The 144,179-nt window shown below is 40.5% G+C and overlaps 2 protein-coding genes across 5 annotated transcripts in view; one reads left to right on the forward strand and one right to left on the reverse strand.

Annotated features, from left to right (window-relative positions):
- The first annotated feature begins 9,174 nt into the window (after nucleotides 1-9,174).
- RGSL1 (regulator of G protein signaling like 1) lies at nucleotides 9,175-118,548 on the forward strand. Its single transcript, XM_033197828.1, has 23 exons — nucleotides 9,175-9,226; nucleotides 12,985-13,067; nucleotides 18,507-18,581; nucleotides 23,581-23,710; nucleotides 31,868-31,972; nucleotides 32,981-33,142; nucleotides 34,170-35,137; nucleotides 44,503-44,565; nucleotides 44,984-45,206; nucleotides 49,605-49,712; nucleotides 77,038-77,143; nucleotides 82,962-83,155; nucleotides 85,911-86,028; nucleotides 86,453-86,573; nucleotides 88,345-88,474; nucleotides 97,436-97,610; nucleotides 105,872-106,010; nucleotides 106,568-106,692; nucleotides 108,956-109,065; nucleotides 110,991-111,077; nucleotides 112,165-112,231; nucleotides 113,558-113,759; nucleotides 118,229-118,548. The coding sequence occupies exons 1-22, from the start codon at nucleotides 9,214-9,216 to the stop codon at nucleotides 113,592-113,594; spliced, it is 3,339 nt and encodes a 1,112-aa protein (XP_033053719.1). The 5' UTR covers nucleotides 9,175-9,213; the 3' UTR covers nucleotides 113,595-113,759; nucleotides 118,229-118,548.
- A 17,781-nt stretch (nucleotides 118,549-136,329) lies between these two features.
- Nucleotides 136,330-144,179, reverse strand: part of RNASEL (ribonuclease L) — a 16,325-nt gene continuing 8,475 nt past the window's right edge. For 3 of the 4 annotated variants that reach the window (XM_033196567.1, XM_033196568.1, XM_033196569.1), the window contains 3 exons: nucleotides 143,985-144,117; nucleotides 138,950-139,083; nucleotides 136,330-138,272 (listed from right to left, as the gene is read on the reverse strand). In XM_033196567.1, the coding sequence (XP_033052458.1) occupies nucleotides 138,086-138,272; nucleotides 138,950-139,083; nucleotides 143,985-144,117 (454 nt within the window). In that variant the 3' untranslated portion in view covers nucleotides 136,330-138,085. The remainder of the gene's footprint in view (nucleotides 138,273-138,949; nucleotides 139,084-143,984; nucleotides 144,118-144,179) is intronic. The other variant, XM_033196570.1, reaches the window with a different exon arrangement.

Genomic DNA, 144,179 nt, shown 5'->3' on the forward strand with positions numbered 1-144,179 from the left:
GACCTCCCAAAGTGCTGGGATTACAGGCATGAGCCACTGTGCCCAGCCACTCCTCTGCTTTCTCCAGGACATGAAGAATCTGTCAAGCTTCCCTCACTCCTGACAAAACTAAAGCATCCAGTTAGGACAGAGGAGGGTTAGAGCAGGGACTCTTGAGGGTGAGAGCAGGGACATCCTTCTTGTTTCCTTTTTTTTTTCTAGTTCCTAGAGCAAAATGCATCCTTTGGTTCTGGCCCTACTCTTCCTTTTTAATTTTCTCAGTCAAAAGCGAAGGTGCAGCAGGAATGAGTTGTTTGGTTGTCAGGGACCTTCACCACCTGGTTTTGGGGGTTGGTGGGCATTCTCAGTTATTGTGGGGGTGGAGGGTGCTTCCCAATGTCATAGAGAGGTGGGGACTCAGCTGTTATGCCCAGACTGTTTATTCCCCAAAGAAGACCACCAGAGTCCGGAGTCAAAGCTAAGCGGCAAGGATCTTTACTGCAAGTTCGAACTTGGTCCCTCCATTCCACAGCGTACAAGAGGGCCTCGAACAATGCATGCGCTTGCTTTTTATAGCTCGAGGTAAACAGGACTTGTCAGGTTACAGAGGAACAAGGCATTTCTCTAGGTTACAGCATTACAATTGGTTTACATTTTAAGTTATGCTTTTAGCAGCCTTCTTATTGGTTCCTGCGCTTTTACAACCGGTTGTAACCTTATCGGAGCTTCTCCAGGTGTTGTTTTTCTTCTAAAGTTGAGATATATGGAGGAATGTGTTTGTGTCGGGCCCAGGAAGTGGAGGCATATGGGGGGATGTGATGTGTCGGGCTCAAGGCTGTGATGTGTTTGTGTCGGGCCCAGGAAGTGGAGGCATATGGGGGGATGTGATGTGTCGGGCTCAAGGCTGTGATGTATGGAGGAATGTGTTCTTTCACAGCCACGTCTCAGAATGTGGGATGGCATGCGTGTGCTGGATGTTCCGCATGTGACCAGCAGGCAGCTTCCACAGAAAGCTGACACTTGCCTCGTTGGAACGATCAGGCAACAACGTTGCTCCCCGCTGGAGATGAACAGCGGTCCCTGGTGTGGAAATAAAATATGCCTCAGGTGCAGTTCAGCTTCCATGCTTCTCTCTGGTCCTGGGGACCAGTGGAGCTCTGCAGCATCCCCTGTAGGTTCTGCCCTTTTCCTGGTTGTCACCTCTGGCTCCCAGCCCCTTGCTTCTCCCCTACAACCTTGGATATATTTGCCTTGGCCAAGCCTTGCAGCTCCTTCTTCCTCTAGCTTTGTTGAACCTCCTCTAGTACCCTTGAGGCTGAGGGGGCAGGGAATCTGCTCCTCTGTACATGCTTTCCCATTGATATGGTAAAGTGGGTTTCTACTTCACTCAGTCCTCCCCCTGACTTTTTTCTTTCTTTTTTTTTTTAGACAGGGTTTTGCTGTATCACCCAGGCTGAAATGCAGTGGCACCATCTCAGCTCACTGTAGCCTCGACCTCCTGGCTCAAGCAGTTCTCCTGCCTCAGCTCCTACACAACCCACAAGTCACCCCCAGTAGCTGGGATTACAGATGGCACCACTACACCCAGCGAATTTTTTTTTCTTTTTGATTTTTGTAAAGACTGGGTCTTGTCATGTTGCCTAGGCTGGTCCCAAACTCCTGGGCTCAAGTGATCTTCCAGCCTTGGCCTCCCAAAGTGCTATGAGCCACCACGCCTGGCGACACCTCCCCTTTTTGATATTAAGAGCATATTTTAGATTTTTTAACCTAAAATTGACTTCTTGTTTTTTGCTATTATAATCTGACCTCATCTTGATGCAGTATCTTTGACTAAATAGAGGAAAAGTCATCTGTAAGGGTTGGGAAGCAAAACCCAAATATTAGTATTTCAAGATATTATTTCTCCACAAAGATGAAAGTTGAAGAAATACCAAAACCACGTGTTAACCCTTAGACCCGTTCTATTTTGAGTACTTTTGAAGCCTTGTTAAATATCAACAAATTCATCTCTTGTAGTAAATGATTGCCTCTAAATGTTATATCTTACAACATGTGTCTTCCAGGTAAAATAGTATTAGCAGGGGCCTGCAAAGCCACAAAGAATTATAGTTAAGGCCAGATACGATGGTGGAATAAGCAGATCTACTATTTGGATGATAAGGGCCTTTCTGTACTGCTTATGTAACAGCAGGTGTGAGCACTCTGACAGTGATCCTAATTACTTTGGAAAGTAAAACGAACTGAAGATTATGTTGGGGGAAAAACAAAAACAAAACCTTCAAATTACAGAGTGCAGTTTTGAAAAGAAAAGTGTAATGTTCAACACCATGCACCAGAGGGCACCATATTTACATGAGCCTGGAAAGGGCACTTGCTCTCCATTTGGTATTGAATGACCCATTTAAACGAAGTGATAGAGGGATAAAGAGAAGAGCAGTAAAAGTAGATAAGTATTGTCCAAGCACCCAGTAAATATCATGTGGTTCTTCTTCCCGTTAAACTTAGATGCATATGACTCAGCACAGAATTCAGTTAACATAGAGATATGTATGTATATCTCAAAAACCTTTTGGTCACTCACTCTCTGACTATCTGTTTTATTTGGAGTGAAAATTTATTGTGTGAGTCTTGGAGGGACTGTCTCCCACTACGGATGCCAGAGGGGACCAGACAGTCTCTCTCTTGGCCCTGGCAGTAAGGACATGGATACCCTGTCCTAGACTCAGCAATCAGACCCTCCACCCAGAACTTTTCTTTATGTATATACATTTATATTTATAAATTTATATTTAATTATATATAATGTATATTTAATTTTTAAAATTAAATATATGATATATGCATTTAATTTTTATTTTATTTATCTATTTATTTATTTATTTTCTTTTTGAGGCGGAGTCTCGCTCTGTCGCCCGGACTGGAGTGCAGTGGCCAGATCTCAGCTCACTGCAAGCTCCGCCTCCCGGGTTTACGCCATTCTCCTGCCTCAGCCTCCCGAGTAGCTGGGACTACAGGCGCCCGCCACCTCGCCCGGCTAGTTTTTTTTTGTATTTTTAGTAGAGACGGGGTTTCACCGTGTTAGTCAGGATGGTCTCGATCTCCTGACCTTGTGATCCGCCCGTCTTGGCCTCCCAAAGTGCTGGGATTACAGGCTTGAGCCACCGCACCCGGCCTATCTATTTATTTTTTGAGATGGAGTCTTGCTCTGTCGCCCAGGCTGGAGTGCAGTGGCACAATCTCAGCTCACTGCAAGCTCCGCCTCCAGGGTTCATGCCATTCTCCTGCCTCAGCCTCCCAAGTAGCTGGGACTACAGGTGTCCGCCGCCACGCCTGCTAATTTTTTGCATTTTTAGTAGAGATGGGGTTTCACCGTGTTAGCCAGGATGGTGTCGATCTCCTGACCTTGTGATCCACCCCCCTCGGGCTCCCAAAGTGCTGGGATTACAGGTGTGAGCCACCGCGCCTGGCCTGCATTTAATTTTTAAAATTAAATATATAATATATAATTAAATATAGAACATATACACATTTAATTTTAAAAATCATTTTTTAATAGAGGTGGGGGTCTTACTATGTTGCCCAGGCTGGTCTCAAACTCCTGGACTCAAGTGATCCACCAGCCTCAGCCTCCCAAAATGCTGAGATTACAGGCATGAGTTACCATGACCAGCCCAAAACTTTTCATCTTGAAGGAAGACTCAGAAGCTCAGGAGCAATGCGAGGTTATGCACGGCAGTGCCTATGACAACAAACACTCAATAGTGGTGGTGCTAGCAGTAGTGGCACAGTGGGGATAACCACAGATGCTGAAAAAGATGTGTTGTAGTTGAAATTGGCTCTGATTTCTACTGGAGGTCGTGTTAACCATCAAAAACAAAATAAGAGTAGTTATCATAATAGGCAGTTGAGCCTGTGAGGATATCTGAATGATCTAACCCATAGATTCTTTGTGGTGGTTATTGGTCATGGGGTTCCTTTAAAAAATGTGTGGTTGGCCGGGCGCGGTGGCTCAAGCCTGTAATCCCAGCACTTTGGGAGGCCGAGACGGGCGGATCACGAGGTCAGGAGATCGAGACCATCCTGCTAATATGGTGAAACCCCGTCTCTACTAAAAATACAAAAACTAGCCGGGCGAGGTGGTGGGCGCCTGTAGTCCCAGCTGCTTGGGAGGCTGAGGCAGGAGAATGGCGGAAACCCAGGAGGCGGAGCTTGCAGTGAGCTGAGATCTGGCCACTGTACTCCAGTCCGGGCGACAGAGCGAGACTCCGCCCCAAAAAAAAAAAAAAAAAAAAAAAAAATGTGTGGTCATTCAATAAGATTCTACTGGAGAGTATAAGCTCTGTGATGGCAAGGATTTTAGACTGTTTATTCAGTGATTCATCCCAAACACCTAGAACAGTTTGTGTCACATAGACATGCCCAATAAATATTTGTTGAATGAATGAATGAATGAACAGGAGCTTAAAATGAGCCACCGTGGCAGAGAATCAGGCCCCTCATCCAATTTTCAGCCCTGAGTCAGACCTAGAAGCTCTGAAATGAAAAAAGCATTTTACCCGTTAGGAAGAATCTTGCAATATTTTACAAGTGTTTACTGTGAATATTCTTCCTAATCTTTGCCAAAGAGACCTGCTGTCATTTCCAGGGTAACTGTGCACCTGGGAAAAGGAGATGCCCAGAGTTTTGCATACCAGATCAGATCTAGTAAATGTCAGATCTGAGATGTGAATGCAGCTTTATTTCATTTAGAAACCACTTTTTTTGTTGTTGTTGTTGAGACACAGTCTCGTTCTGTTGCCTGGGCTGGAGTGCAGTGGCACCATCTCAGCTCAGTGCAACCTCTGCCTTCCAGATTCAAGCAATTCTTGTACCTCAGCCTTCTGTGTAGCTGGGATTACAGGTGTGCACCACCATACCTGGCTAATTTTGTTGTATTTTTAGGAAAGAAGGGGCTTCCCCATATTGGCCAGTCTGGTCTCGAAATCCTGTCCTCAACTGATCCACCCACCTTGGCCTCCCAAAGTGCTGGGATTATAGATGTGAGCCACTGCATCTGGCCCCAATATTTTCTATATTTGCCTGATGATAATAATTATCTGGGGCACTTGGAAAATATACAGACTCCTGAGCTCCAGCCCTTCTCAATCAGAATTGCCAGGGGAAGGTCCTGGCAGTTTAGGTTTTTAACAACAACCCTATCTGTGGGGAAAAGAAAGAGAGATCAGACTGTTACTGTGTCTATATAGAAAGAAGTAGACATAGGAGACTCCATTTTGTTCTGTATTTGAGATGCTGTTAATCTGTGACCCTACCCCTGTTATGCCCAGACCGTTTATTCCCCAAAGAAGACCACCAGAGTCCAGAGTCAAAGCCAAGCGGCAAGGATCTTTACTGCAAGTTCGAACTTGGTCCCTCTGCTCCACAGCATACAAGAGGGCCCCGAAAGATGCATGTGAAGGAGATCAAATGAAAAGACTAAAAGGCAGAAATGAAGTCCACAGGCAAACAGCCCGGGCGGCGCCCTGAGCCTAGTTAAAGATCGACCCCAGAGCTAACCGATTAGGTTATCTACAGATTCCAGACGTTGTAAGGACAAGCGTTGTGAAAGTCCCTGTCCTGCTCTGTTCTGTTCTAATTACCAGTGTCTGCCATATATCTCAGTCCTGGGCCCAGTACAAACACATTCCTCTATTTGTCCCAACTTCCTGAGCCCAACACAAACACATCCCCCCATATATCTCAGAAACACCACCTAGAGAGCCCCCGATAAGGTCACAACCGTTTGTAGTTTTACTAATGCGTGGGAACAAATAAAAAACTGTTAAATGTATAACTTAAAATATTAACCAATTGTGATGCTGCGACCAAAAGAATTCCTTTGTTCCTCTGTAACCTTACATATCCTGTATACATCGGGCTATAAAAAGCGGGCACATGCATCGTTCGGAGCCCCCTTGTATGTTGTGGAACAGAGGGACCAAGTTCGAACTTGCAGTAAAGATCCTTGCCGCTTGGCTTTGACTCTGGACTCTGGTGGTCTTCTTTGGGGAATAAACGGTCTGGGCATAACACATGTGCTCGCTTTTTATAGCCCAATGTAAACAGGATATGTAAGGTTACAGAGAAACAAGGGAATTCTTTGGGTTACAGCATTACAATTGGTTAACATTTTAAGTTATACATTTAGCAGTTTTTTTATTGGTTCCCGCGCTTTCAGTAAAACCACTCCACAAAGGGTTGTGACCTTATCGGGGACCCTCCAGGTGGTGTTTTTCTAAAGTTGAGACAAATGGAGGAATGTTTGCACTGGGCCCAGGAAGTTGAGACAAATGGAAGAATGTTTGCACTGGGCCCAGGAAGTTGAGACAAATGGAGGAATGTTTGCACTGGGCCCAGGAAGTTGAGACAAATGGAGGAATGTTTGCACTGGGCCCAGGACTGAGATATATGGAGGAATGTGTTTGTACTGGGCCCAGGACTGAGATATATGTTTGATTTCTTACACCCCCAACCTTGTCCTTGCAAGAGACGTGCTGTGTTGACTCAAGGCTTAATGGATTTTGGGCTGTGCAGGGTGTGCTTTGTTAAACAAGTGCCTGAAGGCAGCTTGCTGGCTAAAAGTCATCACCATTCTCTTAATCTCAAGTACCCAGGGACACGCACACTGCCAAAGGTCGCAGGGACCTCTGCCTAGGAAAGCTAGGTATTGCTCAAGGTTTCTCCCCATGTGATAGTCTGAAATATGGCCTCGTGGGAAGGGAAAGACCTGATCGTCCCCCAGCCCGACACCCGTGAAGGGTCTGTGCTGAGGAGGACCAGTACAAGACGAAAGAAGGCCTTTTGGCGGATGTTGGCCCAGCACTTTGGGAGGCCGAGACGGGCGGATCACAAGGTCAGGAGATCGAGACCATCCTGGCTAACATGGTGAAACCCCGTCTCTACTAAAAAATACAAAAAACTAGCCGGGCGACATGGCGGGCGCCTGTAGTCCCAGCTGCTTGGGAGGCTGAGGCAGGAGAATGGCGTGAACCCAGGAGGCGGAGCTTGCAGTGAGCTGAGACCGGCCACTGCACTCCAGCCTGGCGGCAGAGCGAGACTCCGTCTCAAAAAAAAAAAAAAAAAAAAAAAAAAAGAAAAGCATCTGTCTCCTGCCCGTCCCTGGGCAATGGAACATCTCGGTGTAAAACCCGATTGTATGCTTTGTTTACTGAAAAAGGAGAAAACCGCCTTAGGGCAAAAGGTGGGACTTGCTGAAACAATGCTTCTAAAAGGTTTATGGAGATATTTGCATATGCATATCAAGGCACAGCATTTTCCTTTGAACTTATTCATGTCACAGAGATCTTTATCCGTATGTCTTACTGCTAATTTTCTCCCTACAATGATCCTATTGTCCTGCCACTCCCTTATCTTTAAGATGGTAAAGATAATTATCAATAAATACTAAGGGAACTCAGAGACTGGTGCTGGCGTGGGTCCTCTGTATGCGGAGTGCCGGTCCCCTGGGCCCACTTTTTCTTTCTCTATACTTTGTCTCTGTGTCTCATTTCTTTTCTCAAGTTTCTTTTCTCCACCTAACGAGAAACGCCCACAGGTGTGGAGGGGTAAGCCACCCCTTCAGATAACTCTTATTACCACACATTTGGGAGACATCTGGTGCCCTTTTCTTTTGGGAACTAGAAGGTTATGAAAGGGTCAGGGATCTAACCATTATACATTTCAAGTTTTAGCCAGTGATACTGGCTTTTCCTCTTTACTGATTTTAGAGTAACCCCATTTGGTTGTTAATGGCTCCAATAGCCCTTTTAAGCAGTGGGAAAGATGGTGGGGCAGCAGTTAGGACTCAAGAGTAGGTGCACACAGCTTGATTGAAAACATGCTGAAAGCATTCTGTCTTAAGGAATGTGAGCATATGTTACTACTGTATATGCCATTATTTTAGGAGGAGACCATGACTCTATTTATTTTGCAAAAGAGGTGATAATTCATGGAATTATCCTAAACCTAAACTGCCAGGACTTTCCACTGGCAATTCTGATTGAGAAGGGGTGGAGTTCAGGAATCTGTATATTTTCCAAGTGCCCCAGATAATTATTATCATCAGGCAATACGATGATATGTAGAATCCATACGCATTGTATGGAATCCGACATTGTAGAACCATGCAGTGCTTCACACTGAACTCTTAAGATGTGTGCATGTTAAACTGACTAATGAATAAGGTAACTGATAACAGACTGAAGAAGTATGGTAAGCTACAAACTCATCTTGCAATACATAAAACATCAAGATGTAAAGCAAGAATCTCTTCTCACTAAAATCACTGTAGAATACAGTATTTGGTCTTTATATATTCTAAAGAAAGTATAGCACTTTTTCAAATGTAAGTGATATTTTATTGATGATTCATTATTAACAATAATCCTTCCAGTTTTCAGTTTTCCCCCCACCCCACATGGGAAGGCCTTTTGGACATTATATAAGCTTCCCTATAATCCCAAGACTTTCAAATTCTTTAAACCCTCTCTGGTTGAAGAATTCTATTCTCAGTAATTCTTGGCTAAATTTTGAAGGGTTATAGGGCTTTTAGTCTTTCATCTTAATATTTACTTCCTATTAGGGAAGAACAGGAGAAATGAAGAGTTGTTTAATGAGAAAACCAAGTGCCTGAAGAGCCTTCAGAGAAAGGGAATTTAAGCCTCTTGGAAGCTGATGTTTTAATTTTAATTTTTTAAAGATGAGGTTTCACTCTGTTGCCCAAGCTGAAGTTCAGTGGTGTGATCATAAACTCCTGGGCTCAAGCAATGGAGGTTGATGTTTTAAATGGGCAGAATATCCAGGAGATACTGCTTATTAAAATTACATCAAATGTAATCATTTACAAGACCCTTAGGAGCTGAGTTTAGCAAATGCAAACGTCACCTTAGCATGGGAGAGGTTGGAACAGACAAGAGATCTTGGGCACAATTATAAAGAACTTGTCCAATAAAATAGTATGAACTAAAGGCTTAAATATAGGAGGAGTCTTGTATGTCCAAGGGGATTCAGCAGATTAGGTAAGATAAAGACTTATCTTCAGATTAAAGCCTACACCAGAAGTAAGTAGGTCACGCCAGATAGAATCTGGAACCCCTTAGAGAAGGCATCATTACCTGTTCACAATGGATAAAGTTCTGTTGACTGGGGGATAATTCTGCCCCTAACAAATTACTGTGTCAGGAAAAGCATGACAACATGAGCAGTGCTGGTGAGTCTCTGCGAGGGATGTCTCCAAGGCCTTGAGTCTCTCAAATAAGGCAAACCATTCATTTTCCCAGTGGTTAATAGATCTGAGCCATTCAGGGGCACCATGGGTGACTTTTGTGTTATTCATGCCTTTGTTTTCCTTCTCTTTCTCCTTCTTCCCCTTCCTCCTACCTTCTGCCACCAGATCTTTGAGGGTAGGTCAGGGCCTTATTCATAAGACAACTAAGAGGGAGGAAGTAAAATGTGGATTGGGCCACCTTTCCTCCAGAAAGAAGACTGGTATGGGGTTTGAGATTATGCAGTGATTTAATTTGTTGCCAAGTCAGTATTATCATGGTGTGGAATGGGTGCTAAAAGCCTTCTCAAATTATTAGGAAGTTTGAAGGCAGAACAGGTAAGAAGGAAAAACAAGAATGGAGAAATGAGAGGATGAGGAAGAGAAGGATATACAGAGCCTTGTTTCTGTATCTCCTTAAGACTGTCTTGTCAGTGGCAAGCCCTAGCATAGTCAAGCCCCTTGCCATCAGCAGTGTGTGTAGCTATGAAAAAAATCACTGGGGAATTTCTGCCAAACCCCACTTTTCTGCATTCAGATGGGCTCAGTAATGTACTCGTTTAACAAATCCATGTTAGACTCTATGAATGATAAACAAACAAAAGTCCAAAAGATTGAAAATCATCGACTGGGAGCGTTGGCTCATCCTTGTAATCCCAGCACTTTGGGAGGCTGAGGCAGGTGGATTGTCTGAGGTCAGGAGTTCAAGACCAGCCTGGTCAATTTGGTGAAAGCCATCTCTACTGAAAATAGAGAAATTAGCCAGGTATGGTGGCGTGCACCTGTAATCCCAGTTACTCGAGAGGTTGAGACACAAGAATCACTTGAATCTGGGAGGCAGAGGTTGCAGTGAGCCAAGATCATGCCACTGCGTTCCAGCCTGGGTGACAGAGTGAGACTTTGGCAAAAAAAAAAAAAAAAAAAAAAATTGAAGACTATCTTTTGAAAGAACAATTTATTCTACATTTACAGAACTTAGACATTGTGGAAACACTTTTAGAGCCTAGAAAAAGGAAGGTGAAAAAACAAAGTCCCTCCTCTCATATGCTCAGTTTGATGAGGAAGACAGATATATCAATGAATAAAAACAGTAAGACTTGTTAATTGTAATAATGGAGGATATACGTGATGGTGTAGGGACCATTGTGGTAGATTCTACCATTCTTGGTTCACCAAGAAGATTATATGTAAACCAGTTCTTAATGGAAGGCTATTAATTTGTGAGCTGACTGTGCTTGAGAAAACATTTTAAGCAATGGGAATATGGGAACAAAGATGTGGAGGTTTCAAGTGAGAGTACCTAGCACATGCAGAAAATAGCAATGTCTTGGCTTAGCTTGCAAACAGGAGGCAGAGAGTGTGGAGAGGCAGGAAATGAGGCTGGGAGGAAACTCAAAGGCCAGATGGGGTGAAGCCTCAGATACTATACTAGAAAGTTTGGATTTTACCTTCTAGGACATCGAGGAGATTTTGAAAGACTTTAACAATAATATCAACAGATTATGGCGGCAGTGTGTGGAGGGTGGTTGGAAGGACAAGAGATGGGAGCTAGGGAGACCATTTAAGAAGCTGATGCGATAGTCTAGGTGAGAGAGCATAGAGACCTATAATGGAAGAGTAACTTTATGGACGGAAATAAGAAGATAGATTCCAGAGATAGGTACAAAGAGAAACCATATAGCATAGTCCCCCATTGCATGTGGGGGGCGTGAAGGGGAGAGAGGGAGAAGAAGAGAGCAAGAGTGAGAGAGATTGAGAGTGAGAGTGAGAGACAGGGGCAGAGACAGAGAGAAGAGTCTCAGTTTTCTGGATTAGATCATTTATAGAATGATGATTCCAGTAACTGGGACTGGGCATGTAGGAAAAGAAGCAGGTGGGAGGTCTGGACACATTGAACAAGTTGAGACGAAAGTGCCTACTGGATGTGCACACAGATCTGGCCCGTAGCTCATGTACATTTAAAACCAGAGTCAAGAAGAAAAGTCTGGACTGAAAACATAGATTTTGGAATCATTCATATGGAATAGATTAAATAAATCAAAGACTGCTTATAAAAAGAAGAGCAGAGGGCTTGGGAAGGGTACAGATAAAACACACATAACACTTAACAGCAAGAAAAAAGATATATGTGAACAGAGGGCAAGTGCTGATACCAGCTCTGTCACTCACAATAGTGTTTGTCTGGGTTTCTTTTTTTTTTTTTTTTTTTTTTTTTTGAGACAGAATCTCACTCTGTCACTCAGGCTGGAGTGCAGTGGTGTGATCTCAGCTCACTGCAACCTCCACTTCCTGGCTTTAAGCAATTCTCCTGCCTCAGCCTCCCAAGTAGCTGGGATTACAGGCTCCCGCCACTACACCTGGCTAATTTTTGTATTTTTAGTAGAGACAGGGTTTCATGTTGGTCAGGCTGGTCTTGAATTCCTGGCCTCAAGCAATCCACCAGCCTCAGCCTCCCAAAGATTACAGGGATAAGCTACCATGCCTGACCAGGAGTTTCTAATTCTATTTCTATTATATGAAGTCAACAACCACCCAGTGTCATCAGGAAAAATGATCATTTAGTTTTCTTATGTTATCATAACTACATGTTTGTGACTGTGCATGGCACTTACTGTCCTCATCAGATGCTATCCTCATCAGATGCTTAGATTGAGAGATGAGCTTAGGGCATAATATTCGGACCCATTCTTCAGTCTTTTATTATGAACTTTGGGTATGACTGAGTAATGTTGGGCCATTGATCAAACAATTAGTTTATTATTCACTAGTTGACCATTGTCCTCTAAGGAGCATAGGCAGTAAATTAAAGGAAGGAGTTAGTTGCTTTGTTCACCTGGGGTCTCCGTATTTGGCTTTATGACATTCAACATTCATCTCCTTGACTTAACTTGGGCAGCACGATGATCACACCTGAGAGAAGTAATAAGTATGTTGCATGATGAAATTAACATTCAAGAAAGCTCTTGTCAGGCTGTAATGCTGGACCAAACCTACCAAACTGAAATTTGACTGGAATAAATATACATTCCTGCCCTGGTTTCTGAAATGTGACTGCATAAGTAAAAGCATAATGGAGTTAATAGTGTAATATGAGAGTCCCCAAAGCTAACCCCATTTTAGGCCCCATTACATTAGCATCAGATGCAACCTAGGCAAGAGTTCTCTTATGTTCTGCTCTGGGAAGCATTTGAAGTGTTTCAGTTGTGAGTACCACTCCAGCCAATGAGAGAACCAGATGGAGAGATGGCCGTGTGAGGAATGGGTTGAAGAACTGCTTGGTGACTAGCCAGTGGGGTTGTTGGAAAGCAGACGTCTGTGATGTCTTTATAAATACTGGAAGCACTGTCTCTTTTAAGGGGACTTAAGTGAATTCTGTCAAGCTTCAGAGGGCATAATCTTTACATATAGAAGGTAAAGGAATATAGTCACAGTGGGAAACAAGAAATCTACCACTTCGCCTTCTTCATAAACAGAATGGGCATACCTGTGAGTGAGTGAGCTCCCCACAGCTGGGAGTGTTTAAGCAGAACGATATTGAAAAAGAGAGTCCAGGAGAAGGGGAGAGATTGAATTGGATGACCCTAAAAGCTGTCATCATGCTGAGATTTGGCAATGTGAAATGATCCATTCGATTGCTTCATTTTCTGAACCTGAATGCGATTCTGATTCATGTTTTGTTTTTTTATTTCTCTCTCTCCATGTAGAGATAATCGGTTCTACAAATCTTATAATTCTGCTAGAGGATGAAATCTTTGCCGATTTTTTCAACACATTTCTTTCCCTCCCGGTAAGCATTCTCAGTTTTAAATACAAATATTTCATTAGCAGCTGAATAGGGAATCTCACAAAGCTGAGTGACTTTTTTGTTTGCTTATTGTTATTTGGGGTTTTACTAAATTTCTTCTTAAATAAAAAAACTCTTTTAATTTGAGCAAATCAACATGAACCAGAACCACCTTTAAAATCTCCAAAAGCTTCCCATGGTTGATGTCGTCAGATCCTAAATCCCCAGCCTCCTTACTTGCTTTTACCTGTCCAAAGTTACTTCCCATCACACCCTCTGCTGATTCCCAGTGCTCTGGTGACATAGGCTCTACCCTCACTGGGTATCCCTGGCATTCCTCCACCTCTGAACCTCTGCTTGGGCTATGTTTGTTTTCTGCCAGGAATACCTTTCCCATAGTTCCACCTATGAAAATCTTAAATATTCTTCAAATATCTGCTTAAATTCCATTCTCCTTAAGGAATTCCTAGGTCCTCAGCATTGGAACCTCCTGATGGGAACTTCTCTGCTTCTGAGCCCCTTGGCACTTTGCAACTCTCTTGAGTTGCCTGTGTGTGTGTGTGTGTGTGTGTGTGTGTGTGTGGACCCCAGTAGATTATGAGACAGTGAATTCCTGCAGGACAAGGACTGAGGATTATTTTTTCTGCTCTACTCCCTTTACTAGGTGTTTACAAAGCGATGGTTGTTGACTGGAACGAGCCTATCTATTTCCTTAATCTATGCAACTAAAACAAACCTCAAACATCCAAGTATTCTTAAACCCAAACCTAGACTTATCCTGAATCTGTTTTGGTTTAAATGCTCGGTGACATTTTAACACTGGTGCCTTTTGAATTGTGGCTCATCTTGATGCACCATTTCCCTTGAGAGGGTATATAGTAAAAGGCGAAATTTCAGTTAAGTGGGAAAAACACCCTCTATATCCCACAAGTGGTTATCGGGTGGTTATTTTGTGCCCGCCCCTGGGCTGGGCTTAGTATTGGGGAGGCACATATTAATGACACCATCCCTGCATTCCTGTCTTCATGGAATTCCCAGTCCAGTGGGAGAGATATTTAGAAGGTCTGGGTGACATGACAGAAGTTTTCAGGAGTCAGTGAGAGTACAGTACTCACAAGACAGAGAGACCATCCCTACCTGGAAGAGTCAGGAAAAGCTGACACAAGCTAAATATTAAAAGACAAGGAGGTACTTGACAGTTAACTGGAAGCGGAAGGTAAGGAGGAAAGGATGCATAAAGAAATAGGAGGAGGCCGGGCACAGTGGCGCATGCCTGTAGTCCCAGCAATTTGGGAGGCCAAGGTTAGGGAATCACCTGAGTTCAGGAGTTTGAGACCAGCCTAGCTAACATGGTGAAACCCGTCTCTACTAAAAATACAAAAATTAGCTGGGCGTGGTGGCAGGAGCCTGTAATCCCAGCTACTTGGGAGGCTGAGGCACGAGAATCACCTGAGCCCAGGAGGGGGAGGTTGTAGTGAGCCGAGATCGTACCACTGCATTCCAGCCTAAGTGAGAGCAAGACTCCACCTCAAAAAAATAAAAAATAAATAAAATAAATAAAAATAGGAGGAAAAGACTACGGAGTGAGTAGCAAGAAAAGCAAAAGCCTTATAGACAGAACAGAAAGTAAAGGCACCAAAGAATACAATCCTTTGATACTTTGGGGCAAATCGTAAGTAAATCAGAAAGGCTGAAGAATGGTTGTGCGGGTGAGACACACACCACAAGAGATAAGCTGCACAGGCAGGCTGTGCCAAGCCCTGGAGATCTGGCAAACTATGCCTAGGAGTTTGGACACTACCCTAAGGCGTTAGAGAGCCATCGAAGGATTTGAAGTAAAGGAGTAACATGTTCAGGCTTTCATTTGAGAAAACTACTCTGCAGAGGTCTGGCCAATGGGTGGGCAGGAGACCTTAAAGAAGGAAGGGAAAGTGGTTAGGAGGTTGTTTCAGTCATCTAGGTGGCAAGTAATGAGGGTCTAAAGGGAAAGGGGAGAGGAGGATGGGATAAGTAGAGGAGACTGTTAACAAAACAAAATATAGGACCATGTCACTGTTTAAATATTGGGCGAGGTGGTAACAGGAAGAAAGGAAGCAAGGGTAATAGGTTTGGGTGCTTGGACGGATGGTGGTGTCAGGCAATAGGATTAAAATCAGGATAAAGAAGAGGCCTCTCTGAGAGTGGGTCTTTCATGTGTTTCTCATTCTTACTATTGTCTCTGCCACTGTCTTAATAAAGGTTTCAGAAGTAATCTTTTTTTTTTTTTTTTTGAGACAGATTTTGCTCTTGTTGCCCAAGCTGAAGTGCAGTGGCACAATCCTGGCTCACTGCCAACTCCACCTTCCAGGTTCAAGTGATTCTCCCACCTCAGCCTCCCAAGTAGCTGGGACTACAGGCATGCACCACCACGCCCAGCTAATTTTTTATGTTTTTAGTAGAGATGGGGTTTCTCCATGTTGGTCAGGCTGATTTTAAACTCCTGGCCTCAGATGATCTGCCTGCCTCGGCCTCCCAAAGTGCTGGGATTACAGGTGAGAGCCACCACGCCCAGTCAAGAAGTAATCTTAAGACCTGTTAATCAGTCAATTCACCAACACAATTAAATCAGCTCACAATAATGTTCTAGAAATAGAGAGTGATGTGGGGAGGGAGTTCCAGCCAAGAGTATAAGAAAGTCCTGACCACTTAGGCAGCTATGGCCTATAAAGAGAGACAGCAGTAGTAGTTCATGTTGAATACTCCTTAAGTTTACAAATTTCTACCACTTAACTCCCATAGTCACCATGTGAAGTAGGAAGTATTTTCCCTTTTTACCAATGGATCTCAGAAGTTAAATGATTTGCTGTAATCCCAGCACTTTGGGAGGGCAAGGCAGGTGGATCACTTGAGGTCAAGAGTTTGAGAGCAGCCTGGCCAACATGGTGAAACCCCATCTCTAATAAAAATACAAAAATTAGCCAGGCATGGTGGCACATGCCTGTAATTCCAGCGACTAGGGAGGCTGAGGTAGGAGAATCACTTGAACCCGGGAGGCGGAGGTTGCAGTGAGCTGAGATTGTGCCACTGCACTCCAGCCCAGGTGACAGAGCGAGACTCCATCAAAAAAAAAAAAGTTAAATGATATGCCTAAGATCACACACTGAATCTGGGGCAGTTCTAGGAGCTGACCAGGTCTGCTGGCTCCAGGATTGATGTGTTTTCCACTGTAGCCTGTGCCCTCTATGGTATAAATGTTGGGTAGTGAAACTGCTTCCAAACCCCATTCCTACATAATCTCACAACTTCACAATGAAAGAGATCAAATGAAATTCACAGGCAGACAGCCCGGGCGGCGCCTTGAGCCTAGTTAAAAGTTGACCCCAGACCTAACCCATCATGTTATCTATAGATTCCTGACGTTGTATAGACAAGAATTGTAAAAGTCCCTGTCTTGTTCTTTTTCTGCTCTAATTACCAGTGCTTGCCATATATCTCTCAATTTCCTGAGCCCCGTATAAACACATCCCACCATATGTCTCCCCTCCATATATCTCTCAACTTCCTGGGCACATCCCACCATATGTCTCCCCACCAATATATCTTTCAGTTCAAAGACTACCATATATCTCAACTTTAGAAAGACACCACCTGGGAAGTCCCCGATAAGAACACAGCCGCTTGTGAAAGCGCAGGAACCAATAAAAAAACTGCTAAATATATAAACTTAAAATGTTAACCAATTGTAATGTTGTAACCTAGAGAATTCCCTCGTTCCCCTGCAACTTTACAAGTCCTGTTTTCCTCAAGCTATAAAAAGCAAGCGCATGCATTGTTCCGGGCCCTCTTGTATGTTGTAGAACGGAGGGACCAAGTTCGAACTTGCATTAAAGATCCTTGCCGCTTGGCTTTGACTCTGGACTCTGGTGGTCTTCTTCGGGGAACAAACGGTCTGGGCATAACAACAGTCCTACAGCCACTCCTTAAAGGTAGCTTAACATACCAGTCAGGGTGTATTGTGTTACACACTGAGTGCAGAGCAGAGAGAGATCCCTAAGGACTGAGTCTCCTTGACAGATTTTTAACTGTAAAATACAGACAGCAACATCACCTTCCTTCAGCACCTCACAGCCAGGGACAAGGGACAAATGCGATTGAGGGAAGAGGGCCATACACTAACAAAAGTGTGGGGCTGTTTACTTGGGGAGATGGTCAGACTGACATGATGTGCTGAGAGTTCAGTTAGGAATTGGAGCTTCAGCCCCTCTAGTTTTCTGCAAATACTTCTGGGACACTTTGAAGACATTTTTTTGTCCGTGGTGAGACTGCTTAAGTTTACAAAGCTGTAAACATTGAAGTCCTTTCCCATCTATTTCAAAGGTGGTTGCCTAGGTGACAGTCTCTTTTCCATGACAAAGGGGGATAGTATACTAGAATTAACATTATCAATTTTGGACACTCTCAATGCCTCCCTGCCAAGACCAGCTCGGTCAGGGAGACCCTAACCCAGTGGCGCTAGAGGAATTAAAGACACACACATAGAAATATAGAGATGTGAAGTGGGATATCAGGGGTCTCACAGCCTTCACAGCTGAGAGCCCCGAACAGAGATTTACCCAAATATTTATTAACAGCAAACCAGTCATTAGCATTGTTTCTATAGATATTAAATTAACTAAAATATCCCTCAGGGGAAATGAAGGGATGGGCCGAATTAAAGGAATAGGTTGGGCTAGTTAACTGCAGCAGGAGCATGTCCTTAAGGCACAGATCGCTCATGCTATTGTTTGTGGCTTAAGAATGCCTTTAAGCGATTTCCACCCTGGGCAGGCCAGGTGTTCCTTGCCCTCATTCCTGTAAACCCACAACCTTCCAGCATGGGCGTTAGGGCCATTATGAACATGTGACAGTGCTGCAGAGATTTTGTTTATGGCCAGTTTTAGGGCCAGTTTATGGTCGGATTTTGGGGGGCTTGCTCCCAACACCTCCCTATGTAATCTGTATCCCCAGTCTCCACATCTTTAGTCCTCTCTGTCTTCTCCAGTTTAGGTAAATCCAAAGCTATTTTTCACTGGGAAAACATTTTAGACATTTGCTTTAACTCTCTAAGTCCAGGGAGAAAAGTGAATACTGAATACACAAAGTAAATACATTCTAATACCATGGGCCTTGGCCTTTGCACACAAGCAAATAGCTCTCAGGTCGGCTCAGGCTCCACAGGAAAGACAGGTCCCAGGTTGGGGCATGGTGGAGCCAAAAGATAAATGAATCTTGCAATTCAGTCTGTTTAGAGCTTTTTTGCATGTGTGCAGGGCAAGATGATGCAGTAGAATAAATTTAAGAATTAATGTCCCTTGAAAGAAAAGAGCCATGGAACCTCCCTTCCTCTGTGGCTGCAGATGGACTGTGTCATATACATGAAGAGAAGCTCTACTCCCTTGACTGTTTCCTAGCTTTCTTTTGTAGGTTTTTGGTCAGACACCATTTTATACTGTTGAAAATTCACAGTGGAGCTTGTGGCCAGAAATACCTTGTAACTTGGTGAGTAAGATTCTTCAGAGGTACAGGGTTTAGGGTGGAGGATACAGGAACTATATCTGTTTTCTGTTGTTAATTTGTTTTTGTTTTTGTTTTTGAGATGGGGGTCTATTCGGTCACCCAGACTGCAGTGCAGTGGTGCGATCTTGATTCACTGCAACCTTTGCCTCTCTGGCTCAAGCAATCCTCCCACCTAAGCCTCCCAAGTAGCTGGGACCACACAGGCACATGCCACCATGCCTGGCTAATTTTTTGTATTTTTGGTAGAGATGGAGGGCTGGTCTCAAGCTACTGAGCTCGAGCAATCCACCCGCTTCAGCCTCCCAAATTGCTGGGATTACAGGCGCAAGCCACCGTGCCTGGCCTAAGGGAACTATTTGATATGTGAATTGGGAGAGGGAGAAAAAGAGGAAGTCCAGAGGGTAACTATAGGAGAAACTGTAAAGCAAGTGAATAGAACTAACAACATCAATCCAGGTCGACATTTCTCCTTTTTACATTTTTTACTTCTCATCCAAGGAATTGCTGGTGAATTCTTTCCATTATATTCTAGTCTATAGTTAGCAAATGCGATTCTCACATCTACCGTGATAGGTTAGACGCTTGGGAAACTATGCTGAGAAGAACTTTAAGGGCACATCTAAGCAAGAAAGAGTCTGGGAATTGACTGGCAATGTCTGCGATGGATGTGGGATGGAAAGTGGCAGCCCATGGGCCACATAATTATTATCAGTATGCATTATCAGATGTAGATTCAGATGCTTCTCCGCAGTTTCACTTTTTTTTTTTTTTGTCTAAATAGTTTAGCATCTTTTTTTTATTATGCTTTATGTTCTAGGGTACATGTGCACAACGTGCAGGTTTGTTACATATCTATACATGTGCCATGTTGGTGTGCTGCACCCATTAACTCATCATTTACATTAGGTATATCTCCTAATGCTATCCCTCTCCTCTCCTCCCACCCCACAACAGGCCCTGGTGTGTGATGTTCCCCTTCCTGTGTCCAAGTGATCTCATTGTTCAATTCCCACCTATGAGTGAGAACATGCGGTATTTGGTTTTCTGTTCTTGCGATAGTTTGCTGAGAATGATAGTTTCCAGCTGCATCCATGTCCCTACAAAGGACATGAACTCATCCTTTTTTATGGCTGCATAGTATTCCATGGTGTATATGTGCCACATTTTCTTAATCCAGTCTGTCAGTGATGGACATTTGGGTTGGTTCCAAGTCTTTGCTATTGTGAATAGTGCCGCAGTAATCATATGTATGCATGTGTCTTTATAGCAGCGTGATTTATAATCCTTTGGGTATATCCCCAGTAATGGGATGGCTGGGTCCAATGGTATTTCTAGTTCTAGATCCCGGAGGAATCACCACACTGTCTTCCACAATGGTTGAACTAGTTTACAGTCTCCCCAACAGTGTAAAACTGTTCCTATTTCTCCACATCCTCTCCAGCACCTGTTGTTTACTGACTTTTTAATGACTGCCATTCTGACTGGTGTGAGATGGTATCTCATTGTGGTTTTGATTTGCATTTCTTTGATGGCTAGTGATGATGAGCATTTGTTCCTGTATCTGTTGGCTGCATAAATGTCTTCTTTTGAGAAGTGTCTGTTCATATCCTTCACCCACTTTTTGATGGGGTTGTTTGTTTTTTTCTTGTAAATTTGTTTGAGTTCTTTGTAGGTTCTGGATATTAGCCCTTTGTCAGACGAGTAGATTGCAAAAATTTTCTCCCATTCTGTAGGTTGCCTGTTCACTCTGATGGTAGTTTCTTTTGCTCTGCAGAAGTTCTATAGTTTAATTAGATGCCATTTGTCCATTTTGGCTTTTGTTGCCATTGCTTCTGGTGTTTTAGACATGAAGTCCTTGCCCATGCCTATGTCCTGAATGGTATTGCCTAGGTTCTCTTCTAGGGTTTTATGGCTTTAGGTCTAACATTTAAGTCTCTAATCCATCTTGAATTAATTTTTGTATAAGGTGTAAAGAAGAGATCTAGTTTCAGGTTTCTACTTATGGCTAACCAGTTTTCCCAGCACCATTTTTTAAATAGGGAATCCTTTCCCCATTTCTTGTTTTTGTCAGGTTTGTCAAAGATCAGATGGTTGTAGATATGTGGTATTATTTCTGAGGGCTCTGTTCTGTTCCATTGGTCTATATGTCTGTTTTGGTACCAGTACCATGCTGTTTTGGTTACTGTAGCCTTGCAGTATAGTTTGAAATCAGGTAGCGTGATGCCTCCAGCTTTGTTCTTTTGGCTTAAGATTGTCTTGGCAATGTGGGCTCTTTTTTGGTTCCATATGAACTTTAAAGTAGTTTTTTCCAATTCTGTGAAGAAAGTCATTGGTAGCTTAATGGGGATGGCATTGAATCTATAAATTACCTTGGGCAGTATGGCCATTTTCACGATATTGATTCTTCCTATCCATGAGCATGGAATGTTCTTCCATTTGTTTGTGTCCTCTTTTATTTCATTGAGCAGTGGTTTCTAGTTCTCCTTGAAGAGGTCCTTCACATTCCTTGTAACTTGGATTCCTAGGTATTTTATTCTCTTTGAAGCAATTGTGAATGGGAGATCATTCATGATTTGGCTCTCTGTTTGTCTGTTATTGGTGTATAATTATGCTTGTGATTTTTGCACATTGATTTTGTATCCTGAGACTGCTGAAGTTGCTTATCAGCTTAAGGAGATTTTGTGCTGAGATGATGGGAGTTTCCAAATATACAATCATGTCATCTGCAAACAGGGACAATTTGACTTCCTCTTTTCTGAATTGAATATACTTTATATCTTTCTCTTGCCTGATTGCCCTGGCCAGAACTTCCAACACTATGTTGAATAGGAGTGGTGAGAGAGGGCATCCCTGTCTTGTACCAGTTTTCAAGGGGAATGCTTCTAGTTTTTGCCCATTCAGTATGATATTGGCTGTGGGTTTGTCATAAATAGCTCTTATTATTTTGAGATACGTTCCATCAATACCGAATTTATTGAGAGTTTTTAGCGTTAAGGGCTGTTGAATTTTGTCAAAGGCCTTTTCTGCATCTATTGAGATAATCATGTGGTTTTTGTCTTTGGTTCTGCTTGTATGCTGGATTACATTTGTTGATTTGCATATGTTGAACCAGCCTTGCATCCCAGGGATGAAGCCCACTTGATCATGGTGGATAAGCTTTTTGATGTGCTGCTGGATTCGGTTTGCCAGTATTTTATTAAGGATTTTTGCATTGATATTCATCAGAGATATTGGTCTACATTTCTCTTTTTTGGTTGTGTCTCTGTCAGGCTTTGGCATCAGGATGATGTTGGCCTCATAAAATGAGTTAGGGAGGATTCCCTGTTTTTCTGTTGATTGGAATAGTTTCAGAAGGAATGGTACCAGCTCCTCCTTGTACCTCTGGTAGAATTTGGCTGTGAATCATTCTGGTCCTGGACTTTTTTTGGTTGTTAGGCTGTTAATTATCACCTCAATTTCAGAGCCTGCTATTGGTCTATTCAGGGATTCAACGTCTTCCTGGTTTAGTCTTGGGAGAGTGTATGTGTCCAGGAATTTATCCATTTCTTCTAGGTTTTCTAGTTTATTTGTGTAGAAGTGTTTATAGTATTCTCTGATGGTAGTTTGTATTTCTGTGGGGTCGGTGGTGATATCCCTTTTATCATTTTTTATTGCATCTATTTGATTCTTCTCTCTTTATTAGTCTTGCTAGTGGTCTATCAATTTTGTTGATCTTTTCAAAAAAACAGCTCCTGAATTCATTGATTTTTTTGAAGGGTTTTTTGTGTCTCTATCTCCTTCAGTTCTGCTCTGATCTTAGTTATTTCTTGCCTTCTGCTAGCTTTTGAATGTGTTTGCTCTTGCTTCTCTAGTTCTTTTTATTGTGATGTTAGGGTATAAATTTTAGATCTTTCCTGCTTTCTCTTGTGGGCATTTAGTGCTATAAATTTCCCTCTACACACTGCTTTAAATGTGTCCCAGAGATTCTGGTATGTTGTATCTTTGTTCTCATTGGTTTCATAGAACATCTTTATTTCTGCCTTCATTTTGTTATGTACCCAGTAGTCATTCAGGGGCAGGTTGTTCAGTTTCCATGTAGTTGAGCAGTTTTGATTGAGTTTCTTAGTCCTGCATTCTAGTTTGATGCACTGTGGTCTGAGAGACAGTTTGTTATAATTTCTGTTCTTTTACATTTGCTGAGGAGTGCTTTACTTCCAACTATGTGGTCAATTATGGAATAAGTGCAATGTGGTGCTGGCTTCTCTGCAATTTCTAATGACTACTCAACTATTCTCCAGAGGCATGTTTTTCTACCAGTTTTTTTCTTTATGGCCTTTTTCCTTTTTCTTATTTTTCCCCTTGTCCCCACTCCTGTTTTCCTTTTCCACTATGTAGACTTTAGACTTACCAGTGGCTTCCACATCCCCTACAAGGGGCATATAGGATCAGAAAGACCACTCTAAACCCTGATAACAACAAGGTTGTTGTTACCTCCTTTCTCTGTGGCTTGATCCCTCAGGAATACATCCTGTATTCTAAATGATGGTATGTGTGAATCTTTGTTTTTGTACATGTTGTGCAGTTGATAGGGGTTACGAGCTTGTTAGAAATTATGAGTGTATTTACAAAGAAGCAAATTGAATAAAGTTGTGATCTGACACCACAGACCCAAATCTTTTCCACTTTTCTGCTGTCAAGCAAGACTTAGATTTTTGCTTTAACAACTTCACTCAGGAATAAGAAAGAATTTTTTCATGAAAGATGAAGCTTTTTATTTTCTACTGATCCATTTACTTCTTTGCAAATCTCTGCTCCTCTTTGATATTTCTTTTTTTTAAGCCCAGGTTCCAGGTTTATAGGAATTATTTTTAATCAACGCACCTCTCCTTCTGGCCAGACACTGCAAGTGTAAGACGATTAGTCACCCCTTACTAAGTTGTATTTTTTTTTTAGCAATTCAGTTTCATTTAGCATTTTTGTTTCTATTTTGCTTCGACTCTAGATTGCCAAATACAAAGGGTTATTGACCTGGTTGGAAAAATACCGATTACCTTTCTTCTGTAAGACAAACTTGTGTTTCCATTACATTCTCTGTCAGGAGCTCATCAGTTTCATTAAGTCCCCAGAAGGAGGTAAGCATTGATGTGCGTGTGTGTGTGTTTGTGTGTGTAGAAATGTAGGAACTCACATTTCATAATGATCTTATGCCTGTCAGTACTATAGTAAGGTATAAATATTGGCTGAATTTATAGATATGTGCATAGCTCAGCCCATGTTATGGCAATAGGTAAACTCTTAGCTGGAAATATTGGTATCTAGAGAAATATGCAGGAATCTGATGGACTGGGCTGTTTATCTCACTGTAGTCAGAAATGAGAAAATTAATGGTGGCCGCAGAACATAGTAAAATTGCCTAATCTAGAACCAACAGATTTCACCACCTTCATTACTACCATCTGGTTTAAGCCACCAGAATTTCTTACCTAGTTAATGAAATCATCTCTTAATTTGTCTCCTTGCTTTTACTCTTGTTCTCCTGCTCATAGAAGCCATAGTGAGACTCTTAAAAATTAATTGGTGGTGGTGCTGGAGGGACTCCTAGGAAGATGATGAAATAGGAAGCACTAGGAATCTGTTTCCTCATCTAGACAACAATTGCACTGGCAGAATCTATATGATGTCAATATTTTGAAACTCTAGAGTCTATTGAAGCTTGCAACTTTCAGGGGGAAAGTTTAGACAGTAAACTGTAGTCGATCTCATTCAATTTCAGCTCTTTGCACAGTAGCAACTACTTAGGCTCAACCCCAGCCCCATGGCACACAGTTGTGCACATGTTCCTGGGGCAGCTTACAGGAGCTAGGGTGGGCAAAAAGAACCTTGTGTTCCAAATATTAAGGATCTGTGATTTGATTGCTACTTCTGACCACAGAAGTCCAGGCAAAGACGTTGGCAGTCATTATTGTTGGACTTTCCCATTGTTGTAAGCCCCTCTACCTCTAGCTGAAGTGATTTTTAGGGGATTTACAGAGCTGACATCTTCCCCTTTCTTCATTTTTCTCTCTTTTTTTTTTCCTTTTGGGAGGCAGATCTTAAGGATTAGGGCATTCAAAAACAACAGCATATATGGAGAAAATTAGAAAGTAACTGCCTATGCTTAAAGAAAGCTGCAGGCTCGGAAAAGATATAAGAAGACAAGTTTACACCTCAGGCCAATTCTTGGCACAGAGATATCCTACAAATAATAATAAAAAATTAATAAAAATAACAACAACAACAAAACCCCAGCAAACTCTGTGAAAAGGAGGGAATCTGATTTCCAGAGTTAATACATCATTAGGTTCAAATACTCAGTTTTTAACAACAGCAACAATAACAATCAGAAGGCACACAAAGAGGAAAGTATGGCTAATTTAAAGAAAATAAAGATAAACCTAAAGAAGTTGTCCTTAAGAGAGTTCTGATGGCAGATCTACTAGATAAAGACTTTAAAACAACTGCCTTAAATATGGTCAAAGAGAAAGTCGGGAAAGTGATAAATGAACAAAATGGAAATATTAATACAGAGAAAAACCTTAAAAAAAAGTAATTCTGTAGCTGAAAAGCATGACTAAAATGAAAAATCTACTAGAAAGATTTAAAGGCAGATTAGAGCAGGCAAAAGAAAGAATCAGTAAACCTGAAGATAGGACAGTAGAAACTATTAAATCTGACAAACAGAAAGAAAAAGGTTTAAAGAAAATTGAACAAAGCCCCTTGATGGGACTTGTGGGGCACCATCAAGTAGGTCAACATACACACATTATGGAAGTCTAGAAAAAGAGTAGAGAAAGAAAGGTGCAAAGAGAATATTTGAATATATAATGGCTAAAAACCTCTCAAACTTGATGAAAGACATGAATATAGACATCAAAGAGCCCAATGAACTCCAAGTAAGATGAAAGCTGAGGGAGCTTTCCTGTAAGAAATGCTCAAGAGAGTCCTGCAGGGTGAAATAAAAGAACACTAGACAGTAACTTCAAGCCATATGTAGTAAAGATCTCAATAAAAATAAATTTAATACCAACATCATAAAGTAATAAAAATAATATTTTAAAGTTATCATTATAATATTTATAACTGTACTTTTTTTAAGATTTAAGAGATTAATATATGTTTTAAAAGAATAACTACTAATAGTATTATTGTAACTTTGGTTGGTAACTCCACATTAAATTTTGTTTTCCACATAATTTAGGATGTTAATGCACGTTAATGAATTATTAGTTTATATTTTGGGGAACACAATATAATTTTGTGACATCAACAACCAAAAGAGGTGGAGATAGAGCTGTCAAAGAAGCAAAGTTTTTGTATGTGACTGAAATTAAGCTGGTATAAATCAACTTAGAATGTTATAAATTTACAATGTTAAATGTAATCTTCATGATAACTGCAAGGAAATAGCTACAGAATTTATACAAAAGGAAATGACAAAGGAATTTAAGTGTTTCACCAAAAAATCAATTAAACACAAAGGAAGACAATAATCCTGGTAATGCAGAACAAAAGAGCTATAAGGTGTATAGAAAGCAAATCGCAGAATGACATAAGTTTCTTCTTAATAGTAAATTACTTTAACTGTAAATGGATTAAACTCTCCAATAAAAAGACAGAGATTGCAAGAATAAATTTTAAAGCAAGATCCAATTACATGCTGTCTGTAAGAGACTCACTTTACAGTCAGAGACATAGATTGAAGTGAATGGACAGAAAAAATATTCCATGTAAATAGTAACCAAAAGAGAGCAGGGGTGCCTATAATGATATCAGACAAAACAGACTTTATTTAATTAATTTATTTTTATCCTGCAAAAAATAGACTCCCCTTCCAAGTAGACTTTAAATTTTTTAAAAAAGTTTACAAGAGACAAAGAAGGATATTACTTGTTAATGCAAGGTTCAACATATCAAGATGTAACAACTATAAACATCTACACACCTAATGACAGACTCTCAAAATATATGAAGCAAAAATGGACAGAACTGAAGAGAAAATAGACAATCTTAAAATTATCATTGGATAGTAAGACAGAAGATAGGTAAAGAAATAGACACTTAAACAATATATTAAACTAGCTAGATCTAAGACATATACAGGACACTCAATAACAACAGCATACACATTCTTCTCAAGTGTACATGGAACATTTTCCAGGATAGATTATATATTAGGCCAGAAATTCTCAACAAATTTTAAAAGATAGCATACAAAGTATCTTCTCTGACCACAAATGGATGAAATTAGAAATAAATAACAGAAGTTAAAGTAGAAAATTCACAAAATTGTAGAAATTAACACAGTCTTAAACAATGGATCAAAGAAAAAATTACAAGGGAAATTAGAAAGTACTTAGAGATAAATGGAAATGAAAATATAACAAAACTTATGGGATAAAATAAAAGCAGTACAATGGGAAAATTTATAGCTATAAATGTTTACATTTTAAAAAGAAAAATCTCAAATAACACAACTTTACAACTTAAGGCTCTAGAAAAAGAACAGCAAATTAAACCCAGAGCTAGCAGAAGAAAAGAAATAAAGATTAGAGCAAATAATGAAATAGAGAAAATCAATGAGATCAAAAATTGGTCCTTTGAAAAAGTCAGCAAAATAAACCTTTAGTTAAATGGATTAAGAAAAAAAGAAGACTGGCCTGGTGTGGTGGCTCACACCTATAATCCCAGCACTTTGCGAGGCCACGGGGGAACCAGCCTGGCTAACATGGTGAAACCCTGTCTGTACTAAAAATATAAAAATTAGCCAGGCATGATGGCGGGGTCCTCTAATCCCAGCTACTCATGAGGCTGAGGCAGGAGAATCACTTGAACCTGGGAGGCGGAGGTTGCAGTGAGCTGCGGTCATGCCACTGCACTCCAGCCTACGTGACAGAGCAGGACTCTCTCAGAAGAAAAAAAAGAAAAGAAAAAAAGATGACTTAATAATTACTAAAAAAAAAAAAAAAAAAAAGACTATAAATCACTAAATTCAAAATGAGTCTGGCCATGATGGTTCATGCCTATGATCCCAGAACTCTACGAAGCCAGGGTGAGAGGATTGCTTGAGGCCACAAGTTCAAGATCAGCTTGGGCAACATAAAGAGACCCAGTATCCACAAAAAATGAAATTAAAAAATCCAGACAGGTGTCATGCACCTGTAATTCTAGCTAATTGGGAAGGTGAGGCAGGAGGATTGCTTGAGCCCAGGAGTTTGAGACTGTAATGAGGAGTTTGATCATGCCACTGCACTCCAGCCTACATAACAGAGCAAGACCCTATCTTAAAATGAAAATAAAATGAAAGTGGGGACATTACTATCAATTCTACAGAAATAAAAAGGATTATAGAAGAGTACTCTGAACAACTGCACACCAACAAATTTGGTAGCCTAGATGAAATAGAAGGATTCCTAGAAACACACCATCTACCAATGCTCCATCAAAAGATATAGAAAATCTGAGTAGACCTATAACTAGCACAGAGATTAAAATGGTAATCTAAAATCTCCTGACAAAGAAAAGTCCTGGACCTGATGGTTTTACTGGTGAGTTTTACCCCAAACACTTAAAGAAGAATTGATACTAAACTATTCTTAAACTGTTCCAAAAGATTGAAGAGGCAGGACCACTTTCTGACTCATTCTTTGAGGCCAGCATTACCCTGATACTAAAGTCAAACAAGGCACTATAAGAAAAGAAAAGTATCGACTAATATTCCTGATGAACATCGATGCAAAAGTCTGCAATGAAATACTAGCAAATCACATTCAACAGTATATTAAAAGGATTAATTAAATACCATGCCCAAAAGGGATTTTTTTTTCCTGGAATGCAAGGACACCTCAATATATGAAAATGAGTGAATGTAATATACCACATTAACAGAATGAAAGAAGAAAACTACATGATCATCTCAATAGGTGCAGAAAAAGCATTTGACAAAATCCAACACCCTTTCATTTAAAAAAATTCCAATAAACTAGGATTAAGAGGAAAGTATCTAAACATAATAAAAGCTACATATGAAAAACCCACAGTGAACATCATACTCAATGACAAAAAACTGAAAGCTTTTCCTCTAAGATCAGGAATAGGAAATGTCTGCTTTCACTACTTCTATTTCACACCATACTGGAAACTCTCACCAGAGCAATTTGGCCAAAAGAAGAAGGAAAAATAAGAGACATCGTAATTGGAAAGAAAAAGGTCAAATGATCTTCATTTGCAGATAATTTAGTATTTTATAGAAAAATCCAAAGATTACACACACACACACACACAACTGTTAGAACTAAGAAATGAATCCAGCAAAGTAGCAGGATACAAAGTCAACAAAAAAGGAAAGAAAAATCAGTTGCACTTCCATACACTTACAATGAACAATCTGAAAGGAAAATTTTAGGAACAATTTCATTAACAATAGCATTAAAAAGAATAAAATACTTAGGAATTCACTTAAGGAGGTGAAAGACTTGCACAATAAAAACTTCAAAACATTGCTGAAAGAAATTAAAGAAGACATAAAAAAATGCCTCCCATGTTTATTTATGGATTGGAAAACTTAATGTTGTTAATATGCCAATACTACCCAAAACAATCTACAGATTCATGCAATCTCTATCAAAATCCCAATGACATCTTTTGCAGAAATAGAAACGTCAATCCTAAAATTTCCAAGGAACTCCAAACAGCCATAACAATTTTGAAAAAAAGAACAAAACTAGAGGACTCACCTTCTGATTTCAAAACTTACTGCAAGTTTATAGCAATCAAACAATGTGGTGGCATAAACACAGACATATGAAAAGATGGAATAGAATAAAAAACCTGGAAATAAACCCTCACATGTGTGATTTTTGACAAGGGTGCCAAGACCATTCCATGGGAAAAGGACCATCTTTTCAACAAATGGTCCTGGGTAAACTGGTTGTCCACATGTGAAATAATGAAATTGGACCTTTACATAACACCATATATGAAAATGTACTCAAAATGGATCGGAGACCTAAATTTAAGGCATAAACAGCAAAACTCATGAAAAAACATACGGAGGTCAAAATCTTCACAACATTGGAATTGGCAGTGATGTCTTGGATATGACAGGAACGGAAGAAGCAACAACAAAGAATTGGGTTTCATAAAAAAATTAAAAAATTTGTGCATCAAAAGATACTCTCAAAAGTAAAAAGAGCCTAAATAATGGAAGAAAATCTTCAAAATCATATATCTGAGAAAGTATTGATATCCAGAATATACAGAGAACACCTAAAACTCAACAACAACAGCAAAGAGCAACATGATTCAAAACTAGGGAAAATACTTAATTAAGCAACACATTCCTCCAAAGACAATATACAGATAGCCAATAGCACATGAAAAGATGCTCTACAGGACTAAGCATTAGGGAAACACAAAACTATAATGAGATACCATCACACACCCATTGTGTACCAAAAAAAATAAGATAACAAGCATTGGTGAGGATGTGGAGAAATTGGAACTCTTTTGCATTTGTTGGTGGGACTGTAAAATAGTACAAAAACTGTGGAAAATAGCATGGAGGTTTCTCAAAAATTAAAAATAGAATTACCATATGGTCCAGCAATTTAACTGCTGAGTATATACTCAAAAGAATTGAAAGCAGGGTCTGGAGAGATATTTGTACATTCATGTACATAGGAGCATTATTCGCAATAGTTAAGTGTGGAAACAGTCCAAGTAACCACCAATGGATGAATGGATAAGTAAAATGTGACATACATATATATATATATACAATGGAATATTATTCAGCCATAAAACAGAAACTATGACAGACTATGACATGAATAAAACCTGAAGACATTATGCTTATTGAAGTAAGCCAGTCACAGAAAGACACATACTATATGATTTTACTTATATGAGGTTCTTAGGATAGTCAAAGTCATAGAGAAAGGAAGTAGAATGGTGATCGTCAGCAGCTGGGAGGAGGGGGGAAATAGGGAGTTACTGTTTAATGAGTAAAGAGTTTCAGTTTTGCAAGATGAAAAGAATTTTGGAGGTGGATGGTCATGATGGTTGTACAAAATTATTAATACACTTAATGCCACGAAACCATACATTTTAAAATAGTTAAGATGGTAAACTTTATGTTATATGTATTCTCCCACAATAAAAATATTGGAAAAAATGTATTTCAGATCACATTATTTCCTCACTGTCTGCACTGCTTCTCAACACCTCCAATACTACCAATGACTCCTGTGTCAATGAGAAATTCAGCACCCCTACAGTGATCTTCAAGATCCTAGAGAGCTGGCCCCATTTCCTCTCTTACGTCGTCTCCTCCTACTTCCCTCCTCTCACTCATTCCATTCCAGTCACATTGGCCTCCTTGCAGTTCCTCAAACATGCTGGACACATTTCCACTTAAAGGCTTTGCACTGGCTTTTTCCCCTACCTGGAATGCTCTTTCTGTAGATACTCACACGGCTCCTTCTCTCACCTCCTCAACTCTTTGTACAAATCTTGTCTCCTCATTGAAGCACTACCAATTTCTTTTATCCTGCTCCACATTTTTTCTATTCTGATTATAACCTTCAACCTCACTAGATAGTGTTCTTATTTATTATGCTTATTGTGTGCCTGTCTTCTTCACAAGAACACAGACTCCTTGGAGGCAGGAATTTTTTGTTCTGTTTGCTGATGTATATCAAGCACCTATATTGGTGCCTGATACTTAGTAGGCATTTAATAAACATGTATTGAAAGAATGAATGAATATAATTTTCATCTAAAGTTGAATTAGTCACTTTTGGCTCACTAGCCAAAGGAAACTGAATATGTTTCACCCTAGGCAAATTTAAGATTCAGGAGTATTCACAAAGTAAAATGTTGTAAGAAATCACCTGCTATATTCAACTAACCCCTTTCAATATATATATACAGGTAAAGTTGGATTAAAATGCACACTAAGGGCAAAGTCCCTGTCAGGTTGAGACTGTAGAAGGGAAGGGGCTTTGGTTGGAGGGTGTTTATGAGCTGTGAATTGTGGGCATGCTTGTGCATCCCTCCCATGAACCTTAACATGTGTCACCGGATGGTGCCTAGCTTCAAAAGCACCACATAATCTGGACCCTATTCATCTAGCTGGTCACAATTTGTCCTCACCACACTAAACAAATGGGGGTCTGGCAGTGTACAAGGCTGGGAGAGGGGCCAGGGGAAGAGTTCATTCTTTCTCTCTTATGGTGGAATTTTCCTGGCAGCCAAGATGATGAGATGGAAAAAGGCAGACCAGTGGCTACTCCAGAAATGCATTGGCGGGGTCAGAGGGATGTGGCGCTTCTATTCCTACCTCACAGGCAGTGCAGGTGGGTTCTTGGGGTTGTTCCTGGGGCTTTTGCAAGTTCTTAATGGTTTTCAGGTTGCCCTAAGCCCCAGTTAACAGTTATGTGTGTCTATGGTGAATATAAAAATGTTTAATAATGCAGTTTGGATAATAATCTTTGAAAACTGAGGTCCATAGTGTAGGTTAAGGGAAAAGCAGTCAGAGTACCTTTTACTCATTTATTCATTCATTCATTTAACAATATCATTGAGCACTGCTATGTGGCAGCCACTGCACTGGTAGCTTGGGTTACAAAGGTGAACAAGAGCCGTAAGTCCCTGCTTCACAAAGCTGCTATTTTGGTGGAGAGACAGACAAGGAACAAGTAAACAAATCCTGGTAATGGGAGTGATGGGAACTGGCTTCTGTGCTATTGAGTCCAGTAGTTTCTGGGTTCTGGGAGGCTGGTAGCTGGCCCTGGCTGACACTCCAGCTCAATAACATTAAGTTTTATCCAGGCCTTAGCCCTAATTTTAAGGGTGAAATCCTGGATTTCCAGGGAGCAGGTAGGGAAGATCTAGATGGACTACATCTTTCACTTTGCCACTCAGAGTTCAGGCCTTGCCAAGTTTTAACGAAAGGGGATGTAGTCTTTGACATCTTTTGGCTCCAGTGTCCTTCTGCAGGCCATTCTCAGTCCATGATCTAGGAAATGTTTTTTTTTTTCCCCCAATCTTCATTTTTTTGGACAAAATTTAATTATTTCATAATCCACCCCCAGAGTCTTGCAGTTTTCCCTCCAGTGATGGTTTTTCTAACAGGCGCAACAAAAAGTCAAAGAATTCCCATGCATTAAGCCTCTTCTCCCCATGCCTCCAATTCTCCCCCACAGTAGAACTTTTCTAGAGATGATACCTTGAACCAATCACCAGGAATGATGATTGATGCAGTGGAACAGGCTGGTGGGGGATGTCAGCTGATTCACCCAGATGCAATCACCAAAGGGACAAAACTAGGGTATAGCTCTGTGCCTCTTTTGTCTCACCTGTAGGTGAAGAATTGGTGGATTTCTGGATCCTTACTGAGAAGATCCTGAGCATAGATGAGATGGACCTGGAAGTGAGAGACTACTACCTGTCCCTCCTCCTCATGCTGAGGGCCACCCATCTGCAAGAGGGCTCCAGGGTGGTAACCCTCTGCAACATGAACATCAGTAAGAATTATAAAGCATATTTTGGGGGGGATGCAACAAAAAAGTAAATCCAGTGTCTGATAATCCTCAGTCTCCTTCTTTGCAGGAAACCCCACCTTCTTTCCGTCTTTGATGTATCAGAGATGCTAGTGGCAACCCCAACCCTTAACCAGGAAAGTGTTGAAAGACACCAGTTGTCCTTAAGCTGGCACTTGCCTCTCTGTGAGATATTACCTGCCAATGAAGGCTGATTGGAAGGGAGGAGGAGGAATTGGGGCAGGATACTTGAAAAGCACCTGTAACATTTAAGCCTACATACTTTTGTATTTTATTTTTTTAATGGGGATTCTCTAGAAAAAACTGCAACCCACCAGCCAAATGCAGTGTACGTGGCCTGCGAGCTAAGACCATTTTTACATTTTTATAGGACTTTTAAAAAAAGAAGGAAATTTTATGTGATTTACAGAGCCAAAATATTTACCAGCTGGCCCTTTACATAAAAAGTTTGTCAACTTCTTCTCTAGAACGTAAGATTTATTTATATTTGTTTGTTCGTTGATTAAATGAGGAGGCATTCCTAACTTGAATACAGATATGTTCCAAAAGATGTGCAGTTTGGGATTATTCACACTCCTCTCTACTCACATAGGTAATTGAGAATTGACGACATTAAAATCAGGGCTAGTTCTACTTATCCAAACCTCTTCATCAAAAATCCTGTTCAGACATAGATGTCTCTTGTTCTTAATCATTTTTCTTGTGCTTTTGCTCTTCTTTGAAGTAACATTTAATAGTCTAAAGAGTAACTAGAAGAATCCCATAACATGGCTTATTTCTATGGAGAATAAGATAAAGGGATCACTGTGTGCTGAGAAAACCATAAAAATGTGTCGACTCTATATTTTAACTATTCATACTCCAGGATTGTGTGAGGAACTAATAAAATGCTATACAAAGACATTTGAAAAAATTTAAAAACCTCTCCAACATCATCATCACTGCCATCATCACATCATTTTCACCCATCATTTCTCTGTATTATTTCCAGAGTCCCTCCTGAGCATCTCCATCTGGCATCCCAACCAGTCAACCACTAGGAGGGAGATTCTGAGCCACATGCAGAAAGTGGCTCTGTTCAAACTCCAGAGCTACTGGCTTCCCAACTTTTACACCCACACCAAGATGACCATGGCCAAGGAGGAAGCATGCCATGGTCTGATGCAGGAGTACGAGACTCGCTTATACAGCGTTTGCTACACCCACGTAGGAGGGCTCCCTCTGAACATGAGCATCAGGAAGTGCCACCACTTTCATAAACAGTACTCAAGCAGGAAAGCCAAGAGGAAGATGTGGCAATTGGTAGATCCTGACTCTTGGTCTCTGGAAATGGACCTCAAGCCAGATACTATTGGTATGCCTCTGCAGGAGACATGTCCTCAAGAGAAAGTGGTTATACAAATGCCTTTCCTGAAAATGGCTTCTTCAAAGGAAACAAGAATCAGTTCCCTGGAAAAGGATATGCATTGTGCAAAAAAATCCAGCATGAAGAATAAAGCCAAGAGCCACCTCCACATGGAAGGCCTCTTTGAGACAAGGGTCTCTACTCACCTGAGGACCGTCACCCCCATCATCCATCACTCCTCCACGATGACAATTCAGAAAGCCATCAAGCAAAACTTCTCTTTAGGATACATCCACTTGGCCTTGTGTGCTGACTCCTGTGCAGGGAACCCTTTCCGGGACCACCTGAAGAAGCTGAATTTGAAAGTGGAGATTCAACTTCTTGACCTTTGGCAGGACCTGCACCATTTCCTCAGTGTCCTTGTGAATAACAAGAACAATGGGAATGCAATCTTTCGTCACTTGCTGGGTGACAGAATCTGCGAACTCTACCTGAATGAGCAGATTGGTCCACACTTACCACTCAAATCCCAAACCATTCAGGGCCTGAAGGAACTGTTGCCTTCTGGAGATGTGATCCCCTGGATTCCCAAAGCCCAGAAGGAGATTTGCAAGGTAGGCCATGCCTCACAGAAATGAGTTAGTATCTGGCAAATTAGGACAAAACTGACTAAAAATCCCATCTGGTCACTATACTGGCTAAGTAACTACATAATTACCCACATAAACCTTCACATATTGAAGAGTTGGTTGTTCTGTTAAGGCAGGGGTCCCTAGACCCTGGGCCACAAATCTGTATCAGTCCATGGCCTGTTAGGAATTGGGCCGCACAGCAGAAGGTGAGCAGCAGGTAAGCAAGCATTACTGCCTGAGCTCCATCTTCTCTCAGATCAGTGGCAGCATTAGAGTGCAAACAGTATTGTGAACTGTGCATATGAGGGATCTGGGTTGCATGCTTCTTGTGAGAATCTAATGCCTGATTACCTGAGGTGGAACAGTTTCATTCTGAAATCATCCCCGCAGCCCCAGTTCACAGAAAAAACTGTCTTCCACAAAACTAGTCCCTGTGTCAGAAAGGTTGGGGACCACTGTCTTAAGGCACACATTTTGCAACTTTTCCCAAATCGGCCAAAAACTCTAAAGCACAGTGGAGGTGGGGAGTGGTTGATGTCCATTCCTTCTTCACTTTCTTGTTATATGAAGCCTCCCCAAACCATGAACCTCAGAGTATTCTATGAGGAAAGTTTTAAATTTTTGTTATAAACATTATGTATTGAAAACAAGGTCTCCCTTTACTAGACTAGCCATCAAGGAAAAGTCCAATTAGGATGAGTTTATTCTCCACGATAGATCATGTGCTAAGTCACAAAAAGGTCTTAACAAATTTAAGATTAAAAATATTCCATTGCCAGATGTGGTGGCACATGTTTGTAGTCCTAACTACTTAGGAGACTGAGGTGGGAGGACGACTTAAGCCCAGGAGTTCAAGGTTACATCTATGATCACACCACTTCACTCCAGCCTGGGTGAAAGAATGAAACCCTGTCTCTAAAATAACAAAATGAAATAACATTACAATTTTTTTTTTTTTTTTTGGAGACAGAGTCGCGCTCTGTCACCCAGGCTGGAGTGCAGTGGCGCAATCTTGGCTCACTGCCACCTTCCTCTCCTGGGTTCAAGCAATTCTCCTACTTCAGCCTCCCGAGTAGCTGGAATTACAGGCGCCCACCACCATGCCCACCTAATTTTTGCATTTTTCTTAGAGACGGGGTTTCACCACATTGGCCAGGCTGGTCTCAAACTTCTGACCTCAGGCAATCCACCCCTATCAGCCTCCCAAAGTGCTGGAATTACAGGCATGAGCCACCGCACTTGGCCACAGGTATTTTTTTTTTATTAAGTGCAATGGAGTGAAACTAGAAATCAAGAATAGAAAATGGGAAAATTTATAAATACACAGAATTAAACAACACACTTTTAAACAAATAGTAGCTCAAAAACAAAATCAAAAAGGGCATTTGAAAATAATTGAGACCAATGAAAATAAAAACAACATACCAAAACTTATGGGATGTAGCAAAAGCAGTACTAAGATGGATGTTTATGGCAATAAATGCCTACATTAAAAAAGAAAAATCTCAAATAAACCACCTAACTTTACACCTCACAGAACCAGAAAAAGAAGAACTAAACCTAAACTTATCAGAAGGAAGAAGAGGATAAAGATTAGAGAAGAAATAAATGAAATGGAGAATAGAAACTCAATTTTTAAAAACATAAAACTAAGTTTGTTTTCTTAAGCAATAAATGAAATCAACAAATCCTTAGCTAGGCTTAAAAAAAGAGAAGATTCAAATAAAACTGTAAATGAAAGAAGAGATGTTATAATTTATTCCCACAGAAATAAAAAGGATAATAAAAGACTACTATTAATAATTACACACCAACAAATTGGACAACCCACAAGAAATACATTTCTAGAAACATACAACTTACCATGACTAAGTCGAGAAGAAATTGAAAGCCTGAACAGACCAGTAACAGTTAAAAAGACTGAAGAAGTAATAATAAACTTCCCCAAAAAGAAAAACCAGGGACAAGATGGCGTCACTGGTGAATTCTATCAAATATTTTAATAATTAATACTAATCCTTCTTAAACTCTTCCCAAAAATATAAGAAGAGAGAACATTTTCAAAGTAATTTTATGAGGCTAGAGCCACCCTGACACCAAAGCCAGACAAAGACACAAGAAGAAAAGTAAACCACGGGTCAATATCCCTGAGGAAAACAGATGCAAATATTCACAAGAAAATACTAGCATGGCCAGGTGCAGTGGTTCATGCCTGTAACCCCAGTACTTTGGGAAGCAGAGCTGGGAAGACTGCTTGAGCCCAGGAGTTAGAGACCAGCCTGGGCAACATGACAAAACCCTGTCTTTATAAAAAATAAAAATATTATCTGGGCATGGTGGTGTGTGCCTGTGGTCCCAGCTACTTGGGATACTGAGAAGGGAGGATTTCTGGAAGAATTTGAGGCTGCAGTGAGCCATGTTCATGACACTGCATGTCAGCCTGGTGACAGGCAAGATGCTGTCTTTAAAAAGAAAAGCAAAAAATACTAGCAAACCAAATACAACAGCATATTAAAAGAATTACACATAATTACCAGGTAGGATTTATCCCTGGGTTATAAGGATGGTTTGACCTATGCAAATCAATCACTGTGATGCAACGCATTAACAGAAGTAAAGATAAAAACCACATCATCAACTCAACAGATGCCAAAAAATTACTTGACAAATTTCAAAATATTTTTCTCTCAAAAATTACATATATAAGGAAGGTACTGCCACACAATAAAGGCCATTTATGAAAAGCTTGCTGCAACATCATACTCAATGGTGAAAAGCTGAAATCATTTCCTCTAACATCCAGAGCAAGCTAAGGATTCTCATTCTTGCCCCTCCTGGTCAACAGAATACTGGGAGTCCTAGCCAGAGCAAGTAGACAAGAAAAATAAAAAATAAAAGGCGGCCGGGCGCGGTGGCTCAAGCCTGTAATCCCAGCACTTTGGGAGGCTGAGACGGGCGGATCATGAGGTCAGGAGATCGAGACCATCCTGGCTAACACGGTGACACCCCGTCTCTACTAAAAAATACAAAAAACTAGCCGGGCAAGGTGGCGGGCGCCTGTAGTCCCAGCTACTCGGGAGGCTGAGGCAGGAGAATGGCGAGAACCCGGGAGGCGGAGCTTGCAGTGAGCTGAGATCCGGCCACTGCACTCCAGCCCGGGCGACAGAGCGAGACTCTGTCTCGAAAAATAAATAAATAAATAAATAAATAAAAGGCATCCAAATATAAAAGGAAGAAGTGAAACTATATAGACAAAGTAAAACTATCATGCCTCTGTTTGCAGATGACATGATCTTATATGTAGATAACCCTAAAATTACCACAAAAAAACTGTTAAAACTAATAAGCAAATTCAGTAAAGTTGCAGGATAAAATCAATATTCAAAAACAGTTGTGATTCTATACACTGACACTAAACCTGCATACTATTTTTCACCCTGGATGCCCAAATTTACATTACTGTTTGTGGGAGTGTAAATTGGTGTGACCAGTATGGAAAACAGTATGCAGGTTTCTCAAAAAATGAAAAGTAGAATCACCTTTTGATCCAGCAATCCCACTTCTGGGGATATATCTAAAGGAATTAAAATCTGGATCTTGAAGAGATATCTGCACAATCATGTTCATTGCAGAATTATTCACAATAGCCAAGATATGAAAACAACTGAAATGTGCATCAAAAGATGAATGGATAAAGAAAATATGGTGTACATGGTGCAGTACTATTCAATCTTTAAAAAGAAGGAAGTCCTGCCTTTTGCAACAACACAAATGAGACCTGGAGGATATCATGCTAATTAAAATAAATGAGACACAGAAAGACAAATACTGCGTAATCTCACTTATGTGCTGAATCTAAATCAGATAAATTCATAGAAGCAGAAAAAAGAATGACAGTTGCCAGCGGCTTCAGGGAGGTGTTGATTAAACTGTACCATGCTTCAGTCATGAGAGATAAATTTACTGTACAACATATAAAATATCATTTAACAATTCTATATTGTATACTTAAAATTCACTGAGAGAATAGGTCTTGTGTTAAGTGTTTTTACCACAAAAGAAAAAAGAAACACAAATGAAACCAAAGGGAACAGGAAGAAATTTTTGGAAGATAGGTTTGTGGTATTGATTGTGATGACAGTTTAATGGGTGTATACTTATCTTCAAAGACATTAAGTTGTATACATTAAATTTCTACAGGTTTTTGTGTGTCAATTATACCTTAATAAAGGGCTTAAAAATAATTTTTAAAATACATACATAATATATGTGTGTATATATATAATAAATGTATAATTCTCATAGTGTATATGAATACATATATGCATATAGTGTATATCTATTATGTACACATAAAATATACTAGTATATATTTCAAATGAGACATAATGTGTATATGTAATATTTATAGACATGTATTTCTATTGTTTTGCTTATTTTCGTTTTTTAACTTTTATTTTAGGTTTGGGGGTACCTGTTCTGGTTTGTTATATAGGTAAACTTACGTCATAGGAGTTTGTTGTACAGATTAGTAGCGCTTGGGTCTTGGGGTACACGTTCACTTATGTAGAATGTTTGGATGTAGGCTGCCCACAGAGCCAGGATATGTGACTCTGCAGCACTGCCTAGTAGCTCAAGCCCAGGGGTTCGGTTGTAACTGTGATTCTACCCTGAGGGACAGAGCACAGCCCTGGCCCAGCGTTGGGGAAGAAGGGGTACTCTGGGGGTTTGGGCTCACAGAGTGGGTTTGGGAAGCTGAGCCAATAGGGCTCAGTGGCAACTCAGGTCCCTAGGGATGAGGCACCATGTAGTGGTGACTCTGGACCCTGGGATGGTGGGGCTCAGCAGTATCCCATACTGTGAAGCCAGCTACAGTGGCACCAACTATCCTAGAATACTTGGGATACAGTGAAAGGAATGCCTTAGCAGCTAGGACTCTGGAGGGCTAGTTCAGCTCCAGGGAATGCACGATACTATAATTCTTTTGGCCTGTAGTGTGGGGTTCCTCAGCTCAGCCACTGTTCTGTTTCCCTGGGACCCGGGGTATTATGCCATCTTAGCCCTGGAATGCACAGCTGCTCAGTGCCACTTCAGCTTAGGGCCAGGGGTGTGACTATTCCAGGTGGCCTAGGCACTATTTCCCTGGGATGTAAGATGCCACTCAGCTTAGGTATTGGTGTACATGACCACTCTTCTGGGAGGCAGGACACTGTTTTAAATCAGGCACTGAGAAGATGTGACTACTCTGAACAGCCAAGGTTCTGTTCTCCCAGGGGCCGGAGTACAGCAGCAACTGGGAGAGGCAGATGGAGGAGTTCCACCAATGCATCATTTTCCCAGGAGGGCGTGTGAAACTTTGGCTTCAGTTCACAGGTTCGGGGCTCAACAGAGACTGGGAGAGAAATATGGTGCAGCTGCACCAAGGCACTGTTTCCTCAGGAGGCAGTATGCCATTTCAGTTCAGGCCCCTAGGGGCAGAGTGCAGCTGCGGCTGAGAGTGGTAGATGAAGCAATTCTACCAAAGTGCCATTTCCCCAGGAGAGAGTGTAGAGCTTGATGTTCAGCCTGAAGGAGTTGGGTAGAGGTGGGCAGAGCAGTTCCACTTGTGGTTGGCCCCAAGGGAAAGAGTGTGACAGCTGCCTGCAGCTTGGCTTGGGCATGTTAGACCATCGGGTAGGGGTAGTTTGGCAGCAGTTTACCCTCAGGGATGAAGAGAAGTTGTGGCTGTTTGCCCCTGGAGCAAGACACATTCCAGCAGTAATATCAGGTCCAAGATGGTATAGCACAGTAGTCTTGCAGGCCACGGGGGCAGGGCACAGTGTCAACTCCTTCTCTTGGGGGAGCATAGCTGTGTGGCCATTAGGCAGCTCCCTCTGCTGAGCTTAGTGCCTGTGAGGACTGCAGGGGACCCCAGTGGTGAGGACTGTAGGTGTCTAATGTGTTAATGAGGGCTGCTGAGATCCTCTAGCCTAGCTTTTCATAACAGGGAGAGGTTCCTCCTGGTCCCCAGCTGATCTAGGCTTGGGGAGTGGGTGGTGGAGACCCAGTGTTTCCTTTCATTCTCTCTGTGGCTATCCTGAGTTTCTGTGTTCATCAGGGTTTCTGTTATTCCTTCAGTGTACACTTCAATGTACACTTTCCTTTCGTTATTTTTACTTTTATTAGAAGGTAGTTATTCATGTATTGTTTCAGTTGTGTTTATGGAGGAATGGGCAAGTGCTAGGGGCTTCTAGTCAGCCATCTTGCTGACATCACTCATCCTGATCCTTGGTTTTCTCATCAGTACATTGGGGATCATAATGGCTGCTTCAAAGACACTCTATATGCAGCGCCTGGTAATGAGTAGGTAAATACATGTTCATCCTCTTCTGACCTCTTTTCAGACACATATAACCTTAGAATAAGTCATTAGAGGTTCTGTCATCCCTTCTTTCATTGTACAGCTGATGCGTCAGATTCTCAGGTCTCACTGCTATTTACTAACAAGTGCAGAGCCAGTGTCCAGATTCCTGTTCAGTCTATTGCAAGGTTAGCAAACTACAGTCTGGGAGCCAAATTCAGCTTCCCACATGTATTTATTTGCATGGCCAGCAAGCTAGGGATGGTTTAACATTTCTTTCTTTTTTTTTTTTTTTTGAGGCGGAGTCTCGCTCTGTCGCCCGGACTGGAGTGCAGTGGCCAGATCTCAGCTCACTGCAAGCTCCGCCTCCCGGGTTTACGCCATTCTCCTGCCTCAGCCTCCCGAGTAGGTGGGACTACAGGCGCCCGCCACCTCGCCCGGCTAGTTTTTGTATTTTTAGTAGAGACGGGGTTTCACCGTGTTAGCCAGGATGGTCTCGATCTCCTGACCTCGTGATCCGCCCGTCTCGGCCTCCCAAAGTGCTGGGATTACAGGCTTGAGCCACCGCGCCCGGCCAACATTTCTTTATAGTAGAAAAAAAATCAAAAGAAGAACATATTATGGCACATGGTTAATACATGAAATTCAAATTTTAGTGTACATAAATAAAGTTTTATTGCAACAAAACTGTGCCCGTTTGTTTACATACTACCATGTCCTACAACTACATAGTTGAGTACTTGCAATAGACTATATAGCCTATAGTAAATATCATAAAATATTTACTATCTGGCACTTTATAGAACACGTTTGCAGAACCTTGATCTATTGCATCACACACTGCTCTGAGAAGGGGCCAGGAGGTTTATCAAGTGATGGACAAGCTCAATTCTAAAGACAATTCCTAATACATTCTAACAAAAAACTATTATAGGGTTTTTAAATGCTGTTTTATCATATTTATTATTTATGGCTACTATTTTAATGCATATCTGGTTGTTTCTTTTAATAGAAAATGCTCTATTAAGCTTTGTTCTTAAGAAATAAATGTACTTATCAATTAATTAATAGGTAGAGTCTTAACTTTTTTTTTTTTTTTTTTTGAGACAAAGTCTCCCTCTGTTGCCCAGGCTGAAATGCAATAGCATGATCTTGGTTCACTGCAACCTCCACCTCCTGGGTTCAGGTGATTCTTCCACCTGAACTCCCCAGTAGCTAACTTGTGGTACTCCCTGGGGGTGGCATGCGCCTCCCACAGGTGCACGCCACCATGCCCAGTTATTTTTTTGTTTTTTATTTTTTGATAGAGCTGGGGGTTTCACCATGTTGCCCAGGCTGGTCTCAAACTCCTGGTCTCAAGTGATCTGCCCACCTCAGTCTCCAAAAGGGCTAGGATTACAGGCATGAGGTGTGAGTCACTGTACCCAGCCTGAGTCATAAATCTTTTTTACTTATTTATTTATTTGTTTGAGATGGCATTTCACTCTTGTTGCCCAGGCTGGAGTGCAATGGCGTGATCTTGGCTCACTGCAACCTCCACCTCCCGGGTTCAAGCAATCCTCCTGTCTCAGCCTCCCAAGTAGCTGTGATTACAGGCATGCATCACCATGACTAGCTAATTATGTATTTTTAGTGGAGACGGGGTTTCTCCATATTGGTCAGGCTGGTCTTGAACTCCCGACCTCAGGTGATCCACCCGCCTCAGCTTTCCAAAGTGCTAGAATTACAGGCGTGAGCCACCATGCCCGGCCTAGTCATAAACCTTTTAAACCAAAAGGGATGTTAATAGGGTGCTCATTTCACACATGCTTTTTTATTATTTGTATTTAATGTATATTTACAGTTATTTATTAATGAGTAACATTATATTATATTACATATTGCTCGGATTCAATCACTGAACTGAATTGTCTCAGGAGTATACTTCACTCAAGTTTCCCAGGAGCCAAGGAGATTTGTTAAAGCTACTAAAATTTATATCCCTAAACTCACCTTTTGGCTGCATAATTGAGGCAGTTGGTGGAGATAATCTTACATTCTTAAAAGTTACTATCAACAATTCATTGCCTACAAAATAATCCCCAGATTACTCAGCAAGTCATTCAAGTCCCTCATATATAATTCCAATGCATCTCTGCTTCCTCTCTTGCCACTTTCCCATCCCTGGGCTCTTCACATGAATGCTACATTTCAGCCCACACTGGAGTACTCATCATTCCCAAACATGTTCTTTCCCATCCCCATGCCTTTGTTTAAGCTCTTTCTACTGCCTGGCATGATCTTTACTCAACTTCCCTATGATGAGCTCCTACTTATCCTGCAACATGCACATTAGATTAAACCTCCTTACCTTTATGAATTCTTCCTGGATTTCCCTGACTGAATCAGAAGCTTTGTTAATACCCCTGTTAGAGCATGTGTTATGCTGCTGTTCATGCTGGAGTTGAGCTCCTTGTACCAACACTTGCAGCATGTTGATCTCTATGTTGCCAACAATTCGTAAAGTGCCTGACGCATAGGAGGCACTCATAAAGCATTTGTCAAATGAATGAATGAGTGAAACTAAGAGTATGGGTTAAAATATCTAGCTAAGCACTAACTCACAGGTTTTGTTATGAGTTGGTGTGGGAGATATGAGTAGACACACCAAAGAAAGACGCTTGGTTTTCAGGGCCATTTTGAGAAAAAATGAGATATTACTTTGGAAAAGAATGAAATAATATGCAGATGTTAAGTAATGGTTCTGTAAATTATTTGTCATCCCTCTTCTTAAGTAAGTATTTAGTACTTTTCTCTGAGACTTAGAGAGAGGCTGTGTTAGCTGCTCTATTCAGAGATAAAAGAATGCCTCCTAGTTGGTCATAGCTAATGTTTGCTATTCCATTAGATCTCCAAATTACAGAACCCAGAATCTTCAGCCGACTCTGCTCCCAGGTGAACATATGCAGGAAAGATGCAGCAAGCTGACCATCCACCTCATAATGCATAGGCTGTGTTTGGCTTTCAGATGCTGAGTCCCTGGTATGATGAGTTCCTGGATGAAGAGGACTACTGGTTTCTCCTTTTTACAGTAGGAAGGACTTTGGGTTGGGAAGGAATCATGAGGATGAGGGAAGAAGAGAGAGTCATTGCTGTTTTAAAAGGCTTATGTGTTAAAGTAAATGAAATTGTTATTTTTCCTAGAGTCAACCAAAGATTGGCATGGGCCCTGTTGTTCTAAAGCTAAACCTCTCAAGGAAAACGACTCAGTGCATAAGATGACCTTGAAAAAGTCACAATCATAGAAAATTTCTCCCTTATAGAAAATGAGTTTGATTAGAAAAGGGTGGGGGTTGGCATGTAAAGAAGCAGTGGTTCTTAACAATTGAAAACAACCTGCGTAATAACCGTGTGACAGGGAGGCATATAGCACTGAGTTATTACAAAACTATTGCTTCTGGTCTAATTCCTGTAACAAATACAGTCTTCCCCTCACCCTCTTCTCTTAGACACAGAACAAGTTCATCAGCTCTAGACAGCATAAAAGAGAATTTATAGGCAAAGAAGAGAACATTCTTCTTTATAAGAGGATTCAGCATTCTCTAGAGTTAAGCCAGGCTTTGGCTGACATGAAGGAAATGGACTATATGCAGTGGCGAAAGATAGCTACTGAGGACCTGAAACAAGGAGGGTCTCTTCAGGTAGAGCTGACATCTCCAGTGTTTCTAACAGGTCAGAGCAGTCACTGTAATTTTTTTGACCTTTACATATAGGCAACTGGAAAATAATATTTAACATTTGCTAATTATTTACTAAGCGTCAGCACTATACAATGCAGAGATTACCTCATTTGATCATCAAAATAGCCTATGAGGTATGTACTAAGTAACTGAGGCACAGAAAGGATGTGACCTCCCCAGGGTCAGAGTAAGTTGCAGTCAGGATTTGAATCCAGACAGACTCACCGTAGAGCTCCCTGCTGGATCTGAGGGAGCCAGAGTGCTCAAGTGTAGCTAGACTCTTGCCCACAGTTGATGCTGAATACTTCGTTTCATGCATCTCATGAGCATGTTCCACCTCACCACATTTCCTCCAGAATAGGGTCCAAGTGCATTTCTGTGAACATATTTTACAGTTGTCCGCTTCCCTAACATAACACACCAGCCCACCCAGGTAGTGGAGAGACGTCGTTAGGAATAAAAGGTTTTGCTGTCCCAGAAGTCTGGGGTTATACCCATGCTCTCCTATTGACTTGTATGCTTGAGCAATGTATTTAACCTCTCTTTGAACCCCAGTTTTCTCATCTGTAAAATGAGAATAATAACAAACTTGTTGTGCAGGTGACCTGAGATCATCTAGGAAAGCTATTAGTACAATGTTTGACAACCACTTAAGAGTTCAATACTGTAAATGTTAGTCATTATTATTCAAATTGAGCATACTGCTTTAATTATCTATGTTGAGACAGTTGGAATACTGCATATATCTCAAACTTTGATCCACAATAAATATGTTTGACTTCATAATTACTTAAACGTAAGTGTTTACGTGTGCACATATATATGGAAAAAAAATTTCCAAAGCAATACTTGCCCTTATTACATAAGATGCTGTACTCCAACATTCTTTATTCTATTATGTTTCATGTCATGTAAAAGCTAACAATGTCACCATTTATTTTTTGGCATACTTGCGAGTCATGACCTACACTTTTTTCTTTTTTTTTTTTTTTTTGAGACGGAGTCTCGCTCTGTCGCCCAGGCTGGAGTGCAGTGGCCGGATCTCAGTTCACTGCAAGCTCCGCCTCCTGGGTTCCCGCCATTCTCCTGCCTCAGCCTCCCGAGTAGCTGGGGCTACAGGCGCCCGCCACCTCGCCCAGCTAGTTTTTTGTATTTTTTAGTAGAGACGGGGTTTCACCGTATTAGCCAGGATGGTCTCGATCTCCTGACCTCGTGATCCGCCCGTCTCAGCCTCCCAAAGTGCTGGGATTACAGGCTTGAGCCACCGCGCCCGGCCATGACCTACACTTTGAAAAACATGGATAAAGAGTAAGCAAAAGCTTTGAAAATTCAGTTGTACCATTCATATGCTCTGTGAGCTTTGGCAAGTTACTCCATCTCTCTGAACCTAATTTCTTTATCTATGCAGTGGAGATCATGGCCCCTAATTTGTTTAGGATCAGAGGTAATTTACATAACGAGCAGGTGCTAAGTAAATCCGACTCTTTCTTAAAACTTTAATATGCACTCTAGATACAGACCAAGATGCCCTGGATGCTTGCCCCTCAGAGCCATGCTTGGGCATAAAATATTTAAATCTAGCATGAACAGGCCCTCTTTTTTAACCATAGAGATTCCACTATCTCTCTAAATCCTGAGGATCTTAGATTCTTTCCCAGGAATCAAGACCAAAGTAGAAGAAAAGATGGCTGGTAAATTTCACCACACACATGTTGGGCAATGGGCATTACTTTGGGTGGCTATGGGGCACCAGGGATAGCCAGTAAGAATGTGAACCACCCTCCATGGAAGCTCCTTGTCCCTCTCCAAAGCACATATCATTACTTCCTCTATCACTGCTTTTTTGGAGCACAAGTCTGGCCTAATAAAGGGCCTTCTTTGCATTTGGCCAAGTCAGGGCCCTGAATCCCAGGTAGGCTGGTGTCTCAAGCTGTACCCTAAACTCACATAGTACCAGAGCTAGAATACTATCTTTTTTTTTGAGATGGAGTGCAGCGGAAACATCACAGCTCACTGCAGCCATGACTTCCCAGACTCAAGTGATGCTCCCACCTCAGCTTCCTAAGTTGGTGGGACTACAGGCATGCACCACCACACCCAGCTAATTTTTTATTTTTTGTAGAGGTGGAGTCTTGTCATGTTGCCCAGGCCAGTCTTGAACTTCTGGGCTGAAGTCATTCTCCTGTCTTGGCTTCCCAAAGTACTGGGATTAAAGATATGAGTGACCATGCCTGGCCTATGTGTGATACTTTTAGAAAATTATTATTATTTTTTGTGATGGAGTTTCCCCTTGTCACCCAGGCTGGAGTACAATGGTGCTATCTTGCCTCACTGCAACCTCCGTCTCCCAGGTTCATGTGATTCTCCTGCCTCAGCCTCCCGAGTAGCTGGGATTACAGGCACCTGCCACCATGCCCTGCTAATTTTTGTATTTTAGTAGAGACAGTGTTTCACCAAGTTGGCCAGGCTGGTCTCGAACTCCTGACCTCAAATGATCCACCTATCTTGGCATCCCAAAGTGCTGGGATTACAAGTGTGAGCCACCATACCCAACCACTATCATCTTTTATACAGGGAAACATGACTTCCAGAAAGGTGAAAAGACTTGCCCAAAGTTGCTCAGCAAGGAAGGAATTGATACAGGACTAGAAACCTGGATCCACTGCAGAAATAATCCACTGCTCTTAACACTTATGGTCAGATTCCCCTTGATTACACATGGTGGTGATGATGATGATGATGATGAAGATGATGACATAAGAATAACTCACATTCACAAGTCCACACCCCAGTACTCTTTTTAGACTTAAATAGTATAGCTTCAGAAAGTACTGAACTACCTAGAGAGTTCCAGGAGAACTCTGTGCATTTAGATATACTCTAAATCCCAGAACTCACAACCCAAATGAATATTTCTCCTCGATAGGAAGTAAGGTGTACTATTCTGCTTGTGTTACCCAGATCATTGTTAAAACTTCTCTTGCTGGCCGGGTGCGGTGGCTCAAGCCTGTAATCCCAGCACTTTGGGAGGCCGAGACGGGCGGATCACGAGGTCAGGAGATCAAGACCATCCTGGCTAACACGGTGAAACCTCATCTCTACTAAAAATACAAAAAACTAGCCGGGTGAGGTGGCGGTCGCCTGTAGTCCCAGCTACTCGGGAGGCTGAGGCAGGAGAATGGCGTGAACCCGGGAGGCGGAGCTTGCAGTGAGCTGAGATCCGGCCACTGCACTCCAGTCCGGGCCACAGAGCGAGACTCCATCTCAAAAAAAAAAAAAAAACTTATCTTGCTATCTCAGCCTTATTGTCTCACCACATTTTGGATACAAAAACGTATTCCCTCTCAATTCATGATGCATAACTTAAGATGATATATGGCTCTTTCTAGAAAACAATAATCCACTCCAAAGGACAAAGATTTGTAACTATTGATAATATTCAGATATGTAAGTTAATTCTGAAAGTAATTCCCGAAGTCAGAGCTGAGAAAGGGAAAACATCGCATAGCATGTTCTTTGCCATTTGTTATTCTTAGGGGCTTCAATTTTTTTTGAAGCAATAGTAGAATGTTTGAAATGCATTTGTAGGTGTGGTCTCATGCCTTTAGTGCCCACACTTCAGGAGGCCAAGGCAGGAGTATTGCTAGAACCTAGGAGTTCAAGACTAGCCTGGGCAACATGGCAAAATCCCATCTCTGCAAAAGAACAAATACATTTGCTACTCAATCCCTCAACAGATGGATGCTTTGCAGGAGAAGCCATTCATTTGTATGAGTTACTTCTCATATATGAATTAAAAAATAGTAGCTCTTTCAAGTCATATCTTGGTTACCCTAGCATCTCTCAGGCAAATAATCTCCACGGGTCATTTTTCCTTAAGAAGGAGAGGATCTTCTCATTCTGGAGGGGAGAGGAGGCTTATTTCCTTGCTTATAATTTAGCTTAGGGAACTTGTATTATTTCTGTAAACATCCCATTAAGACACTATTGGCCTCTTTAAATAACCTTTTTTTTTTTGAGACAGAATCTCCCTCTGTCGCCCGGCTGGAGTGCAGTGGCCCGATCTCAACTCACTACAAGCTCCACCTCCCGGGTTCACGCCATTCTCCTGCCTCAGCCTCCCGAGTAGCTGGGACCACAGGCTCCCGCCACCACGCCCGGCTAATTTTTTTGTATTTTTAGTAGAGACGGGGTTTCACCATGTTAGCCAGGATGGTCTTGATCTCCTGACATAGTGATTCGCCCATCTCAGTCTCCCAAAGTGCTGGGATTACAGGCGTGAGCCACTGTGCCCAGCATTTTAAAGGCAATACCTTCAACAAAAGTATGTGAATCTTTGAACCTAGACTTTGGACAACTAAACGCTATCTCTGTTTTCCTTACTTCACAGACATAACTAAAATGTCCTTTGAGGAGCTTTGCTACAAGAATCCAAAGATAGCCGTAGAGAAGATCAGTGACGACTACAAAGTATACTGTGAGAAAGCACCTAAAATAGGCAAGTGTTTAAAATCAGGGATAGACGAGGCAACTAGTTTTTTCAAATCTAAAAGAACATCTGTAATCTTATGTTCCTTAAGGAACATAAGCCAAAGGAGAAACCATGCTTTGCTGGAAATGGAGAGGTGGTTAGGGGGTAATGACTATGTCTTTTTTCTCCTACAAAACCATAGAAAGGCATCATGAAAATAAGATGTAATCGTAAATGAATGAAGTGATGATGGTCAAGATTGTTCATTTCTACTTTCTTATCTAGTTATCACTCTGGGGTTTTAAATAATGTGGATTCTTCTTCTGTCAAGTTACCTGGAGGCTGAGACTTGTGAAGGGATGTTTGTTAAGGAGTGCTGTCGGGAATAATACCTATAAGAGAGTGAGGAAGGCAGGACTGGGGAGAGGTTCAGCTGTGGAGCAATTACAACAGGCCTCAGCAGATGCCATGAGAAGCTCTGATGCCAGTGTGGCCCTTCAGAGTTGTTCCTCAGTGAGGTAAGAAACTTAATTTGGGCTTTAGTTCTTCCACACTGATCCACAGGAGATGTGAATACCCCTGTGGAGGATATAACCTAGGGTTTATTGCCAGGCAGTTTCCTTTGGCTGAAGCAACTTCCAGAAGGGGCCTCATCTCTGGGCCATCAGCAGAAAACACTCAGGCATCTAGGGGAATGAGCGCTTTGGCCCTGAAGGGAGGTTCTGGGTAGTACCCAGTACCACCCACTACTGTCCATTTGCTTTGTATAGAAATTTCACCTCCCTTTGGAGTAGCTCTTCCAGGAATCTGATGGTTTCTTGTCCTGGGAAACGTATTTGAGAAAGGCAGGCTCACATTACTCTACCTTATCTGAAGACTATTGCTAATACTCCTCTTCTTCCTCTCCTGCTCCCCATCCTAGATTCTTCTCATGCTCAACTAGCACCTCTGCTGGTCTTGGGGTCTTACTAGACTCTCATCTCTGGGATATCTGAGCCCCTGGTCATCATGACTTCTCAGGCTGTGGCTGCTTCACTTGTGAACCTATCATACAAATTGGGCCAGGGAATACCAAGAGTGGCAAGTGAATTGTCCGGTATCCCTGCTATGTACCATGATCTTAATGATTAGGATCAATTACCCTATCAGTACAGTGACTCCTTTGCTTGCCTGCTGACTTCTCCGCATAAGGAGCTTAACGCGACTGAACACCTACTATTTCCTCTAGTAGAAGCATTCTGCCTCTAGGAACTAGGATCTCTAGACTGGCACTGTCCATTACAGAAGCCATATGGCCATTGAGCCCTTGAAATGTGACTGGTACATGTGGGTAAATAAAATACACTGTTAAAATTAATTTCACCCTCTTCCTTTTAGCTTTTTCAATGTGACTACTAGAAAATTTTAGATTATATATGTGGCTCACATTGTATTTTTATTGGACAGCCCTGGTCTAGACCTACGGAACCTAAAGGTATAAAGATGACAAATTTCCCTAAGTCAGTCACTGATACTGAGAGGTAAATGGAACACTTCTTTCATTCCTTGGTATCTGGGCCCATGTATTCTACTACTGAAGACACGCCTTATAATGGTCTTTGATTTATCCTGGAAGATGATGCCTCTTTTTCCCAAGGTATGATCATTCACCCCCAGTATTCCAGTAGCTCCAAGCTGCTTTCACAGCTATGCCTTCAAAAAGTGGCTCCATCACTCTATCAAGCCAGTAGCTCTCAAAGGAAATAGAATTAGTAGATCTCATCCTCATGGGACCCATTGGCCATTGCCACACCTTCTTTGCTATGAAGTGTATCCCTTGGTCAGAGGCAATGTTATGTGAGATCCCATTGAGGGATCAATCACTTGTAAGTGCCGAGGTGGTGATGCTGTCTGACACCTTGCAGGCAAGATACATATCAGTTCCAGTCAAAATGAATTGCTGCTCCTTCCAGAGTAGAAGGGGTTCAGTGTAATCAGTTTGTCACTAAGTGGCTGGTTTTTATTAGGGATGTTACTATACTGGGGGCTCAGCATTTGTTTCTGTTGCCTGCAACTTGAGTGTTTGGCACTCAAACATGGGCACATGCTGTTGGTCTGTACATAGCCTCCATCGCTGCCACCTAGAGCTCTGTCCATGAGCTCACTGTGCCAGCACTGGAGTGGCTTATGACAGAGCCTTGCTGGCATCAACTGGCAGAGTGTCCTTTTGTCTGCTTGGTTGTTTAGTGCCTCTTTCATGGTAGTTGTTTTTTGGTGGGCTTTAAGACAGAATACAAAGATTTTCCCACATCATGTTTATTCTCATCGTTCCATCCACATGTGTTTATTCCCAGACCTGTTCTTCCCCAGTATTCTAATCTTCCTCCTTTTAAGCCCCTGGCTTACCAGCCAAGCCATTCATCACTGCCCGTGAGTATGTATATGTTCTTACCCTGGGCTACTTCTCTTTCCACACAAACGAACGCACAGGTTCACTGCCCAAAGTTCTGCTCATGGGGTCGCAGGGGATTTTCTCTCCCCATCATCATTCAGGATCACCACTGAGAAGGGCTTCAGCTATTCATTTTCACCAACATATTAAGATGGTCCATTCATGAAACAGGTTCAGCTTTTTTCCTCTTCTGTCAGCTGGTCATCAATGTGACCAGCCATAGATGTGATGACAGTGAAGTGGCAGTGCCACAGTGGTAATGGCATGGGTGTCTGGGTCACCTGCTTAGGTAGTTTCTTGTACCTTCTGACCTGCCTCATGCCTGATTCCAGATGTACCGTTTCCATTTTATGATGAATTACTGTTGGGCCACCTATGACTGGGTGACCTTGAATAACCCAGCTTATGACGGTATAGTAGTCTATTCTCACACTGCTATAAAGAAATACCTGAGGCTGGGTAATTTATAAAGAAAAGATATTTAATTTAGCTCATGGTTCCACAGGCTATATGGGAAGCATAATGCTGACATCTGCTTGGCTTCTGGGGAGGCCTCAGAAAATTTACAATAATGACAGAAGGTGAAGGGGGAGCCAGAACTTCACTTGGTTGGAGCCAAAGGAAGAAAGGGGGAGGTGCTACACTTAACCAATCAGATATCATGAGAACTCACTCATGATGGTGAGGACAGTACCAAGGGGATGGTGATAATCCATTCATAAGAAACCGTCCCATGAGCTAATAACCTCCTACCAGGCCCCACCTCCAACATTGGAGATTACATTTCAGCATGATATTTGGGTGGGGACACAGATCCAAACCATATCAGATGGGTAGGTCTGTCTGTCTGCTCACTTGATATCACATGGACAGGCTCTCTTACTTTACCATAGCTCAATAGCACATTCAAGTATTTTTTGAACAGTGTAGTTTTTTGATGCAGATGACATGGTCTTACTCCAGAATTTTACGGATCTATTTCAAAATTATCCTTTTCAGGTTTGTCATAAACTCCATTGTCTTTTCCCACTACTGATACTCCTAAAACCATGGGCTCTGTTGTGTTGTATGGCTTAAGTGGTAGGGCTATTTATACCAGAACCTTGACTTGCAGCAAAAGTACTTTCCTACTCTGGGTCCCCCTAACATCTGGCAGCCTTATATTTCAGAAAAGTATTTTCAAGTGTGAAATATGCTGTTTCTAAAACATAAAGAAGTCTACTAGATTTTATGCTTCCTTCTTAGTAGTGAAAGATGCAATGCAATCTATGTCCTTTATTTTGGAGAGGATGTCCAAATATGCACCAGATCACACTGAATTCTAGAACCTTTACTGATATGGTGGACCCTTCAGTCTTGGTAGGATTTATTCACCTCTGGAGCATATGTGTCTTACTAAGTAAGGCCCCAAAAATGCTTAGCCTTTATTGTTTATCTTGCCCAATGTATATGGTACATGTGATATAATGCATATGGTACTATTGATAACGTGGACTAATGTAGTATCTAGATGGTTTGGGGCCCATTGAATTACATTATGTCAGAGGATAGAAAAGTTAATATAATAATGGCAAGACAGTAAATACATATGCTGTCCTTCCTACATCAATGTGAACTGCTGCTTGTCTTTCTTTATGATAGGAATGAAAAAGAGGTAGATAGAAAGATAGATAGATAGATAGATAGATAGATAAATAGATAGATAGATAGATAGATAGATAATAGACTGTGTGTATGTGTGTGTGTGCATGTGTGTGTGTCTGTGTATCTTTTACAGGAGGTATATATTTTATATATATGTATCCTGATATATATTTTATATCTCCTGATATAAATATATATAAATATATATATATCTGTCAGGAGATATATATATATTTTTTCAGGAGACAGATACATACATATCTGAAAATGACAACTAACTTATAGAAAAAAAGTACAGGAAAAAAATCCCTTATTGAACTACTTGAGAGTAGGTGTCAACCTAATGCCCTATCATCCTCAAATAATTCAGTGTATACTTTCCACAAACAAGGACATTCTCCTACAAAGCCACAATACAATGATCAGAATCAGGAAATTAACACCGATACATTACTAACACTTAATTTTCAGACCAAATTCAATATTTAGTGAATGTCATCTTACTCAGATTTTCTTTGACTTTTATATCCTTGACACTTTTGAAGATTCCAAGTCTATTTTTACAGATGTCCCTTCATTTTGTTTGATATTTTCTCATGATTAGATTCAGGTTATGCATTCAGGTTATTCACAAATATCATTGCAGTCTTTTCATTGCAGCAAGTAGTGCACGGTTTTGCTTTGTTCCATTACTGATGATGTTCCCACCCCTCTTTTTGTAGAAATGGGGTCTCACTATGTTCTCCAGGCTGTTTTTGAACTCCTGGCCTCAAGAGATCTCGCCTTGGCCTCCCAGAGCACAGAGATTATAGGCATTGATCTTCCCTTTGATCATTTGGTTGATGTGGTACCTGCCGGGACTCTTTGTTATAAATTTAATATTTTTCCTTTCATGATTAATAAGCATTGTGGGGGGTGGACTTTAAAATTATGTAAATATCTCATTCTTACACTCTTAATTCATTAATTTATATCTGTATGAACTCTTTTTTTCATTCAATGGGTTATAATTCATTACTATGATTATTCTGGTGCTCAAATTTTCCCCAGTTGGTAAGTGGCACCCATTTCAAGCTGGCTTATGTCTCCTTTTGAAATGTCTCTTGAGCATGTTCTTGCTTTTTTGTTTATGCCTCCCAGGTGCATCTTCTACTTTACCTTCTTCAGCTCTAGAATCAGTCATTTGTTCGAAGAGTCTCGTTCCTTTTCTTAGAGAACAATGCTTAAAAGCCAAGATCCAGAAACTAGGTTAATTCATTGCTACTGGAGTGTCACTACAATCAGATCTTTTTAGTGGATAGAGCTAAAGAACGTGTGTGTCCCAGAGATCCTGATATGTTGTATCTTTGTTCTCATGAGTTTCAAAGAATTTCTTGATTTCTGCCTCAATTTTATTGTTTACTCAGAATTCACTCAGGAGCAGGTTGTTTAGTTTCCATGTGTGGTTTTGAGTGGTCTTTTTAGTGATTTTCTTAGTGATTTCTATCTTTATTGTGCCATGGGCCAACAGTGTGGTTGGTATAAATTCAGTTTTTTGTTTGCTGAGTTGCTTTATGGCTGATTATGTGGCCAATTTTTTTTTTTTTTTTTTTTGAGACAGAGTCTTGCTCTTGTCGCCAAGCCTGGAGTGCGATGGCACGATCTTGGCTCACTGCAACCTCCACCTCCTGAGTTCAAGCAATTCTCCTGCCTCAGCCTCCTGAAGAGCAGGGATTACAGTCACCCGCCACCATACTTGGCTAATTTTTGTATTTTTAGTAGAGATGGGGTTTCACCATGTTGGCCAGGCTAGTCTCGAACTCCTGACTTCAGGTGATCTTCCTGCCTCAGGCTCCCAAAGTGCTGGGATTACAGGTGTGAGTCACTGCGCCTGGCTCTTAGGTGACCAATTTTAGAGTATGTTCCATGTGCAGATGAGAAGAACATATGTTCTGTTGTTTTGGGGTGAAAATGTCTGTAGATGTCAGTTAGGTCCATTTGGGTCAAGTGTTGTATTCAGGTCTGGAAAATCTTCGTTAGTTTTCTGCCTCAAATATCTAATACCATCAGGGGGGTGTTGAAGTCTCCCACTGTTTTTGTGTGATTGTCTAAGTGTCTTTGCAGGTCTCTAAGAACTTATTTTATAATCCTGGGAGCTCCTGTATTGGTTGCATACATATGTATTTAGGATGGGTAAGTCTTGCTGAATTGAACTTCTACCATGATGTAATGCCTTTATTTGTCTTTTTTGATGGTTGTAGATTTAAAGACTGTTTTGTTTGAAATTAGAATAGCAACCTCTGCCTTTTTTGTTTGTTTTCCATTTGCTTGGTAGATTTTCTCCATCTCTCTACTTTGAGCCTATGGGTATCATTGCATGTGAGATGATTCTCTTGAAGATAGTAAAGAGTTGGGTCTTGCTTGTTTGTCCAGCTTGCCACTCTGTGCCTTTTGCTTGGGACATTTAGCCTATTTACATTCAAGGTTAATATTGATAGGTGTGGATTTGATTCTGTCCTCATTAGCTGGTTATTATGCAGACTTGATTTTGTAGTTGCCTTATAGTGTCAATGGTCTATGTACTTAAGTGTGCTTTTGTGGTAGTCAATAACAGTCTTTCATTTCCATATTTAGCACTCCCTTAAGGACCTCTTGTAAGACAGATCTGGTGGCAACAAATTCCCTTAGCATTTGCTTGTCTGAAAGGTTAGATACTAGATTCTTATCAGATACATGATTTACAAATATTTACTTCCATTCTGTAGGCTGTATTTTCACTATCTCAATAATGTTCTTTGATGCACAAAAGTTTTCAATTTTGGTGAAGTCCAATTTCTGTTATCTTTCATTTTTGCTTGTGCTTTTAGTGTCATATTTAAAAATTTTTGCCAAATCCATGGTCTTGAAGATTTACCTCTTTGTTTTATCCAAGAGCTTTAAAATATTAGCATCTACACTTAAGTTTGTTATTCATTTTGAGTTAATTTTTTTGTGTGGCGTGAGGGAAGAGTTTAACTTCATTCTTTTGTGTATGGGTAGCCAATTGATCCAGCACCATTTGTTGAAGAGACTCTTCTTTCCCCCCATTGAAAGGTGTAGACATGCTAGTCAAAAATAAATTGACTGTATATGTATGTTTTTATTTTTAGAATCAAAATTTAATTCCATTGATCTCTATGTTTATTTTTATGCTAGTACCACACTATTACGATAACTGTGTTTTGTAGTGAGTTTTAAAATCAGGAGATGTGAGTCCTTCAGTTTTATTTTTTCAAGATAGTTTTGGCTACTTGGGATAGCCTGCAATTCTATGTGAGGTTTTGGACCAACCTTTCCATTTCTTCAGACAATAATCATTAGGGTTTGGATTAAGATTGCACCGAATCTGTAGATCATTTTGGGTAGTACTGCCATATTCAATCTTCCAATTTATGAACACAGGATTTATTTTTCTTTAATTCTTCTTTAATTTCTTTCAGCAACACTTTGTAATTTTTAGTTTACAAGTTTTACATTTTCATGATTACATTTATAAGTATTTAATTCTTTCTAATGCTATTGTAAGTGGATCTATTTTTATTTCATTTCAGACTGTTCATTGTTAGTATATAGAAATACAACTGATAATTGCATATTGAACTTGTATCCTAAAACTTTGCTTAATTTGTTTACTAGGCTTAATAGTATTTTGTGGATTCTTTAGAATTTTCTATGCATTGGATCATGTCCCATGTCACCTCTGAATAAAATAGCTTTGCTTGTACCTTCCCAATGTGGATGTTTTTCTTTTCTTTTCTTGCATAAGTGCTCTGGCTAAATGCTCTAACTAGAACTTCCAGTACAATGCCAAATAGAAACAGTGAAAGAAGGCATCCTTGTCTTCTTCCTGAGCTGAGGGGCAAAACTTTCAGTCTTTCACCATTGACTGTGTTTCCTGTGACTTTGCCCTTTATCATGTTGAGGATGTTTTCTTCTTATTTCTAGCTTGTTGGATGATTTTATGATGAAAGAGTGTTGGATTTTGTTAAATGCTTTCTCTCCATCAATTGAGATGATTATTTTTCATTCATTCATTCTTTCTTTCTTTCTTTTTTTTTTTTTTTGAGACAAGGTCTTGCTCTGTCACCCAGGCTGGAGTGCAGTGGTGCAATCTCAGCTCACTGCAACCTCCACCTCCCAGGTTCAAGCAATTCTCCTGCCTCAGCCTCCAGAGTAGCTGGGATTACAGGTATGTGCCATTATGTCTGGCTAATTTTTGTATTTTTAGTAGAGATGGGGTTTCACCATGTTGTCTAGGATGGTCTTGAACTCCTGACCTCAAGTGATCCTCCTGCCTCTGCCTCCCAGAGTGCTGGGATTACAGGTGTGAGCCATTACGCCTGGCCTTGATGTGTAACCTCCTCTTAATATTCTACTGGATTTGATATGTTCACATTATACGTATTGAGGATTTTTGTGTCTATATCCATAAGGAATGTTGATCCATAGCTTTCATGGGTTGCCTTTGTCTGATTTATTATCAGGATCATGCTGACCTCAGAATGAGTTAGGAAGCATCTCCTCCTCTTCAATATTTTGACAGAGTTTAAGAAGAATTGATGTTAATTCTTCTTGAAATGTTATGTAGAATTTATTAGTGAAGTCATCAGGTCCTGAGCTTTTCTTTGTTGGGTGGTTCTTGATTATTGGTTCAATCTCCCATTCAAACTGTTTATTTTTTCTTCGATAAGTTTTAGAAGTTTGTGCATTTCTTGAACTTTGTTTCTTTAGATTACCTAATTTGTTGCCATAAAATTGTTTATAGTAGTCTCTTATAATCCTTTTTATTTCTGTAAGTTTGGTAGTAATGTCTTCACTTTTATCTCTGGTGTTAGTAATTTAATTCTTTTCTCTTTTTTCTTGATAAGTCTAGCTAAATGTTTGTCAATTTTGTTATCTTTTCAAAAGAAAAAGCTGTTGTTTTTGTTGATGGTCTCTATTGCTCTCAGAGAGTAGATGCTTCTGTTCCCTATTTTGTTTACCTCCATTCTGGTCTTTATTATTCTTTTCTTCTGCTGGTTTTAGATTTAGCTTGGCCGGGTGCAGTGGCTCATACCTGTAATCCCAGCACTTTGGAGGGCAAGGCAGAAGCATACCTTGAACCTAGGAGTTTGGACCAGCCTGAGCACATAATGAGACCCTGCCTCTACAAAAAATTAAAAAATTAACTAGGCGTAGTGGCACATGCCTGTAGTCCCAGCTACTTGTGAGGCTGGGGTGAGAGGATTGCTTGAGCCCAGGAAGCTGAGGCTGCAGTGAGCTATGATCACGCCACTGTACTCCAGCCTAGGCAACAGAGTAAGACCCCATCTCTAAAAAAGCAACAACAAAAACAGATTTAGCATCCTCTTCTTTATCTAGTTCCTGAACCTGTAAGGCTAGATTATTGCCTTGGTATCTACTTTTTTAATATCTGCATTTATAAGTTTCTTTTTGAGCAGTGTTTTCACTGCATCCCATAGGTTTTGGCATGTGATTTTTTATTTTCATTTAGCTCAAAATTAATGTACTTTTCAAGGTGCCCAACATCATTGATCAGAGAAATGCAGATTGAAACTACAATGTGTTGTCATCTCACCCCAGTTAAAATGGCTTATATCCAAAAGACAGGCAATAATAAATGATGGCAAGGATGTGGAGAAAAAGAAACTCTTGCACACTGTTGGTGGCAATGTAAATTAGTACAACCACTATGGAGAACAATTTGGAGGTTCCTCAAAAAACTAAAAATAGAGCTATCATATGATCCAGCAGCCCCACTGCTGGGTATACCCAAAAGAAAGGAAATCAGTTATCGAAGAGTTATCTGCACTCCCATGTTTGTTACAGCACTGTTAACGATAGCCAAGATTTGGAAGCAACCTACATGTCCATCAAGATGGACATGGATAAATAATGGATCCAGATGAATGGATAAAGAAAATGTGCTCCTATACACAATGGAATACTATTCAGCCATAAAAAGATACTATTCAATCATGTGCAACAACATGGATGGAACTGGAGGTCATTATGTTAAGTGAAATAAGCCAGGCACAGAAAGATAAACATCGTGTGTTCTCACATATTTGTGGGATCTAAAAATCAAAACAATTGAACCCATGGAGATAGAGAGTAGAACGATGGTTACCAGAGGCTAGGAAGGGTAGTTGTGGGGTGGGGGGAGGGTGGGTTGTGTAGGGTGGTGAGGGGGAGATAAGGATAGTTAATGGGGACAAAAAAGTAATTTGAATGAATAAATCCTAGTATTTGATAGCACAACAGAGTGACTATTTTCAATAATAATTTAATCATACATTTTAAAATAACTAAAAGAACATAATTGGATTATCTGTAACACAAAAGATAGATGCTTGAGTGGATGGATACTCCATCTTTCATGATGTAACAATTATATATTGCATGCCTGTATCAAAACATCTCATGTATCCCATGAATATATACACCTAAGTACTCACAAAAGTTAAAAGTTTAAAAAAAAAACAAAGTTATCGTGCTTTTCAGCCCCACAATTTTTATTTGGTTCCTTTTGTAATTTCTCTCTCTCTCTTTTTTATTTTTTGAGACAGAGTCTCTGTCACCCAGGCTGGAGTGCAGTGGTGCAGTCTTGGCTCACTGCAACCTCTGCCTCCCAGGTTCAAGTGATTCCCCTGCCTCAGGCTCCTGAGTAGCTGGGACTACAAGTACACACCACCATGCCCAGCTAATTTTTGTATTTTTAGTAGAGATGGGGTTTCACCATGTTGGCCAAACTGGTCTCGAACTCCTGACCTCAGGTGATCCACTCGCCTACAGCCTCCCAAAGTGCTGGGATTACAGGTGTGAGTCACCATGCCCGGCCAGTTTGGTACTCTCTTTTGGTGAGACATCATTTTCCCGGGTGTTTGTAAGTTTCTTTGTTCATGGTTTCCTTTAGTTCTTTGAGCATATCTGAGACAATCGATTTAAAGACTAGTAAGTACAATGGTTGGATTTTTCATGGACAATTTCCATTGGTTCTTTTTTCCTGTGAATGGGCCATGCTTTTGTGTGTGTGTGTGTGTGTGTGTGTGTGTGTGTACCTCATAGTTTTTTGGTTGAAGACTGGACTTTTTAATATCATAATGTAGCAACTGTGGAAATTAGATTCTCCCAAGGAAATTAGAAACTCCCCAGGATTTGTTGTTCTGCCTTTGGGGTTGATGTTGTTTATTCAGTGACTTTTCTCAACTATTTTTGTAAAGTCTGTATTCTTTGTCATATGTGGCCACTGAAGTCTTAGTTCTGTTAGCCTGTGGTCATATAGTGTTTTGACAGTTTCCTTAAATTCTTGGAGCCAAAAAAGAGAACAAAAGAAGAAAAAACTAAATTACCAGTCTTTGTAGATTGGCTCTGTGTTGGGATGCTCTTTCAATACGTAGCTAGCTAGGCCACTTATGTAACTCTTCTTTAGCCTTCACTCCTCGCTTGCCTGGAAACTAAATTTCAGCCAGAGGTGAACGTTTTGGGTCTTCTAATGCCTTTTCTGAGCATACATCCAGTTCTAGGTATGTATATGGACTTCTTGATTGGTATACATACAAGCTTTGAAAACTCTTATTACCCCCTATGTATCCTTCCCCAACTTCATCTTTTCCCAGCTTTTTGGTCTGTCAAATGCTATCCCAACTGTTGTCCCTAGGCCCAAGCTGTGGTGTTCAGTACTTGTGTCCTTAAATTCTTTTAGTCATTTCACTTGGGAAGCCTCCCCAACCTTGGAAACACTCCAAGTATGGCAAAATAAAGGCTAGTCCTTGTGTCAGTTGTTCAGGGAGCCAGATAACTTTAGGTCAAAATAAACAACCACAATTTTTTGAAAATAAGATTCATATTTTGCCTTCTGGCACTAGCAACCTGCATTACAATATGGGCTGCTGTCATCATGGCCACCACTGATGTGGAGATTGGGGGTGGTGGGTATGTGGGCAATTTAAAATGCCACACTTTCTTTACCACAATGCATCCTCATCTTTCTTCACCAAGACTTTCCCTGGTTGTCATAAGTTCTTGACTAGATTCAAGAATTCTCCAAAGCTCTGATTCTCACCATTTTTGTCATATCCTTAGTTGCTTTTGTGGAGGGATGAAGTCTGGGAGCTCCCTCCTTTGCTATTTTCTGTGACATCATTTCCTGCTATATCTTTTAATCCATGGATTTGGCATATTCCTCCATTTATTCATGTATTCATTAATTTCTATTTAAAACTAATGATTTTTATAGTTTTCCACTTAATATTATTATATATTTTCTATTATATTTATTTCTAGACCTTTGATGTTTTCTGAAGCACGTATAAATGATGTTTCCTGATGTACTTATAAATTTTTAAAGTTTTATTTTTAACTTTGTCTGGCATATAGAAATATAATTGATTTTTATGTAATAGACCAGTGTTTCAAAACTGTACTGAATTAGCTAATTCTACAAGTTCATCTGCAAATTCCTTTGATATACACAATTATATCCTCTGTGAATAAAGAGTTTCATTTTTTAAGATATTTATATATTTGATTTTCCTTTATTACTTTATTGCTCTTCCTAGGTCTTCCATTACCTTTTTAGATAGATGTGGCATTACGTTGAGACACCCTTGCCTCACTCTCTATCTCAATTTAATCACAGATTTAATCTCTTCAAAATATATAGGACTGTTTAGATTTTCTGTTTCTTTTTATGCCGTTTTAGCGTGTTGTATATTTTATGAATTTGGCAATTTCATTTGACATTTCAAATACATTGACATGAAGTTGCTTGTGATACTCTCATTATATTTAAATGTCTATAATACATGTAATGTTGAGTGCAGTATTCTGTATATGTTAGTTAGGTGTATTTGGCTAAGCACATTCACATTTTCTATATTTTTACTGATAGTTTTGGTTTTCATTTCTATCAGTTAGAAGAGACATTACTAATCTCCCACTCTGGATTTTTTCATTTATCTTTTTAGTACTTTCGATTTTTGCTTTATTTGAGTCTACATTGTTAGATGCAAGCAAATTTGGAATTACAGACCCCTGCTAGAATAATTCTTTTTCTCTAATAACACTTCCTGCTTTATAGTCTTTGTCTCCATTTGGATAGTCACTACCTTTTTTCCCATCTTTTTATTCTTTAATATCCCTTTGTTCTTACATTGAAGCCAAGCCCCTTTTAAGCCTAATCTTGTTTCTTATATTTTTGTTTCCATTTAAATCCAATCTGACAATTGCCTTTTAGTAAGTATATTTAGTCCAATTACATTTGATATTATTACTCCTACAATGGGTTTAAAATGCTACCTTACCATTTCAAGTTTTTTTTTTAACTGCTGCTGTAATAGATGTACATAGTTTCAGGGTACATGTGGCAATTAAACACATTCATAATTTGTAAAGATAAAATTAGTACACTTGGTAGATCCATCATCCTAAATATTTGTTTTTCTTTGCACTGGAACCATTAACATTATTCTCTTCTGGCTAGCTTGAAATATATAATAGATTGTTGTAAGCTATATTGCTATATTCACCCTGCTCATCTTTCTCTTTTTTTTTTTTTTTGAGACAGAGTTTCACTTTTGTTGCCCAGGCTGGAGTGCAATGGCACGATCTTGGCTCACCGCAAACTCCACCTTCCGGGTTCAAGCGATTCTCCTGCCTCAGTATCCCAAGTAGCTGGGATTACAGGCATGCGCCACCACGCCCGGCTGATTTTGTATTTTTAGTAGAGACACGGTTTCTCCATGTTGACCAGGCTGGTCTCGAACTCCCGACCCCAGGTGATCTGACTGCCTTGGCCTCCCAAAGTTCTGAGATTACAGGTGTGAGCCACCGCGCCTGGCCTCACCTTGCTCATCTTTCTAACACTAGGTCTCATTTCTTCTATCAAACCACATATTTATACTCATTAATCAATTTCTTTCTTTCCTCCTTCCCCCTAATCTTTGCAGCCTCTGGTAACCAACAATCATATTCCTTGTCTTCATGAAATCCCTTTTTAACTCCCACATATGAGTAAGAACATGTGATATTTGTCTTTTTTGTGCTTGGCTTATTTCACGTAACGTAATGACCTCCAGTTTCATTCATGTTGCTGCAAAAGACAGGATTTCATTCTTTTTTGCGGCTGGATAATATTCCATTGAGTATATCTACCATGTTTTCTTTATCCATTCATCTTTTGATGATTACTTAGGTTGATCTCATATCTTGGCTATTGTGAATAGTACTACAATGAACATGGGAGTGCAGATTTCTTTTTTCTTTTTTGGGACAGGGTCTTTCTGTCACTCAGGCTGGAGTACAATGGTGCAATCATGGCTGACGGCAGCCTTGACCTCTTGGACCCAAGCAATTCTCCCACCTCAACCTCCTCAAGTAGTTGGGACCACAGGCACATGCCACCACACCCGACTAATTATTTTATTGTTTTAGAGATGGGGTTTTGGCATTGCCCAGGCTGATCTCAAACTCCCAGGCTCAAACCATCCACCCACTTCAGCCTCTCAATGTGCTGATAGTGTGAGCCACCATGCCCAGCCCAGATGTTTTTTTTGATATGTTGATTTTCTTTCTTTAAAATACATACCCAGTAGTAGAATTGCTGTGTTATATGGTAGTTCTATTTTTAATTTTCCGAGAAACCTCCATACTATTTTCCTACTGGCTGTATTAATTTACATTCCTACCAACAATGTGCAGGTGTTTTCCTTTTTACACAATCTCACCAGCATCTGTTATTCCGTCTTTTTGATAAAAAGCCATTTTAACTAGGATGAGATCATATCTCATTGTAGTTTTGTTGCTGTTGTTGTTTTTGTTGTTTGTTGTTGTTGTTGTTGTTGTTGAGATGGAGTTTCCACTCTTGTTGCCCAGGCTGGAGTGGAATGGCGTGATTTCGGCTCACTGCAACCTCTGCCTCCCGGGTTCAAGTGATTCTCCTGCCTCAGCCTCCTGAGTAGCTGGGATTATAGGCACCCACCACCATACTCAGCTATTTTTGCATTTTTAATAGAGACGAGGTTTCACCATGTTGGTCAGGCAGGTCTTGAACTCCTGACCTCAGGTGATCCACCCACCTGGGCCTCCCAAAGTGCTGGGATTACAGGCATGAGCGACTGTGCCTGGCTGTCATAGTTTTGATTTGCATTTCTCTGATGATCAGTGATGTCGAGCATTATTTCATACACCTGTTGACTATTTGTATGTTTTCTTTTGAGAAATGTCTATTCAGATTTTTTGCCCATTTTTAAATTGGATTATTTGGTTTGCTGTTGAGTTGTTTGAGCTTCTTAAATATTCTGGTTATGGAGATACCATCTCACACCAGTTAGAATGGCAATCATTAAAAAGTCAGGAAACAACAGGTGTTGGAGAGGATGTAGAGAAATAGGAACACTTTTACACTGTTGGTGGGATTGTAAACTAGTTCAACCATTATGGAAAACAGTATGGCAATTCCTCAAGGATCTAGAACTAGATGTACCATATGACCCAGCCATCCCACTACTGGGTATATACCCAAAGAATTATAAATCATGCTGCTATAAAGACACATGCACACATATGTTTATTGCGGCACTATTCACAATAGCAAAGACTTGGAATCAACCCAAATGTCCATCTGTGACAGACTGGATTAAGAAAATGTGGCACATATACACCATGGAATACTATGCAACCATAAAAAAGGATGAGTTTGCGTCCTTTGTAGGGACATGGATGCAGCTGGAAACCATTCTTAGCAAACCATCACAAGAACAGAAAACCAAACACCGCATGTTCTCACTCATAGGTGGGAAATGAACAATGAGATCACTTGGACTCGGGAAGGGGAACATCACATACCGGGGCCTATCATGGGGAGGGGGGAGGGGGGAGGGATTGCATTGGGAGTTATACCTGATATAAATGATGAATTGATGGGTGCTGAGGAGTTGATGGGTGCAGCACACCAACATGGCACAAGTATACATATGTAACAAACCTGCACGTTATGCACATGTACCCTAGAACTTAAAGTATAATAATAAAAAAAAAAAAAGATAAAATAATTTGTTCAACCTTGTCAAAAAAAAAATATTCTGGTTATGAATCCCTTTTCAGGTGGGTAGTCTGCAAATATTTTCTCCCAGCCTATGTATTGCCTGTTTATTTTGATAATTGTTTTTGTTACTGTGAATAAATTTTAGGATGTAAACCTATTTGTATATTTTTATTTTGGTTGCTGGTGCTTTTGAGGTCTTACATAAAAAGTCTTTGCCTAGACCAATGTCCTGGAGCATTTCCCCAATGTTTCAGGTCTTAGAAGATTTTTGTCTTTAATACATTTTTATTTGATTTTTGTATATGATGAGAGATAGAGGTCTAGTTTCATTCTTCTCCATATAGTTATCCAGCTTTCTTTCTTTTTTATTTTTTATTTTTATTTTTTATTTTTTTGAGACAGTTTCACTCTTGTTACCCAGGCTGGAGCGCAGTGGTGCAATCTCAGCTCACCGCAACCTCCACCTCCTGGGTTCAAGAGACTCTCCTGCCTCAGTCTCCCAAGTAGCTGGGATTACACGCATGCGCCACCATGCCCAGCTAATTTTGTGTTTTTAGTAGAGATGGGGTTTCTCCATATTGGTCAGGCTGGTCTCAAACTCCCGACCTCAGGTGATCTGCCCGCCTCGGCCGCCCTAAGTGCTGGAATTACAGGTGTGAGCCACTGTGCCTGTCCAGTTATATAGCTTTCTTAGCACCATTTATTGAAGAGACTCAATTTCCCCATTGTATCTTCTTTGCACATTTGTTGAAGATGAGTTGGCTGTAAAGGCATGGATTTATATCTGGGCTCTGTGTTCTGTCCCATTGGTCTATGTATCTGTTTCCATGGTGCTGATTTGGTTACTGTAGCTTTGTAGTAACTTTTGAAACCAGGTAGTATGATGCTTCTAGCTTTGTCCTTTTTGCTTAGGATTGCTTTGGCTATTTGGGGGTCTTCTGTGATTTCATATAAATTGTGGGATTAAAAAAATTTCTCTGAAGAATGTGATTGGTGTTTCGACAGGATGAATCTATAAATTACTCTGGATAGTATTGTCATTTCGACAGTATTAATTCTTCCAATCCTTGAGCATGGAGTAACCTTTCATTTGTATATATCTTCTTTTTTGTTTCTTTCATCAGCGTTTTGTAATTTTTCTTGTATAGATCTTTCATTTCTTTGGTTAAATCGATTCCTATATATTTTATATTTTTGTAGCTATAAATGGGATTCCTTTTTACTTTTCAGATTGTTCACTGTTGGTGTATATAAATGCTACTAATTTTTGTATGTTGATTTTGTATCCTGAAACTTTACTGGATTTGTTTATCAGTTCTAACACTGCTATTATTGTATTACGATCTTTCTCTCCTTTTACATCTATCAGTACTTTGATGCTTTGGTGTTAGGCACATAGATATTTATAATTGTTCTATCCTCTTGCTAAGTTGACCTCTTATTACTATATAGTGACTCTCTTTGTCTCTTTTTACAGTCTTTGATTTGTTGTCTATTTTATCTGATGTAAGTATAGCTATTCTTGCCTCTTTATTTCTGCTTGTATGGAATATCTTTTTCCATCCCCCCACTTTCAGTATATGTGAAATGGGAGAGTTCCCTGAACCCCCCCCACCCCGCCCCCACTGCAGAAGGTGCAACAGGGGTGTGGCTCATCTGTTCGACTGCTGCATGCTCAAACCCCTTACAGAAGGAGGGGCATGCAGACAGGCAGGTGCAGGAGCCAGGGCGAGCACTTCTGGGCTCCAGCCCCACGGTAGCTTTGACAGGTGGGTTCCTGCAATTATCAGAGCCCCAGTGGGTGCGCCACAGTGCTGTTTTAGCTCTACCATCCAGAGACAACTTAAGTGTTAACCAGCTCAGTGCCCTCTTTGTACCTGGGTTCTTGTCTGGTGTCCGGCAAGAATAAGGTCACACACAGATTTGAAGGATGGCGCATGATGGAGGTGGCTCTCAACAGAATGGATGCAGAGGTGAAAAAGGGATGGAGTGGGGAGATGATCTTCCCCTGGAGCTTGGCTACCCCATGGCTGATCTTTCTGACTGTCCCCAGTTGAAATCCTCTCAACGTTCTGATGCTTCTTCTCTCCTCTCCTTCTCTGCTGTGCCACTCTTCTGCTCCTCTGCTCTTCTGTTTGTCTGCCCATGGACCCTGGGGTTTGGGGTTTATATGGGCACAGGATAGGAGTGGGGCATGGCAGGCCAAAAGGCAACATTTGGGTACGAAAACAGGAATGCCTGTTCCCATTTAGCATTGTGGGTTTCCAGGCCTAGGGGTAGGGCCTTTGCCAGGGAACTGCCTTCTTCTACCCGATATTTCCCTGTCTCCAGTCGATATCATTTTCCCCCTCTGAAGAGGCACATCTAACTGCCATTAGAATATGGACGATAACCAATCTTAGCTACTTCCTGCTGACAGGGGCATTGTTTTGGGGAAAACAGAAGTCAGATTCCTCCCAGATCTATCTAAGGGTCTCTGGCAAAATGAAGCCATCATCCAAGGCTCTGGTCGCCTGACCATTTGGAGTTTGATGGCCTAGGTGAGAGAGAAGAAACAAGTTTTATAAGGTTAAGTACGCATGGGTTAAACATGTGTATTATACAAGGAAAGAATCTAGTGCCAAAGATTACAGAAGTAAGAAGTGAAATATACTAACAACTTGTACCCCAAGCTGTTTTACCCTAGTGAAAGAAATTAAATCTTGTACGGGAGCAGTCATACTTTAGAAGAGAGATAACTATTCTTGCCACATCTGTAGCAGTTAACAGATGCATTCTGGGAATTCTGGGGTTTGCGGACTTGCATGGTGGCCCTTAAAGCTTCTGCCTCTTTCTTGTGTCTCCCTATCTCTATTGTAAAAGACCAAGGCAGCCACTTCCAGGAGGTTCTCCAAAGTACTATCTGGTCCCACGGCCCGTTTCTGCAACTTCTTCCTTGTATCAGGGGCTGCCTGAATAATAAATGTATCCTTTGGGGTTAGCTGTCACTTGACAGAATCAGGAGATAGAGAGGTGTACTTTACCAAGGCCCTTCTTGGCCTCTCTAAGAAAGCAATGGGATTTTCTTTTCTCTCTCTCTCTCTCTCTTTTTTTTTTTTTTTTGAGACAGAGTCTCACTCTGTTGCTCAGATGAGAATGCAATGGTGCGATCTTGGCTCACTGCAACCTTCACCTCCTGGGTTCAAACGATTCTCCTGCCTCAGCCTCCTGAGTAGCTGGGATTACAGGCACCTGCCATCATGCTCGGCTAATTTTTGTATTTTTGTAGAGATGATGTTTTACCACGTTAGCCAGGATGGTCTTGAACTCCTGACCTCAGGTGATCCACCCACCTTGGCCTCCCAAAGTCCTGGGATTACAGGTGTGAGCTACCATGCCCAGCCTGCAGTGGGATTTTCATTAAATCCCTGGTGCATCATGGATAGCTTGCTGTAATTGAGAGGCTTGGTCCTCGTCCTACATAAGCCTTCCATTATGCATACCTGAAAGTGTCTCCTCTTCCAGTCTCCCATCTCATCACTGGGATCCCATTCAGGGTCATTCACTGGTACTGCTTCTCTTCCAGTTGGATGAAGTTTACCCCCTTCCCTGATGCTATATGTGATACAAAGCTCATCCCCAAATATCTCTGCCGCTTGCAGAGTGGCCTGCTTCTCAGTGTTCCTCAGGGTCCATTCAAAAGTAACATCACATCTCTCCAGGAGAGTGCAAATATTTGGGTTAAATTCTGGAAAGCCTCTATATATCTGTCGGGGTCATCTGGAAACCTGCTAAGATCTCCCTTAATTTGCTTCAAGTCCTGTAGAGAGAAGGGGACTCAGACCTTATTGAAACCAAGTTCACCAGGCATCTGCTGGAGGGCAAGAGTGAGACCAGGGGTCTACAGGGAGGATTTCTAGGAGGGGGCAAGCATGAGACTGAAGCAGGATAGGACCTTTTCTACAGAAAAGGTCCAACCACCAGATGGTGTCGAAATGAATGGTTCCTTCCTGACACCAAGCCAATCCTTCATAATTTGGCCAAACTTTTGTGCAGGGGGTTATGAAGCATTTTTTCCTCCAGATTCTGAGGGTCAAAGCAGTCTCAGAGGTTCAGGATACACTCCAGAGGAGTATAAGCTAGGGGTGGTGAAGACAGCAGGTTGCCCATTTTGAAAGACAGGAAAATAGAAGTGTTCCTCATTTCCTTTCCTTCTTTCAGTGAAAACTCAGGATGTGAGGGAGAGAGAAAACAGGCAGTCCTCCTTTCTCTTCCATCTTTTCATCCCCGAGTCCCAGCAACCATGGCAGATGCCACCCGTGGGTGTCACTGCAGCCTGCACCCATGAAGCAGAGAGGACCTAAAGAATAGGAATTGTCTGCATTCACCTATGTCTCCATCCCGCTACTGTTGGCAACTTTGGGTTCCCTGGGCCTTATCTATGCCATGGAGTATGGCCTCCTTTCATGAAGCAGGGATTTAGTCAGCAGGAATTGGTCTTGCCCATTTACATTGTGCCTGTTGTCTGGCTTTGAATCCTCAGATCTGGTTTTCCTTTCTAGGGCCGCAACCTGGAGCCTGGAATCGAGTTTGGGACAAAAAAAGTATTTCAGAGGCTGCATGGATCTGTTTAGATTAAGTCTCAAATGGGCCCTGGTGAATTTGCAGTTATCAGTCAACAGGGGTTGCTCCTCCCTATCATAAGCAGAGTGCATGGGGGAAGGAAAGAAAAGAAAAGAAAAGAAAACAGTTTAAAGTACTAAAAACAAAGAAAAGAGAGACAGACAGAGAGACAGAGGGTGTAGAGGGAGAACTTCTTGCTTTGAGCAAATGGGTTCCTTTAATTATTGTATCTTTCCCCCAGTTTAGACCAGTGAGGATCCTTCAACCATGGGGGGAATGGCTCTGCTGGCACGGCAAACAGGAGGCACTGGCCAGCTGTCTATGCAGGGTCCCAGCGGCAGCCATGGTTTTTTTCTACCCCCCCCCATCCCCGCGCCCGTGGCCATTGGGCGCAGCTGGTACGTGCTGCAGACTCGCCCAGGTGCCCTAACCAGAAGGGGAGGGGATAAGGAGAGGAGCCACTGTGCGTGGGACCCTGTGGCCATGGGTTGGGCTTCAGGGTCGCACCAAACAGAAACCACAGCGTTCTGAATTGCACCTCTGATGACTGGGCCAAATGCTCATTCTATTTAATGTCATTGCCACAGTCTGTAGCAAAATCCTTAACATTATAAAAGAAGAGATAGGAGCCATTTCAAACCGTGAAAGAAGAGATAGCACAGCAAAGTCCAGGTATCTTGGCTGATGGAATTCCGTCTTGGGGTCTTCCAGCAACAAACGATGCCTTTGTTGCCCCAGGGATTTACTTCAGTCCTATGTGACGGCTAGACCTCCGTGAAGGGAAACAGCCAATATTCCTTTACCCACAGGAAAGGGAGAGGTGGCAGGCCAGAAGGCAACATTTGGACACAAAACCAGAAATGCCTGTTCCCATTTAGGGTCGTGGGTTTCCAGGCTTGGGAGTGGGCCCTTTGCCAGGGAACAGCCCTCTTCTACCCAGTATTTCCCGTCTCTGTCTCCTGTCCATATCATCTGTATGGGTGAAGTGAATTTCTTGCAGGTAGCATATAGTTGAGTCTTGTTTCTTTATCCATTTAGCCACTCTATACCTTTTAATTGCAGGATTGAGCTCGTTTACACTCAGTGTTATCAATAAGTAAGGACTTACTACTGCCATTTTGTTGCTTATTTTTCTGGTTGTTTTACAACTCCTTTCTTCGTTTTTTCCTTTCTTACTGTCTTTCTTTGTGGTGAAGTGATTTTCTCTTGTAGTATGTTTTAATTTGTTGCATTTGATTTTTAGTGAATGTATTATAGATTTTTGCATTGTGGTTACCATAAGGCTTACAAAAAACATCTTATAGATATGTTATTTTATAAAGAAGTTAATCTATCTTAGATCATAAAGAATAAAAGCAAGGAAAATATTTTTAAAAAGCTTTTACACTTTAACTCCATCCCTACCACAGTTTGACTTCAGTTATCTTAATTTACTTATTACTAATGTTTTAACAGTTTCTGTAGCTATTATCATTTTTGATAGCTTTGTCTTTTGGGTTCATATATGTTATGAGTGGGTTGAACACCATAATTATAGTATTACAGTATTCTGGGTTTGTCTGTGTACTTAATTTTATCAGTGCGTTTCATACCTTCAAATGCTTTTTCATTTGTTTGCTTTTTTAAGTTTTCTTATCATGTTAGTGTTTTTTTCTTTCAGATCAAAAAATTCCCTTTAGTGCTTCTTGTAAAACGAGTCTAGTGTTAGTGAATTCTTTCAGCTTTCGTTTGTCTAGGGAAGACTTTACCTCTCCTTTATATTTGAAGGATAACTTTTCTGGATACAATATTCTTGCATGGCAGTGTTTTTCTTTCAGCACTTTGAAAATGTTGTTCAACTTCCTGCTGGTCTGTATGATTTCTATTGAGAAGTCTGTTATTAGATGAACTGGAGGTCCCTTATATGCTATTTGCCTCTTTTCTATTTCTGGTTTTTTGTTTGTTTGTTTTGTATTTTTCTGTCTGTCCTTGACTTTTAGGTGTTTGATTATTATAGTCCTTGGGGTAGTCTTATTTGGGTCAAATCTGTTTGGTGTTCTCTGACCTTCCTGTACCTGGATATTTATCTCTTTCTCAAGTTTTGGAAAGTTTTCAGTTATTATTGTTTTTTAAATAAATCTTCTATCCCTTGCTCTTGCTCAACTCCCTCTCAAACACCAGTAATTCAATTTTCTCTTTTGAGATAACTTTCTATATCTTGTAGGCAAACTTTATTGATTTTTATATTTTTTCTTCTTTTTTCTCCTCTGACTGTATATTTAAAATAGACGGTCTTCAAGCTCACTAGTCCTTTCCTCTCCTTGATCCATTTTGCTTTGAGAGCTTCTAATGAATTTTTCAGTTCAGCAAATGTATTTCTAAGTTCCAAGATTTCTGTTTAACTTTTTTTATTATTTCAACTTCTTTGTTACATTTCTTCAATGGATTTCTGAATTATTTTTCTATGTTATCTTGGAGATCGCTGAGTTTTCTTAAAACTACTATTTTGAATTCTTGGTCAGAGAGCTCACATATCACCATCTCCTTAGTGTTATTTTCAGGTTCCTTGTTTTGGTCCTGGGAAAGGAAGATTGTGGTTCTCTGTTTGCTCTTGTTTCTTGTGGGTCTACATATGTGTCTTTGCATTAAAGGGTTATTTATTCCAGTCTTCTCTGTCTGACTTGTTTTGTTTTTCATTAAATATATTTGCTTAGAGGTTTTTTTTGTTGCTTGTTTGTTTGTTTTGATTTGGAGTTTTGTTCTGTCACCCAGACTGGAGTGCAGTGGTACAAACATGGCTCACTGCAATCTCAACTTCCTGGGCTCAAGTGATCCTCCTGCCTCTGCCCACCAAATAGCTGGGACTACAGGTAAGCACCACTATACCCGGCTAATTTTTTTTTTTTAATAGAGATGATGTCTCACCATGTTGCCCAAGCTAGCCTGCTGGGTCACGGCCTCCCTTTCAGCTCTAGGAGGTATCTAAACCTCTGAATTGCCTCACTTCTAGTAAAGGATTGGAGTACTGCTCTTCCCAAATGGAGGGGATCCCAAAGGGAATATCCTGGCAGTGTGGGAAGGCTAGTTAGGGGTTTGTGCGTATGGGACCTGTGGGACAAACCTCCTACAGTGTGATGTTGCTAAACAGTCACTCTAATTTGATGTCTCCTTTGACTGATTTATAGAGCAGAGTTTCCAGAACTGGGGATGGTGGTCCCACCTCCCCGCTTTGCCTGTCTTCAGGAACAAATTTCCCTTCAGGCACTCTGAATTCTTCCCATGAAGATGTTTCCCCTGCCAGAAAACCCAAGATGGTGGAGAAGCTTGTTTTAAACCTCAATCTCACTTTTTCCATGGTAGAAACAGCAAGTTGGGGGAAAATTTTCCATGTACTTGTTGCTGGGCATAATGCGGGGAGGGGTATCTCAGATGTGGAAGTCCAATTCTCTTACCATCTGCTCAGAGTTTTTTCACTTCTCTGCATCCCTGGGAACTGTCTCATATTATATTTGAGTTCCAGGATTTCTGGCAACAATCTTAGCGTTGTACATTTGTTTTTGTTTTTCTGGATTGTGGTGGGTGGAGAGTGAAGCTAGCATCCTTCCATGCTGCCATTTTGGTACTCTATGTTACTATTTTTTATTTGTCCCTTCTGTTCTATGTTTCTTTTTCTTTCCTTTTCATTTTCTTTTAGATTAAGATGGGAGGGTAGGTCAATAATTTCTATATTTTTTCTCCAGTAATGTGTTTTCTTCTTCTTTTAGTGATTACCATATTGATTTCCAAATGCATCCTTGACATACTGGAGTTTGATGTAAACCAGTATTCCTAATGGATATGTATTATTGTTTTATGAGTCAATATTTATTTAGGCTAACTCACATATTTACCTTTTCTTTCTTTTTCGTTGATTTTTACTCCCCCAAGTTGCCATCTAGAAATTCTTTTTATGTCTAAAGAGCACCCTTTGATATTTCCTTTAGTGTTCATCTGAAAAATGTCTTTATTTTGCTTTTATTTCTGAAGAATATAGTTTCTGGATGTAGAATTCTTCTTGGAGTTGTTTCCTATTAACACTTTGAAAATGTTATCCCATTGTCTGTTGGCTTCCTTACTTCAATTTGAGGAGTCACCTGTCAGTTTTCATTGACATTGCTTAGTAGAAGAAAATAGTTCTTTTTTCCCCCTTTTCTTTACTATAATATGCCTCAGGTTTTATGCTGCTTGTAGCTTTGGAACTTCTGAACTAGATATCTTTTGTCAGTTTTAGGGAATTTTCAGTTATTATCTCTTTGCATTTTTCCTGCTCCATTCCCTCTATCCTGATAATTTTATTTTACATATTTTTGACTTTTTAAGTGTATTTTGTATACTTTTTTCTGTATTTTCCATTTTTCCTCCTCTGTGTGTTTCAGTCTGGATATGTCCTTTGCATCTAACTCCTAGTTCAACAATTTTCTCTTTAGTTGTGTATAATCTGTCATTCAACTCATCTGCCAGTTACTACTTTTCTTACTTGTAATCATTAAACTTTTTATTTCTAGAATTTCCATTTTTTATAATATTATCTATTTTGATATTTTCCTTTTTGTCTTATAATTACTTGAACTATACTAATAATAGTCACTTTAAAGTTCATATTTGAATTTTCTGTGCTTATTTCAAGTACCATTTCCCCACCCCCCCTTGGTTTTTGGAGAAATCTTTGAAAATATCTTGTTATTTCTGCTTGATTTATGAACATCATTGGTGAAAATTTGTAGAGCCAGTTTGAACCTCTGGATGAAGTTATTTTCCTCCAGAGAGGATTTTTACTTCTGACATACACTAAACTAGTAGCATCCAAATAACCTTAATTTACCCAGGGATTAAGTTGTTTCAAAGCTAGTTCTCATTCCCTTGATGATGAGCTGTTTCTTGTTTTCTCTGCTCTTTGGAGTTTCAACTGAAAGCTTGGGGTGTTTATCAGGGCCTCTTCTCCTTTGCTGTTTTGTAATTTTTGCCCCCTTCTGCCCTGAGAATCTGCCAAAAGCTCTGCTAAATTCCCCAGTAGCAATTTGTTTATATAATTGTCAAATGTCTTAAGAATAAAAGCTATGTCCAATGTTTTGCCCATTTGCTAAAGACCTATGGCTTTGTCTTGTGTCCCATTGTGACTTTAACACTGCAAATGCCTTTAGGGTGGCGAAAGTATTGTTATAAACTGACATTCCTGGTTTTTAGCATCCTCATTGTTTCTAACCTGTATATATTGATGTTGTTTTGTCTTAATTTTTTATAAATTTACTTTCACTTTGAAAGCGTATTATTTTTATCCAGTATTTCTAGGTGTTTTGTATTGGGAGAGTTTTTGTTTTGTTTCATTTTTATGTTATATCTGGTCTTCCATAGTCTAGATTTTATTTTTTCACTTAGTTGCATTTGTTTAGATCCAACATATATTTCTATTGCTTTTAATACTTTTTGTATGCTTTCTGAAAGTATTGCCAAGCTACACACAAATTTCCTGTGTGGGTACATTCTATTTAAAAATTGTTTTAAAACAATAACTATATAACTAGGTCATGTTCTAATTTCTATAAGTCAGATGAGTAACACACCATCTATGCCTTTGATGAGTTCATAGTCTATGTTTTCTTCTACAACATCAACCTCAAAGGGCACTTATAATACTGAAATTCATGAAATCTATTGTTCTTCAATAATAATGTTTTGTTTTTATTATTTAAAATTATTTTTATAGACAGAGTCTTACTCTGTTGACCTGGCTGAAATGCAATGGTGTCATCATAGCTCACTGCAGCCTCAAACTCCTGGGCTCAACTGATCTTCTTGCCTGAGCCTTCCAAGTAGCTAGGACTGCAGGTGCACACAACCACACCCAGTTAATTAGAGATGGGGTCTCACTGTGTTGTCCAGACTGATTTTAGTATCCCAGCCTCAAGTGATCCTCCTACTTTGGCTTTCCAAAGTGCTGGGATTATAGGCATGAGCCACTGTGCCCAGGCAATAATGATGTTTTGATATATGCGAGAGAATAACGGTTTCTAAATGGCAATAGGGAACCAGACACCCATTCTGAACTTGTATGGTGTGCTAGAATATCATTTGAGAAGCTTACAGAAGCAGCATCCTTGGGAAAGAAAATGGTTTTTATTAAAACAAGAAGATGGAGGGAACTCTTAAAGAAGTCAACAATCTGTGAAAGTTTGCTTATTACTAAGCAGGGATTCCAGGGGACAAGTGGAAAGATTTAAGGTAGGACAATAGAAGTGTCAAGGAAGACAGAATGTCATGTGGAGTATGGTCTAGTAAAAACAGCTGATCGGAGGAGGCCTGACATTTGGCATTAACTAATGTAACGAGGAGAGAGGCAATCTCTCTGAGGAAGGTGGGCGCTAGACCTAAAGGCCAACATACTTAGATAACATAACTGGGACTGATGTTCATGTCAGGGGTATCAGTCATCCCTAAGTCTGTTCTTAATACTAATGACCTGAGATGGCAGCAGTTGTGGGAACAGTGGTTTTTTCACATGAACTTAATGTCTGAAAAATGTCCTTGCTACTTTTTGTCTTTTCATTGCTTATAATATAGTGTTCTCCAACTTCGTGATTTTTTTTTTCTTTTAGATTTTAAAGTGGAAATTATCAAGGAACCAAAGATATTTTCACGCTCAAATAGGAAAATGTCCTTCCTCAAAAAAGCTCTTGTAAGGAAGCCATCAATGAGACCCAGGTGAGATATAGAATCTGGCTACAGCAACATCTTCAGGCACATGCTTTTGAAAAATCTCAATATGTCTAATGGCAAACTTATCTCTCTGTGTGTAGGTTTTCAGACCCTTTTCCATATACAATACATAAGGCACAGATACTCTTAGTATTTTAAATCATTTATTTTCTAAAATCAGCACTATGCGATGTATATATGTTATACAATAACTTTCCAAACTTAAACTATCATAGACATCTCATGTCAGTAAGTGCAGATCTACCTCCTTCCATGGGTGTACTATAACTTATATAGACATTTACATTGTCTTTAATTTTTTAATTGCTATACACAGTATCACAATAAACATCTTTGTACCTGTTTCTTTGCCTATTTGTGTCTTCTGGATTATGTACTGCTGTAGTAGCCTCCTAACCAGTTCCTTACTTCTTGTCTCTCTCCACTTACAATCAATCTGAGAATCAAACTCTGATAAGGTCCCACAACTAGGCAAAGACCCTGTGGCCTTTTCTTTCAGGAGTGCCCACCCACCTTTCTGTCCATGTACCTCAGCATAAGTGCCACCTTACATAAAAATTTCTCCAAATATTATGTTTGCTATAACTTCCTTCTCTTCTGAAACCCTAAATGTCTAAAGTACAGTATCAAGCATTTATATGTACTACTTTTTACTGATCTTGACTTTTTAGGTATGTTTTCCAACTTCTTGACTTGACCATAATTTTCTTGTGGGCCACAGCATTCACTTACTCATGTATTCATTTTCATTCAGTTACTGTCTATTATCTGTCATGGCAAGCTATATAAAAGGTCCTCTTCTAGATGTTGAGGATATGGTAGAACATACACATTGCTCTGGCGGAATATTTTGCATAGAAAAAATTCCCACAAAACATTTTCTTTTTTTAACTAATTTGTTTTTCTTGAGACAGAGTCTTATTTTTGTGTCCCAGCTGGAGTGCAGTGACTCAATCACAGCTCACTGCAGCTCGACCTCCCTGGGCTCAAGTGATCCACCTGCTTCAGGCTACCGAGTAGCTGGGACTACAGGCACATGCCACGATGCCTGGCTTTTTTTTTTTTTTTGGTAGAGACTGGGTCTTGCCATGTTGCCCAGGTTGGTCTCAAACTCCTGGGCTCAAGTGATCTTCCCACCTCAGCCTTCCAAATTGCTGAGATTACAGGTATTTGTACCCAGCCAAGAATGTTTTCATTTATTGATGACATTCATTGAGGGTGGTAAGTCTTTTGTCTCGTCTAACCACTGTAGATAGATCTTCCTCCCTTTCAGCAACTGAAATTATTCTCTGAGGTTCAATCATTTGTCACTTTTGCTTTTCCGATTTGTTCTAGTCAATGATCTCCAGTATGTCTATAGAAATACTTATTTTTCAATTTTGTTAAGCATGAATACCACAGAAGTCTTAAATCACATATCTGTAAGATATTTGAGTCCTAGAAGACATATCAGGGTCATATCGTCTAGTTTCGTGACTTCAGTTAAGACCAAGCAGAATAGCTCATGGATACTACAGTTGCAATTCTCTTAAACCTTTTCCCTATCCCTTATTCAATAAGTAAATGGCTATTGATTATATACTGTATTCTAGACACTCTGAGTTCTAATGATGCAAAAATAAGACATAAGACATAGTCCTTGCCCTTAATCTAATTATGTAACTAAAGAAAATGCAAGGCTGACCTTAAAATGTCATGATACAATATTAGCTAATTACTATGGGAGTGAAAGGAGAGAGAAATTTTGAGTGAGGATCAGGAAAAGTTAGAATATCAGAAGATGCTCAGAATAGCATGTGCAAATTCAATTGCAAAGAAATTAGAGTATTTTGTAGGTAGGGATAAACCCTAACCAAAGGTGAAGATAAAACACAAAGCTATAAATTCATGAATATAAATGTACTATTCAAAGACTTGAAAATAGTCCAGTGATGTTGAAGTATAGAGTGCATGTGGCGAGGGGACATAAAACATAAAAAGCCAGATTGAGACCAAATAATTAGAAAAAGGTATTGGGTAGATTATTAAGGAATTTGCATTGATTAAATGGCAATGAGGGTATTCTTTGGGGTTTGCTGGAGCAGTGGGTGGCAGAAATATCTACTATATAGATTTTTAAAATATTACTCTGACAGAAATGAGAGTATAAGGAGTCAGACATCCAGAGGTTGAAGGCAGAGATAATGTAGTTGGAAGGTCTTTGCAGTGTTCAGGAAAATGATGAAGATCTGAAGTAAACAGTGGAAGTGGAAATGGAAGGGAAAATACAGATATACAAAGCAATGAAGGGAGAAAATCAGACTTCTGGAATGGTAGAGCAAGAACCTTGTAAGTAGTCTCTCCATAAAAGTAAAACTGGGAAAACTTGGCAAAAAGAATTTCAGAACTCTGTAAATTAACTGAAGGCATATAACAAATAAAAAATTGCTCATCCAAGAAAACTACCAAACCTCAGTAAGAATAGTGTAATCTGTGCCATTTTAACTTGTAATCACTCACATCACCAACAAGCTTCACAGTCATGAGTACCAGCCATCTTGCTGCCAGCAGAGGGCACTGATATGGTCTGGAGCTCCACAAAAAAGCCAATGACCAGGAGCACTGTCAAAACCAATAGTAAGCCTCGTGGCCCAAAAATTGGGAGGCCACTATCACAGCCACTTAAGGCAGTACTAGTTCAGCAAGCAGTAAAACATTTAAAAGTAAAAAAGGGAAATCTGGGAGCAAGATATTCCCAAGGGACTGTGCAAATGCTGTGCAGACGCTCAAGAGAGACCAAAGAGGAACCCAGTTATCTATTTATCATTGGGTTATCATAAGGCCTGAAAACTAGTATAAAAAAGAAAATTAAGAATTAAAAAGAGAAAAAACTGAGCAGACACTTTAGTAGCCACACACTTCAGGGGAGATATATGCCACAGAACTAGCCCAAGTAAGACATTTAACAAAAAACAAAATATAAAAAGCAAACAAAACCATCAACAGCAGCAACCTTTGGTGGATGTGTGATGGGGTATAAATTCAGACTCCAGGGTTGCAATAATATATTATCCCAAATTCAACTTTAAACAAAAAATTATAAGATACATATACAAACAAAATCCGAGGAAATTATGGTCCATCCACAGGGCGAACAAAGGCAGTCAACAGAAACTCTCTTTAGGGTAATTCAGATGTTAGACTAAAGACTTCCAAGTAATAGGTTCAAAAAACTAAAGAAAATCATGTCTTAAGAATTAAAGGAAAGTATGATGATAATTAATCAAATATAGAATATCAATAATGAGATAGAAATTATAAAATATAATGAAAAATCTGGATTGAAAAGTACATAACTGAAATGAAAAATTTACTGGAGGCAATCAATAACAGATTTAAGTTGACAAAAGAGTCGTAGAGATCCACACATAGACACATCATAATCAAACTGTTGAAATATAAAGACAGAAAAATCTTCAGTGCTACAGGAGAAAAAGAACATATTTTCAGGGGAACTACAGCAAGATTAAAGTTTATTTCACATCAGAAACAATGATACCAAAAGTAGTGAGATTATATATTTAAACTAAACTCAAAGAAAATAAATAATAACTGCTAGTGTGTAGTACCTAAAATAAAGAGAAAAACATAGAAAATCCAGGTAAATAAGTTAATTTTTTGTAGAGATCAATAAAATTGTTAAACTGTAAGGTATATTGACCAGGGGAAAAGAGATGATACAGATAATAAAAATCTGGGTTTAAAGAGGGCATATAATCACTGCCCTGCAGAAATTAATAAGATTGTAAGGAAATGCAAGAAACACACTAGGCAACTTAGATGCAATATATAAATTTCTAGAAACACCCAAATCATTGAAGTAAGCTAGCTACTTTTCAAGGAAAAGTAGAAAATGTGAATAAATCTATAATAAGAAAAAAATCAAATTAGTAATTTAAAATTTTCTCACATAGAAACACTCAGGCACAGACAGCTTCACTGGAGAACTCTATGAAATATTTAAAGGATAAATAATGTCACTATTCCATGAACTCTTTGAGGAAACAGAGAAAGAAGGAACATTTGCTGACTTATTCTATGAAGCCAGTATTTTCCTGATCCCAAAGCCAGACCAAAGACATCATAAGAAAAGAAAACCACAGACCAACACTCTCTCTAGTTTCTAATGAAAACTTTCAATACAATATTAGCAAATCAAATCCAGCAATATATAAAAAAGATCAGTGGACAGGCATGGTGGCTCATGCCTATAATCTCAGCACTATGGGAAGCCGAGGTGGACAGATTGCTTGAGCTCAGGAGTTTAACACAAGCCTGGGCAACATGGTGAAACTCCATCTCTACCAAAAAAAAAATAAAAATGCAAACATTATTAGCGGGGAATGGTGGTGCACGCCTGTAATTACAGCTACTTGGGGGCTAAGCGGGGAGATCTCTTGAGCCTGGGAGGTCAAGGCTGCAGTGAGCTGTGTTCATGTCACTGTACTCCAGCCTGGGTTACCAAGTGGAATTTATCCTAGGAATACAAGGAATGCAAAAACCAGTTAATACACCACATTAATAAAATAAGGGGGAAGAAATTCACATGATTATCTCAATTGATGTAGAAAAAAGGTTTTTACAAAATCCAACACACACGTGTGATTTTTAAAACTCTCAATAAAATTAGAATAGAAGGGAACTGTCTCATTCTGATTATGGGCATCTATTAAAAATCTATGGCTAACATTATACTTAATGAAATAGGTGTATAAAGGAAGAAGAAGTTGGTCAAGATGTGGGTGTGTGTAGAGAGGTTTAAATAATAACTATAACATAAAGATGAGGTTTGATGTGGGCAGTTGAAATGTAGAAGTGGAGCTCATGGGAACTGGAGATATAATTTCACCATATCAATAAAATTTAAAATCACTTCCTCATATCAATAAAAATTGAAATCACAGAGGAGGCACAGATTACCCAGGAAAAACCATAAAGCAAAAGAATAGAGGATTAAGGATGAAACATTAGGGGCACCTTTATTTGAGGAGCAGTGAAAGAAGAAATCAGCAAAGGAAATTTAGAATCATTAATTGAAAACTGCTAATCATGCTCCACCTTGTCCCGACCAGCGGATCATTAACACAGACCTTGGAGGAGGGGGTGGGAATTTAGAGAGACAAGAGACACAAGAAATGGAGACAAGACAGTATTCTGATCAAGTCTCATTTAATGGCGGCGGTGCAATGCCTTATATAGGCTGGCAGGGAAGAGAAGTGCAGCAGAGCAGGCGGGAGGAGAATAATGACAGACGTCACCAGGCGCATGCTTGGTAGACTTAAGTCTTTCCCGGGCGCGGGAGGTAATCTACGCGCGGGCGGGAAAAGTTCGCGCGCGGGTAAAGTTGATGATGAAGAACCAGGAAGTGCGCCATCTTGTCTCCACAATGCAGAGCTTAAGCAACAGAGGCCGCGGCAATTTCCGAGCCTCACGGCTCCGGACACCACCTCACAGAAATGACTGCTAATTAAGAGTTGTTTTAAATCCATAATGTAAAAAGAGAATTCCCTTGAAAAAATTGTCCCCATTAAAATATCTACCTTCATCTTCCATTGGGAAGGAAGATATTGGACCAAGCTCAGAAACGGTACATAAAGTTCAAGTTAATCACCAAAGAAATAGATTTAGCCAATCCATCCACAATGCTCTTCACATATGGCTAAGGTCCTATAGCCTGGGCAATGCCCTTCGACATTTGTTATTGAAACAGAATCCAGAATCATCATTCCTTTCTCTCTACCAAAGATGCTTTCTTGTTTTCCAGAAACTTGACAGAAGTCCTCTTAAATACACAGCACTTGGAGTTCTTCAGGGAGTTCCTCAAAGAACGGAAGGCTGAAAGCCCATTGCAATTCCTCATAGCTGTACAGAAGATCAGTATAGAGACCAATGAAAAGATTTGCAAGTCTCTCATAGAAAACGTAATCAAGACTTTCTTCCAAGGCCGACTCTCTCCTGGTATGCATCCTCTTCTGATCCTGTTTTCTCTCTCTTTAGTGTCTTAAGAGAATAGCCTGTCTTGTGTGAGTCCCCAGAGAGAGCGGTACAGAGCAGCAGCCACATGGGGCAATATTGAGACAGATTAAGAGGGAAGGCAAAAGCAGAGAACAGTAAGAATAAATCCAAAGTCTTTTTTTTTTTTTTTTTTTTTTGAGGCGGAGTCTCGCTCTGTCGCCCGGACTGGAGTGCAGTGGCCGGATCTCAGCTCACTGCAAGCTCCGCCTCCCGGGTTTACGCCATTCTCCTGCCTCAGCCTCCCGAGTAGCTGGGACTACAGGCGCCTGCCACCTCGCCCGGCTAGTTTTTGTATTTTTAGTAGAGACGGGGTTTCACTGTGTTAGCCAGGATGGTCTCAATCTCCTGACCTCGTGATCCGCCCGTCTCGGCCTCCCAAAGTGCTGGGATTACAGGCTTGAGCCACCGCGCCCAGCCAATCCAAAGTCTTAATACAAGTTGTATTACCCTGTTCTCACACTGCTATGAAGAAATTCCTGAGACTGGGTAATTTATAAAGAAAACAGGATTGACTGACTCACAGTTCCACGTGGCTGGGGAGGCCTCAGGAAACTTAAAATCATGGCAGAAGGCACCTCTTCATGGAGCAGCAAGAGAGAGAATGAGTGCCAAATGAAGGGGGAAGTCCCTAGTAAAATCATCAGATCTCATGAGAACTCACTCACTATCATGAGAACAGCATGGGGGAAATCACCCCCGTGATTCAATTATCTCCACCTGGTCCTGCCCTTGACGGGTGGGGATTATTACAATTCAAGGTAAGACTTGGGTGGGGTACACAGAGCCAAACCACATCACTGCACCCCAGCCCCTCCCAAATCTCATGTTCCCACATTTCAAAACACAATCATGCCCTTCCAACATTCCCCCAAAGTCTTAACTCATTCCAGCATTAAATCCAAGTCCAAAGTCTTATCTGAGACAAGGCAAGTCCCTTCTGCCTATGAGCCTGTAAAATCGAAAGCAAGTTAGTTACTTCCTAGAAACAATGGAGATACAGGCATTGGGTTAATACACCCATTCCAAATGGGAGAAATTGGCCCAAACAAAGGAACTCAGTTCCCATGCAAGTCCAGAATCCAGCAGGGCAGTCATTAAACCTTAAAGTTCCAAAATGATTTCCTTTGACTTCATGTCTCACATCCAGGTCACACTGATACAATAGGTGGGCTCCCACAGCCTTGGGCAGCTCCACCCTTGTGGCTCTGCAGGGTACAGCCCAACTCCCAGTACCAATTTACTGTATTAGTCCATTCTCACACTGCTATGAAGAAATATCTGAGACTGGGTAATTTATAAAGAAAAGAGGTTTAATTGACTCACAGTTCCACATGGCTGGAGAGGCCTCAGGAAACTTTCAGTCATGGTGGAAGGCACCTCTCTACAGGGTGGCAAGAGAGAGAATGAGTGCCCAGCGAAGGGGGAAGCCCTTGTAAAACCATCAGATCTCATGAGAACTCACCCACTATCACTGAAACAGCATGGGGGAAATCACCCCCGTGATTCAATTATCTCCACCTGGTCCTGCCCTTGACACATGGGGATTATTACAATTCAAGGTGAGATTTAGGTGGGGACACAGAGTCAAACTATATCACTAGTAAAAGGAGCCAAGTCTAAGATACTTTCACATGTATCCTCTCATTTCATTCCATTTTATTTAATTCTAAAAATAGAATTTTATTTAATCCCTGTAATATAGGGATAGGCAGCTCCACTTTACTAATGAAGAAAAGGAAACACAGAAAAGTTAACTAGCTCATACACTTGGTAGAACTTGAATTCAAATTCAAGTCATTTGACCATTAAACCAACTAGCCTGAAGTTAGATACAAAAAGCAAGAGTTAGCTGCCTGCAAAGGTGGAGTATCCACCACCCATGAACTGTGAAGAGAGTTGTACTGGGAAGGAGAACTGTATGCCTGAAAATCTTTGTTTCATAAGTTGTGTCTTATATTGTTTCCTAAGGTGGGAGGGTAAATATGGTAAATAAAATCTTGTCTAAAAGCAGAAATTGCAAGTAATGCAAAGCAGTGAAGATAAAGCCTCTTGTTTTGTCACAGATGGTACTTTTGTGTGTTTGGTTTTTGCTTGTAGTAAACCAAGATAAGAAAATAAATTTTTATGAATATAGATAATATAGAAAAATATGTCAAATTAGCACATCTTTATTTGTAAGCAATATTTATTTGTTGAATCTCAGGATGTTGAGATGTATACAATATTTTGAATGAGCTAGAAGAGGAATAGTGTCCACATCCTATCTTTGATTATTTTCAAATCTCATTAATGAACACAAGTTTCTGAACAACTGGAGAACCATACTGCCCTCGCAATACTTACCTGGAATCTTGGGTTCCCCATCTGCCCAGCAATCTAACTATAATCCTTCTGCTCTCCCTAAATCCGAATTTTTCAAACCGGCTGCAGAAATAAGTCCTTTGAAAATTTCTTTCCCCTTAAGCACTCATCCTCAAAATTTGAATGAAACTAAGTGAGGAAAAGCTTTTGGTTTACAAATGCATTTGCACATAACATTTCAAATATGCTTTGGAGATTTTCAAACAAACTATGGCGGGATCAGAGTCTAGCCAGATTGAAAATGGGGGCTGTGAGACTCTAAGATAAAAAAAACCACCACCTATCTCAGAAATGGTAGATGAGGATTACGGCTTCTTTTCTCTCTTGCATTTTCTAGAAGAAATGCTGCAGTGTGATGCCCCTATTATCAAAGAAATCACTCCCACGCGTCATGTCACCACAACCACACTATTAATTCTCCAGGGATATATTATGAAATCTATAGAAGAAAAGTGGTGAGTATACTTAGTGAAGGAAAGGATTCTTCCTGGAGTTACTCCTTGGCTTCTGAAAACCATATTCATCAAGGGTTTCATAATCCATTTTCATAGCTCATTGCCAGAGCCTCTCTACAAAATAAAAAGTCAAACTTATCTTGAACTTTCCTACCTATCTACCTGACACACACACACACACACATACACACACACACACATTTCTGTTCATTTGCATTAACAAGAAACAATACAGTGTTGCTCAGGAAGGTTAGGCTGACATTAACAAAGGTCTGATAGAGTAAGAAGATAATTTTTCAGTATTTTACCATTCCCCAATTACCACTGAGACTTCCTCCAGAGGCTGAGATAGGTTTGCCTGGACTGTTATCTTTTATGTGCCAGATTTTTGTCCTGTTTGATATTCCTGATGTCCTTCTGGCAGGTTTAAAGATTATCAAGACCTGTTCCCACCTCGCCCTGAGGAGGTGGAAGTGCAAAGTGAAGTACAAATTTCGTCTAGGAAGCCCTCAAAGATAGTGTCAACTTACCTACAGGAATCCCAGGTTAGTAAAGAAGAAAGTGAAACAAGACATTAGAGACAAGAAAACCATCGTCTTGGGGATAGGTTTTTAAATCCCCATTTTGCAAAGGAGGAATCTGAAACTCAAATTATTATACTAGGAATTTAAGAAGTCCCTCTCTTCTCTACCTGTGATTAGAATCAACTGAGTAATAGGTACCGGGGTTGGACACACGGAGTTCTTCTAGTTGAAAGTTAGTGTGGAGGACATGGACTGGCAATGAAGCAAAGTGGTTTTGCTGGTCCTCTGCACCCAAATTAAACTTACAAACCCAGTCACTGGTCTAACGGAACAACTTGGACCTCCACTTACCAGGGTGAGCCTCTTACTGTACAACAAAAGGTGAGCTTGAAACAGGTGTCTTGCAGACAAACAAACCAGAGAGAGAATGCAAAGTACTGAGAACACCATTTTCTTCTTTCAAACTATCTAGCTCATCCTTTGTCCTGTGGGAGGACAGAAAAAAAGGAAGAAAGAGGAGACAGGAATGTTACTCAGGAAAATCTCTATACGGTTCGAGAACAACAACAACAACAACAAAAAATACATGCCCCCTTAGAGAATCACTTGCTCACTGTGTTTTAGAGTTCGTCAGTATCAGAAAAATTTTAGCCCAGCTTGATCTGACTCCAAAGATCATTCTAAGATATCTCAGAAAATAATGCCTAAGTCCATTGATCCAATACTCAGGGATGAAAATGTGTTACTCTTCCTTTTCTCCTCTGTATTTCCTCCATATATGAATAAACTCCATGTCAGGGCACCATGAATGGTCCTATGGACTACTAAAAAGAATACTGTACCCAGAACCAGTGCACTTGGTTTAATTTCAGATCTTCCAGTTCTTAGAAAATAAGATAAAAGGAAACCAACATGTACTTAATACCTACTCTTTGTCAAGCATTGCATTGGGGTTTACATATAACCACTAAGTCTCACTGCAACCCTGAAGGGCTATTGTTTCTAGCTTACACACGGAGACATGGAGACATAGGTTAAGTAACCTGACCCAGATTACACAATTCGGTTCTGAGAAGCTGAGCTCCAGACTCAAACTTTTTGATCCCAAATTCAGTGCTTTTTATACTTCACTGCTTTCTGTCTAAAGCCATGCTTATGTTGTTTCCCTCTCTGTAGACTGAGATAACTGAACTAGTTAATCAACAAGAGTCTTTCTGGCTCTAAGTATCAATTTCTTGAAGGACAAATAAAATGTACAGTGGTTCCTAGGTACCTATTAAAAAACAGATGAAGAAACTTATGAAATTCATGTGCGTGCATGTGTGTGTGTGTATGTAGGTGTATGAGTGGGTGCAAATAATTATGTATATATTTTTAAACACTTAGAAATGGTTTTGCTCGTTTCCTTATTCCTTCAGTGTTTCCAAATTTGCCTGAGCCTTTGGTTCTTTATTTCTGTCCTCTTTTCTTCCAGTTTTTAGCTCTCATGCTCCCTCTCCCAATCACAGCATCTCACATCTTCACTGTTGAAAGGCTGTGGTAGAAGGAGCATGGGCAAATGGCTCCAGTCTGTTGAAGCTGGAATCTTTCACCCACCAGCTACTTAATTACGGGTAGATTATACAATCTCTCTAACCTGAGTTTCCTCACCTTTAAATTGGAGGTGGAAATTATTCCTTTATGGAGGTGTTGTGAAGATTAAATGTAATGAATGCCGTTTTGGCACACAGTAGACTCTCAGTGAACAGCAACTGTACTAATGAACATGTTATACTCCTCCTTCTTTCCCCAGAAGAAAGGCTGGCTGAGAATGATCAGCTTTATCAGGAGCTTTTGCAAGTACCGCAGATTTATGTTGAATCCTAATAAGCGCCAGGAATTTGAAGACTATCTTCACCAGGAAATGCAAAATAGCAAGGAAAGTAAGTCATTTCTGTATTTACCCCCACTCCCTGTTGATATTTTAGCCATGAGGGTCAGCCCGCATAAAAAGCTTATTGCTTTGTGTCATGCCTGTGGCAGCCTGGAGTCTAGCAAAAAAACCCCAGGTCCTGTGTGCAAAACCAAGCCTAGGCCTGCCTAGAGAGGATGCAAGCCCAGAGGTCTTTGCTTAAGGAACAAGCAAGGGTAGAGAATAATTAACCTAAGGCACTGCAAAATCTCTCATTTTACAAAATAATTTCCTTATGTTTCTGAATTTGCTCTTTAAAAATTATTTTCAAAATTTTTCTGCTTATAAAGTAATACATACTGTTAATAAAGAAAGAGGAAACAACAATTACAGAAATATATAGTATAGAAGTGAAATTCCCTCAAGAGATAACATTGTTAATGCTTGTAAACCTACCTCCTAATTATTTTTCTGTATATGTATCTTAATATTTACTTTTCCCACAAAATTGATCCCACATATTTGATTTGTAATTTGCTTTTTTTTTTTTTTTTCTCACTAATGTATCTTGGACATCATTTTATATCAGTACACATATATCTGACTTGTTTTTGACTGCCATAAAACGTCCATTATATGGATTAATTCAACAGCTTCACTCATTCATTCATTCATTTAACACACTTTTCGAGAATCTGTTATGTGGCAAGCAGTTTGCCAGGTGCTGGAGATACAGTAGTGAACAGTACTGAGCCTGCAGCAGAGGATCTGCCCTGTAGCACCTACAGATTTCAAACAGAAAATACAAGCCACAGATATTGGAGCCGGAGTGCCTGGGTTTGAATCTGCTACTTTCTAGTTGAAGGACTTTGTATCTCTGTTTTCTCATCTGTAGAATGGGAATGAGAATTGTTTCTATTTCACAGGGTTATTAGAACTGTGCTTGGCAATAGTACATGCTGTAAGAGGGTTAGCTAGTGTTACTGCCATTATTATATAATCGTGATGAGTGATCCCAATGATAATTGCAGGGAGATCCTATTAGTCAAGGCACAGGGTCAGAGAAAATGTCTCCCAGAAAATGACATAAAGTTGAGTTTTCAGAAATGACCAAGTTAGGTAGATGGGATGGGAGGAGAGTGATTTCTAGGTATGCACAGAATCATAAAATAAGAAAGAGGACGGTGCAATTCAGAAACTGCAATCAGGCCAGTTGGACTAGAGATTAATGAGATGGGGCAAATGCTTGAGATGAGACTGGAAAGATTGGCAGTGACAAATCATGACTCTTTTGATGACATTTGAGTTGTTCCAACTTTCACTTAAACAATGCTGCAACCATAAAAACCTTAGAAGAAAACCTAGGCAATACCATTCAGGACATATGCATGGGCAAGGACTTCATGTCTAAAACACCAAAAGCAATGGCAACAAAAGCCAAAATTGACAAATGGGATCTAATTAAACTACAGAGCTTCTGCACAGCAAAGAAACTACCATCAGAATGAACAGGCAACCTACAGAATGGGAGAAAATTTTTGCAATCTACTCATCTGACAAAGGGCTAATATCCAGAACCTACAAAGAACTCAAACAAATTTATAAGAAAAAAACAACCCCAACAAAAAGCTGGAAAAAGATATGAATAGACACTTCTCAAAAGAAGACATTTATGCAGCCAACAGACACAAGAAAAAATGCTAATCATCACTCGCCCTCAGAGGAATGCAAATCAAAACCACAATGAGATACCATCTCACACCAGTTAGAATGGCAATCATTAAAAAGTCAGGAAACAACAGGTGCTGGAGAGGATGTGGAGAAACAGGAATACTTTTACACTGTTGGTGGGACTGTAAACTAGTTCAACCATTGTGGAAGACAGTGTGGCGATTCCTCAAGGATCTAGAACTAGAAATACCACTTGACCCAGCCATCCCATTGCTGGGTATATACTCAAAGGATTATAAATCATGCTGCTATAAAGGCACATGCACACATATGTTTATTGCGGCACTATTCACAATAGCAAAGACTTGGAACCAACCCAAATGTCCATCACTGACAGACTGGATTAAGAAAATGTGGCACATATACACCATGGAATACTATGCAGCCATAAAAAAGGATGAGTTTGTGTCCTTTGTAGGGACATGGATGCAGCTGGAAACCATCATTCTCAGCAAACTATCGCAAGAACAGAAAACCAAACACCACATGTTATCACTCATAGGTGGGAATTGAACAATGAGATCACTTGGACACAGGAAGGGGATCATCACACACCGGGTCCTATTGTGAGGGGTGGCAGGGAGGGGGGAGGGATAGCATTAGGAGATATACCTAATGTAAATGACGAGTTAATGGGTGCAGCACACCAACATGGCACATGTATACATATGTAACAAACCTGCACATTGTACACATGTACCCTAGAACATAAAGTATAATAAATAAATAAATAAATAAAATAAAATAATGATTAAAAAATTTTTTAAAAATGCTACAAAACATACATATTTTGCAATTGTGTGCTTCTATGAAACAAATTCCTTAAAATGAGAATGATGGGTAAATGGTTAAAAACAGTTAAATTTTGGCCCTCCGAAAACATTGCACTAATTTAAACTCTTGCCAACCATATAAACTAGTGTCTGGTTTCTCACATTCTCATCAACACAGTGTGTTGCACATTTTTAAAAACTGCCAACCTGGTAAATAAAAAATAATGTGCCTGATAGTCTATTCTTATTTATATTTCTTTAGTAGTTGAGCATCTTTATTGACTGGCCATTTGTATTATTTCTTGAACTGTTTATGCCCTTTGTCTATTTTTCTATTGGTATTTTAATATTATTTATTTTAATTTGAGAAAAGTTTGTATATATCTTTTACGAACTGCTTCACAACCAAATATTTTGGCTTCAATAATAGTTCTAGCAGACCAGGCATGGTGGCTTATGCCTGTAATCTCAGTACTTTGGTAGGCCAAGGTGGGTGGATCACTTGAGGTTGGGAGTTAGAGACCAGCCTAACCAACATGGTGGAACTTCATCTCTACTAAAATACAAAAATTAGCTGGGCGTGGTGGTGTGCACCTGTAATCCCAGCTACTTGGGAGGCTGAGGCAGGAGAATCGCTTGAACCAGGAGGCAGAGTTTGCAGTGAGCTGAGATTGCACCACTGCACTCCAGTCTGGGTGACAGAGTGAGACTCTATCTCAAAAAGAAAAAAAATAGTTCTAGTTCTTTTGTTTCTTCTTTTAAATAAAACCAGCTCAAGCCCTCACACCCCAGAATGGTGGGAAGTCCTGTTTCATCATTCTTTGACTTCCCATTTCCTCAATATTATGTAAGAACCCAAGACCTGTACTTATCCAATTCAATAGGAGGTCTACCAGACTTCCAATTCCCCTTAGATACAGGGAGGAGCTTGTGACACTCAGCCTGCCACTGGTCTAAGGTCTTTTATTTGAAATATAGCATACCTTGAGATCGGTCACTGCACTCCAGCCTGGGCGACAGAGCGAGACTCCGTCTCAAAAAAAAAAAAGAAATATAGCATACTTATAAGTGACTATATGAGCAGCTGAATACCCATCATCCAAGCCAAGAAATAGAAAATGGCGTAACTCAGATGACACCTGGTGCCCCTTTACCCATCACAGGTGCAAACCCTATCTTGAACACAAGCATTTATTTTACTATTGCTTTTTAAAATGTACATGTGTTTTCATACTCTTTCTACAGTTTCCTGCCTCAAACAAACTTTGATTCCCAATGGAACTTCCACTCCATTAATCTTACTGATTTTCTTAGGCCAGAGTGTGTGTGTGTTTAGTATCTGAGAAAACAGAAGCAATCAGAAGAGAAGTTTTCCAGCTTCCCTCCTCTGAATCACCTGGTTAGCCTCCTCTGTATTCACAGGCTCTAGTCACTGAGTAGGCTGCCTGTCCTTGCTCCTAAAGAAGCATCCAGGCCCTCATCTACTCAAGGGCATTCATCCAGTCATTTTTACTTATTCTCCTGCATCATTTTTATTTTCTCTGCTGGATTACTCAGTCGGCACCAAATATGACATAGTACCTCTCAAGCAAAAATTAATAATAATTTCTCCCTGATTCTACATTCCCCTCAAATTATCTGGCACATTTGTCTGTTTCCCTTTTAAACAAAAATCCTCAAGAGTTATGCATTCTTGCTGCTTTGTTTTATTTTCTTCCCATTTATTTTTAAATTACTTTTTAGAATCACTTTTTAAGCTACAATTTTATACAGTAAAATTAACCAATTTTAATTGCACAATTTGAGAATGTAAGTATCTCTGCAGTCATGATATGGAATACTTGCTTCATCACAAGAAATTCATTTATGTGTCTTTTTAATCAACACCCTTCCCCTTCCACTACTACTCTCTGGTCTGGCAACAACTGACCTACTTTCTATTACTACAGTTTAGTCTTTTAAGGAATTTAATATAAATGGAATCAAGCAGTAGTCTTAGTGCATGCATGCAATAGTCTTTTGTGACCAGCGTCTTTTATATAGCGTGATGCTTTTCAGATTTGTCTATGCTATTGCATATATCAGTAGCTCATTCCTTTTTATTGCTGGGTATTATTCCATTGTACCATAGCACAATTTGTTTATGCATTCACCAATTGTTACATATTGAGTTGATTCCACTTTGGGGCTGTTATGAATTACCCTGCTGTAAATATTCAAGTACAAGTATTTGTGTGGATACATGTTATTTCTTTTGGGTAAATATCTGAAAGTAGAAGTGCTGGGTTATGTGGTAAGTGTATGTTAACTTTATAAGGAATTGTCAAGCTGTTTTCCAAAGTGGTTGTACCATTTTTGCATTTTCACCACCGATGTAGGAAAGTTTCAATCGTTCCCCATCCTCACCAACCTTTGATATCATCCGTCTTTTTAATTTTCGCCATTCTAGAGGGTATGTAATGGTATTTTGTTTTCATTTAATTTTTATTTTGTCTAATGACTAATGATGTTGAGTATGTGTTCATGTGCTTGCTTGCCATATTAGTCCATTTTCACACTGCTGATAAAGACATACCCAAGACAGGGAAGAAAAGGAGGTTTTAATGGACTCACAGTTCCATGTGGGTGGGGAGGCCTCACAATCATGGCAGAAGGCAAGGAGGAGCAAGTCACATCTTAAGTGGATGGCAGCAGGCAGACAGGAGCTTGTGTAGGGAAACTCCCCTGTTTTAAAACCATCAAATCTCATGAGACTTATTCACTATCATGAGAACAGCACAGAAAAGACCTGCCCCCATGATTCAAATATCTCCCACCAGGTTCCTCCCACAACACATGGGAATTCAAGATGAGATTTTGTGAAGACATGGTCAAACCATACAATTTGCCATACATGTTGTGCTATTTTTAGTGAAGTGTCTGTCCGTATCTCTTGCCCATTTTTTAAGAACTTTGTTGTCTTATTATTGGGTTATAAGAATTCTTTACATAATCTGGGAATATTTTTGATGGATATATTTTGAAAATATTTTCTCTCAGTTGATGGCTTGCTTTTTCACTTTTAAGTAGTGTCTTTTGAAGATCCAAAATCTGAAATCCTCCAAAATCCAAAACTTTTTGAGTACTGATATGACACCACAAATGGAAAATTTCACACCTAACCTCATGTAACAGGTTGCAGTCAAAATGCAGGGAGGGGTGCAATACACAATTTATTCAGTGTCCCCAAGGAAAAAAATAAAATTACCTTAAGGCTATATATATAAGGAGTATACAAACATAAATAAATTTCGTGTTTAGATTTGGGTTCCATGCCAAAAATGTCTCGTTGTGTATATGCAGATATTCCAAAACTCCAAAATCTGAAACACTTCTGGTCCCAAGTATTTCAGATAAAGGATAAGAACCTTAAAATAGGTTTCCAGACATTGTAAATTTTATCTTTTTAGGTGTTGGATATTTTCGTCTTCCTATAAAATATGCCTAAACTTTGTTCAGGGATGCAGTTAAGTTACTCGAAAATAGTTTTATTCTTTTGTATCTTCCTTTAATCATTGATTAAGTGAATCCAGAGCCATGTTATTTGTATGGCTATTCTCCACTACTGAGGTAAAACTTTCCTGAGTATTCTACTAAATTCCTCATAAATTATGAGTTTTTCTAGTCTCCCGGTGGAAACAGGCACTATGTCTGCTTCTGTGTGAGCACCAAGGACCGTTCTTTAATGCTTTCAGATCCCCCTACGCTCAAGCTTTGGGTAATTTCCTCATATCTTGAGCTGGTCAGCACTCTGCTGAGTACTTGAGGGAACCTCCACAGATTTCCAGGTTCTCCCTCTCCTCTTTGAACTCTGTCTTGTAAACTCTAGCCACATTGGTCTCACTGGACTCTCAGGTCCATCTCCTCAATTCAGAGAGTCCACCGAACTTGATCTGGGTTTTCCCTCCCTGACTGTGGAATGGATCCTATCTCAAGGTGGTAACGTGGGGCAAAAGTAGGGCTCACTCATTTTTCCCAAATCTTAGTGATCACTGTCCTTAATTCTCTGATAGTCAGTGTCTTAAAAACTGTTCCACTATATTTCGTCTGATTTTTAAAAATCGTTTCTGGAGGGAGGATAAATCTGGTCCTTGGCACTCTACCTTGAACAAAAGTGGACATTCCGATAAAAAAGTTTCATCAGGCTGGGAGTGGTAGCTCAAGCCTGTAATCCTAGTACTTTGGAGGCCAAGGTGGGTGTATCACCAGAGGTCAGGAGTTCGAGACCAGCCTGACCAATATGGTGACACCCCATCTCTACTAACAATACAAAAATTAGCCAGGTGTGGTGGCACATGCCTGTAATCCCAGCTACTCAGGAGGCTGAGACAGGAGAATTGCTTGAACCCTGGAAGTGGAGCTTGCAGTGAGCTGAGATCCCACCACTGCACTCCAGCCTAGACAACGGAGTGAGACTCCCTCAAAAAAAAAAAAAAAAATTCAGCAGATTAGTAACAGTAGCCAAGTTAGAATCATCATCCTGACTATAATGTAGGGAATATACTACACAAAAGCAAAATTAAGTGTAGGAAGCACAGTCAGGGCTGGAACTAGGGTAAGGCAAGGGAGGCATATAATACACAAAAATTAAGGAGGCACTGACCGTCAGGCTCATGCAGATGCCAACCCCGCACTTGTAACACATTGATAGTGAATGCTTCCTTAAACTGTGTCCTAGGCACCTACCTGACCTTAGCAGGTCAGGGCCCTAGTCCTGACCCTGAGAACACTTACGCGGCTTTTGGAACAAGTGAAAGATGATGATTCTTTAAACAAATGTCCCTGCAAGAAAGACCAATAGTAGATACACTTGAAATATATTTAGAAAGTAGAATCAACAATATTTGGTGACTAATTGGATGTGGAAAGAGGAAGAAGTCAAATATGATTCCCAGGTAATAGGGAGCTGGAGCCTCTCATACTGGCTGGTAAGAGCCAGCTGTTAAATATCCTGACATTTTGTGAGCTACTGAACAAATCGTCAGTAGCTAAAAATCTATTACAGTGAGAATATTTACTATCTAAATCAGCGAATAATACAAATTAAGTCTCCCCCTCTACTGCCAGAGCCAGTTTACAAGCATCCGATGGCTTACAGGTTTATTGGGTGAATTTATCACCCTCTTTTCCTAGAATCCCTAACCATCATATCAGTTTCCACTGTTATCTAGACATTTTTTTCCCTTCAAACTCAAGTCTAAGAGAGAAAGATTGAAAGATAGTAGGAGAGAGATCTTATGTCTTATTCAGTATAGTAACCCTATAGCACAATGTCTGAGACATAACAAGTGCTAGGTATTTATGGACTCTTGTAGTTACCCTCCCATTCTATATACAATACTGCACCAAAAGGGATCCCACCTGCGCCATAGGGAGCACCACACCGACTTCAATAAATCCTGAACAGCACTCCAGAATAAAGGATTTGCAGGCAGAATGGTAAATTCTAGAGCCAGATTAGACATTTTTCTGAAACCCAGCCAGATAATTAACCAGGGTCTATCTGTCAGATCCAGCCCAAACCTGTTCTTTTCTCAGACCTCAATCCCTATGAAGAGATGTCTTTGGATATAATCTAGTCAAGAAACTTTCTAAAGGAAGCATTCTATTTTTCTGACACACAATCCAAATCTTCTAGTGGCTCTTGTGCTCTCCTGTACTTGTTACTCTCTTTTGTACTCTAGCTTTCTACCCTCGGTTTCCTTAATAAACTTCTTTTTTTTTTTTTTTTTGAGACGGAGTCTTGCTCTGTCGCCCAGGCTGGAGTGCAGTGGCCGGATCTCAGCTCACTGCAAGCTCCCCCTCCCGAGTTCACGCCATTCTCCTGCCTCAGCCTCCCGAGTAGCTGGGACTACAGGCGCCCACCACCTCGCCCGGCTAGTTTTTTGTATTTTTTAGTAGAGACGGGGTTTCACCGTGTTAGCCGGGATGGTCTTGATCTCCTGACCTAATGATCTGCCCGTCTCGGCCTCCCAAAGTGCCGGGATTACAGGCTTGAGCCACCGCGCCCGCTAACTTCTTTACTCTTGATATTTTGACTGTTTCTTTGTGCTGCTTTCCTCATTTGCTCCTAAATTACTTCCTGTTAAAACTTGAGTGAGCACCATCAGTGCTACACACTCCATTTGGAAGGTCACATCTGCATGTTTCATTTTCACAGTCTCTGCAGAAACCTTATGGATTAGCGTAACTGTAGTGTGATTCTATTTCTATAAGATAAGCACCCTCAGTGCTCACTTAACTTATGTTTTATGTGTGTTGTCATATTATCTGAGTAGATGGATTTTTCAAGTCCAAGTAAAAGGTTGAGCCCAATGGCAGAAAGTGACTATTTCAGTAGGCCAAAAGGGTAGATCCACAGTCTCCTTTCTTCTTTTTGTTATGCCCAGGTTGAGGATAAGAGTGACTTGATCAAACAAGATTGTAATTCCTTCTTCTTTCTCTCTCAGATTTCACCACACCACACAACACATCGGGACGTTCAGCTCCACCCTCCGCAAGTGTCCGGAGTGCAGACCAAGAGAATGGAGACACAACCCTTGTAAAGCGTCGTATATATGGCCACAGGATTATCACTGTCAACTTTGTGATCAATGATCTATATTTCTTTTCTGAAATGGAGAAGTAAGTTTCCCACCTCTCCTTCTTCTGCCCTGAAAATGATTTTTCATCCTTAGGACTACCCAGCAGAAACTGGCTTGATCTGTTAGAGACACAGTGATTTCAGCCCTGTCCAGTAAGAATCTCTCCTTCTGAAAATCTTACTGTATGCCATCACTCAGTTGATTTCCATCTTTCTATTCTTTGGGTCCTAAAAGCTCTTCAGTATTCCAGAAATTCCCCTGTTAAAATGCAGTTGTTTAGTCCCAGAAAAGGGAAGCATGTTTTTCTCCATTATTTATAAATGTGAGTAAGTCCTATTATGTAACACCATGGGACCAATATTCTTTAGTTAAAGCCAGGAATTACGATAATACAAATTGTGTGTGTGTCTGTATGACAGTAAACAGATATTTTTAAGTTAAGACATATTAGTGTACATTAACTCACCTGTCAAATTTTTTATGTAAAGCCAAAGTCAATCCACAACGGGAGGTCTGTAAATTTTTCTTGTATAGACTATACCCTAAAAGCTGTCTACTAATTATTTTTTTAATTGATACATAATAGATTTACATATTTTGGAGGTGTATGTGATATTTTGATACGTTCATATAATGTGTAAAGATCAAATCAGGATAATTGAGATATCCATCATCTTCTTTATTTTTTCTTTATGCTAGACAGATTCAAATTATTCTCTTCTAGATATTTTGAAATGTACGATAGATGATTATTAACTATAGTCACCCTACTGATCCATGGAACACTAGGTCTTATTTCTTCTATCTAACTGTGTATTTGTACCCCTTGATCAAACTGTCTTCCTTCATCCCCCCACCCCCTACCCTTCCCAGTTTCTGGTAATGACCTGAGATCCACTTTTTTAGCTCCCACTATGAGTGAAAACATGTGATATTTGTCCTTCTGTGTTTGACTTATTTCACTTAACATAATCACCTACAGCTCCACCCATGTTGCTGCAAATGACAGGATTTCGTTCTTTTCTGTGGCTTAATACTATTTTATTGTGTATCTGTATACACCACATTTTCTTTAATCATTCATCCACTGATGGGCACTTAGGTTGATTCCATATTCTGGCTATTGTGAATAGTGCTACAATAAACATGGGAGTGCAAATATCTCTTCAACATACTCATTTCCTTTCCTTTGGATATATACCCAGTATTAGGATTGCTGGATCACATAGTAGTTCTATGTTTAGCTTTTTGAGGAAGCTCCATACTGTTTTCCACAGTGGCTATACTAATTTACATTGCCGCCAACCAGGTACAAGGTTTCCCCTTTTCACACATGCTCACCAGCATGTGTTATTCCCCGTCTTTTTGATAATAGCCACTTTAACTAGGGTAAGATGATATCTCGTTGTGGTTTTGACTTGCATTTCTCTCATGATTTGTGATCTTAGCAGTTTTTCATATACCTTTTGGGTATATGAAAGACAAAAGAAGACAAGAACGTTTTCTTTTGAGAAATATCTATTCAGATCTTTTGCACATTTAAAAAATCAGATTATTTGGTTTTTTTGTTATTGAGATGTTTGAGCTCCTTATATATTCTGGTTATTAATTTCTTGTCAGATGGATAGTTTGCAAATATTTTCTCCCATTCTGTGGGTTATCTCTTTACTTTGTTGATTGCTTCCTTTGCTGTGCAGAAGCTTTTTAGCTTGATGTGATCCATTTGTGTATTTTCGCTTTGGCTTCCTATGCTTCTTACACAAAAACCTTTACCCAAACCAATGTCCTGCCCTGTTTCCCCAATGTTTTCTTACAATAGTTTCAGAGTTTTAGATTTAAGCCTTTAATACATTTTTATTTGATTTTTGTATATGGTGAGAGATAGGTGTCTTGTTTCATTTTGCTGCATATGGACATTCAGTTTTCCTATCACCATTTATTGAAGAGACGATCCTTTCTCCCATTGTACATTCTTGGTACCTATGTCAAAAGTGCATTGGCTGCAAAGGCATGGATTTATATCTGAATTGTCTCTTCTGTTCCATGGGTCTATGTGTCTGTTTTTAATGCCAGCACCATGCTGGTTTAGTTACTATAGCTTTGTAGTATATTTTGAAGTCAGCTAGAGTGATGCCTCCAGCTTTGTTTTTTTTGTTCAGGATTGCTGTGACTATTCAGGGTCTTTTGTGGTTCCATGTAAATTTTAGGATTGTGTTTTCTATTTCTGTGAAGAATGCCGTTGGTATTTTGATAGGGATTGCACTGAATGTATAAATTTCTTTGGGTAGTGTAGACATCTTTTTTTTTTTTTTTTTTTTTTTTTTGAGACGGAGTCTCGCTCTGTCACCGGGCTGGAGTGCAGTGGCCGGATCTCAGCTCACTGCAAGCTCCGCCTCCCAGGTTTACGCCATTCTCCTGCCTCAGCCTCCCGAGTAGCTGGGACTACAGGCGCCAGCCACCTCGCCCGGCTAGCTTTTTGTATTTTTTTAGTAGAGACGGGGTTTCACCGTGTTAGCCAGGGTGGTCTCAAACTCCTGACCTCGTGATCCGCCCGTCTTGGCCTCCCAAAGTGCTGGGATTACAGGCTTGAGCCACCGCGCCCGGCCTAGTGTAGACATCTTAATAATATTATGTTTTCCAACCCATGAGCATGGAATATACGTCAGTTGTGTGTGTGTGTGTGTGTGTGTGTGTGCCTTCAATTTTTCCATCAGTATTTTCTTGTATATATTTTTCAGTTCTTTGTTTAAGTTAATTCCTAGGTATTTTATGCTCTTTGTAGCTGTTGTCAATGAGATGGCTTTCTTGATTTCTTTTTCAGATTGTTAATTGTTGTTGTATATAAATGCTTCTGATTTTCATATGTTGATTTTGTATTCTGCAACTTTACTGAATGTATGAGTTGTAATAGGCTGTTGGTGAAGTCTTTCAGTTTTTTAAAGATAAGATTATATCAGCTGTGAACAAGGCTAATTTGACTTCTTCCTTTCCAGTTTGGATGCCCTTTATTTCTTTCTCTTGCCTAATTGTTCTGACTAGAACTTCCACCACTATATTGAATAAGAGTAGTGAGAGTGGGCATCCTTGACTTGTTCCAGATCTTATAGGAAAAACTTTCAATTTTTCCCCATTCAGTATGATGTTAGCTGTGGGTTTATCATATATTTGCATTTATTATTTTGAGGTATATTTCGTATATACCCAATTCGTTGAGGGTTTTTATCATAAAGAGATGTTGAATTTTATTGAATGCTTCATCATCTATTGGAATGATCATATGGCTCTTATTCTTGATTCTGTTAATGTGATATATCACATTTATTGATTTGCGTATGTTGAATCATCCTTGTATTCCTGGGATTAATCCCATTAGATGATGGTGAATGATCTTTTTAATGTGTTGTTGAATCTAGTTTCTAGTATTTTGTTGAGGCTTTTTGCATCTGTGTTCATCAGTGATATTGGCCTATAGTTTTCTTTTTCTTTGCTGCATCCTTCTCTGGTTTTGGTGTCGGGTCAATGTTGGCCTTGTAGAATGAGTTTTTAATATTCTCTCCTTTTGTATTTTTTAAGAGTTTGAGTAGAATTAATATTAGTTTTTATTTAAATTTTTGGTAGAATTAATGCCATCAGGTCCTGGCATCTTCTTTGATGGGAAACTTATTATGGCTTCAATCTTATTACTCATTATCTGTTCATTTGAGTTTTCTGTGTCCTCATGATTCAACCTAATAGTTTTTCTGTATCCAAGAATTTATTCATTTCTTCTAGGCTTTCCAATTTGTTGGTGTATAGTTGTACATAATAATCTCTAATGACTATGTCTCTTTTTTGTTTCTGATTTTATTTATTTGGATCTTCTCTCTGCCTTTATCAGTCTAGCTAAAGGCTTAATGATTTTGTTTATATTTTTAAAAAACCAACTTTTTGTTTCATTAATCTTCTGTATTTTTTAGTCTTAATTTCATTTATTTCTGCTCTGATATTATTAATATTTTATTCTTTCTACTAATTTGTGTTTGGTTTGTTCTTGTTTTTTAGTTCCTTGAGGGCATCAATAGGTTGTTTATTTGAAGTCTTTCAACTTTTTTGATGTAAGTATTTATTTTCTAAACTTTCCTCTTAGTACTGCTTTTGTTGTATCCCATAGATTTTGGAATGTTGTATTTCTATCTTCATTTGTTTCAAGGAATTTTTTAATTTTCTCCTTTATTTCTTCATTGACCCACTGGTCATTCAGGAGCATGTTGTTTAATTTCCATGTACTGTAGGAAACAGTTTCCAAGGTTCTGCTTGGTATTGATTTCTAGTTTTTTTCCATCATGGTCAGACAGGATGCTTGATTTTATTTCTACTTTTGGAAATTTGTTGAGACTTGTCTTGTGGTATATTTTGAAGAATGTTCCATGTGCTGATGAAAAGATTGTATATTCTGTAGCAGTTGGGTGAAATGTTCTGTAAATGTCAGTTAGACCTATTTGGTGTGGTGTGTAGTTTAATTGCAATTTTTTGTTGTTGATTTTTCTGTCTAGATGATCTGTCCATTACTAAGAGTGGGGTATCGAAATCTCCTCCTATTATTGTATTGCAACCTTTCTCTCCCTTTAGATCTTTTAATGTTTGCTTTATATACTTGGGTGCTCTCATCTTGAATGCATCAATATTTATAATTGTTATATCTTCTTACTGAATTGATCCTTTTATCATTATATAATAACTATGTCTCTTTTTAGAGTCTTCAACTTGTAGCCTATTTTTTCTGATGTAGATAAAGGTATCCCAGCTCTTTTTTTGGTTTCTACTCACATAGAATATCTTTTTTCATCCCTTCACTTTTAGTCTATGTGTGTTTTTATAGGTGAAGTGGGTTTCTTGTAGGTAGCATGTAGTTGGGTCTTGTTTCTTTATCCATCCAGCCACCGTATGTCTTTTAATTAGAGAATTGAGTCTATTTATAGTCAACATTCTTATTAATAAGTAAGAACTTACTACTGCAATTTTGTTGCTTGTTTTCCAGTTGTTCTTGAACTCCTCTCTTCCTTTCTTACTGTCTTCCTTTGTGATTAAGTAATTTTCTGTGGTACTGTATTTTAATTCATTGCTTTTTATTTTTAGTGTAACTATTATAGGTTTCTGCATTGTGGTTACTATGAGGATTACCAAAAATATTTTGTGGATATAACAAATTATTTTAATGAGATGACAGCTTATCTTACATCACAAAGAAAAGAAGAGAAACAACAACAAAAGAAACTAAAATGAACCTCTACACTTTAACTCCATCCTCTCAACATTTGGACATTTTGTCTCAATTTGCATATTTTATATTGCTTGTCTCTTATCAGATTGCTTTAGCTATTGTTCCTTCTGATAAATTTGTCTTTTAGGCTTCATACTAGAGTTATGAGTGAATTGCACATCACAATTACTATATTAGAATATTCTGGGTTGGTCTGTGCACTCACTTCTACCAGTGAGTTTTATACCTTCAAATGCTTCCTTCTTGCATGTTAGTGTCATTTTCTTTCAGAATAAAGAACTCTCTTTAGCATTTCTTGTAAGATATGTCTGTTGGTCATGAATTTTCTCAGCTTTTGTTTGTCTAGGAAAGGCTATCTCTCCTTCATAGTTGAAGGATAGCTTTACTGGATACAGTATGCTTGGATGGTGGTTTTTTGTTTTGTTTTGTTTTGTTTTTTTAGCACTTTGAAAGTGTTTTCTCATTTTCTCCTGGCCTTTATGGTTTGCATTGAGAAGTCTGTCGCCTGATGAATTGGAGCTTCTTTGTATGTTATTTTCTTCTTTTTCTGCTTTTAGGATTCTCTCTTTGTCCTTGACCTTTAAGAGTTGATTACTATAATACTTGGGGTAGTCTTATTTGGGTCGAATTTATTTAATGTTCTCTGACCTCCCTGTACCTGAACATGTATGTCTATGTCAAGTTTTAGAATGTTTTCTGTTGTTGTTTTGTATAAGTTTTCTTTTCCTTGCTCTTGCTCAACTCCCTCTTGAACACCAATAATTTTTAGATTTGCTCTTTTGAAGTAATTTTGTATATCTTATAGGTGTCTTCATTACTTTTCATTCTTTTTACTTTTTTCTCCTCTGTCTCATTATATTTGAGTTCTGAAATATTGCTGGTAATAATCTCAGTACTATTTGTTTGTTTTGAGTTTCCATATGGGAGAATGAAGCCAACTTGCTTCTATGCTAACATTTTGGAACCTAGAGTGTCTGTCTACTGATTTGAATTTTTATTTCTTTAAAGTGGAACAGAATTTAAAGATTACTGTGAAGCAATTCAATCTTTCTGGATTTTTGTACCTTTTTATGTTTAAAACTGCCTGGCCACACCTAACTCAACAGTCTTTTGTTTTTGTTTTTATGAGACGGAGTCTCACTCTGTCACCAGGCTGGAGTGTGGCACCATCTTGGCTCACTTCAACCTCCGCCTCCCGGGTTCAAGCGATTCTCCTGCCTCAGCCTCCCAAGTAGTTGGGACTACAGGCACATGCCACCACGCCCAGCTAATTTTTGTATTTTTAGTGGAGACGGGGTTTCACCATATTGGCCAGGATGGTCTCGATCTCCTGACCTCATGATCGCCCACTTCATCCTCTCAAAGTCCTGAAATTACAGGTGTGAGCCACTGCACCCAGCCAACAGCACTTTTTTAAAAAGCTACTTGCCTTCATTAGAATTTCCAAAACATTCTAATTTGTTTTCATAGAAATAATAACTTTTCTTTCATGTTCATATTTTATCAGTTTTCACAAGTTACTAATTATAGAAATTATAGTTACTAATTATCTTTACAATAGGGAAAGATATTTGGGAAGAAACACAACTCCTGGTACACATTCATTTCTACTAGTTTGAGAAAGCTGAGAGTGTACTAAAGATGTCCCTCTAATCTATGCAGTCAGCATGTCATGGGCATCAATCAGTGTGTTTTTCAAAAATGTAGACACCTGGTAACTCATGCATCAGTTAGAAGAGTTTGGTTAAGAGATCTTCTACTGCACCCCAGTGATGGATTTAGCTCATTTCCACAAATGCTTGTTGATTACTCACTCTTTACTGAACACTGGGTTTGACACCAGATATACAAAAAACAAGTAAGATGTGCTCTCTACTTCTAAGATCCCACAAACTAACGAGGATGGCAGAAAAGACACAAACAAAAGTTAGGAAGTGTCTCAGGATGATAGGTGCTATGGGAGAATCAGGCACAGGAAGAGTATTTAGACAGCTGTAAGTCCTCAGGTATGGTTTCTTGGGAGACCCAAAATTCTTGGGTAATCTAAGCTAAGGAAGAGTAGGGGTTAGTCAGATAATAAAGGATGTAGGGGGAGGCAATGGAGGAGCAGAGGGAAATACTAGTCAGAGTGAATAGCCTCACCTGCTGCTGCTCCCATTCCCACCACATTGCCTCTTCTTCCTCGCTTGACCTCTACAAACTATTCTCTGTATAACAACCAGCGTTGCCTATTAAAAACACAAACCAGACTAGATCATTCTCCTGCCTAAAATGTTCTACTGGTGGCCGGGCACGGTGGCTCACGCCTGTAATCCCAGCACTTTGGGAGGCCGAGGTGGGCGGATCATGAGGTCAGGAGATCGAGACTATCTTGGGTAACAAGGTGAAACCCTGTCTCTACTAAAAAATACAAAAAATTAGCCGGGTATGGTGGCGGGCGCCTGTAGTCCCAGCTACTCGCAAGGCTAAGGCAGAGAATGGCTTGAACCCGGGAGGCAGAGCTTGCAGTGAGCCGAGATCGCACCACTGCACTCCAGCCTGGACGACAGAGTGAGACTCTATCTCAAAAAAAAACAACAAAAAAGAAAATCTTCTACTGGCTTTCCATTACCACTGGAAGTAAGTCCAAACCTCCTTTCATTGCCTAAAGTGCTCTACAGGAGTGGGACCTAACTGCATCTCAGGGCTTGCCTCAGGTCAGCACAGGAGAGGGAAGAGCAAGATAGTCCTTAGGCCTTTAAGTCATTAGAGGTGCCAATGCTGCAGGGCCAGAATGGGTGAAGAAGGGATGGTGGGATGAACAAGGGGATTTGTGGTGAAGAAATTCAATGCACTTGAAGGGGCACTTGATGTGTTATCTGACCTGTGGTAAGTGCTCAGTATTTGCCAATGGATGAATTATGACTGAATGAATAAAGTCACAACCTGGCCTAGAGCTGGCCTTGCCTTTTTTGGGCCAGAAATGAGTCTAGGCTGGGGGCCTTGTTAGTCACTGTTTTCATCTTCTCCTCCTGATTTCCTACTTCACATTTCTTTTTTAGATTTAATAATCTGGTAAGTTCAGCCCACGTGCTACAGGTCAACCGGGCATACAATGAGAATGATGTGATCCTAATGCGGTCCAAAATGAACATTATCCAAAAACTCTTCCTGAATTCTGACATCCCTCCAAAGCTGAGGGTAAGAAAGACTCCCACTCCACTCTGGCCTTTCACCAAGAAGCATTTCCCCCACAAGGACAATTAGAAAGTTAATTATCAGGTACCTCATAAGTCCTGGCCAACTAAATATCCTTTTTTTTTTTTTTTTTTTTTGAGACGGAGTCTTGCTCTGCCACCCAGGCTGGAGTGCAGTGGCCGGATCTCAGCTCACTGCAAGCTCCGCCTCCCGGATTTATGCCATTCTCCTGCCTCAGCCTCCCGAGTAGCTGGGACTACAGGCGCCCGCCTTGTCGCCCGGCTAGTTTTTTGTATTTTTAAGTAGAGACGGGGTTTCACCGTATTAGCCAGGATGGTCTCGATCTCCTGACCTCGTGATCCGCCCGTCTCGGCCTCCCAAAGTGCTGGGATTACAGGCTTGAGCCACTGCGCCCGGCCCTAAATATCCTTTACCTAGCAACTCCATGAAAACCATCTGCCTTTTGGAGAGGGGGTGGTCATGGGGTTCTGGAGGCCAGGAGAGGTTTCCTGCCTTCCCTTGGAGCTTTCATCAGTGACAGGCTCCCACTCTGCGGGTAGGTGAATGTCTCTGAGTCCCAGAAGGATGCCATCCTTGCTGCCATCACAGAGGGCTACCTAGATCGGAGCATCTTCCATGGGGCTATCATGTCTGTCTTCCCCGTCATTATGTACTTCTGGAAAAGGTAACTATTTCTCCTTATTCAGTGACTGCCAGGTCAGGAAAACACACTTAGTTTGGAGAGAGTTTTCTGTCTTCCTCTAGCACTCTGTTTCATTTTTCCAGTTTCTAGGGGGAACTGAGATGGTGTTTTCTTATCCTATTCACCTCACTCCATCCCTCACACAGAACACCAAACACTGAATCCACAGATGGAAGGCAAAGTAAGACTGAGAACCAAAACGCCTGGTTTCCCACCCCTCCTCTTTCTATGCTTGCTTGGAGCAAGAATGTGAGATTTTCTTAGGCCTGGGTTTCTCACAAGAAGGTAAGACTGAACCACAGCCACTTGGTGAGAAATTCTGTTGAGGCTAACACAACTGCTTGTGCTTAAGGAGCTGCATGAAGAAAGTAAGCCCGTGTTTTGCTCTGCTGTGCTCAAATCCCCATAATTACCACTGAGGGGGACACAGTTGCTAGATACTCCAATTATCAAGAGGAGCTAGACATTCAAATGTGTATTTCATCTCTTCCAAGGTTAAAGTGGCAAATATAGCAACTAACAAAACTAAAACATGGTGACGAACCTGTGAAGGCCAAAAATCAAAAATGAAGCAAGCAAAATATATGCAGATATTTTGTGGCCAAATGCAATCTGTGGCCCACTGGTTTCTAACCTATCCTGTGGAGATTTGGCCTGAGCCCTCCCAGCTGGTTATTTATTCTGTTTATTCCTGTGGTCTGCCAGAGTTTCAGTTCATATCTTCCACATGGTGAACGGCAGTGCCTTGGGTGGTAGTGACCAGAGGACACCTGACTGAAATGTTCCCAGACAAAGATAATCAGGACACTTAGATTATAAAGTGACTTTGAGTCTTAGAATTTCCCATCTTCCACCAAAAAAAAAAAAAAAAATTACTTTATTAAAACAGAAGTGTGAAATTGCTTACCAATCTCTAACCTTTATTTTAAAATCCCTAAGATAATAAATTATTTAATACAGAACCGAGAGAAGTACAAAAATCTAAGTTCAAGACAAGCAATTTAACCTTTTGATCATCAAATGTTGTCTAGAACTTAATTCTAGTTCTCCTAGCAAGGACTAAATAGACATTCACCCAGAGACTTTTGGAGGGATTGGGAACCTCTGAGAAATATATGCTTCTCTTGAATGAGCCAGTGTTCAGCTGTCTCCTATGTGCTTAGAAAAATGAGACATGCTTTAGGGAGGCTTTGGATTCCTGTTCCTCCTGCAGTTTCTTTACTTACTTTCCTACATACTTATAAAGAAATTTACATTATGCAAACTGTGTTTACATATATTATCTTAAATGAACCTCTCCACAACCCTATGCAGTGGGTGGGGAGAAGTATTATTATCCCTGTTTTACAGATGAGACTGAGGTTCAGAGTGGTTGAGGGACTTGCCTAGAATCACTTGGTAAGTGGGTCTCTTGGTCTCTCATCACTATAAATAATGCATGTGCGGCATATTGGGAGGTCCATTAGGGGAAGGAGACCCAGTTCAGCAAGTGAAATGGGAAAAGTCTACTGGCATAGGGCAGACTGACCCTCAGAGAGAGGGGAGGAGGGCAGCAGGCAAAACCACCAGAGCCGAAGCGCCATAGAAAATAAATTCAGTCTTAGCCAAGATTGACCTCCAAGGGGTCCAATCCAAGGACTGGCTGAAGGTAGGGATAACAAGGGGCTTGGAGCCAGGAAGGAAGAGATGGTGGTGAGTATTACACAGGCTTCTAGAGAACATAAAAGTCATAAAGAGTATATAAATCTGAGTTCACATGAGAAACTGGGTCTATTCCAGGGAAGGGCCTGCTGGGAATAGAGTGAGGTGGTGAAGGCTCTCAATAAGGGTCAGGGTGGAAACTAGGGTTAGGACCTGAGCAAATGCCCTTCGGACACTCTGGCCATACCAGGTGGGGTCAGATAGGGATGTCAGAGTCTGATGCTGGGGTGCACCTCAGGGGTTAACCTCACCCCAGGCCTCGGGATAGCAGGCCCTTTACAGGCTCCATTCACTGATGGTTCCAGAAAGACGTCCCAACAAACTGCCCAGGCCAGGCCCCCACTGGAGCCAGGTCTGGACAAAGAGGAGGCCTCAGAACAAAGGCCACTGGCAGGTAGTACTCCAAGGCCAGGATGCTCTCCTCTTCTCTGTTGGACACTCATATTCTCTGAGGACTGGCCTGGCCCCATTTCCCCTGTGCTCAGTGCTCCAGCCCCCTCCACTGGGGGTTCCCTCCTGTGACCAGAAGCCTTTCTTCCCACAGGTTTTGTTTCTGGAAGGTGACCCGCTCTTACTTACAGTACAGGGGGAAGAAGTTCAAGGACAGAAAAAGCCCTCCTAAATCTACCGAGAAGTATCCTTTCTCGAATGGAGGTAAGCTCCACCATGACTCACAGCCCCATTCTCTAGCAACCAAGACTTGCGAAGAGAAAGCAAGGGCCCAAGGAGCCACATTCAAGACTTCCTCCAGGGTGTTTCCTGAAGCCAGGACAGCTCATTTACTTGGCCCTCAGGGAGACGGAGGACTCAGGGTAAAGCACAAATTATCTGTCACTAGCAGTGCTAGCAGAGGGTCCCCAGCAATAACTCCGGGACACCTCTGTGCATGCCGGTCACAGTCTATGTTGAGGGTACATGGAGAGGATGATCTGCTTTTCTGCTGCTTAAGAAGCCCCCTGCTCTATCTCCATTAAACCCTCCCATTTAGAAAGCATTTATTTTATAGCATTAAGCAACAACATTAAAACCTGCATATATAGTTTTAATGTGATAAATATGTTTTTACGTATATATAATTTTTATGAAAGCAGACATATATATATAAAAGCAGATATATGAAAGCATACACATATTTACTTTTGTACGAATTCACAAAAAATAAGTAAATATGCATATATATATACACACACACAGCCATGCACCACGTAATGATGTTTCAGTCAATAATAAACCACATATACAATGGTAGTCTCATAAAATTATAACACTATACTTCTACTGCACTTTTGCTATGTTTAGGTGCACAAATACCATGGTGTCACAACTGCAACAGCATTCAGTACAGTAGTTTGCTGTATAGGTTTGTAGCCTAGAAGCAATAGGCTATTCCATAAAGCCTGAGTGTATAGTGGGCTTTGCCATTTGGTTTGTGTAAGGACATTCTATGATATTCACACAACCACAAAATCACCTAATGACACATTTCTCAGAATGTATCTGTCATACAGCTGTGATTGGTACTTGAGCAAAAGGGAATTTTAACAAGGAAGAGGATAGTGAACAGGGCAGTGGCTGGTGAGGACAAGGCTGAATGTCTTTCAGGGGAAAGTTCTGAAAACCAAAGAAATCAGGTCTGTGAATCTGGGAACAGCATCAGAGAGTCATCATGTACAAGTTGCGAGACCTTGAGCATGGTGCTCCCCTCTCTCAGCCTCACATCCTTGATCTCATGTCTCAGTCCATTTTGTGTTATTAAAACAAAATACTTCATATTGGGTAATTTATAAAGAAAGAAATGTATTTGGCTCATGATTCAGGGGACTGGGAAGTCCAAGAGCATGACATTAACATCTGGCAAAGGACTTTATGCTGCATCACCCCATGGTGGAAGGCAGAAGGGCAAGAGAGTATGAGAGAGAACAAGAGATGGCTGAACTCACCTTTATAACAAACCCACTCCCATGATAATGGTAATAATCCATTCATGACAGCAGACCCCTCGTGGCTTCATCACCTTTTTTTTTTTCCGAGATGGAGTTTTGCTCTTGTTGCCCAGGCTGGAAATGGAGTGCAATGGCGTGATCTTGGCTCACCACAACCTCCACCTCCTGGGTTCAAGCGATTCTCCTGCCTCAGGAGAATCTCCAGCTCTCACATAGCTGGAATTGCAGCCACACACCACCATGCCCAGCTAATTTTGTATTTTTAGTAGAGATGGGGTTTTGCCACGTTGGTCAAGCTGGTCTCAAACTCCTGACCTCAGGTGATCCACTCGCCTCGTCCTCCCAAAGTGCTGGGATTACAGGCATGAGCCACTGTGCCCGGCCAGCCTCATCATCTTTTAAAGGTCTTGTCTCTTAATACCATCTCTGTGGCAATTAAACTTCAACATGAGTTTTGGAGGTGATATTCAAACCATAGCATTTCACATACAAAGGTTTAGATTTAGATAATGTTTTATCATTAACATTTTGTAATCTAAGGTGTGTTAAACAAGAGCTTTATTGCTTACTTAGAAAGATTTATTTCAGTAAGAGTTGTTGCAAGTGTTTTTAATGCTTGTTTTTGTCCTTCCCCAGGAGACAATGCCATCTTAAGGTTCACCTTGCTCAGAGGTATTGAGTGGTTGCAGCCTCAACGGGAAGCAATAAGTTCAGTTCAAAATTGTGAGTTGGAATTGGATCCCCACTGATAGCAAAAGTTTGCTACTCAATCAGAGGGTGACTTTAAAACAAGCTTGGCCAATCCCCTTATTGACCGTAAGGAGACCGAGACCCCCAAAATGTGAAGTAACTTGCTGAAGATCACATAGCTTGTGAGTGGCAGAGAGGAGGTGAAAATTGTGTCTCCTGACCTCCTTCCATGGCTCTGTGGGCAACTCTCATCTAAATAATTCCATCTTCTTGGTTTTTGTAACCCCAGGAAGGCAGGTACCTTAAGCTTCTCTATATCTCTGCTGACTCCTCATTTCCAGGCATGATGTATGATCTTTATTAAGAGACTATCACAATGTCCTAGTTGTCACTTCTCCCTCACACTGAGACCAGCTGCTGGTTTGAACACACCATCTCATACCTCCTGCTTCCTGGAGGCTCCTGCTATGCATCTCTTCCCTGTCACAAGCCCTGCAGTTCTAATCTCACATACTGAGGCCATATGATATTCTTTTTCTTCCCCATCTTCAGTCTTAAGGAGTCAACTCCACTCCCACCCACTAACCCTGCCTTTGTTTCCACATGGTCTCTCCTAACAAACCTTCCCTTTCTATCCCAACTTCCAGCTTCTATTAGGGGAAGAAGTTGGAAATACTGCTTTTCTGCATCTCACAGGCATGAAATGCCAGCGTACCTGACCTGCCCATTTGTACATGTTTTCTCACGGCTTCAAGGGGGAGGCCACTGTGGAACACTGCCTGTGATCCATAGGCTCCAAACAGTCCTAAAGTCTTGTGATTTCTAGTGTTCATCTACCCTAATCTCCTATTTTGCTTCCCTGGGTCTATGTGATTGACATAATGGCCTTCGTGTCCAGCCGAAAAGTCTCCTGGGACACACACAAACACACAAATTACAGTGTAGAAACCAGGTCTCCTGAATATGCCTGGAACAGGCCTGCTTTACCTTCACTTTCCAACCCCTGACCTGGAGGTGTCCGTGGAAGCCCTCCTGGCATGGTCCTCCAGGCTGGAGACCTTTCAGTGATTGCATCTGTGTCATGAGTTCTGATGCAGTTTTTCTCTGTATTTCTCTTTAGCTTCATCAAGCAACCTTACTCAGCCAAGACTCGTGGTATCTGCCATGCAGCTGCATCCTGTCCAGGGGTAGGCATGAGCTGGGAATCCTCTTCTTCAGTTCAGAGCTGCTATGTCCAAGCATGCAATGGGAGATGGTATAAACTTTCCAGAGACTAGCCTCGTACCCTGCCTCTCCTCAGCATGCAGAACCTAGAAACTGAACTTGCTGCCTCTGGTGGGAAGTTAAGGAGGTGTTTCTCTGTGGGGGTCTTTTCTCACCTCCAACTAGGACAGGCACTTTTAAGAAGCTGGAGTCTCTGATCCACTTTTCAATAGAATACTACTGCTGTGGAAGTGTCCCAGATGATTTTTGATTTTGATTTTTAATTTTTGTCGATTTAAGGAGTACAAGTGCAGTTTTGTTACATGGATATATCAGGAAGTAGTGAAGTCTGGGGTTTTAGTGTAGTCAGCATCCAAATAGTATACATTGTATCCATTAGGTAATTTCTCATCCCTTACCCACCTCCCACTCTTGCACCCTTCCAAGTCTCCATTGTCTATTATTTTGCTGTCTATGTCCAGGTGTACATATTATTTAGCTCTCACTTGTAACTGAGAACATGCAATATTTGACTTTCCTTTTCTGAGTTATTTCACTTAGATAATGATCTCCAGTTCCATCCATGTTGCTGCAAAAGACATGATTTTATCTTTTTATGACTGATTAGTATTATATTGTGTATATGTGTCCTACATTCTCTTTATTCAGATGATCTTTTATTGCCAGCTTCCCAAATAGTCCAGGCTGCTCAGGGCAGGGTGCATAAGGTGGGAAAGAAAGAAGATCTGTTCTTCTGCTTGGCAGGATATTGGCAATAAGAACAGAAGGGACTTGAGTCTATTAAAATCTGCTTCAGCTTAACTCACTTCTGCACAAACTTCCAAGTGAAACTGATGCTAAATTAGGGCTCTGGGAGAATCCCCAGGGGTCATGAAAACCATAGCTGATGAGTGCCAAAGAGTTATTTGGGGGCCAAAGTGGTAGACAGCAGCCTCTGAATGACAGCCTGGTGTCCTTGCCAGCCATGTCACTTATCAGGCCTGTTTCCAGACCTGCCCTTCCAACAGGGACTTGGAGCTGCCCAGGCATTCTTTGCCAGTGCCAGTGCCCAGAAGACAAACCAGATACTTCGAAGCTCTTTACACTGGAAAAGCAATGCATGGCTTCAGAGTTTATAAGATCTTGGGGAAGGCGAGACTAAGCAAGTGAGAAGCCCTATTCTGAAGCCTGAAGGTTTCAGTTTTGGCTCTTGCCATTCCTAAAGGAAATGACAGTGACAAACCAACAGAGAACACAACGTCAATTACTGCATCATAATTGTGATAACTGGTTGTTCTCTCTCCCTTCAGACAAAAATTATCCTACACCAAAAAAGAGAAGAAGTAATCAAGCCAGATCCCCAGCAGAGGCAAATCATCTCTCAGAGGCCTCCTAACACTGACAGAACATTTTCTGCTCAAAAATGAAAGGCCCCGGTGCCATCTTCCCCAGAAACGATCAAGAAGGGCAATGGGGTGACAGCCCAGATATGGCAGGACCAGACTGCAATGGGTAAGACTTGGGCAGAGCATGAGAGGAAGAGCTTCTTTCCACAGTGAGCTGGGTCAGGAGACCTGGGCTCTAGGTCTTGCTCCACAGCTTCGTGGCTGTGTGCAAACCCTGGTTCAGGTTGTTAAAGAATCCGATGAAATGGATGTAGAGATCACTGAAGGCAATCAAGAGTAAGGTGCTATAATTATCAGCAGGGACAGATGGTGTCTTTTAATGGTAGGATCTCTCATTTAGACAGTGACTCACACCCATTGTCTCAGTAAGTCCTCACAACAACCCTGTGGGCAACCATGTCAGAAATCATTTATTTTTAAACAGTTACAGAATCTGACTCACAGAGAAGGTAAGTGACTTTCTCCAGATTACTGGACAGTAAATGGCAACATCTGGACTAGAACACACCATTTCTGATTTTTTGGCCTGTTCTTGTTCTATGCCAACCATTTACGCAACTTTTCTTTTTTTTTTTTTTTTGAGACGGAGTCTCGCTCTGTCACCCAGGCTGGAGTACAGTGGCCAGATCTCAGCTCACTGCAAGCTCCGCCTCCCAGGTTCATGCCATTCTCCTGCCTTAGCCTCCCCAGTAGCTGGGACTACAGGCGCCGCCACCTCGCCCGGCTAGTTTTTTGTATTTTTAGTAGAGACGGGGTTTCACCGTGTTAGCCAGGATGGTCTCGATCTCCTGACCTTGTGATCCGCCCGTCTCGGCCTCCCAAAGTGCTGGGATTACAGGCTTGAGCCACCGCACCCGGCCTTACGCAACTTTTCATGCACAAAAAGAATAGTTCTTCCTGAGAGTTCTGTTCATTTGCCAACTAGTAGATAAAAAAACTTTAAGGTTTTTGACCTGAATCCCTAAACTGTTGTCATAATTTTAAATGAATAGGACTATTTTCTCTCCTTTGAGAAAAAAATCAGAAGTAAAATGAGTCAGAATTTCCTGAACAAGCCCTCCACCTGAGGTCACTGAGGAGAGGTTGGCTTGTCATCTCTGTGGGTTACAGTACAGGAAAGGGCTGGAAAGCTTTTTGGAGAATCCTTTCAAATTTCCAGCCAAGACTTCCTGCTGTGCCGATGTTTTTTTATTTCCCAGACTTTTCACAAGGATGAAAAAGGTGATGTTGGAGCAGAGCTTGTGAATGCCTGTGACTCTGAGGTCACCTGGTGGGGCTGTGATTGCAGGAGATCCAGGCAGACTGTAGGCAGACATGACTCTAGACGAGGCTGAAGAAAGGTCAGGTGTGGAGAGCCCCTGGGCCCCTGGGAGAAGGCCCAGCAAGACAGGAAGGCCTGGACAAAAGCACATGAGACTTCCCTTCCCTATCAGGGCTAGAGCTTTAGAACAGGACTGCAATTAATAGAAGGAAGAGTGGGCATGAAACAGAATCCCAGTCCCTAAAAATCAGGCAAAAAACTAAAGCAAGAACCCAGGTAAGGAACAAAGAAGAGCTCAGTTAGTGAAATTGAGGTAACAGGGAAGCGCTTCATCAAAAAGGAGTAAGTCACAAGCCCCACGCATGAGACTAGAGGGGATGTTAGGCCAGCAACAAGGTGACTGACGAGGATCTAGCAAAATACTAACTCATGGTCACATACTGAAATACACTCACATTGGAGTGGGACATGGCTGAACCTACATCTTGGCAACAGATGGGCCCCACTTAAGGAAAAGAAAGGTACTTTTCCTGATCCATTTGAACTTAGATCTTTGCCCCATCTTCCTATTTCTTAATTATCTTTGTCTCCACAATCACCATGGGTATATTCATGTGTAGGTATGCAAACACACAAACATGTTATTTAAAAGGATTCACGGTACTTAATAGGTCATCCCTGAGTTGGAAAAAAAAAAATCTTCTCCTTTATTAAGTCTTAGTGATTGCTTCTTTCAGTTTCTTACATGCTCCCTTCAAAGATCCCAGATCTAACATGTCCTAATGCCAGTTAGGCTAGTGTCACTAAGTCAGTCGCCTGTAGAATACAGGCAGGGTGTATAAATGAATAAAGCAGTTCATGAGAGAGAGGAGGGAATGGTAGAGACTGCGGTGAACTGGAGAATGTGTCCCAAAGGGGTCAGAGACAGTCCGCTCAAGTCAGCCAACCTAGTGTTGCCAGAGCTTCTACTGGAAGGAAGGAAGGAAGGAAGGAAGGAAGGAGGAAGGAAGGAAGGGAGGGAGGGAGGGAGGAAAAAAGTGAGAAATTAAAAAGGTCTGTAACATTACAGTTAAAACAAAACTTAGCTAGGGACAAGACTGACCCACAGCCCAACAAATTGCAGTCTTTGCTTTAATTTTTTACTTTGCCCTTGAAATTAGATTTGGGTCTTGGGTCTAGTTTGAACAAAAAAATGAGAGGGGAGGAAAAGGAGTCCCAACAATAGATCCAGGGGCCACTGCCATCTAAGGAAAAGGCCAAGAAAGAGGGACCAGGTAAGGAACCTGGCCCACTTTAGTTCCTGTGTTAGTTTCCTTTTGCTACCAAAACAAGTTACCAGAAACTTACTGGCTTAAAACAACACAAATTATTATCATACAAGTCTGTAGGTCAGAAGTCTGATCTGGGACTCAAGCTAACATCAAGGTGTCTGGAAGGCTGTGTTCCCCTCTGGAGGCTTTTGGGGAGGGTCTGTTTCCTGCTTCATTCAGGTTGTTGGCAGAATTCAGTCTTTGTAGGTGTAGGACTGAGGTCTTGCTTCCTTCCTGGCTGTCAGCTGAGAGCTGTTCTCAGTTTCTGAGAAGCCACCTGTATTCCTTGGTTCATGGCCTCCTTCCTCTGTCTTTAAATCCAGCAATGGTGGGTCAAGTCCTGCCCGTTCTTTGAATTTCTCCTGCCTCTTCTTCTATCATCACATCTCTCTGGTTCCTTCTTCTGCCTCCCAACTCCCTTTTAGGGCCCACCCAGACAATCCAGAATAATGTCTCTGTTTTAAGGTCCTTAGCCTTAATTCCACCCACCTAATTCCTTTTGCTATGTAAGGTCACACATTCACAGGTTCTAGAGATTAGAACATGGATATCCTAGGGTGGTCACCTGAAATTCTACCTACCACAGTTCTAGACCACCTTCCTTAGAAAAGAATGTGTGAGCTCACAATCTGGGCCTCTGATGCGATTACCGCCTCCTAGAGACTTGGGAACACCGTTTTTTTCTTTCTCTGGTCATAGCTCTGACTATTCTTTCTCATTCTTCTTCGCATTTCTTCTGCTTCTTCCTTAAATGTCAGTGCCCCCTGTGGCTCTCCTGTTGAACTTACCTTCTTACAACGCACTCTCCCATTTGCTTGAGATCCCTAGCCCCTAGCTTCTCCTCTAATAGGAGTCACTGCAAATTTAATCCATTCTAACAGGGTCCACAGCACAAATTTAATGTGTCCCAAATCAATTTTGGCCCCTTTATTTCTTTTCTCCAATCAACCCCATCTTCCAAGCTAGAAAACTCAGAATTATCCTCAACTCATTCCTCTGCCTCCCCTCCCATATTTTACCTGCAGGAATGGGAAGTTCTGCCACTCTGCCGTGGACATGTTGCTGCTATCCAGGCCTTCCTCTCTATCCCACTGGCATTGCTTTTGTCAGGCCTTCATCACCATCACTGGTCCTGTGAAGTCACCACACTGCCCTCTCCACACACACCCAACACTCTGCTTCATCCCACACACTGAGAACAAATCTGACCTGCTCATTTCCTCAGTGTGAAAGCTTTTATTCCCCTCCTTCACCTGGTTGGAAAAGTCTCAACTCCTTTGTGGGACATACAAGGCCATTGCTAATATGGTCTCAGTCCAGTTTTCCAGGTTTGTCTTTCCCTCTCTCTGTCTCATACACCCCATTCTGCAGCAACTTGGTGATCGTCTAAAGGGCCCTTCCCTTTCTTCTCTGTCACACAGACATCACACTGTGATACCTCCTGATTCTCCTTTCTTCTCTTACTCTCTCCTCTTAGTTTTGGAGACACATTTTTTCCTCTCCTTGAGATACTTATTCATGTATGTGTCTCACCTACTAGACTACATGCTTTTGTAGTGCAGAGACCAAGTCCTATTTTTATTTGTACCTAGAATAGAATAAGAACTATTTTTCACCTTACCTAGCACAGTGACATGCAAATAATGGTTGCCTCATAAATACATATTGAATGCATGAGTAAATGAATTGTGCCGGGTGCTGGAAATGCAGTGGAGTAAACAGAATGTGAAGTTCATGCTTTCACTGACCTTATAGTCAGTGTGCTATTAACAGAAAATCAATTCGACTATCAATCACAGTTGTGACTACCACCATAAAGAAGAAATAGCAAATGCTGTTGTCTTCATGAATTTTTTTATAGTCCAATAAATCTTGATGCCCCAGGAGGCGGAGCTTACAGTGAGCTGAGATCCGGCCACTGCACTCCAGCCCGGGTAACAGAGCCAGACTCCGTCTCAAAAAAAAAAAAAAAAAAAAAAAAAAAAAGAACTCTTTGTTTTTTAGGAATCGCATGCAGACCATTCAGACTAAAGGGTGACAGAAAGAGGCAGAGGAAAGCAGAAAGAGCAAGAGTGACTGAGACCTGCCTTCACCTTCATAGAAGCGTTTTCTGATACATGTCAGAGAGTGACATGAAGTCTCCCCTCTTTATACAGAAGTATGAAAAGACATCTATCCCTCATTTTGAGAGCCTCCAACTGATCCAAGTGTCATCCAGAGGAGGAAGTGACCCATGTGTGCAGGACCTCAGGGTGCCAGCCCTCACCCATACACCTCCAGGGCTGCAAGTCATTAGCCAGAATAAAGGATGTCCACATTCACAATCTGTGGGCCTACCATCCTCTTCTTAAGTAAAAGAGCACAGGGAAAATGATAAGTTGCTCCCAAGAGGGCTCCCAAGGCCATTTCCAATCCAAATGATTCGTGGATACAATACTTCTCTTCCCAGATGAAGATCACAAGCCAGCTAGTCCCACCCAGTGACTTTGACAAGTGGGCCCTCCCCCAACCAACAGAGTTCAGACCAGGAGGCCCTGCACCCTCCTTCAGAGCTCATGGTTTTCCATGAGGCAATCTTGTTTAAATCCCATCTCTGCTCCTAGCAGCTTTGTGATCATCAGCAAGTTACTTACCCTCGCTGACTCCCAACACTGTATTGTGAAATGGAGCTGATGATGTCTACCTCATCGGGTTGTTTGAAGACTGACTGCATATAATGTAGTCTAAGAGCACAGCATAAGGCCAGGAACAGATGGAGGGTGGGGGCTTTAGTTGCTTTCCCTCCTTCTATCTTTTCCCCAAACTTCCCAGGACATGAAGGAAGTGGTTGATCAGGAGTGGTATAGTGAATAATTTATTCCTGGGAAAATTCTGAATGTATTTTCTCCAACAAATTATATGGTCCTTGGGGGCAGAATGAAAAGGGCATCACAAGTCCCAGCTACATGGGAGGCTGAGGTGGGAGGATCACCTGAGCCTGGGAGGTCGAAGCTGCCATGAACCGAGATCGTACCACTGCACTCTAGCCTGGGCAACAGAGTGAGATACTGTCTCAAAACAAAACAAAAAACAACAAAACCCTACAAGATCTGTTTAATTCCTAACGCATATGTAGTCTTTCAGAGGATACCTGTGTGTTATATGTTTATTATTAATAGGGAGCAATAAGACTTCTTTCCATACCCTCTACACGCACACCCTGAGTTACTGACAGATACGTGCTATAAAAATATTAGTGAGCCTTTATTGCGCACTTACTATGTGACAGCAGGGCTAGGAATTGCAAGCCTCATTCTACAGGCAAAGTAATGGAGGCAGGAAAATGCCAGCACTACACATCTTGTCAGAGGCTTCAAAATGTGTGATGCTTCTTGGTGTCACGTGGAGATTCTGAACACAAAGACTCAACAATTTGCTTAACTGTCGGGAAAATCAGAGAGTCTATACGAGTCATTTTTTCAAGAATTGTATTTGTGTCAAAATATGGATTTGGGTAGGTGGAAATGGGAACAGTAGAAAAAAAAAAAAGATTGAAGAGATGTGGGACTGCCAGACTTAGCAAATAAAAATACAGGCACCGGGTTGAATATGAATTTCAGATAAGCAATGAATACTGTTTTAGCCTAATATGCCCAAATATTGCATGGGACATATTTAGCTGATACTAAAAAAGTTATCTGTTGCTTACTTAAAATTCAAATTTAACTGAACATCCTATGTTTGATCTAGCAACACCCCCTGTTGCCCGCCTCCAACCAAAATGGGATGGGTCTGGGAATTTGAATACTCAACATTGGAGCTGGGACTGGGGTTGGGACAGGGTCCCAGCAGAGATGAGAGGAGCATCTGCTTTGGTGGGGGAATTACTGTTCTCCAGTCCTGCCTCCCGAGGCCCCATCCTGGACTTTCTGAGGGTGAAAGGGAGCTGTGAGTGCTGAGTCCCTGCAGGTGAAAGGAGGAGCAAGAAGAGTCCAGGGGGCTACAGAAAGTGGGGAGGGAAGGGAAACCACAAGTCCTCTGGGCACCTTCAGGAGGGGAGAGGACGGCTGGGTGTAAAACTTCAATTATACTTGGTCTAAATGGGCACTGATGGCCTCATGTGACAAATTCAGTGCTAGTGATGGTATTGTTTCTGTGAGACATGATGATTCTACTTCCAGCTATCATCTGTTAAAGAAATTTGGATATTAAACCCATTCATATGCTGCGAACTAGGGACTAGTGTGGTGCCATGGAAAGTGAGGAGGGATAGAGGCCCCAGAAGAACACAGGAAAGATCCCAGCAGAGGAGAGATGGCACTCTCTGATTAGGGTAATCTGAGGTGGTTTAATAAAGGGACAACTTACAAAGGCAGTGGAGAGTGCAGGGAGGTTGTGAGGGAAAGTGTAGTACCCAGAGCTAGTTACACAGGGGCCCCAGGACCAACACTGGGCTCTGAGGATAAGGTGCCTGGTAGCTGCATCCAAGGACAGCATTGGGAAATCAGACCTCTTTGCCAGGGGTTTGGGCCATAATCATGAAAGACACAATCCCAAACACTATAATCTTGAAGGCTGAAATCCTGAAAGATCACAATCCCTAAAGTCTAAAATTCAAAAAATCACAAGCCTGAAAGATCAAAATCCTGAAAACACAATTCTGCAAAAAAAAAAAAAAAAATTTAATTCTTTAAAAACATTTATTTACATTTTAAAAGGGGATGTATTTGGGAGACATAAAAACACAACAGAACTCTTCATAGGCCACTTGACAAGATAAAATAGACAATAATAACATTTTTGCTAGTGTAAATACTCAGCTATACTAATGACAGTCACACAAACATAACAGTATGAGCAGATGAACCATAGTCATAAGGAAGTCAGTCAAAAGCAAAATACATAATACATATCACTATGCTTGGTAATGGTGTGCGCCCAGCTTTATAACTGCAGTCATCTGAAATATTATGACACACAACCTAAGTATTTTGACAAGCTCAATCAAAAACCACACTAGGCCACTACTACCACATACACAGTTGCCCAAAGAGCTAAGATCTTGAGAAATGTTATCTGTCATAAAAGCAGATATACAAAAAGGACATCTCTTTATTTACTGAGAAAGTTTCAGTGTTTTTGCATACATGGACAAAGTCAAGGAAGGAGTCAAATTTGCAAAAAATGCATAAAACAAATTAGAATTCTCTAAAAGTCTTTATGCAATTTATACCCCCAGTATTGGAAACGATGCAAAGATGGAATACATAACAAATTGTCAAAAAAATGGTGACAATTTAAAATAGTAGGGGAACGAAACAAAACAAAAAAACTTTAAAAATTCAACACATGTAAAGGTATATTACATATTATGGGCAATTGCTCAGAGGTAGTCCATAAGAGTGGACCAACTTTTATGATCATGATATTTTGAAGTCTTGCATCTTGAATAGCTGTTTTCTTTTATTCTTTTAGGATGTGTCTCTCCTTGGAGAATTGTTCACACCCATTTTCCATATGGCACTACTTTTTTAAAAATTCTTCTATGATTTGATATAAATGGACATGAGTACTCCCTGTTAAATTTTATCATCTTCTATGCCATGCTTCTATGTTGCTTTAGGTATTCGTAAATCCCTTCTGCACGCATTCATATATAAGACCACAAATTTGGCAGAAACAATCTAGTGTGCAAACAGCAATACCTTTGTGTGTCTTCTTATTCTACTGTGTGTGTAACTGTTTTCAAATCTGTCAGTAACTTTGCTGGTTTCTTCAGGCAAATGCAGCTTTAATTCATGAAAAGCTCCTGGAATTTCAACAGTTGGAAGAAATGCCAATGCAGAAAAATGATGCATTTTTAAATGGAGTTTTTGTCGTTGCTGTGTAGCGTGGTCAATCCAACTTATCTGAATTTTCCACCAAATTCAAATAAAGACAATAGTAAGGTGGTAGATTTGCCTAACCTAATGCAAATAATGATGCAACTACCTTGTGTTTAACGGAAAATTCACTAACCCCTTCCGCAGAACTCAGCTTTCAGGATTTCAACACTAAGGATTTTGCTCTTTTGGAACTGTGATTTTTCGGGTTTTTAGATGTTAGAGATTTTGATCTTTAGGAATTTTTATCTTTCAGGATTTCAATATTTGGAATTATGGTATTCAAGATTGTGTTTTGGGGGGTGATGAAGGGCAGTACTTTCAGGTGACTGAATCTTCACAGCTCCAGGAAACCCTGGAAGGGGGAAATAAGTACCCAGACTTTGTCCTTCTCCTTTTCTCGGATTTCCTACCAAGACTTCCCATTGGTTGAATTCATTCATCAGCCAGAGTGAGGAAACCCATTGATGTAGTCCATTGAGGTTGGCTGTGGGGATAAACCTCAGAGTAGAGAAGGGTAGATACTGAATGTGGAGCAGCAGATTGAAGATAAGCAGCAAATATAAACAATCCACACTGGAGTCAGGGAAACTTCCTCCAGGGAACATGCCTGAGCCAATGCAGGAGGAGAAACAGCAATCCCACACACAATCAGGAAGGGGAGGGAGTGAGCTGGGAGGTGGTTTAGACTATAGAAAGAAGCACACATCGTCTGAACATGAGCAGGAGGCCAGCACGTTCTCAGAACCACAAGAAGTTTAGTAAAACCTATGTAGACAGGAAGGGTAGTGGAGAGAGTGATGATAATTACAGGATTCCAGAATGTGATAATTAGCATTTATTGAAGACTTACTATGTGCAAGACAAGTGCCTAACATTTCACATGTGTTATTTATTGATGTATTTATTTATTTCAGAGCAGGAGTGGAAGTTTATTTAAGAGCTTTAGAGCAGGAAGAGACCCAAGCAGGCAACTGGAAGGACAAGTGCACACAATGTCTTATTTCATTTTCCCAATAAACCTGTGAAGTAAATACGTTCATATTTAATGAGTAAAAAGACAAAAGCTTAGAAAGTTTAAGTAAACATCCAAGGTTCCACAGTTGGTAATTGCAGATCTGAGATTTGAACCCTGGAAGCTTGTTAACCATGCCTGTTACCACTATTAACTATGACTCTTTTCTGTTTTTTGTATACCATAAAATAACTTTGGTCCCCCCCAATCTTGCTGCACATTGAAATTCCTGGGGGAGTTTTATAGATAGATGGGTAGATGATTGATTGATTGATAGATAGATAGATAGATAGATAGATATAGATTTTTTTTTTTTTTTTTTTGAGACAGAGTCTCACTCTGTTGCCCAGGCTGGGGTGCAGTGGCCGGATCTCAGCTCACTGCAAGCTCCGCCTCCCAGGTTTAGGCCATTCTCCTGCCTCAGCCTCCAGAGTAGCTGGGACTACAGGCGCCCGCCACCTCACCTGGCTAGTTTTTTGGATTTTGTTAGTAGAGACGGGGTTTCACCGTGTTAGCCAGGATGGTCTCGATCTCCTGACCTTGTGATCTGCCCGTCTCGGCCTCCCAAAGTGCTGGGATTACAGGCTTGAGCCACCGCACCCGGCCGAGATATAGAATTTTTTAAAGCAGTTTTAGGTTCACAGAAAAATTGAGCAGAAAATACAGGGAGTCCCCATATACTCTGTTCCCGCATACATAACCTCCCCACTATCAACAACCTGCACCAGACTGGTACATTTGGTACAGTCAATGAAGGTACTCTGACACATCATCATCCAAAGGGGTTAGGAAGATTCTTGAGCCCAATGAATAGGCAGAGCACTGAGGATTTTTTTGGACAATGTAATTATTCCATGTGATACTCTAATGGTGGATATATTTAATGATGCATTTGTCAAAACACCTAGAATGTACAATACCAAGTGATCTGTAATTTAAACTTTGTACTTTGTTTGTTTGTTTCTTCTGTTTGATATTCGCAGAGCTTCCTAGATCTGTGGTTTAGTGTCTGACATTAATTTGGGGGAAAATTCTTAGTCATTATTGCTTCAAATATTTCTTTTATTCTTTTCTTTCCTCTCTTTCCATTCTTCTCATTATGTGTATGTTAACATGTATGTAAAACCTTTTAGAATTGTCCCACAGTTCTTGAAGATACTGGTTTTTTTTTTTTCCATCTCTTTCCTCTTTGCTTTTCAGTTTTGAAGGTTTCTTTTGACAAATCTTCAAGTTCAGGGATTCTTTTCGCAGACATGCCCAATCTACTAATAAATCTATCAAAGGCATTCTTCATTTCTGTTACAGTGTTTTTGATCTCTGGCATTTCTCTGCTTACAGTACTCATCTGTTCTTGTATGTTGTCTACCTTTTCCATTAGAGCCCTGTGATAGTTAACTTTAGGTGCCAACTTGGCTGGATTAAGAACTACTTTGATAGCTGGTAAAGCGTTATTTCTGGGTGTGTCTGTACGAGTGTTTCTGGAGGAGACTGGCGTGTGAGTCTGTGGACTGAGCCGGTAAGATCTGCTCTCAAAGTGGGTGAGCATCATCCTATCAGTTAGAGGGCCAAGATAGAACAAAAAGGCAGAGGAAAGGCAAACTCTCTCTCTCTCTCTCTCTCTCTCTCCCCCGCCCCCTCTCTCTCCTTCTCTCTCTCTCTCTCTCTTTCTCTCACCATCTCAGAGCTGGGACACCATCTTCCTACGCTTGAACATCAAAACTCCAGGCTTTCTTGCCTTTGGACTCCAGAACTTACACCAGCAGACCCCTGGTTGTCAAGTCTCTTCAGACTCAGACTGAGAATTACACTATTGGCTTCCCTGGTTCTAAGGCTTTTGAACTTGGACTGAGCAATGCTATCAGCATCTCAGGGTCTCCAGCTTGCAGATGGCCTGTTGGGGAACCTCTCAGCCTCCGTAATTACATGAGCCAATTTCCCTAATAAATCTCCTCTCATCTATCTATCTATCTATCTATCTATCTATCTATCTATCTATCTATACATAGATATCTGTGTGTATATATAAACCAAATATATATATATATATAGTTTTTAATTCATTGATCATTTCAACATTCCTGCCATATTTGGGCCTAGTTCTGACGCTTGTTCTGTCTTTCCAAACTGTGTTGCCTGTCTTTTAGTAAGCTTTGTAATTTTTTTTTTAAATTTGACCTGATCTACTGGGGTAAAAGCAAATTTGGTAAACAGGCTTTTAGTAGTGTAGCCATAAAATGGAAGAGGAAGGAAAGTATTCTGTGGTCCTATTATCGGGTTCTAGGCTTTTATCTTTTAGTCTGTGCCCTGGGCTGTGAACTTTACAAGTGCTTCTCAGTTTTTCCTTTTTTACCCTCTTTCGTACAGAATGACTAGGGGGACCATAGCTGAGTATTTCCTTTCCCCATGTGAAAGGCTGGACTGGCTGGAGTTGAGTGTTTTCCTTCCCCCAGGTTGATTAGACTTCGATAAAACTCCAGTATGTTAGGTTCTGGTAAAATAGGTTCTTCTCTTGGGGCAAGTCTTTTTGAGAACAGAACGCTCTGGCATATTTCAAAATGGTTACTTTTTTCCTCGCCAGAGCCTGAAATAACTTTTATCTGATCTTCACTGATAACCATAGAGTTCCTGAAGGCAAATCTCACAAAGTGTGGGGCCCCTCTGTGACAGGGTCTCCCTGAAGTTTTTGTCTCTCAGACCTGTCCACACCGAGCCTCCAGAAACCTGCCATTGCAGATCAGGCTTTCCTACACCATGCCGGCTCCTACTCAGGTGGGTTTCTGCTCTGGTGAGTTCTGATTCTCTGTTTCTGCCTGTCTGTCCTCCCAGTTTGGGGGCAACAGTTTGCCCTATGACCTCACTTCTCTGAAGGATCTAAGAAGAGTTGTTGATATTTTCATTTTGCAGCTATTTACTTGTTGTTAAGATGGAATGATGACTTCTACGCTCATCAAGATGAGAAGCTGGAAGTTCCTGGGAGATTTTTTAATGCTGGAGCCTAAGCCCCACCCAACATTCTGATTTAATTGGTCTAGGGTCGAGCCCAAGTGATTCTAACTTGCAGCCAGAATTCAGAACTATTAATTTGTATCACATACACTTTATTGCTGAAAAAGGAGAGAGATAGGCAATCAGAATGGGCACAGAGGACTTTGTCTTTGGTCAGTCCAGTCAGCCTTCTCCGGACTGGCTACAGTTCTGTAGGTCTTTTTAAAAGAAGTGTTATCCATGTGGCATTGGTTTTTCTGCTCCTGGCCCTGCCATTCTCAATGACCTCTGTGTATTTATGCTAGGAATTAGTGACATAGACAGCTTTAGACTTTTCTTTAGTTGTCTTACTGATGATAACTTAATATTTCTGTGACTTCAAGAACAGTGCCAGTTTGCCTCAATCTCTTTAGTCTGCAGTGACTCTGGGATTCTCTCCAGGAGCGTGACAGCAAATGTACTTTACCAACTTCTTAAAAATGAACAGGGTGATATCTTTCTCCCAAAGAAATATGTTTGTAAATTTTTCTCACACCTACATACTCTCTCAATTTAGCCCAATCTCTGTGGCATTTTACTTGGTTTATGATAGCATCACTGTCAAATTTAAAGGTTTTTCTATGACATCATCTTTCCCCAATCTTTATTTAAAAAAAGAAAAAGAAAGAATGTTGTAGCAGGTAGGTACTCCATGAATGAAAATATGTCAGCAATGTCACATTATTTGTATCTTTTAAAAGATTTTTTAGCTGGGTGTCAGGGCACATACCTGTAGTCTTAGCTACTCAAGAGGCTGAGGTGGGAGGATCACTTCAGCCCAGGACTCTGAGGCTCCAATGAGCTTTGATCCCACCACTGCACTCCAGCCTGGGCAACAGAGGGAGATCTTGTCTCTAAAATTAATATATTTTTTAAAAATTTAACAACCTTATTGAAATACAATTCACCATACAATTCACTCCTTTCGGTTGTATAAGCTATAGTTTTTAACTGTATTCACAGGTTTTCACAGTCAGTACAATCTAATCCTAAAACATTTTTGTTGCCCCCAAATGAAACCCCATACCCACTGGCCATCAGTCCCCATTTCTCCTCACTATGCTCCCCAGCTCTGTGCTACCACTAAACTACTTTCCATCTCTGTAGATTTGCATTTTCTAGACATTTCACATAAATGGAATCATACAACATTTAGTCTTTTGTTAACTGACTTTTTTCACTTAACAGAATGTTTTCAAGATTAATCTAAATCATAACAAATACTCATTCCTTCTTATCACTGAATAATATTCCATTATATGGATATACCACACTTTATTCATCCATTTATCAGTTTATGAACATTTGAGTTGTTTTTCACTTTTTGTCTACTATGAATAGTGCTGCTGTAAACATTCATGTGTAAGTTTTCGTGTGGATTTATGTTTTTATTTTCTTTTAGTGTCTATCTAGGGGTAGAATTGATGAGTTATTGATAAGTCTGTTTAACACTTTGAGAAACTACCAGACTGTTTTCCAAAGCAGTTTCACATTTGCACCAGGAATGAGAAGTGTTTCAATTTCTCCACAACCTCAGCACAATTTGTCATTGTCTGTCTTTTTTATTATAACCATCCTAGTGAGTGCGATGTGAAACCTCACTATGGTTTTCATTTGCATTTCCTTAATGGCTAATGATATTGAACGTCTTTATGTATGCATATTGGTTGTTTGTGCATCTTCTTTTTTTTTTTTTTTTGAGACGGAGTCTTGCTCTGCCGCCCAGGCTGGAGTGCAGTGGCCGGCTCTCAGCTCACTGCAAGCTCCGCCTCCCGGGTTCACGCCATTCTCCTGTCTCAGCCTCCCGAGTAGCTGGGACTACAGGCGCCCGCCTCGTCGCCCGGCTAGTTTTTTGTATTTTTTAGTAGAGACGGGGTTTCACCATATTAGCCAGGATGGTCTCGATCTCCTGACCTCGTGATCCGCCCGTCTCGGCCTCCCAAAGTGCTGGGATTACAGGCTTGAGCCACCGCGCCCGGCCGTGCATCTTCTTTAGACAAATGTCTATTCAGATCCCTTGCCCATTTCTAAGTTGGATTATTTTTAGTTTTTTATTTTTAAGTTGTGCTTTTTATATATTCTGGATACAAGTTTCTTATCAGATATGTGATTTGTAAATACTTTCTCCCATTCTGTAGGTTGTTTTTATACTTTCTTAGCATTATTTGCAGCATAAACTTTTAAGTCTTGATATAGTCAATTTTCTTATTTTTTCTTTTGTAAGTTGTACAGTTGGTCTTATATCTAAAAAACCATTGCTTAAACAAAAGCCACAAAAATTTACTCCTATGTTTTCTTCTGAAGGTTTTATAGTTTTAACTCCTACATTTAAGTGTATTATTCATTTCGAGTTAATTTTTGTGTATGGTGTGAGGAGGGATATCGATTTCATTCTTTTGCATGTGTATATCCAGTTATCCCATCTTCATTTGTGGAAAAGATATTCTTTCCCCCATATAATTGTCTTCCATACTCCTGGCAAAGAATCAACTTATGATCAACATAAAGGTTTATATCTGAACTCTCAGTTTTATTTCATTAATCTATATGTCTGTTCCTATGCCAGTACCACACTGTTTAATTATTGTAGCTTTGTAATAAGTTTTGACATAACAGTAACAGTTTGTAACAGTTTGCCCTATGACCTCACTTCATAGGTCATATGATGTGGAGGAGTGAGAGTCCTCCAATTTGTTCTGTTTTTTTCTTTTTCCAGATTGTTTTGGCTAAGTTGAGGCTGTTGTATTTCCATATTTTAGGATCAGCTTAATTTCTGCTGAATAAATAAATAAGTAAATAAACAAATGTCAACTGGATTTGATAAAGATTGCATTGACTCTGGAGTTCAACTTAGAGTGTATTGTCATCTTAACAGTACTAAGTCTTTCAATCCATGAACATAGGATGTCTTTCCATTTAACATAGTAAAATTGAGACTTACATATTCTTAAGACTAAAATTGGCATTACAAGTAAGTCTGCTTTGGATGACAGCTTAATTAACCCATTTTTATATCAGATCACTTTTTCATAGCTAATGTTAATAAATATTCATAGAAATTCTTGGCCACCCTCCACCCATATGTACAATTTAAAATGATGTAAGGCCACATGCCAAAAGTATTTCAGTTAAATTGAAAAGGTAGAACAATTTAAAAAATTCAAAGTGAAGAAAATAATCTTGGAAAGGGAATGACTTTCTAAGCATCACACAAAGGCAAAATACTGAAAGAAAAATAATGATGTACTACTTAATGATCTAAAGTTTCTATTCTTCAAAGTTTCTCATAAACAAAATTAAAAGTACAATTTAGAAAGAAGACTACATAGAAGATACTTGACAAAGTGAATAATTTCAATATATAAAGAGCTCCTTAACAATGACAAAATGTGAACACTTCAAATTTTTTGTAATGGAGAAAGAACATGAGCAGTCACACAAATCATTATCTACCACTAGAGAGTGTAGATATTTGGCTTCAGAAGTAGTCAAAAAAGTCCAACATAAAGCAGGAGAGTTAATTTCTTACCTATGAAACTGATAGAGCTATTTTTGTTTGTTTGTTTTTTAAATAAAGAGACTGCCTCGTGTTAAGTGTGAGGGAAAACAGACATTCTCATATAGAGAAAAGAAAATTGTAAGTTGATACAGTCCTTCTAGAATACAATATGCTAATATATTTCAAACTCTTAAAAATATGAAGACTTTTAAACCAGTTATTCAAGTTCTAGATATTTAAGGAATTAATCAGAGATGTGTGCAAAGGCTGATCTCAAATTAATTTTACTGTTGTTAATTGCAGTGAATAAAAATGCTAACTCTCCAGTAAGAGGGGTGCAGTTAGACAAATCATGGTGCATGTTGCAGACAAATATTTAATAATATGAGAAAATATCCAGAATGGAAGTTAACGCAGATACAAAAGCTGCATTATGCTATGACTCAAGTTATGACTAATAGTATGCATATACATGAATCTATATTGTTATGAACATAATAAGATAATGTATATGCATATTAAAAATACCAGAAGTTGGGGGGCTGAGGAAGGAGAATTGCTTGAACCTGGGAGATGGAAGTTGCAGTGAGCCGAGATTGCACCACTGCACTCCAGCCTGGGCGACAGAGCAAAACTCCGTCCAAAAAAAAAAAATTCCAGAAATTTAACATTGATTACTCTGTGTCAAGATTACAAAGTGCTATTTATTTTATTCTTTCTTCTTTTCTAAAATTGACTTTCCCTCAATTAATTAAAATTAAGCATACACATACATACACACCCAGGTATTTCGCATATTTCAAGTAATAATTATGTATACATTTTTACAGTAATATTTAGAAGGAAGAAAATAACTATATATGTGTATATATATATATAAAGGAAGAAATTGTATGTGTGACATAGATCTTTGGAGTATTAGTCATATTAAAATTGGAAGCAAACTAGAAATAAGCCAAAGGAAAATGTGGAAACAATCTTGGATACTTTAACCTGATAGAGTATTAGATACTAGTTTAAATAATTACTATAAATCAATATGATGCTATATTTGTAAAATAAGTAATTTTATCTAAGTAAAAATGCAGCATCAGAATGAACTAATACACTAGGGTGTCAATTATGCAAAATTCTCATATGCATGTAAATGAGTTCAAGATAAAATACAAAAAAATAGCTTGTTATAGTAAAAAGAGTGTGAGTCTTTTTATTTATGATGCTTTCATTGCATTATTTATCAAATAGTATGAATTATAACATAATTGGGTTTCTCACAGGACACTACTATTAAACTTACAATACATTTGATTACTCATGTTTAAATTGGCTTATGTCTTAAAGTTCAATTCTATTTTGCTTCTGGTCTTTTTCAACCCACATCATTTATCCAAAATTTTTTTTAAAAGTGACATCCTACAAGTGCTATTTTGCTGTTCTGTTCTTTATGGGAAGTGAAAAAAAGCTCCCTCATCTCTGTGTATTCAGGGCCCAGCACACAGCCAGTAGTACTTACTGCATATCAGTGAGATTAATTCAAGTATAAAAACTGGTAAAACATGGCCGAGCGTGGTGGCTCACGCCTGTAATCCCAGGACTTTGGGAGGCCAAGGCGGGCGGATCACAAGGTCAGGAGATCAAGACCATCCTGGCTAACACGGTGCAACCCTGTCTCTACTAAAAATACAAAAAATTAGCCAGGTGTGGTGGCGGCACCTGTAGTCCCAACTACTCGGGAGGCTGAAGCAGGAGAATGGTGTGAACCCGGGAGGTGGAGCTTGCAGTGAGCCAAGATTGCACCGCTGCACTCCAGCCTGAGCAACAGAGCGAGACTCTGTCTCAAAAAAAGAAAAAAAAAATTGGTAAAACATAAGCCTCAATTTCCACTCAGACGTGGGTAACTGGCAGACGCCTGTAAGGCAAATCTCTCCTTTCAATTTTTATTTGTTTGTTTGTTTGTTTGTTGAGACAGGGTCTCGCTTTGCTGCCCAGGCCGGAATTCAGTGGCATGATCATGGCTCACTGTAGTCTCAGGCTCGCACCACTACAGCTATTTTTTTTTAGGTGGGGTTTCACTATGTTGCCCCCTTTTTAGCATGTATTTGCTACCCCTTGTCTTTGCTTCCACTTTAATCTCTTGTCTTATTTTTTCGTCACACTTCTCCATCCCCTTTTTCCTCCCTCCTCTACCTCTCCCTAACCTTTTTTCTCCTCTTTCTATCCTACTTCACCTCTTCTCTTTTCTTCATATACTCAGACTCCTCTGCATTCGGGCCTTCGTATTTCCCACCTACCTCCTTTTCCTCAACGTTCTCTGCCCAGTCCCATCTTCTTGTTCTTCCTATTCTTGTCACTTTTGTCTCTGCCTTCTGTTCCCTTTTTCCATTGGATGCATCATAAAAACACCAAGTTGGAAGCCATTGCTAACTGTTCCTCTTCTTATTTCCCTTCTCCTCTTCTTATTTTTAGTAATAGAACCTGCTACATTTTAGCTGCGCCCCTGGTTACCCAAGTAGAAACTTCATTCCCCAGCCCCCCTTGCAGCTGGGTAAAGACATGTTGCTGAGTTCCGCCCAAAGGAATGTAAGCAGAAGTGATGGAAGTAACTATTTGACCTCTCTTCTTCTTTCTCCCTGTTATTTTCTTCCCACACTCATTCTCTCAATAATCATTTCTCATTGCGAGGCCTTTAATACTCTCATTAGATGACTCAAATTTCTCCCCAGCCAGTCTCCCTGAACTCCTGATCTACACATCTAACCCTATATGACACTTAAATGTCTATTAGGAATATCACTTTTGGCATGTCCCAAATGAAACTCTTGGTCTTCCCTCTAATCCTGCTCCTCTGGAAGCCTTTCCACCTCCTTTAATAGCAGCCCTACTCTTGCAGTCACTCAGGCCAAAAGGCTGACAACTGTCCTGGACTCGTCTCTCTCACACCATATCTCACTCTGTCAGCAAATCCTGTTGGCTCTGCCTTCAAAATACATCCCCAGTCTGCCTGCCCACTTAAAGTCAACCTCACTGCCGTCACTCAGTGTTGGCTACTAAAGTCTTTGCACGAACTAACTGCTGTCACTCAGTGTTGGCTTCTAAAGTCTTTGCACGTAATAGTCTCCTAACTGATCTACCTGTTTTTACTCTTGCCCTCTGCTTTCTGTTCACAGAGGACCCAGAGTGATTCTTTAAGTGTTAAGTTACATCATGCCACTCCTCTGCCCACAGTCCACCGAGGGCTTCCCATCTCAGTATAAACCCAAACCCTTCCATGTGCTTTGGGGCCCTCCCTCTCTGGTTCCCAGACCCCTCTGTCTTCCCTTCTTGCTGGTCTTTGCCTACTCTGTATGGCAACCACGCTTTTGTGCTCCTCAAACAACTCAGGTAAGAACAGGCCCCAGGGCCTCTGAACTGACTATCCATCCCCTCTATTTGCTTTCCTTCAAGTACAGCCACCACTTGCTCTTTTACTTCCTCGTAGTTTCACCTGGTAGGCTCCCTCTTGAAGCGGCCCACCTAACCCCCATCTTTAAATTTCATCTACTCTTCCTAACTACCAACTCTTACCTTGCTTAACTTTCTTCCTGCTTACTATTACCCTCTAGTATTCTCTGTCTTTATGGATGTTGGTTTTCTTCCCCACCCCACCCTGCTCCCAACTCGTGAGGACAGGGATTTTGGTCTTATTTGTTCACTGACTAATGGAGCATAACTTCCTACTTCCTGGTCTGCTGAACAGCTGAGGCTTTAACATGAAAGACACATAATCTTCTATTTTGTCCGAGTCACAGTCATTTGGTCCCTGTTAAAAGAGTTAAACAAAATCCTCGCTGATTATTTCAGTTTCACAAAATGTATTTTTTAAAAGACTTGATTCTCAAGAAGAGAGAATTTTCAGTGAGCAGAATGAAATTCTCTGTGTTTATGTTTCTCATTGCTTTGGGTTCACTGCTGTGGATATCAAATCATTTCAAGATTCCTGTCTCACGCGTCCATGTGAAGAGACCACCAAACAGGCTTTGTGTGAGCAACAAGGCTGTTTATTTCACCTGGGTGCAGGCAGGCTGAGTCCAAAAAGAGAGTCAGCAAGGGTGGTGGGATTATCATTAGTTCTTATAGGTTTGGGGATAGGTGGTGGAGTTAGCAGCAATGTTTTGCGGGCAGGGGGTGGATCTCATAAAGTACATTCTCAAGGGTGGGGAGAATTACAAAGACCCTTCTTAAGGGTGGGGGAGAAACAAATCACAATGGTGGGATGTCATCAGCTAAGGCTATTTTCACTTTTGTGGGTCTTCAGTTGCTTCAGGCCATCTGGATGTATACGTGCAGGTCACGGGATATGATGGCTTAGCTTGGACTCAGAGGCCTGACAATTCCTGTGTTAAATTTGTATAGGCCAATATTAATGGCTAATATCGTAATATTATTTTTGAATATTATTATTAATAAATAATATTAAATATAAATATTATCAACATAGAATCCTGTTGATGGTGTTCTAGGGCCTCCAAAAATCCAATTCCTTTGCTTTTTCCCCACCCACTTCTCTCCTGTTGTTAGTACCATCTTTGGGTCTTGTTGGGAACAGGCCCCCCAAAATCTGGCCATAAACTGGCCCCAAAACTGGCCATAAACAAAAGCTCTGCAGCACTGTGACATGTTTGTGATGGCCATGACACACACGCGGGAAGGTTGTGGGTTTACTGGAATGAGGGCAAGGAACACCTGGCCCACCCAGGGCGGAAAACCGCTTAAAGGCATTCTTAAATCACAAACAATAGCATGAGTGATCTGTGCCTTAAGGACATGCTCCTGCTGCAGATAACTAGCCCAACCCATCCCTTTATTTTGGCCCATCCCTTTATTTCCCATAAGTGATACTTTTAGTTAATCTATAATCTATAGAAACAATGCTTATTACTGACTTACTGTTAATAAATACATGGGTAAATCTCTGTTTGGGGCTTTCAGCTCTGCAGGCTGTGAGACCCCTGATTTCCCACTCCACACCTCTTTATTTCTGTGTGTGTGTCTTTAATTCCTCTAGCAACGCTGGTTTAGGGTTTCCCTGACCGAGCTGGTCTCAGCAGCGTCTTTTGTTTGTTTGTTTGTTTTTGAGACAGAGTCTGGCTCTGTTACCCAGGCTGGAGTGCAGTGGCCTGATCTCTGTGCACTGCAACCTCTGCCTCCCAGGCTCAAGCTATCCTCCCATCTCAGCCTTCCGAGTAGCTGGGACCACAGGCACATGCCACCAGGTCTGGCTAATTTTTTTTTTTCTGCATTTTTAGTAGAGACAGGGTTTCACCTTGTTGCCCAGGCTGGTCTTGAACTCCTGATCTCAAGTGACCTGCCTGCTTCAGCCTCCAAAATGCAGAGATTACAGATGTAAGCCACCACACCTGGCCCCATCTTTTGGTCTTACTCTAAGCAAATAAGCCATAAAGCAATGAAAATATTACACAATGAAAAACACTGTGGAGGTGATGAAAAAACATACCTTTAAATATATATTTATATATATTTCTGTTCATGTGATAGGAGAAGACTGGCAGAGCATAAACATTTGCTGCAAGCCTATTATGTGCCAGGTGATTGTCTTAGTCACTTTTGTCCATCGGGGTCCTGGTGAAGACTCTCATTGTGGCTTGCAGATGGACAGTTTCTCTCTGTGTGCTCATAAGGCAGTGAGAAAGGAGAGCTCTTTCTCTCTTCTTATGAGGTCATTAATCCCAACATGAGGGCCGTATCCTCATGACCTCATCTAACACTAATTACCTCCCGAAGACCCCATCTTCAAATACTAACACACTGGGGGGGTTAGGGCTTCAATGTATGAACTTGGGAGGGACACAATTCAGTCTATAGCAGTAATTAAGAACAGCAACAAGTAAAACTGGGTGTGTAGTATATGCCAGGCACTGTACTAGGCACTTAGGCAAGCCTGAGAGAAAATCTCCACAGAAAGGAAAAAGGAAAGCTGAATTTCCCAGGGTCTCCTCCAGAGGAAGGTTGTGCTGTTCTTTACCCAAATCATCTTGAAAGCCCACTGTGTCCTAAAGCTGATGGAGTACAGAATGGAAGAGCTGACCCAGGGCTCAGCTTCAAGACTTACCTCTCTCCCAGGCTGCAGCTCCAGTAAAGACCCACCAAAAATCAAATGTTAAACGTTCTTCTCAACCTATGAATTCAAGGAGTATCTTATAACTTAAACACACTACATACTTATAACATACCAGGAACCATGTGAGGAACTGGGATATGACCTCTGCTCTCTCAGGCCTATTGGAGAGACATGTAAATGCCACCAACTGCTGAGTAAAACATATGGGGAGAGAGCTTCTACCCCCGAGCAAGAGTACAGAATCAGCCTGCCTAACACAGGGCCTGATATGAACTACATGCTCAGTGAAACGTTTGTGGTGATGACAACTGAATGAGAAATGTTTGCAGAATGTCAACAGAAACTCTCAGAGAACTCAAGCAGAGGGAAAATGATCATTTCCTCCTTTCTCTCGCTACATGCTAGGCCCACATTGTTCCAGAATTACGAGAGAGTCAAAAATAACTCCTTTTCCCATTTTCAGACAGCAGGATGATGTCCTTTCTTAAAACTTACCCAGGAATTACTTAGTGAATATTTCCTATTGTAGATATCACCCACTTCCTAAAGTGGAAATGTCACTTAAAGAAAATCAGACTAAATAAGATGATTTAAAGTTTTATTGAGTAAGCTTCACAAATGGGCATTTTGATTGACATATCCAGGTGCTCATTACCAATCAGACAACCAAAGCTTCATTTTAAAAGTTAAAGCAATCTTGCTGCTCATAAAATATTTTTTAAGCCTTAAATCTGTTCCTAACCAACATTAAATTTCATTCGGCGATATCTATTTATCCATTGCTAGATACCTCCTTTTCAGAAAGAACCTAAGGTACTGTTTTATTCCCATTACAAAGCTCCATCTAAACCACCACAATGATTCATGGAAAGAACATCAGACTTAGCACCAAAAAATTTGTTCAAATCAAGATAGTAACACTTCCTAGCTATATGTCCTAGAGGAAATCAAAATGTTTCTAACCTTAGTTTCCTCATTAGCAAAATAAGGATAACAATGTTGACCTTAAAGGATTGTTTTGAAAATTAAATAAAATAAAATATGCAGATGTAATGTATACATTATAAAGCACCAGAAAATGTAAGACAGTATTATTATTCATGTACGAAGATGGTTCATTCATTATTCAATGCATATTTATTGAACATTCCCACTTGGCAGACTTTTTGCTTGGCAGTGAAGATACAAAGTCAAGAAAAGATAGCCATCACCCATAAGGAGCCTACATTCCAGTGGAGGAACCAAAACTAAAAGGCGGAGGAAAGCTCTGGGTGCTTGGGAGCCAGAAAGAGCTCCTAGACTGGGTATGGGAAGTGAGGGAGGCTTGGGAGCCTCCTGAGGGGCTGACACCAGAAGGAACTCCATCGCTACTGATCCAGCAAGAGTAAACAAATCTGAGTCTCTCCTCTGCGGGGTGGTCCACACACTCCACAGTCCTGGGTCCTAAGAGAGTTCAAAAGCATCCCAACCCCTTAAGGCAGACTTTCTCAACCTCAGCACCATTGATATTTGGTCTGGATAATTCTTTGTTGCAGGGGCTATCCTGTGCAAGGTAGGTTTGGCAGCATCCCTGGCCTTGACTCACTAAATGCCATAGCATGCGCCCCACAAAGCTGTGACACCAAAAACTTCTTCAGACACTGCTAAATGCTCTCTGCAGTGCAAAATTGCCCCCTAGTTGAGAACTACTGCCTAAGGTCATGGAAAACCAATGCAGTTGGTTCTGGAAGGAGTGGAATTCATGCACCCAGTGCCCAGACTTATACTAGATGCTCAATAAATACTGAATGAATGAATGAGTGAATGAGCTTCCTGGAGCCCCTATATATGTTTTGGGACTCATCTGGAAGAGCCCTGGAAGGATAGTTAAGTTTTAAGGTGCCCAAATGAGAGGTACCAATAACACCATGTCCATTTATAAAGTGCTAGGTATAAATTGAATAATCTTGGGCCAGTAGCTCACACTCTCTGAGTCTCAGGTTCCTCAGTTCTTAAATGGGGATGATAATCCCTGTGTTGCAAGATCACTGGGAAAATTAAATGAGAGAATTGTAACATATGCAGCATTAGGGGTCAAGGCACTCATTCTTTTGGTGCAATTGACAAAAGAAATCTTACCAGAATGTCATCCCAGTTAGTGGGTAAAGCTTATGGGCTAGTGTAGTCTGGGCATATATTGCTTTTGTTATAGACATATGGAATACACAATGCCAGGGATTGACATATCAGCTATGCAACTCATCCCTCACAAGCAACCTGGTGAGTTAAAAGGCCCAGAATGTTGTGACTTGCCAAGGACTCTACAGCTAATATGTAGTTCCCTGAACTCCAACAAATCAGTCCATCAGCACTCAGGGCTGGCCAACCTACTGGCTCCACCAGCTCCATCACACTGAGGCTTGTTTGAACTGTGGGTTTGGGGGAAATGCCTTCTATATTCTGTGTTCTGTAGTTTTGTATAGACATAGATCACCAGATCTGGAAATGTCTTCTGAAAATACCGGGAAGGGTCTCCAATTTTTAATTTCATCCTGAAATAAAACACAGATGGTTCAGCATGCTTGCCCCAAATTATTCTTCCCCACTTCACAGCATATGGCCCTGAAGATCTCTTTGCTCGCTTGATTTCTATTGCAGAATGCATAAGGACTTTGGAATCTGACAGAGCAAGACTCCTCCCCTGACTCTTCAACTAATTGTGCAACCTTTGGCCACAATCTTTCTGCACTTTAAATTGTTCATTCATAAAATGGAAATAGTGCAATGCCACAATCCTCTACCTATAATTCCAAAATCTAGAAGAGCCCTGACCTGCGAGACTTTTTTGTGAGTTTGCAGCTAACATTTTTGTCAGCAAAAGTTGATCTAACTAATGTGGGCTATTTTTAGACGTATGTAACTCTACATTCACTTTATCTAGCCGTCCAGTCTCCTGTGTTACTTCACAGAAGGGAGTCACTAGCTCCTGTTCAATTTGTTTTACCATTTATCCAACAAAAAAATAACAAAGAAGACGAAAGCCTGCTGGACATGTCCCTCATTAATTGTAAGGCCACAGTGATAGCCCTTTTACACACAGAGGGAAGGAATTACTTTTCTTTCATCAAAATAAATTTTCTTTTTTTCATCATAGATATAAACTTAGAATTGGATTTTTTAAATTGTTCTCATTTCACATATGATTTGTAGGAATGAAAGCAATCCTTACTTTTTATGCTTTTCTTCATCAATGTGTTCTCCCAAATTCCGGATGAACTTTAGCAGATCACCCACAGTGTTCTGGTAGAAATTGCCTGTTTTTTTATAAAACTCATTCATTTTTTTCATAACAACTTCATTAACCTAAAAAACACACACACACAAATGTGGTAGCAACACAAAATAAATCCTGATGGAATATTCATACCAAAAGGCAAAATATAAATTTGAATATATTCATATATTCTATAATTACCAACTAATTAATAAAGCAAAATAATTTTAAAAGGGAAGTAAATGCTGTATACCAAAATGCTAACTATAATTGTGTCTGGGCCGGGCGCGGTGGCTCACATCTGTAGTCCCAGCACTTTGAGAGGTCGAAATGGGCAGATTACCTGAGGTCAGGAGTTTGAGACCAGCCTGGCCAACATAGTGAAACCTCGTTTCTACTAAAAATACAAAAATTAGCTGGGCGTGGTGGCGCTGCCTGTAACCCAGCTACTTGGGAGACCGAGGCAGGAGAGTCTCTTGAACCTGGGAGGTGGAGGTTGCAGTGAGCTGAGATTGCGCTACTGCACTCCAGCCTCGGCAACGGAGCAAGACTCCATCTTAAAATAATACTTTTTTGTGTGTGTGTGTGAGATGGAGTCTCACTCTGTCGCCAGAGCTGGAGTGCAGTGGCACGATCTCAGCTCACTGCAACCTCTGCCTCCCAGGTTCAAGCAATTCTCCTGCCTCAGCCTCCTGAGTAGCTGGGATTACAGGCACCTGCCACTACGCCCAGCTAATTTTTTTTTTTTTTTTTTTTTTGTATTTTTAGTAGAGACAGGGTTTCACCATGTTGGCCAGGCTGGTCTCAAACTCCTGACCTCGTGATTCGCCCACCTTGGCCTCCCAAAGTGCTGGTCATTACAGGCATGAGACACTGCACTCAGCAAAAAAATTAAAAATTTTTAAAAATTAAAACTATATATATAATTGTGTCTGGACGTGAGATTATAAGTATGTTCAAATGTGTGTCTGTATTTTCCAAGTAAATTGTTTTCATAAGAAATTAAATATATTAAAATATGATTTAAAAATCTTTGACTACTATACTAGGAAATTTGCTTATTATACTATACAATATTTTTATCCTGTGGTCACCCTTTCAAATTCGTACTTGATTACATTTCTTTCTTTAAAAGGGCTGTTCAGACTGAAACCAGGCCTGGCAACCATGGCCACAGTGAACGGTTATTTTGTTTGTTTGTTTTTGTTTTTTTAGGTATATTTCCAAAAGGAATAATTAATATTGTTAAAGTGATCACCCTGCCCAAAGCAATCTACACATTCAACACAATCGCTATCAAAATACCAACATCATTTTTCACAGCGTTAGAAAAAACAATCCTGGTGGCGGGCGCCTGTAGTCCCAGCTACTCCGGAGGCTGAGGCAGGAGAATGGCGTGAACCCGGGAGGCGGAGCTTGCAGTGAGCTGAGATCCGGCCACTGCACTCCAGCCCAGGCAACAGAGCAAGACTCCGCCTCAAAAAAAAAAAAAAGAAAAAACAATCCTAAAATTCACATGAAACCAAAAAAGAGCCCCAATAGCCACAGGCATCTTAAGGAAAAAGAACAAAGTTGGAGGCATCACATTATGATATACCTCTGATTATTCTGCAAGGCTAAGATAACCAAAACAGCACAGTACTGGTATAAAAATAGACACACAGATCAATGGAACAGAACAGAGAACCCACAAATAAAGCCACGTCTCCACAACCAACTGATCTTTGACAAAGTCAGCAAAAACACACACTGGGAAAAGGATACCCTATTCAGTAAGTGGTGCTGGGACAATTAGATTGCCATAGGTAGAAGATTAAAACTAGACCTCTCTCTCACACTGTATACAAAAATCAACTCAAGATGGATTAAAGACTTAAATGTAAGACCTGAAACTATAAAAATAGTAAAAGAAAATCTAAGAAAAACTCTTCTGGACATTGGTCTAGGCAAAGAATTCATGACTAAGACCTCAAAAGCACAAACAACGAAAATAAAGAGAGAGATGGGGTTTAATTAAACTAAAAACTTCTGCACAGCAAAAGAAATAAACAGAGCGAACAAACAACCTGCAGCATGGGAAAAAAATATTTGCAAACTATGCATCCAACAGAGGACTGATACCCAGAATTTACAAGGAACTCAAACAACTTAACAATAAAAAATAATAACCTCATTAAAAGGTGGGCAAATGACATGAATAGACATTTCTCAAAAGAAGACATACAAACGGCCAAAAAGCATATGAAAAAATGCTCTGGAGTGCAGTGGCACCATCTTAGCTCACCGCAACCTCTGCTTCACAGGCTGAAGCAATTCTCATGCCTCAGCCTCCCAAGTAGCTGGGATTACAGATGTGTGCCACAATGCTTGGCTAAGTTTTGTATTTTTAGTAGAGATAGGATTTCACCATTTTGGCCAGGCTGGTCTCAAACTCCTGACCTCAAGTGATCCACCCACCTTGGCCTCCCAAAGTGCTGGGATTACAGGCGTGAGCCATTGCACTCAGCCCAAGAAATCTTACATCAAAAAGATACCTGCACTCATATGTTTATTACAGCACTATTCATAATAGCAAAGATATGGAATCCACCTCAGTGTCCATCAACAGATGATTGGATAAAGAAAATGTTTATATATATATATATATATAATATATATATATTTTAGTCATAAAAAAGAAGAATGAAATCATGTCTTTTGTAGCCACATGGATGGAACTAGAGGCCATTATCAAGTGAAATGACTCACAAACAGAAAGTCAAGTATCACATGTTCTCACTTATAAGTGGCAGCTCAATAATGTGTACACATGGATGTATGGAGTGGAATAATAGAATTGGAGACTTGGAAAGGTGGGAGGGTTGGAGGAGGGAGAGGGATGAGAAATTACTTAATGGGTACAATGTACGTTATTCAGGTAATGGTTAAACTAAAAGCCCAACTTTACCACTACACAATATATCCATGTAACAAAACTGTACTAGTACCCTCTAAAGTTTATATTTTAAACAAGGTTACTTGTTTCTCCTTGCCTGCAGGTATCCCAGGGCAACTCCTTTCATATCATAGTAATGTCATCCTCTTTCTCTGTGCTTGTCACCCTCATAGATACAGAGCCATAGATGGCTCTCAGAAAGAGTTTGGGCTACAAGATCAAAATGCAACAGTCAAGAATCCAGTGGGTCACTTAGGACTGATGAAAGAGCAATGCTAGTGAGGATGCTGCTGAGACTGGCCAGGTGCACTCTGTGCAGAACACCCATGAGAAATGTCAAGCACGTATGTGTGGCAGGATGGGGCAAGTCAAGAACCAATACAGTCATACAAGCTGGAAAACTTGGGTTCCAGACCTATGCTAACAAAATTAATTGTGTCACCATGAAAAGGGGCAAGTCAGCAGGAAAACAAAGTGTAAAATGGGGATTAAAAGGTAAAACTTGAAGTTAAAACTTGAAGTCTATCAAAATTCAATATAAGCTCATGGAATTTCAGGAAAAGAACCAATACATTGGGAATAAAATAACAAGTTCCTCTTTCCAGCTCTGCCAATCTCTGACTGTCCGGGCATGAGTAATTTGAGTGTGGTCTCTGAGCCTCATTTTCCTCAGTGAATAAATGAGTTGGTAGACTTGATGCCATCATAGCTTTGTGTAGTGGTGTGGCTTAAGCACATGGCCTCTGCAGCCATCCTTCCCAGCTTCAAATCCTGGTGCACCCCTTACTGGTTCTGTGTAGTTGGAAAAATTAATTGTCTGTGCCTCAGCTTGCTCATCTGCAAAATATAGATGATTGTCTCAGCAGTTGTGATAAGGATTAAATGTAGTAACTCATGTAAAGTCCCAAGAACTATGGCTGCTACATAATCAAGCACTATGTAATCATTAGCTATCACTATCACAGCTGCTTTCAAATTCCTTTGTTTCTACAAGTTAAAGTTTTAGCCAAAGTTTGACAGACATTCGTTTAGTAGAGTTATGGCACATCTACTCCACGCCAGGGATACAATAACTCACAAGACAATGGGTAGTCTCTGCCTTCATGGAACTTACAGGCTAGCAAGGAAAATGGACCAGAAGCCAGTAATTATGAGTGTGATGTGCAGTCTAGAGACCAGTGAGGGAAGGAAAGCAAAACAAGAATCAGGAGAAGCAGTATCCCAGGTCAGGCCTAGGATAGGAAGCTGTTGGTTTCCAAGACCTGAAGATTATGGGTTCTCCCATAGTGCTTTGCACATGTCCCTGGGATGCCCAGCACACATCCCACAGCATCATTTCCATGGGCTTCTCAGCCCCACAGGGACACACTGTATTCTGCTTTGTATGCTCAGGGCCTTGCATGGGTGGTCTAGCACATAATTGGTATTGTATAGATGTTTGTTAATTAATAATGAAAGTTCTGACAGTACTGACTAGATTGAGATGGTGAACAATTTTTGTAGAGTTCCACTATACTTAATGCAAGTTACATGGAACTTTTCTTAAAGAGAGCAATTTGAAAGATCATCTTTTCTTCATAGTCTATTTCCTCAGGCACAATGTAGGTCTGTGTGTGGATCCTGAGAGCTGGGCTGTTCACAGGCAGTGGAGGCAGCCAGGCCGTACCCGGACTGAAACGCCTCATGGTGAAGCACTTCCCTTAGATTAAGTTCTATTTAGTCAGCTGCTCTTGCCGTAATGGTAATAGGATTATCAGCCAAGTGTGAGGGAAAGGCTCATGGGCTGGAATAAGGCCATCCAGGGGGGTCCTGAATAAAAGTCTATCAGAGAGGCATGAGTCTGAATGGGACAGAGAGAGGGCCAGCTTCTGAAAGTGGAAGTAGACACCCCAGTGGGGAGCCTAAGGGAATAGGGATGGGGAGGGCAGGAGAGGAAATCACCTCTTTCAGGCTCTGGTTGGCCACTGGTATAAAATAAGATAGGAAAACTAACATAAAATATTTCACAAATTCTTATTCCTGGAATAACCTCTGCGCTGTAGGAATTATTCATACCTTAGTCGTCCACTTGTCAAAACTTACGGAATGTTCAGAAGGCCCAGGTTTCAGTAGTCTGAGGATCTCACTTTCATGTTTTCGTGTTTTGATGTCGGATTCATTTCCCACATTCCGAAGCGTCCTATAGCGGCTGAAGATGACTAAATGATCTAAATGATCATGATCACCCCATCCCTCCCTTTCCTTTTCTAG

Source organism: Trachypithecus francoisi, unplaced genomic scaffold (assembly GCF_009764315.1).
Source record: "Trachypithecus francoisi isolate TF-2019V2 unplaced genomic scaffold, Tfra_2.0 Lachesis_group5, whole genome shotgun sequence".
NCBI lineage: Eukaryota > Metazoa > Chordata > Mammalia > Primates > Cercopithecidae > Trachypithecus > Trachypithecus francoisi.

Excerpts from the sequence above, each read along its gene's own strand:
- RGSL1 (XM_033197828.1), top strand. Across the intron at positions 44,566-44,983 it reads ACTGGTTTCTCCTTTTTACA|ACACAGAACAAGTTCATCAG; the intron begins GTAGGAAGGACT and ends CTCTTCTCTTAG. Across the intron at positions 86,029-86,452 it reads AAATCTATAGAAGAAAAGTG|GTTTAAAGATTATCAAGACC; the intron begins GTGAGTATACTT and ends TCCTTCTGGCAG.